Source organism: Helicoverpa zea, chromosome 6 (assembly GCF_022581195.2).
Source record: "Helicoverpa zea isolate HzStark_Cry1AcR chromosome 6, ilHelZeax1.1, whole genome shotgun sequence".
Taxonomy (NCBI): Eukaryota; Metazoa; Arthropoda; class Insecta; order Lepidoptera; family Noctuidae; genus Helicoverpa; species Helicoverpa zea.
This window is the reverse complement of record NC_061457.1, coordinates 11033103-11177281: the sequence shown is the minus strand read 5'-3', so window position 1 is coordinate 11177281 and position 144179 is coordinate 11033103. Positions and strand designations below refer to the sequence as shown.

The 144179-nt window shown below is 38.1% G+C and overlaps 5 protein-coding genes across 7 annotated transcripts; 3 read left to right on the top strand and 2 right to left on the bottom strand.

Annotated features, from left to right (window-relative positions):
• Positions 1-33887: 33887 nt before the first annotated feature.
• LOC124631419 lies at positions 33888-41236 on the top strand. The gene is made up of 8 exons (XM_047165799.1): positions 33888-33966; positions 35068-35626; positions 36212-36320; positions 36634-36716; positions 37822-37958; positions 39782-39962; positions 40448-40599; positions 41111-41236. Exons 1-8 carry the CDS (start codon positions 33906-33908, stop codon positions 41203-41205), a joined length of 1377 nt encoding a protein of 458 aa, XP_047021755.1. The 5' UTR covers positions 33888-33905; the 3' UTR covers positions 41206-41236.
• A 31107-nt stretch (positions 41237-72343) lies between these two features.
• On the bottom strand, positions 72344-89538 carry LOC124631518 (integrin alpha-4-like). Its single transcript, XM_047165953.1, has 26 exons — positions 89463-89538; positions 87491-87641; positions 86092-86192; positions 85579-85646; positions 85101-85134; positions 84910-85023; positions 84523-84606; positions 84247-84327; positions 83870-83946; positions 82644-82853; positions 80741-80840; positions 80111-80308; positions 79642-79739; positions 79413-79500; positions 79023-79162; positions 78441-78643; positions 77890-78106; positions 77125-77282; positions 76608-76689; positions 76407-76502; positions 75918-76071; positions 75480-75561; positions 74792-74903; positions 74430-74501; positions 73442-73892; positions 72344-72577 (listed from the first exon to the last, which is right to left on the bottom strand). The coding sequence occupies exons 1-25, from the start codon at positions 89467-89469 to the stop codon at positions 73800-73802; spliced, it is 2820 nt and encodes a 939-aa protein (XP_047021909.1). The 5' UTR covers positions 89470-89538; the 3' UTR covers positions 72344-72577; positions 73442-73799.
• Positions 89539-90102: 564 nt separating this feature from the next.
• LOC124631533 (zinc carboxypeptidase-like) lies at positions 90103-103669 on the top strand. 3 transcript variants are annotated; one of them, XM_047165979.1, is made up of 10 exons: positions 90103-90209; positions 92104-92226; positions 92513-92643; positions 92911-92986; positions 99960-100110; positions 101099-101259; positions 101641-101728; positions 102546-102748; positions 102839-102926; positions 103371-103669. In XM_047165979.1, exons 2-10 carry the CDS (start codon positions 92161-92163, stop codon positions 103553-103555), a joined length of 1149 nt encoding a protein of 382 aa, XP_047021935.1. In that variant the 5' UTR covers positions 90103-90209; positions 92104-92160; the 3' UTR covers positions 103556-103669. The 3 variants fall into 3 exon arrangements, with proteins under 3 accessions (XP_047021935.1, XP_047021936.1, XP_047021934.1); XM_047165980.1 differs by having other exon boundaries at positions 90122-90171; XM_047165978.1 differs by lacking the exon at positions 90103-90209 and having other exon boundaries at positions 91837-92226.
• A 226-nt stretch (positions 103670-103895) lies between these two features.
• LOC124631421 (integrin alpha-5-like) lies at positions 103896-123448 on the bottom strand. The gene is made up of 25 exons (XM_047165801.1): positions 123208-123448; positions 122405-122578; positions 121707-121835; positions 121116-121180; positions 120769-120925; positions 120063-120251; positions 119334-119419; positions 118560-118784; positions 118120-118228; positions 111852-112067; positions 111409-111512; positions 110882-110966; positions 110118-110245; positions 108955-109036; positions 107929-108055; positions 107430-107619; positions 106934-107094; positions 106428-106503; positions 106242-106325; positions 105797-105935; positions 105303-105384; positions 105092-105215; positions 104772-104843; positions 104455-104496; positions 103896-104126 (listed from the first exon to the last, which is right to left on the bottom strand). The coding sequence occupies exons 1-25, from the start codon at positions 123212-123214 to the stop codon at positions 104037-104039; spliced, it is 2943 nt and encodes a 980-aa protein (XP_047021757.1). The 5' UTR covers positions 123215-123448; the 3' UTR covers positions 103896-104036.
• A 3062-nt stretch (positions 123449-126510) lies between these two features.
• Positions 126511-143573, top strand: LOC124631527 (integrin alpha-4-like). Its single transcript, XM_047165971.1, has 25 exons — positions 126511-126648; positions 128548-128698; positions 129611-129714; positions 130352-130419; positions 131522-131558; positions 131926-132030; positions 132304-132387; positions 132828-132899; positions 133187-133287; positions 133646-133861; positions 134190-134292; positions 135791-135982; positions 136288-136385; positions 136692-136779; positions 137614-137774; positions 138374-138576; positions 139136-139361; positions 139656-139816; positions 140128-140209; positions 140351-140440; positions 140927-141083; positions 141512-141593; positions 142209-142320; positions 142761-142832; positions 143282-143573. Exons 1-25 carry the CDS (start codon positions 126642-126644, stop codon positions 143402-143404), a joined length of 2895 nt encoding a protein of 964 aa, XP_047021927.1. The 5' UTR covers positions 126511-126641; the 3' UTR covers positions 143405-143573.
• Positions 143574-144179: the final 606 nt, after the last annotated feature.

Below are 144179 nucleotides of genomic sequence, written 5' to 3'. Positions count from 1 at the left end.
TTTTGTTCTCCATGTTCTAGATGAACCTTCAGGACTTTTATTGGGAAAAATGGAGAAGAAAACTGTTATTGTTTTTTCGTCTGTTAGGGAAACGACTTTCAATTGTTTTGTGGTATGAACCTCTTGTTAAGGCAAGGGCGTTGGACGTTATTAAAGCAATTTGGAATTACTGGGAGCTTGTGAAGGCTGTTTTTTTTTCTAATTGTTATTATGTATATCAGCAAGGCCGCTTTGCGAGTTCAAAGTGCATTAACACCTATTATGATCAGTTCAGGTTAATTTGCAAGTGCGATTGTAACAAATCGCTGTCCCCAACGAATAATATCGTAACCAAAAACTTAAAATTTTACAGGAAAAATAAAAAACAGTTTTTTGCTTATAACTTCTTAACAGATTTACATATCAAGATCGTTGGTTTATCAAAAAATGGCTTTTTTTTCTTAAATATTTATTTGTCATATAAATAAATATTGGATTTATTCTCATTAAGTTATAGCTAACAATGTATATTACCAGAAATGGAACACTATTTTGAACCATAATGCACAATACGATTTTATTCATATGTAAATTGTTGACAATGACCTACACAGCAATAGTCCATTGCGATTGTCTTGACTGTAAAGTAGCGATGTTCATTATAATGGTAACTTATTATTGCCATAGTATTCACTGCTCAAAACAATCTATTGTGGTAACAGTAAACGAGAATAATATGGTAACATACTTTACCGAAATCAGTTTTATTTTTTCTACTTGAATAAGTTTGAAATATTTAGAGTAGAATACTATGGGTAAATTCATTACAAAATGTCTAACTCAAAAAGTAATAGCACGAATCACGTGAAAAAAATTCACAGGGTGTAATCGAACGAACCTCTAGAACAATAATTCCCTATAAAAGCACTTCTATCGTAATAATCGATTACGATATTATTCGGTGGGGGCAACGAAATATATCTGTGAATTAGGCTAGGACTATTATTTTGAGTTACACGTAAAGATAAAGATAAAGATAAAGATTGTTTATTTGTTCAAAACATGAGTATGCAGTACAAAATAGGTTTGCAAAGCAGCACGTAAGCCCATTTCATTGAAAATAAAACTCTAGACATAACTTTGCCGGAAAAAAAGAACAGACAAAACTTTTTTACTATCATTGAAAGAAATAGGAAAGCAATATACGCATTTCATATAAAGAAAGTTACACAAATAGGTTTTTGGTTTATTTATATCAACTATACAGATCTTTGACCTAAGCTAAGGTCTGAACCTAATGGTTTAGATATCGGAAAAGTAGAAAACAGAGAAATAATTACGTTTTCGTTTTCGCATCATTCAACCGCAAAATTTCTCACATTTCATAAATAAACCATTAGGCATTGATGTTAGAAATATCTAACAGAAAAGAAATTATTCGATACAAAAATGTAATATTATGTAGGCCACTGAAGATAATGTAACCTTTGGTTTTCGTGTTCCAAAAAAGATATATAAAAAACATATTTCTGATTACGTAGATTCTTTCCATTATGAGATTTTTTATAACTGAGAACCAAAAGTATGTAAACTTATTTTTTAGGCTCAAGGATCTAAATATGAAATTATATGAAATCGAGACCTCTCAGGTGTTTAGAACTTGGATAATCTATACTAATGTTATTAAGTTTAAGATTTCATTTCTTTTGAATATAGTAGTTCCAACAATCTATAGTACCTTGACGTGGGTGAAATTATTGGTAAAAGTTAATATCAGTAATATTTATAACTGTTGCAAAGAAAACTCTTCAAGACAACCGAGAAAAGTACTGTTATGTCATTCAACCTATGTGGGCTTCTAACTATTATTATTCTGCCCACATCGCAACAATATTGTTAGTATATTATCCTATTTATAAAACATCTTTGTTGGTTATACTGTTACTTAACTAGTAACGTTCTGTGGTTTCATTCGCCCACGGTTTAAGCCCACCATGTCATAATATCGGTCCACGCGACTTTCTTTTGTTTTCTTTATATATTTTTTCCAATTGTTTCCTGATATCTGATATCCTTTCTTAGTCTCTAGACTATGTGTGTTCTAAATGTTATTTAAATCTGTTCAGTTGTTTTGGCTTATAAGCGTGGCAGACATACAGACAGACTTTTTATAGGGTAATTTTGTAATATAATTTTCTGTTCTATTGCTGGGAACTTTTCCACCATTTCTTCTTGAGCATTTTTTCATCCCAACAAAAACACATAGGAAGTGTTGAATGGCGGTTTTGGGGCTGTCTTTTGAATACATAACTTTCAAAAAGGGCTGATTTTCGGCCTACTTTGAATTAATGACATGTTATTTATTTAGGTAAAATTAATGATAGTATTGCAGATAAATTCGCTGTTTTAAAACTCAACTTCATTATTCGTTGTCTTGTTACAAACTTATTCCGTGGATTACGAAGTACTTAACATTGTTAAAGTTTATATTGTCGGCTTCAATATTCGCTACAGTTATTTACTCGTTAATAGAACATAAGTTGAGAATTGTTTATTTATTTTGTTAGAAGTTTCAACGAATCCACCTGAACAGGGGAAAACTTTGTTGAACAAGTCTGAAAATTAACAGTAAAAGATGGAGTTTTATTAGTGTTATAGTAGGATATTTTGTCTTAATAATTAAATAAGTAGACATTATTTTAATAACTACGAAAGTTTTTTACATAAAACACTTTATTTTTGTCGGTTTTGTTTAGGTTTTTAATTATTACGTATTATGGTGATTTTCTTAATTATGTAATTTTTATTTTTCAGTTACATTGACCTCGTCAATAATTCGGGTACTTTTCACTCCCTATAACATTAAACCCATTACCTTAAAAAAAATTGAGAAAGCAGAAACTGATATTGTAACCCAGCAATATTTTTTTCATTGGAAAGAATTTAAATATTTACAAACAATGCAAGTTTAGACAGAACTATAAAACTTCTGGAACCGGTTGCCAAGTGCCACAATCCAGACATAATTTATGGTCGGTGTCGGCCATGCTTTGTGCCAGATGCTGGCTGTCGTCAAAGGTATCTTGTAAAGGATGATTCTTGCGAACTACTGAAGTATTTTGACGTGATAAAGCACCGTTTACAGGAATCGAGTACCGTTGTTGACGTTTAAGGCATTTGAATAGGATGCCACATTTTGCTAAGTTGGCTTTATAGTTATTTACTCCTTAGTAATATCATAAATAGGAAAACAATTTATAATAATAATTTTCTGCCCAGCTACAACTACTGAACGGATTTAAACTTAGTTACTTTTATCCATGTTCGGGAAGTAGTTCCTTCAAGACCCGGTCGGAACCTCAGAAATATCCGATACAAATACAAGCAGAGATCGATATGGTGTCTTCTGTACAGTGGAATAGAATTTAACGTGGCTAATAGAATTTTTCAGAATCTGGACGCAACTGAAGCGTACCCACCCGATGCAACACGACAAAAAAAAATACAGAACATCAAAAACTCAGAATTTATCTAAGAAAAATCTGTGTGTAGTCTGAAACTAGGACAAATCCGGGAACCGTCAGCATACCTACTAGTTATATATTTCAGGCTTAGAATTTCTCCCTAACTACTAAGTCATTTTTCCTCTCTATATTTTGAGCGTGTGACCCGAAGTAAACCCCAAAATAAACGAAGTACAACCCAAAATACACGAAATCCGAGCATTCTACTATGAAAGGAAAAAAAGAGGAATCGGATTAATGTGGATGAATACGAGTGTAAGTTGAACTCAACTTATGTTAACGTAGTACCTATAAAAATAGATATGACATGTAGTACTTTAAAGGTGTATAACCTTTTTACATTTCTACGGTTTTTAAATAGAAGCTATATTTCTATACCAGTATAATAAACTGGATTTTTTTTTGTCGTTTGTTTGTTTGTACCCTAAAGGTTCCGAAACTACTAAACCGTTTTGAAAATTTCACTGTTAGATAGCTACACTACTCCCAAGTAGGGCTGCCATCTTGAATTTCACCAAAACCGGACAAACATTAAAAAAACCCGGACATTTGGCGTAAATGCCATTTTTTCCCCGAAGGAGTACGATTTTTTAAAACAAAATAATACCTAATTTGTAATCCATTTACTATTAACACATATTTAAATCCAATGAGGTGCTTCCTTACATGAAAAGTGTCCGGGTTTTCCCCGGACACTTCTTGAAACCCCGCCCGGACGGCCCCCGGACGGCCTCCAAACGAGGACAAATCCGGGGAAACCCGGACGGATGGCAGCCCTACTCCCAAGTAATATTTGCTATATTTTATCGGGGTATGGGTAGTAGTTCCTACGGGCCACGGATGAAACCCGAGGAAATAAATAGTCTTTAATAAATGTGAAAGTAACTCCTTCTAGCTTTCACACCAAAACTGCAAACTCGTTTTAAATGTGTGGCACACATTCATCTTTATACTCATTTATGAGCCCAAACAAACTATCGGCCTTCTAAAAGTTTGCAGTGTGCGGTGATTGTCTAAAGCTATTAAAATGATAACAATATAAAAAGGGTCATTTTGAGTCAGCTTCTAATAGTTTTCAGATTTCATTCACGATCGCTGAGTTAGAAACAGATTCTTTGAGCATTTTCAATAAATGTGGAATTTCAATTCTTGAAGAATTCTAAAGATCCATTCATAATTCTTTGTCTAGATAAGATTTTGATGTTTAAGCATTTAAAAGCTTATTTAAATGGCAGTATCTTTAGATTTCAATTCTCTGAGAGTTTTTGAGCGATAAGTATGATTGATGCATTCTATTTAAGCGCTTGGAAAACTTACAGTGGATATAATGTCAATTTACCCATTTTATTTACGCTTTGTGTATATTTATTTTCTTTTATTTAAAAAATACCTTGAAAGTTACAGTGTTCGTTTCAAGTTTTTTATTATATCGATCACCATTTATTAAACGGTGCACCTAATTTAGGTTAATTTATTAAATAAAAAAAGACAAAATCGTTACATTTTATTTACGTAATTATATTTTACATTCTATATTTTTAAATCCAATATTCTTTTTTATAATGTTCATGCCTGTAGTTGATATACCTACCTAATACGCATCCTACATTTTTAATACCTATCAAATATTGCTCCCCATTTCATACAATATTCGGGAGCCGGGTTCGCAACTCGAGCTAACAATTCAAGTGGCATCGTAAATTCTACATCAACGAGCACAAAGACGTACAAATATTTACGGAACACTGCGACATGAAACCACATGTCATTTATTAGTCACAACGCGGCATAGAGCCACGGAGAACAAAATGACTAACGGAGGTGACATAACGGAAAATCTTGTAAGAAAGTAGCGCACCAAATGCCGGGGACGAGGAACGTTAGGGTGCAAGCTAGCTTGCGCATGCGTGTTAAAAACGTGTGGGTCCAGCGACTCGCGCATGTACCAAAGCAAAATACCTACCCGCGTGCTCTGGTCATCTGTTATTTGTCACTTGCGCATGTTAACTTGGTCCAGCTACTTGCACCATGTAGATGCACTCTTACTCTTGTCTTTACTCTTATATGCCTGCTTTGGACCCGATAATTTTTCGTAATAACAAAAATCGTTGAAAGATTTTTAAGGAACCCGAAAGCCTGTTAATTTAATCGTAACTGATCGTTTTGGTCATGCTCACGTTCGTATTGGACGCAGAAGAAGGCCTGACCTACCTGCATTATGGCATCTCTCATCTTTCCTTACTCCATGGAGCCGCGTGGAGCAGTTTCGAGCGTATTTGGAGCGGCGTGGAGCGAAACGTTGCGGACACGCGCGTCACGTCACCCGAATAACGCTGTCACGCTGCCTGATGCAAAACGTGTTTATTTTGAACCAGATGCGCCGTAATTGTAATAGTCACTTAATACTGCTGCTGTGTTCAAACAGGGCTTGACTATGGCAAGGTAATTTTTGTTAATAGCTTATTTGACTTGCCTTGTTAGAGTGGGATGAATCTTGTGAGCTTTATTTCAACTATGGAACTTTCTCAGGAGTTAATAATTGGTTTGTATATCATTCAGTTCTCTTGACAATATACTAAGTATGAAAGTAAATATGACTGATTTCATAAAATATATTAAATCAATAAAATGTTGTTTATGTCATTAAGTGGTGTAGAATGGTTGAAAATATATTACTCTTTGACGCATACAAATTGATCTCTCAATAATTATTATTTGTAGTTATATAAAGAACTAGCTTCCGCCAGCGGCTTCGCCCGCATGGTGTGGTGATAAAAAGTAGCCTATGTGTTAATCCAGGATATCATCTACATACCAAATTTCAATCAAATCGGTCCAGCCGTTTTTGCGTGATTGAATAACAAACATACATCCATACATTCTCACAAACTTTCACATTTATAATAGTAGGATTAAAGCATATTGAAATAAAAAAAAATATTGGGTACTTATTATTAAAGTTAATTTAATTCCCAACAAAATAAACAAAGTGAATTTATACTAAAATTATAACTTCTTCCTGATTATTAATTTCCATTATTACTTAATAGAAATTGGGAGTCCTTCAGAATAATATTAGCCTTAATTGTCTCTGTAATTGAATCCTTAATTTTAATGAATTTTAATTTTGTTGAGCTGACCTTTTGCTATTGACAGCTTATTTACATAAATTATGTCATTTTTAAGAACTTATTTTTTTACCAAGAAAATAATAATAATGTTCTTAGTTCTGATTGTTACCGCATTGACACTTACAGCTTTCACCGAGCAACAAAAGCTACTCTTAATATGATTGTCAATTGTTTGCTTTACATATCGTCCCAAGGAAAACCCGCTAGTATGAAAACGCTGTAAATCTAGAATAATTGTATTTCAGTCTTAATTTTTCTCATTAGCGTACGAACATTAAATCTAAACAAAGACGTTGTAGTTAAAATAGGTTACGTTCAAACAACGTTACAATTATAAGTTTACACTGACTTCACCTTTGTCTCGGCAATGTTTACATTTACATTATAGAAAATGTTTACACTACATTATACAAACTCACACAATAGTCAATTCAAAAGCTAGGCTGAAGCAATTTCAAGATAATATTTAGGTTGCTTAGATAGTTAAATTACATAAGGTTTTATCTAGATGTTTCATATAATAGACACTTGAGACATAGGTAAAACCGCGAGACTTAAAATCTTGTATAAATGTTAACATCTGTCGAGCCTTTTACTAACTAGAGGTATATTATTGGGGTCGGCTTCCAGTCAGATGCAACTGAGTACCAGTGTTTTGCATGGAGCGACTGCTTATCTGATCTCCTCAACCCTGATGCCTGGGCAACTCAATATCTAGTAAAACTGGATACTGGACTGCCAAAGATGTTCAAATGACAGCCTACCAATTTACGTAGTGCGCAGTAATAACTTAAATTATGATCTGTGAACTAAGTAACTTCAGGGAGTAACAAACTATTCAGTTATGTTAACCAACGTAGTTTCATAAACAACGTGTTTTAACAGCTTGCGTAGAACTAACTATCTTACCTAGAGTAATTAGTGCACATATGTAACAGAGATACCAGCTGTCAACCACTCCTTGACTACATATGTAAGTATATATATATTAAGTAAGTAATATGTTCACTGCCTCGTTGGTCTAGCTGTCGCAAATGCGGCTGCTGAGCGCGAGGTCTCAGGTTCGATTCCCGAGTCGGGCCGAAATTGCTTTGTGGGTTTTAGAAGACTTTCACAAAGCAGCCCGGAGCCTGGAAGTTGGTGATTGATACACCCGTGCATCGGAGAGCACGTAAATGTCGGTCCTGCGCCTGATCTCTTTCCGGTCGTGTCGGATTGCCGTCCCATCGGGCTATGAGAGTGAAGGAATAGGGAGTGCACTTGTGTCTGCGCAAATGCTCGTGCACTATAATATGTCCCGCGCAGTTGGCTAATCTCCTTAAATGAGTACAGCCGCCGTTGCCGATAATCGGCTGGGAGGACATCAATATGTTAAGTCTTTGCTTCATTTCGTTGTACATATATTAATGTAAAACAAGTTATTTACCAAACCATCACCACAATCGACAGTTAAGAGGAAACTTATAAACTATCGGCCGATAGCTAGACTGAAAATTGGTTGTCAATTTATTTTGAAAGTAATCTTGAACTTATCAGTCGGTCTGATACCGGTTGTATGCCTGATTCCTGTAATGTTTGAACAGGCCATCTCCTAACTGGTTAATGAGCCTAGTCAAACTCAATGGAATGTTATTTGTCAAGATCTTTAGTCCATACTACAAAAGAAAAAAACATGTGGCTATTACTATCCTATATAGTGATTGATTCCATTTTCCCTCTAATCAAATTACAAAAAAATACCACAAGTAATAAAGCAGTAGTTTAAAAACAATTCACTAACTTAATATAATATCGTTTACCACCAATTATTACTAAAACAACTAGGAACAGCAAGATATATTCAACTTATTTCTCTAACCACACTAAATTGCTGAGTGCTCGTAATAATAGCCTGAAATTGTCAAAGGGTATTTTTAGTATAGTACTATGTATTTTGTGTTAGTCGGTTTATTGGATTGGTGCTGTTAACGTGGAAATGGGAATAATAAATTTTGTTATCACTCGATTGCTCCCTATTTTTGCAAATTATAGTCATTAAACTTAGTGAAAAAAGTAAGTTCTGGACCACATAAGCTCAAGTTTTTTCATAAAAAAACTGTTTAGAACGAATTTTTACATTCAATCTTCAGATTAGGTAAGCAAATGTTAAAAAAAACGATGTTATATTGTCAGTTAAAATAGGCAGTAGAGTTATGAAAAACTCATAAGAACATAGATATCTATAAAGTTAAAGAGCTAAGGAGCTTGTTCAGAAAAAAAAAATGTGCCGTTGCTGCGAAGTGACACAAAACTCCTCAAAAAATTTGGCATGCTGCGTTTTTACAGCAAAACCAAAAAAAAACACATTCGTAGTAGTGACGAGGTGGAAGGGAAAAGGAAAATGTATCGGGTCCCAATTTGGGATACACCCGTTCTCGATGCATTTTTAATTCGCAGGCATATTTCCTTACTTCTGATATCTTCTGAGAATCCTCCTTCGAGTGCATAGAATATTACTTTCGCTACCAAGAATCAGTCCTAAAATTAACGCAAACGACTAGAACCGACTACAGAGTAAATTAATAAGTCATCTCATAAAGTATTCCATTTATTCATCCTTTGACAGCAATAAAATTGCAGCAAGAAACTACGTACTTTATTTACTTCAGAAGATATCCATTTCAGTTTAACTGAAACGCCTGAAAGTTTCAAACTTTCGTCATTATGCTTATGAGTTTCTTGAAACAAAAAGTGGACACTATTAAGTACTTGTTATTAAAACTGTTAAGATATTCATGACGTTTTAATTTATACTTTTGAAGAAATGAAATAAATCTTCTGTTAATGGCCCGGTGTCTTGAGTGTTTTAAGTATTAGTAGTCTATCTACACTTTATGAACTAGATAGTAGATATTTTGCTGTTATCTTATATCATATTTAAAATTACATGGACAGACGTTCTTATAAAGGTCGCCGGGAGACGCTGGATGCAGGTCGCCTCCAACAGGTATCTGTAAAGGTCTAAGGGGGAGGCCTATGTTCAGCAGTTCACGTTATATGGCTGAGCTGATGATGATGATGTTTAAAATAAAAATTGGCATGTCAGTTTACTATCGATTGATTTGAATTTTCACATTAAGTCAGAATTTATCGTGAAAAACTTCTATCTGCCTTTTTCCAAGTCTAGACAGATTCACACAAACGCTGAGAAACACTTAAATTATAAAAAAAGTAATCTTGAAAAGCCAATGTATTAAGTCATATCAATATCGATATATACGTTGGTGAGGTGAGTAGATACAAGTGATCAGAATTTTTACTTAACAATGGAATGCGAGTATTACCGTATAATAAAAAGCTTTTCTATATAACATGTCTGTAACTAACATATTTACAATCTAGGTAAACTTTTACAATAATAAAAGGTTCGTACTTACTCAAGCAAAACACGGTCATTATTCAAATTTTACAACTAGGTTTCCGAATGAAGTATGGTCTATTTCATGGGTCTAAATAGCCCTATTACACATGCTAGGCTATAATTATATAGTGGGTGTGTACCTATATGTACTTATACGTGCGTGTGTGTGTGTTTATCTGTAATTACGTTTTAGGTCAAATTGTTACGCTGTTTTGAAACATTGACCTACTGATTAGTAGGACAGAGACTTGAATTTTTAGATCATAAACCTCCATTTTCATTGATTACATTTTTCTGGAATGATATTTTTTCATTTTCAAAAACCTCAGTGTATCTGTACATATCATTTTCTTATTATATATTTCTTCCTTTAATATAATTTTCACGTAAATGTCGGTCCTGCGCCTGATCTCTCTCCGGTCGTGTCGGATTACCGTCCCATCGGGCTATGAGAGTTAAGGAATAGTGAATGTCATCATAATTTTCCTAACAAATATCCATCAGACATTGCGAAAAACAAATATGTAGATACCAACAATACCTAAACTGTAAAAATAAAAGAACCCAAAATCTTAAAAACAATAATGTATGTATATTATATTACCTACAGTCAAACTATTGTTAACCCTTTCAAATACTGGAAAAGCTAAAAACAAAAGAAAATCAACGTTGCGACTACTCACTAAAACAAAAGAGTTTATGAAGCACTAAGCGCAATTGCTATTTTCACACTCGTTCTGTAATTTACTATCTCTCTAACATTTTCAGTATTTTTGTATTTAAAAATAAAATACACTAATGAATCGCTGAGTTCGGAAAATAAGAGAGAATTCTCTCATGAAGAAAATAAATAGTTTATTTACGTCACTTGAATTAAAAATCAAAAGCTAGAAGACTTTCAAGCAATAGAATTAGGGGTATAATCTGCTACGCTAAAGAAAATTAAACGTGTCAACGTTTTGCCAATGCATTGGCCTTGTTAACAAATCATCATCAGCTCAGCTTTTACCCACCTATATCAGGGTCGACTTATAGTCTAACTGCGGCTGAGTACTGGTATTTCACAAGGAGGAACTGTCTATCTGACCACGTCAACCCTGTTACCAGGGCAACCCAATTCCCCCTGGTAAGACTGATCATCAGACTTTCTGGCTACTGAATAGGTACCCATAGCGATTGTCAAAGATGTGCAATTATTGATAAGTATCACAATATAAATAAGCCTGCTTTTAGGAGGAGCAATTGGCTACAATCATTGACGCTAAAGTGGTATGATAGATGTTTTATCTCACGAAAGCGGGTGAGCTGAACTTCTGACTTACAACAATGGTCGCGGGATGCATGTGACAAGTGAATGAACCAGTCGATCCCGCGCCATGGTGTGTGCGTTACATAGAGGGAAGTGCTATTGATAGTCGATACCCTTTCAGAAAAACATTGGCTGTAGGATATGGGTATGGCTTTTTCATAGATTCTGTGAAATCCAGTTTTGGATAGAACTTGCGGTTTGCCCTGATATATCTCTGAAACAACTAAGAAAAAGTGTGGCCTCAAATCTTTGACACAATACTTAATTAACTTAACGTACCGTAACTTGATAAAGCGCTTATTTTAGAGAGTAAGATGGATTTAAAAATATGTATATCGGGTGTTTCGTTCATAATCACATTAAATTAAATGCGTTAATATACTGGTTAATATATGTCGATTAACACAAAGATAAAAGAAAAATACGTAAAAATAAAAAAAAAATGATTTTTTCAAACAAAGTAAATGGAATAAAAATGTGCAAAAATTAGAACACCATATAAAAGTCAGTCATTACAAACAACTGGAATTCTCCCTTGAAAACTGACAGCTGTCAACTGATCAAAACATACGATACTCCTAACTTTATCTCTGCTTTACACATGATGTTGTAAATTATAAAAACTAAAAATGACTCCTATGGTTAAACCACTGAATGGATTAGGTTATTTTTTTTACAATTCGCCAAAGAATATCATAAAGTATATGCGATATGATTTAATGTGATTGTGAACGACACACCCTATATATTTTCATGAAAAATACTACAATGAATAATATTATAATCGTATTAAAATAAAATAAGAACAAATTGAACTACAGCCAACAACAGAAAGATTACGTCTAAATTCTTCAATTCAATCATGTCTTTTAAAAAGCTTTGTGTAAACGGCCCTTCGACAAAATTATTAGTCAAACAATAACAGAAGTACCTAAATAAATGAAACAGAAAAGTAATTTTCCTTTATACAGACGCTTTGTTTGAAGAAAAACATTTAGGAGGAGACGTAACTTGTCAGAATTCGTTAATAAGGTCTGAATTAATGAATTTTGATGAACCAACGACCGGTAATATGTTTCAATGTATTTTTTCAGGTGTGAATTTCCCTTTGGGTCTGCGTAAACAGCTCTCGGAATTTGGGTTTTACGCGGTATCTGATAAATTTGATAAAATGAAGCTTGTTTTGAATGAGTTCGGCAAAGTATTGCGTCATATGCTTTCGGTAGATGTTTAACGTTTGCCTAATTACGGAGATTGTAGAATAAATTATGAGTAACTCGATTTGATTATGTAAAAACAAATTCAATTGGTGTGCGGTAGTGTTACATACACAAAAGTTTCTTCTGGTCAACTCGCTAGCAAAGCATATATTATGTTAGCAGACGAGGACCCATTTTTGTGGAATCTCCATTATAATGTACCTATTTCTAAAAATGTACCTTATTGCATGTGAGAGCCTTTTACAGTTATACATATGAACTGTGATAGACAATGTTCAACAAAAAAAAGATTTTGACCAGGGAATCTAAAAGGATTATTTCGGCATACCCATGAAAATCAAAACTTACCTCCTCTTAAAGGCAAACTTTCAGCAACTCAGTGACGCGTACATCCGTAGATTTTGCACAGAAGGGTTAAAAATCGCCACGTCCAATCTGCCCAGGATACTCGCAAAGTTTACGCTTCACTACGCAAGTACAAGTTGGTAACTATATCTACTCCTAGAAAGGTTTTCCGGCCCACTTTTCTGCAACGGAACTGGCCTTCTTGTACCTTTCCCGTCCTTAGGGCTCTTGCACCCCTTTCGCTCAACCAAGCGCATTATTCTACGGCTTTATCTTTTCAACGGTACCATCTGTGACCGGCCTTATTAGTGGAGAGTTTGTATAACCTATCTCGAAGTTGACTAACTAGATTAGCAGTTGTTTTTTTTTTCATAAATTGTGTCCCAATCTGCAATCGCAAGACATCGGATAGAGATAAATTTCCTTTTAGTTTTAATAAAACGGGTATGTATTGCCTTCTTCATTAGTTTTTCAATTTCCTTAGAACTTTCGGATAGATTTCGTGGAATAGAAAATTAATTGTTACTAGGACTTTGTTTAGTTGATGAACTGTTTGCTTTTAAACACTTTCCTTATTACAATTACCGGGAATTACAATTTCAAGTTAACTTAGTTGACTAACGAATAAGTTTTCATCATCACCAGCCTTTTTTAATATCCTTCTAGAGAGCACAAGTCTCTTCTTATTTTGTAAAGGAATGAGCGTTTATAGCAGTCTTGCTTATAGCGTGGAGACTTCAAACTTCAAAGTCCAGGTTTCCTCAAAGTGTTTTTCTTCACCTTTACTCAGTTTTTGTTGATCAAAATAAACTTTACGTGGGTTGCACCATTTAACTATAGGGGGTCGATTATAGTTTGGTAATCGTTGCGGTTACATGATGCAACCCAACCTTACTCTGGCTTATATTTTTATCGAAATAAAACAATCGAACAAAAAACACCTTCCTCCTCACCTCTTGTTTGCCTAACAAAATAAAATAAAACCTTTTCATTCCATCATTTTCATAGCACCATAGACAAAACTCTCTGTTTACATTACCGACGCGCCGTCCATTGGGAATCGAGTTAAAAAGGTCGGAATGGCGGTATCTAACTTATCGACAAGTTAGACAGGCGTGAACAAGTTGAAACTCCGGTTATGTTATCTCTGGTTATCTCTTGTTTCCCTATGTAAGTTGTTTCGGAGATATGTCTATGTGTGGGAGCCATTCATTCGTGAATGTTGACTTGTATATGTATGGTTTGTATGTGTGTGTAATACATGGAAAATAAAATGACTAGCGGAGGTGCCACTACGGAAAATCTCCTAACAAAGTAGCGTGCCAAAATGCGGATGTTTGGGGGAAGAGGAATGTTACTGTCTTCGCCCTTATACGCCTTCTTTGGACCCGATCTTTTTTTTGTAATACCAGAAATGGTTGACAGATGTCTCAAAGAACCCGCATGCCTCGTTAACATAACAGATCGCTCTGGTCATAACCACCGTACGTATTTGACCTAAAAGAAGCCGCTTGACCTACCTGCATTATGGCATCTCCACTCATCTTTCCATTCTCCGTGGTGACACGTGTCTGAATTAACATTATTACGTATTCTTCTGTGTGTGAGTGGTAGGTAATTTTGTTCATGTGTGTTGTTACACTAGTTTTTAGACTAAGATACATTTTGAGTCGCCCACACGCTTGAAATTTGATCGAGTCGGACGAATGGTTACCTAGATTAATGGAGTGGCATTAGGTAGAAAAATTCTTATACTATTTTTTGTAGAATTCTTTTTAGCGTTTCGTGGAAAACTTGCGTGTAGGTGGATCTTTTTCTTTGCGGTACATTTTATGTTGGATATTGAGTTATCTCAAACTAGTACAAGGACGGGAATTAATCTAGATATTCTTTTAGGATCTTTTTATTTTAGATTTCACTAGTTTGTCTGCTTGGAATATATTTCATCGAAATTGTGACACACTTAAATCTCAAGGGTAAAAAAACTACATTATTATTCAATACTAGCTTTTGCCTACGGTTTCACTAAAAGTAGTATTCTTTACAAAATATTATATTTGGAATATTATGATAGAAGACATTATCTATATTTGGATTATTATGATAGAAGACATTATCTATATTTGGATTATTATGATAGAAGAATTTCACGGCTAAACTGTTTTTGTTTTTGTAAAGTTCACGGTGACAATGAAGAAACGATGGGTAGATTGCTTGAAATAGGTACACTTGAGTTTTCAATTATGGCTGGAAAGAAGTTACTTGTGAGATGACGTCCAAAAAAGCAGTATGGAAGAACACGTTGTGCACCGACCTTATCAAAATTGAGATAAAAGCAGGGTGATGATGGAAACATCCACAATGGAATATAATTAATAGATACTGTATTAGCTTTAACAAAATTCCTAAAACTCAAAACACCAACAAAATAAATAAACTCCCATGAATAGTAGAACCAAGCAAGGAGTCTGGCAACGTCTGATGAACATATAAAAAGCTTCTGAAACGACAAATGAATAAAATATGAGCCAACGTTTATAGCGGCCGGTCTTGCTAACAGGCCTTTGATTAGTATGAAGGAAGAAGGAAGCCGTTTCCAACAGTAATTTGTCAGAAACACAAATAAATAGGATAGTAATGATTTTTTGAAATTGTGCTAGGGTTCTGAGAAGTTTTTTTTCTGAGTAATCTTTGATGTATGGGGGAGGTAATTTTTCTGATCATGGGTTTTGATATTGGAAATAATGAATAAGGCAGAATATGTAATTAAAGTGATAAAAAACTCTTTAGCTCGTTGAAAATATGCAGTTCAAAAAAATCTAAAAATCTACTACTATTTAAAGAGTTTTGACTGAACAAACAAACTGAACAAATAATCTCAGGCTCATTCATCGAGGAAGGCTATGGGCGTCTATTCGGGTTCGTAGAGTAGTACTTACTATGGCGATATACTAGGAATGTTTAGTTAATCAAAAATTGAGCTTAATGTCTTTATTATAATATTTAAAATGCAGAAGTAGAGTAAGTCAAACTTATCACTTATCATACTCCATTGCGTACCTCCCTCAGAACACAGGCAAAACCCCGTGTTACAGCTAACATATAATATCACGAAACATGTACAATGAACGTCTTATTAAAGGCTGTCACGTCTAACATGATAACGGGGAGACGTCGATAAATTGAAAACCAATCACCTGCCGGTTCGCAATCACTATTCAAATCAATAGCAGGGCTGACACTTGATTAACCTGTATCACATAGATTCTGTGATTAGTGTACCTGCTATTGAACGTTAAACTAGAAGCTATCATGACCATTATATGTGACGTCATGGTATGTCGTTTTGACCCAAAAACGCAAGGAACATCTGAAGGAATGCGGACAAGAATTCCAAAATTGACCTTAATTGTCGAGATAAGTAATAAACGATTCGTTACTTACGAATGGTAGCTTTAAACCTCATAGTAAAAATGAGAAACGTTACTATCAAAACTAAAGAAACCGGGGAACGGAACTTGTCTTAATTCACATGTGAGATAGGTATAGGTATATTTAGTTTTTATTGCTACGCTTCAAAGTTGCTATTCAATGGTACATAACAGATCAACAAACTAAGGTTCAGGTGGTGGAAATAAATACATCATATTACAAACTTATTTACTACGTAATTTGCTAGCATTTATAACCGTAACACCGCCGTAACGCTCATAAACCATTCTCAGGTCCACCGACTACCGGCGACAAAAAAACAAAACAGGACACGAGCTAGGGCTACCACCCACTGCTAATTTAATCACAAAGCGTTAAGTCGCAACAAATCACGGGTTTTTACCCCATTTTACCCCCATTTTACTGCGTCACGGCCTTAAGTCCGCACGTATGTAAGTAGGTTAACACTTGGCGGGGAGTCAGCTTTATGTTTATGCAAAACTGACTTCCTCAGGACACTGGGAGAAGGAGATAAGCCGTATGAATAATAACGATGACCGTTTGAATACATTTTCTAATAAGTATACTCGTACATAGTTTGAGGCGTTAATCTGGGCACACTGCAAACTTTTAGTCGGCCGATAGTTCGTTTGGGCTCATAAGTCACTAAGAAGATGAATGATAGTCCGCATATAACAAAGGTCAGGTTTTTAGCTGGTATCAGACCGACTGGGAACTTTGATTGGAATCAAGATATGGTTTAAATAAATCGACAATTATAGTATCAACTGTCAGCCGTTTATTATTAGTTTATTTTAATTTCTTTTTTCATTCAATCCTTAGTTATTTTTTATATTCTGTTTCGGGTTGTTTCTCAAGTAAACCGTGGGATTTGTTATTGTGCCTGTCACCACCGATTATATCGAATGGCTCTGGCATTGAGTCTTTGAATGCACAATATTGAATTCAATTCACTAATTTTTTATTGACTAATTTTTATATAGAGTTCATTATTTGTTTTTTTATTTAATTTGTGTAAAACCTTACGAAGCTGGCATAACGCAGCAGCGTTTAAGCCTCTAAAAATAAAAGATTAAAAAAAAAAAAAAACTGTCAGCCGACTGTTTGGTCAGAAGTTTGCTCCTCTAAATGTTATGGCCTGTTTAGTGTTTGGGTCTGACAACCCTAGCAACGGGTGCTAAGCTTTATCGCGTCGATTTAGCGGCGCTGGTAAGTGTGGGGCTAACTTTATAACTGTCCATCACTTTGCCACTCTGGTTTCATGAGTGTCGGATTCTCTGTTTATTATAGAGTATGCTGGTCTTTGAGAGATTTTACTCCTCTTTATGCGATGGTCTGCATAAATTGTTGGAAGTTTTTTACTGGGTTTAGTGTCGTGAAGTAAGTTTTTATTATGTGGCATCGTAAAAAGAGTAGGTAATTGATCACTCTCTTAGTTGAATCTTTGTGAAAACTGATGTGGCACGAAATAATGTTACGTGAGAGATGATATCGGACATAGAAATATGGAGGCCGATCTAAAATTGAATCGGGATAAAGATTGATAAGTTTATTTGGAACCTAAAGTAAGAGAGCATGTAAGTATGTAGGTAAAGGTATTTTCAAGAAACCTATCGATTAACCAAAGCATCAAAAACATATTCGTTTTCATTTATTCTCCTCATCTTTTACACCACCTTAAATAAAATCAGCACCCATACCAAAAAATATGCCTAAAAAACCCAAATCGATAACAGTAACTATGAAAACATAGTTACCAGTTACAAGATAACTATGAGCATGTGAAAACGCGTAACGATACGTTTGTTGAATATCAAATAGACGGTTATACCTACACATATGTAAACTTAATAATTAGGGACGTGCCTAGGGAGGGACTCATCGAATTCTATTCTGCGAATTCGAATAATCGAATAACAGACTAATTATGAAGGGCCGAATAATCGAATTGTGAGCTTCTGAAGAAGTTGCTTGTTGTCGTTAGAATATTCGTTAACAAGATAATTTGGAATTAAAATTCGGTGTTTTTAATCAAATCAAATACCTTTATTTTCAGGCTGCATTGGCCCATAAATACATGCCTTAATGACTAACATAGGTACATATTATATTATACAAAATTTAGAATCCTTATTCTAGCCTACTTTAATAAAGAGGATACGTTGGGTTTACTGATTGCATATTAAAATAACCTAGTCCGCATGATATTTTGATGTAGGCTCCTATAAGCATTTCATATAATTTAAGCAATATTACCGCCAAGTTTCACTAAAATTCATCCATCAGTTTTAGCGTGTAAGAGTAACAAACATACACACCCACATCCGTACGTCGCTAAAACGCTCGATCTGTTCAATACATGACCTAAAAAAAGTACCCCAGATTTCCTCACAAAACTCTGACAGACAGATCTAAATTCTGACAGATATCACTCTGAACAACCGAATTTATGTGCTGCGAAATTGTTATTTCCATATAACATGGAAGGGATCGACTCGTTTAGCATAATTTTGTTCGAACACCCCCTTTCACCCCTCCCCTCCAGTCTATACGACACGTAATCGGGATGACTGTCAATATTTTTTCCTGCCCCTTATAATGTAGTCATAGAAATTGTAATCGCGTTTCCGCGTGCATAATTCTGAGGTCACTGGGGATTCATTAAGCGTTCAGTTTTGTGAATGTGATCAAGATTTTGATTTTTAATGATGTTTTTGGGTGGTCAAATGTTGAACTGAAGAAATGGGTACAAAAATCTGAATCAGGAAAGAATTACGTGAGCTTAGTGTTTAGTTATAATAATTAAGTGTTGTTAGTTATAATAATTTTATGTTACATTTACTCGAATTTACTTTATTTTTAATCCAAAAGACACATTTTTTTTAAGTTTTCTATCGACATAAAAATAGCTATATCATAAAAATAAAATCGCTAAGTTCTAGCTATCGAAAAACGAACATCACTTCAAAAATAATCGATGCAAATTCCCAACTCAAATCATCGATAGTTCCCGCACATCACTAGCAATTATTATCATGACACAAACGCCCACTGATATCAAAATGAACGTAACTGGTTATACGTGCTTTGAATATATTATTAGGTAATTTCAAACATTGTGCGAACAAATATTCAGACTATTATTAGACCCTTTTTAGTTTATAACGACTGAAGGCAACATTTTGGCAGCTTGACGTAAATTTTAGCTCGTACTTAGGATCCAATTAAATGCAATAAGATTGAAATTTGATGCACAGGAGACAGTTTGAAATGATTTTTCGACAAAATGGATCATACATTTCGATAGTACCTACCTAAAATCACATACTCCGAAGAGGGGAAACTTAATCTTTAGTATTTATTTTTCTTAATTTTCTTTTTGTTACCTACGCTAATTCCCAAAAAGAAACAAAATGTCTTGACACCGTATTGTTTCGTAATGACTTTTCCTTCGATAAGTAGAGTATGGTCGCCTGGCATTGGAGTATATTTTAAAATTTAAGTATAATGCTTTAATCTAACATTCCCTTACCTGTGTAAAAATTCAAAAGAAAGCAAATCTAACTAAAACTATTCTTACATAGCGTGCAATGGAATCAGGTCGCTTCGTCGGTAAAAACAATCATATCTCCAAACCCAAGAATGTTTAACTTTAAAAACTGCATAAAACTCATAAAATAACTATAAAAATTAAAAAGAGAAGTTTGAATGCTTGGCTTTTATGTCCTGCTTATTAATTCATCAAATCATGAATCATAGCAATTCTTCGCATAAATATTTTTATGGCTGACTCATTTTATTTTCAGCTATTGTTTAAAATTAAATACAAAAAGTTAATAAAAATTAGACTGTTTCTCACTCGCAATAAGGGTTACTTTTGAAATGACGAATATTTTTCTGAGCCTTTTGCAAGGAAACATTTTTAATTTAAACACGTATGTTTTATATCTTAGCAGAGATACATACCATTAGCAAACAAAGCACCTGACTGGGTATTTCAAGAGAAATTTACATACTAACTGAACGTTGTAAAAAGAAAAATCACCGAACCTCAGCAATCTGAAACGCCTTTTTATTTAAATTAACCGCAATCCGGTTTAACTGTGAAAAGTAATGTTAATGCCATTACCTTTTTTTTAAAGAAAATATTCAGTGATATACTGTTAGTACAATCTTCTCTCTCTTGGGTGTAAATGCGAATCTTCAAGACGAAAAAGATAACTAAAGATACTACACATATTTTCAATTTAATATTTTAGGTCGTATTTACTTAAGACGTGTATATAGAAGGGACGCTTTTCAGTACATATTTGTGATCTACTCTTACAAAGTGAATAGTGTTGAAAAAAACTCCAGCAGCACTTTAAAACCCATACAACGTTGACAGGTGACTTTCATGCGACGTCGAAAGGAAAAGACGATAATCAGATGATTTATTTAACAAAAATGTTCAAGTGAGCGGACCGACCGAACCCAAAAAACTGGAGCAAAAATGTATTGAACAATTTCCCTTTATCGTAAGCACTCCATGCTTTCGAACGTCCCGGGACATATCCTGTTGGGCGAGACCAAAAGCCGAAGCTAAAAGGAATTTTGGAAGTTATCAAAGAGATTTCGGGCTTTGTAATTTTTTAAAACTTTTTATCTAAGCCAATATTGTTGGCTTTGTTATATCCCAACATAGATCAGATAATTTTGTACGTGCGGATGCCACGTTTGAGCGCAGGATAGTAATAAATCAACGACAAACGAGGAACGCTTTTACGACTTTTGTCCCATCTTTGCTGAAGTTTCTAGAAAAGTCGAACAGAAAAACCGACGTAGCTTACAAAGGGACTAGAGCATTGATAAGTGATTGGTACTCTGATAAAGGATTACCAATCGAGCATTTCATTTGAGACGGATTGGACTTGGTGTCCTTAAAATAAAACTTATCGCGTTGTCATCATACTTTTCCAATTTATCTCAAGTAAAACATGGGTTCACATCTCGAAAAGATTATGTAGGGAGACAGATAATCTGATTACAGTTTTAAAGTTGACACTGCGGGTAAAATAAATACGATATTATTACAGCTTAAGGTAGCTTGAAATAAATTAAATAATGGCTGATTCCGGGAATTTTATTGGCAGGCTTCGAGCGAAATACATTATGTAACGGGTTTAAAAATTTACGGTCAGCGCGGTACCACACTCGATTGACTTTTACAATGCTTGTTAGTGGAATTTAATCGATTCTATGTTTTTTTGAGTGCATCGTTAAAATGTATGTACAGTAAAGTTTAACGATTTGGACTAGTGTTGTAGGTACCAGACAAAAGTTTTATGTTGGTCTAACCTAGTTAACTACTTATATATGTTTAGTTCTATTATGCATGTTGGATGAGCATCATAAGCATTGCATTTATTATATTGCTGCTTAGTTTTGGATACTATATAATACCTCTGTATAAAAATATGTGACTTTCCTGAATTTTAGTTCTCTCTGCCTAAAAACTCAAAATACGGCACACTTTACTACAAATACTGGGAATATCTGCCTGCGATCTGCAAGATTTATTCTAGAAATTGATGAGAAAGATAATTCTTAGTGATGTTTGATACCTATAAAAACTTACAAACATAGTAGGCAAAAGCTTAGGTATCTATATGAAAGATCATGCATCACCTTTCTTTCCAAGAATTCAAAAAGTGACTGAAATATGCTCCTATTTTTTACCAAAAAATACTGACGTCCTAAATTATTCCATGAAAACACGACTACCTACTGAAAAACAAAAATGGACGTCCTGTACGTTCGTAAATAAAATCCTGACCTTTTGGAGGCGATGACCTTATTGTAGTTACGGTATATAACATGACATGTGTGTTTTATGTACCAAAAATATTTGGAAGCACACTGCAAACTTTTAGTCAGCCGATAGTTTGTTTGGGTTCATCAGTATGAAGAAGAATGGTAGAACGCACATTGCAATGATCAGACATTTAGTCGGCATCAGAGTGATGGAAAACATTGATTGGATTCACGATTTTCATTTTAAAAATTGCTTACCAACGGGTCGACTGTCAGCCAGCAATCTGCGGGTATTCTTAGAGGCGAAGACCGTATGGTTTTTTGATGGGTAATAATCAAATGATCCCTCCCGCTGTGGGTGCAGCGTGAGGGAGTGTCAGACCCTTACCGTCTTACCACAAAACCTTTTTAACGTCAGTTTAAGACTTGTCTAAAAAAATGACAAATTATGACGTTGACATACGGTTCATTTTGGAGCCACATTTTTTTTAGACAAGTGTAAAACAGTGGTTAAAGTTTTTGTAGTAAGGCCATTTGTAACTAAAACCCATCATGTTCCTTCTTAAGCCCTTTATGTACCTGGGCCGTGGTAACTCTGTCGAACAATCCCGCAGCCCCGGCAAGGTATTGTACCTACCATACATAACACGACAAGTGCGTTTTATGTATTTCATGTACGAAAAATATTTAGGTACGCACCCAGACTTTTTCTTTCTATTTAGGAATAGGTTCGTAAGTTACAGGGTTCCTGTTCTTTTTCCGTTTCTTAAATTACGAAACGATATAGCGTTCTTAAAATGAATAAAAATAGGAAAGCCTAGGAATATTGTACTATTGTTAGTAGGACCGACGTATCGATATAATATTCAGAAAAGAGCTTTAAATTTTCATGAAAACTGATTTTTGATTGTTCGCTGATCGAAAGTTATCACCGGATTATTTTTATTGAAAGGATTCAAAATATGATAATTAGTTGGTACCTATTATATTCGTCACTTTTACAGATTATTTCTAATTCCACAATAATTCCACCTAACAGATAATTGAAGTCACAACAATCACTGCATTAACTAAATACAAATAAACTACACTTTTAACAGTCATTATATTATAGAAAAAAGTAAACAATAAAACGGCATAAATGGTTGAAATAATTAAGGAATTCTCTTGGCTTTCTGCCAGCGGTGTTACTCGAATGTGGAAAAATGCTCCCACTGCACTTATAAAATTCTTTCGTACGGCACAGAAGTTAATTGCAAACTACTGGTATTATTTTATTTACTGACTTCGAAATTAAGGTCTATTTTGTGTTTATATTTTTTGGTGAATAATGTAGGTTGTTTTCATTTATTTTCTTTTTCTTGATTTACATCAAACCGTGTACTTTTCATGTTTGAATTGTATCTTCATAACAGAAATATCAGGGTCTTTTGTAGGTAATATTCATATCAAAACTAGCTTCTGCCAGCCGTTTTAACCAGATTAAATGTGAACCACTTTGCGCACTCAGATAAATAGTAGCCTTCCTCAATAAATCGGCTGGTAGGTAAAATTTTTCGTGACGAAGGAAACCTTGTTACTTCCTACTAATATTCTAAAATGACTGCAGCAACAAACTCACGAAAAACGACCACTTAAATAAACACCGCAACATTTTTCCCGTATTTGTCATAGTAACAGCAATATTTTCAGCTTAACACGGGCTAATCTTGCATAAAATGCTTATTTGATTTTATCATAACCGTATAGAAGACAACTTACTATGAAACAGCTACAAAACACCAAGAACGGCGTAAGTCTCAGCTACATTTATGAAAAGTGAACTTTATTTTTAAGAAGTTAAGGTCGAATATTGAATGAAGGGCCATGCAATTAGCGTTGCAGATTACTCAGGGTGGTTTAAATAACGTTTGTACGTATATCCAGATGCATCGGGAGTGCAAGAAGATCCGGATTACGGAAGTAGACGGTTTTACAACATATCTATCCATATGAGATATTGGTTAAACCAACGATAGAATATTGGGAGTGGGAGAGAGATAGGTTGACGTCTAATTGGAAATCTCGTATCGGTCTGTATCGGTTGGAGTTTAATAAGATTGATCCAATTATGGACATAATTTATTTTGAAGGTTTTTTTTCTTTGGTTGAGGCCGCCCGCATTAATTATGAAGGCATAAATCTTTATTATATGAATTTAAAAATACAAAGCTGATGTCTACAATATGTAGACAGTGTAAATTAGTGTTGGTGTTGGTTGTCACAGCCTCACAGGTCATAAGATGCCATGATGTATTCGAAAAGGCTGCTTCATTATTATTTGTTTTGTTGTATGTAATATATTTTATTTGTGATAAGCACTAAGATTTTAATCAAATCGAATCCATTTAAATTCAAAGAATGTACCAATATCACAACAGCGTAGAACCTCTATGTGTACAACTAGCGATAGCCCGATATTCTATATTTAAATTTCTCTACCAGTCACAAGTTGTATTTGGAACGCATCCGCAGGACGTGACGTAGCAAGGCGTTGTTAGCTCCTTCCTGTTCAAATATCCTGCGCAAATACATCTATGATACTGGACTTTGTTTGATTTTTCGTGTAACAGAGCGCTTATGTTGACGTTCGCGCTCAATTTAATTTGTTTCGTGGATAAGAGCGATGATTTTTTTGTTTGTTTGTTTGTGATTTCAATAAAATTGATTTGGATTTTTTCTTGACCTTTATTTATTTTTGCCTAAAGAATCATTATTCATTTCATAATAGCTATGCTATTATTATGCATTAAAAAAAATGGTTTGTTCGCTTGAACAAACCATTTTTCTCTCAGGTTCTCAGGAACTACCGAATAGGTTCAATTTGAAAAAATATTTCCATGACAGATAGCTCATTTGTGGAGAAGAGTTTATTAAAGTTTATTTTTATCCGGGTGCAGGCAGTTCCAATTGTACCCGGGTGAAACCGCTATTAAAAGCTAGCTATAATTTAAGGTTTCAACTAAACTCATTTTTATTTCCAAACAGTTCAAAATAAATGCGTCTCACATTCTTCTACCAGACACAAGAAAATCCAATTTAAACTAACAACAGACTCCAGAAACCATTATTTAAATAAGATACGTAGTTATTGGTTTCTCTTAACACAATTTCGATCTCAAATTGTACTACAAAACATCTTCGAAGCGAATGGGAACGACAATTTACCATCTTACAGTGATTCTCCATTACTGTACCGGTTTAAAGTTCAATTCAAAATTACTAATAGGTATTCTATTTACTGCTCAGGCAACTCCATTGAGAAAGCTCTTAGAATATCCGCAGACTGCAAACTTTTACTCGGCCGATTGTTTGGGCTCATAAAACAGTCTGAAAGTATATGTTAGTATACACTACGAAGAACAAGAATTTAGCAGATATCAGACCGACATTGTTGAAAGATTCTTCTAACCTACAGGCAGTAATGTATTGCTGGGGAGTTTATTGCGCCACTTCTACTTCCCAGCAAAAACACGACATAGAAAGTTTCGAAGGGTGGGCGTTTTGGAGGCTGTGTTTTGTAAATTTTTGACTTCCAATTAGTGCTATTCTGCAGCCAAGTTTGAATAAATGATGTTTGTTTTGATTGGATTGGCTTAAAACCTTGATTAGAAAAAAAGATTTTCACTTTGATTACAATCAAGATTTTGTTAAAAAAAGTTGCCATCTCATTCATCATCTGGTCAACTTTTGGCTGACTTTTTAGTCTGCAGTGTGAGGATACTCTATTTACTGGTCTGGCAACTCCATTGAGAAAGCTCTTAGATGCTTAGGTAAGGGAAACTTCTGGATTGAATTGTAAATTTTGTAAGTGATGAAGTTTATTAAAGAGTTTAAGCGAGGCGTGGTCAATTGAGAAATAAATTGCTTTGGCAATATAAAAAATAATATTTTAGAACTAATTTTTAAATAATGACGAATTTTTATATTTGAAAGACTAAAATAAATATATAAAATTAATGAATATGTAGGTACATTATTGACTGAAATTCCATCAAAATGGTTCACGCTCCCATATTTTCGCAAACAAAACAATGTAGGTACGCGCCGCGCGCAAAGGTTACAATTTCGCGGAAATTGACGAAATGACCGCATGTCATTTGTTTCTGTTTGCTAGAACAAGTATACCAGAAGTTATATTTGTGTGCGTCAAACACCGCAAAATCTGGCCCACATCTGACAAATTTTCGTCATACGTGTAAGAAACTAGCTTGTTAGGAACACCAGCTTACTTCGCCTATTCCTAGCCTCGATTACAACCATTACAAGCAGAAACGTGACGAACAAAAACCGGCAAAAACAGGTCACAGTCATACAAAGCAAATATTGTACGGAAACACGAAAAAACTATGACCATCAGTGCACACCGAAAACTTTTAGTCGGCTGATTGTTTGTTTGGGCTCATAAATCGGTATGAAGGTGAATGCACGTAACACATATCAGGAATTTAGCCCGTATCAGACCGACTGAAAGCTTTCTAAAAATCAAGATTTTCTTATCAAAGTTTGCTAGTCATCGGCTACATCAGACCGACTGAAAACTTTGAATGGAAAAAAGATTCTTTAAACAAAAATTGCTAACCATCGGGTCAACTGTCGACCAACTGTTTAGTCTACAGTTTGCGGGTACACTAGTCATGACTTATTTGTTTTAGCTCGGAGTACAAACAGAGACTTTTAAAATATTCAAGCTAATTTTTATTTACAAACGCTTTCAATGGAAGTCGATCTTGATTACCTAGCATGGTTTTGATTTCAATTCGTTTTCAAAACATGTTCGGAATAGATTTGAAATACTATACGAACATTACTTACGTTTTATTTTAGTACGTTTTCATAGTAGTTTTGTGTGAAAAGAATATAGATAGAATATAATAATATAGATTTATCTGCAACATTAAAACTGAAAAAAAAAATGCCAGGTGACTCACGCATGGCAACACACCCTCATAGTTCATCCTGTTTAAAATAGAGTTTGAGATAATTATTTGTTTGCGCAGGTAACTGGGTCGCGGAGGTCATTTAAGCACTCAATATCGCTCCATGTAAAAGTCTGGTACCAGCTGCATCAGTGGAGACGCAAAAAAAAAGCTAGAAAAAGACTAGGCAGATGATAAATACAAATAAATATATCGGGTGTGTCGTTCATAATCACATTAAATGAAATGCGTTAATACACTGGTTAATATATGTCGATTAACAGAAATAAAAAAGAAATATAGGTAAAAAAAAAAAATGAATTTTTCAAACAAATTCAAGTAAATAGAATAAAAGTGTGCGAAAATTAGAACACCATATAAAAGTCAGTCATTACAAACAACTGAAATTCTCCCTTGAAAACTGACAGCTGTCAGCTGATCAAAACATTTGATACTCCTAACTTTATCTTTGCTTTACACATGATGTTGTAATTTATAAAAATGAAAAATGACTCCTGTGGTTAAACCGCTTAATGGATTAGGTTATTTTTTTTACAATTCGCCATAGAATATCATAAAGTATATGCGATAGGATTTAATGTGATTGTGAACGACACACCCTGTATAACGTCCAAGTAATCTACATAGTGTACATAGACATTACTTAAGTTAATTGATTGTTCATCAAGGAGATGCAAACTAAGTTGTTTGAAGAGCCAATAAAATTCTAACTTAAAACAAACTTCATCACAACTTGTTTGCTTAAGTGAGACAAGTTTAAGACTTCAAATTGTTCGTTAAGACAGGAGTTGTTAATTTTTAATTCGCGTGTCTTACATGCGATGCTAAGAAAAGGGTTCAATCTAAAAATACTGCATCATTTTTTGAAAAAAATCTTCATGATGTGTGCAATTTGAAATGAAAATAACTTTACAATGGTAATTTAAGAGGAAAAAAATAAGATGAAAAGTTTTTTGCTATCTTATAATAGTCTGTATATTTTCATTTATTTCCTTTTGATTTACATAAACCGCTCAGCGAGAAATAATTATCATAATAACAGGACAATCAAATAATAATCAAAACAAGAGCGCTAAACGCAACTGAATGATTAATCGTTAAAAGGCCTTGGAAGAACCTCTTCCCACAACTGAGTAAAAAGTAGCCTACAGTCCTCCTCAAGGTCTGAACTATATGTGATCTAATGTTCATTTAAATTGGTGCAGTAGTTTTCGTGTCCATTTACAATATTACTAAGAAAAAATTTTATAATAAAAAAAATAAATAGTGTGATACTTAAGCATTGTGCTGACTGCCTTAAATCTTTTTACCAAGTACAGTATGTTACCAAAGCTGCATTCTGTAGAGTTGCACTTGCTCCGCCATATCATGGCTAAGAGAATGCACTAGCTCCCGTAATGTGCACTTGAATCTTATGGACCGTTTCATGATGAAACTGGAACCCTTGGACTGCTAGCTTCGACAAAATGGTTAAGCTTTCTAGTCTTGCAGACTTTGGTTTGGTCATGTTTAAACTATGTGAGAATAATTTAAGTAGTCTGACTGTTTTTTTTTTGTGGTTTTAGCCTTGTACTGAGAGCGCTATTTCCCGCACCTGGAAACGAAGCCTACTTATAAACCAACTTGCATGTTATTTTGATTTATTAGTGTTCATTTTAAGTCCCCATAGAACTACTCCTCGCAACCGGTAAAAAATAGCGTCTTTTCTCAGACTATCTGAGTACGAAAAAAAAATACGTGTGGCACTCGGGGACTGCCGCGGTAAAGCTATTGCATAGCATTCTGTATCAACTTATGCAATTATAATTATTTATTTTTTATTTTTATTTTTTATTTCATTCATACAGTATTTCTTTTTCTTTGATATTAATTCAAGTTACACTTTTTGAGCGTGGTGACCGATAGGAAAGCAATTTTTTCTTTTATTAAATAAATATAAATATAATAATAAGCCCCGCAGGGCATCTGAGGCGGATGACGGGGAGTAGCGACCCCGCGGGGCTATATATCCGAGTGCTCCAGGGAGAGTATACTGTCCCCCATCTCCGGCCTGCCGGAGTGAAGCATGATGGGGGATAGGTCTCCCGCCTCTTGGCTTGCCTTCATCGGCCGGTCAGAGTGGAGTCGCTAGAGCAGGGTTAACAGCCCACTCGGAGGGTAGGTGCCTCGTGGTAAGTGGCGAGTGGGCCGGTGATGCTGGACCCACAGGGAGCGCGTGATCTGCGTTTAAAGTCCGCCGAGGTATCCTCACCCTTCAGCCGCTCATGTACCTGTTGCCCCCTTGTTGCGATTTAGCGACTGATTCCCGGGGGCCCAGTAAGTGAGTTGGCGAGTCTCCACCTGCCATTTTTACGTGTATTTATTACATTGTTATCGGCAGGTGCCATAGTTCCCGTAGTTTCCCCATTCCTAGTCCACTAGCATCCCATCACAATAGCCCAAGTAGTTTTCATCCATAGTTAGCAATAGTTTAGCACAGAACCGGGGATTGTCCTTGGGTACATTTCTATAGTGTATACAGGGATAATCGTCGGTTTTGTGTCACCATTTCATTAAAGTTGTCTCAAAAGGGCTTCAGCGTGTTGGCTTCGGCCCCACGTTCGCCTCCCAAAAATCCGGGACTCTATAGTCCCGAGGTCTGGTAGAGACATACAAATAAACATAATAATATATCGGGTGTGTCGTTCAAAATCACATTAAATGAAATACGTTAATTTACTGGTTAATATTTGTCCATTAACACAAAGAAAAAGGAAAAATACGTAAAAATAAAATGTGCGAAAATTAGAACACCATATAAAAGTCAGTCATTACAAACAACTGTAATTCTCCCTTGAAAACTGACAGCTGTCAACTGATCAAAACATTCGATACTCCTAACTTTATCTCTGCTTTACACATGATGTTGTAAATTACAAAAACGAAAAATGACTCCTGTAGCTAAACCACTGAATGGATTAGGTTATTTTTTTACAATTCGCCATAGAATATCATAAAGTATATGCGATAGAATTTAATGTGATTGTGAACGACACACCCGATATAAAATATAAAACACTTTATACACAAATTTTACAAGTACAGCCGTTCACTCTTGTAGATAAATACTTATACACCTATATACTTTCTCACAAACAGCTGATTATCGTCCGATTACGGAGCAGCTCGTCTCGATTCGGGCGAGTTCCGTAAAGTCGTACAATACGTCTAATCGCACGACACACAGCGCCGTGTCGATGACTGCCGAACTGACACGACGTTAGACGATGCACGGCCTTCAAGCCACACCTCCGTGCCCGTTGGAGTGGGGAGCGTGAGGTTTTTTCGTTACGGAATTTCTGGATTTGGTCCCCGCGCTCAAGGCCTGCGATAGAAGCTATGCAATAGCTTAATAATATTTTAATGGGTTCAGTTGCTTAAGCGTGAAAGCGCGACAGACTTACCCCCGCATTTATTTATAACAGTAAGGATAGTTTTCTCCAACTATAAAAACCCTGAATGCAATTTCCAATCCAACCCACACCACTGCAGATCTAAACCCCAGCTTTAAAAGCACACAGGTGTAAAAAATAAAGCCTTGATCCTCTCTCGTCTAAGCCAGTTCTGCAAACTTCATTATGCATAGAAATAAATGGTAAACGCTGCTATAATACGTCTTCCACTTGAACCACTGAGGGTGGCTAAGGGTGGCTAAGGTGGCTCCAGTTTATGAACCAGAATTATGTTTTGAATAATTTATTTATGGTAATTTGTTACTTTTTTGTCGTCTGAGTTGTGAATAATTATTTGCGTGTTATTTTAAAGGATGGTTGGTTGTTAACTGTTTAATTTTATGTATTTGTGATTTGATAATATAGGTGTGTCAATGTTATGAGGTTTGTATCCTATATGTATTCACAACGTTACTTTCGAGATAGATATATGGCGTGATTTCACAAATTCAATTTTCGCGCACAATTATTGTTCCTAAGCAAAATGTCTACTTACGAGTCAACGCGAGTCCACTACTAGCACGTGTCACGCACAATGGATGCAGTTTTTTGGACCTTTTATATATTTTTGCATACATTGAATTAAAGTTTCTAGAACAAACATTTATGTGCGTCACAGTGCTGCACGCTGGTGCAACCTCGCTTTAAGCGCAACACACTACAACTTGACTACCCATCCCTCGAGGACTTGACTGCAGATCCTGAATAAAATACTCCTTTGATGCAGACGAGACCGTAAATAATGTAGCTTACATCAATAGCCCACATACTTTAAATCTTGGAATTGAATCTGGTCTCTAAGGAGGTGTACAATCGCTCACAACTTCTGCGCATAGCAAATACAGGCAAGAAATAAAAAATACACATAATTTTTTGTCTAGGAAAGTAGGAAGCTTGTGTGTAGTTAAGTAATAATTGTCACGGTCAGTCCTTGGATGGGTGTCTTCGTATGTCATAATTGTGGTACCCGGATGTCATTTGTGAGTACATCACGCTAGAGTCCAAAAAGTCTGAACCAGTCTTACCGAATCCGGGTTACCTAAGTAATTGGCTCAACTAGGTCAAATCCAGTCGCTCCATGGAAACATCTTCATGCAGCTATTAGCTATTAGCTACATCCTTTAAGACTGGAAGCCAGCTCCAATGTAGTTTGAGACAATGCTTAGACTCAAATTGATCTACTTAATTATATATTTTTTTAACCTTTTTGAAGATTTGTTTTCCGTATTTTCACCTACAAAGCTCCATATGAATACCGCTAAATTCACAATGCCTTCAATTTAATACTTCGTCTTACAAAGGACGCCAGCGACCTGATACTGTTGGTGCTCCGAAAGTTCCACAAACTTTTGGGCAATTCCAACTTGTAAGGCCAATTTGTACAAGCATGTCCAGTGTGGTCCAAGCCTTAAAGCACTGGTGGCATTTAATTAACACTTCGCTCCATTTACTGGGAACTGGGAACTTCGCAAAGTCTGTTATTTTCTTAAACGTTTTAATCATTGTTGCGGTTTGTAGAGCGATGTTTTAATTATTATTTTGTAGTGAAGATGAAATGATATTTCAAGTTTGTTGTTTTGATTGGGTGGGTAAACAGATGTTCTTTTGTTTTGCTCAAAAGTTTTGAAAGTCAAAGGACGTAAGTTCGAATTCGAAGGTAATAAAAGTCAAGAAATGTGGTCCAAATATCGATAGCGAAAATAAAGAAAAGTGGGTTTGTAGTAAGAAAGAAAGAAAAAGAAAGCTAAACATTTTTATGGCCACTGCAATGCGCGTCACGAAACAACTAAAATTGTTCCGGCTCTGGTGAATGAGTAATGTGTGTTTGGAAACACCCATATAACGCTACGTTCACACGGAGACATATATACATTTAAGCTGAATCTTATTTTTGCAGGATACAGTATTATCACAACATAATTGAATTGAATTTTGTTTTTGTATTAATTTATTTTAAGGAACTCTTACAGACTAACAACATCATTGGGTACTCACTAAAGAATAAGCTTATTGCTAATAACTAGCCCCCGCATATAGAATGATCTTGAAATCGCACATTATATCTAAAGTGAAAATCAGACTCAGCTTCAAAATTGATGAAGATTCAGGATGAAATTCCAGAATTCTTCATCAATATTCTTTGAATAATATACATATTAATTTCTCTCCCTGTGTCCACATGATGAAATATAAAATAAACATCCAAAAATAGAACTTTCATTCATAAAGATATATCCTCTATAGGCAGTCGCGTAAAAATATCCAATCTTCAATACACGTGGAATTTGTACCATTGAGTATTCAAAATTGTCGTGTCCCCAATACGAGCCGTACATTCAAACCAACGAGAACAAATTGACTAGCGGAGGTGTCATAAAGAAAATCTCCTAAGAAAGTAACGCGCCAAAATGCAGGTGTGCGGGGGACAAGGAATGTTTCTGTCTTGGCCCTTATTCTCCCTCTTTGGTCCCGATAATTTTTTGTTATACCAAAAATCGTTGACAGATGTCTCAAAGAATGCCTCGTTAGTTCACTCGTAACTGATCGTTTTGGTCATGCAAACTGTACGTAGGTATTTGTCCTAGAGGCGCTGACCCACTTGTATTATGGTGTCTCCGCTCATCTTTCCTTACTCCGTGATTTGAACACAATGTACCCCAAAATTCCTATGGGATCTTCTGAAGGCCTCACGTTGTTTACAAATATGTTAAAATATATTAAATCCCAAACATGACAAATTAAGGAGAGTGTTTTTTGGTACCGGTAATAACATTACTGTTAGTAGTCGTGAATAATGTGGTTGAATATGATGAATGGTTTTTTCTGTTTATTATGTGAAACATGAAAATACGTTACATTGAATATTCTTACTAACAATGTAAAAAATACATCTGGCCCTTATGTAATTTACACACAGTATTGCGCACTACCACGCTATGTGGTGAAGTGAATCTCATAGCCTCTATTTAATCCAAATCTTTTCTAGCGATTTGATTTTGTTTGCCTCCACGAAGCGCGTTTACGTGTGATGATCGCCTGAAAAGGCTAATTATTTGTATATATGTTTTCAAGATCTTTATGTATATTTGACCCTTTGGAAATGTGTTAAAATCAAATGAAAAATCAAGTAACCAAACCAGGGCCCAAAAAAACTAACCTATCTTTCATTGATAATTCACCATACCCTTTCACCATAGGTAGAGATAAATAAGGTTGTGAATAACCTGGCAGATAATTTAAATAATCATATTTGTTACAGAGTCAATGATGATGTAGCAGCGATGTGCGCGCCGGCCGCCGCGGCGCTCCTGCTCGCAGCCCTAGCTGCCCTGCCTTGTAGAGGTTGTAATATTATTAATCACTGTAGTATTTATATTTTTATGTATTAGGGAGATATCTTTACTCAATATCAATATTAGGCAGACATGGTTTTTCTTAACCTCAGCAAAGTATAGCAATGGCATACATATGAAGAACCTAGTCCTCACTTTATTGATCTCTTATTAACTTTGTTAAATCATTATGGTATAGCAAGTTGATATGCTACAAATTGCAGTAAACGAAGGTATAACATAAAGCAAAGTTATATAACACACTGATCAAGCAGGTTTTAGGAATCGAAAATTCTTTTTTTTTTGACCCCGACACCCCATAATTGATAGACGCATATAAAAATGTTAGAGCGCCAGCCAATTTCTAACAGGATCTAATTTACACACAATATCATTCAATTTTCTTTTCAACATAATTCACAGATGTTTCGCTTCAATCTCGTTTCTTTTCTCTTATTTCATCGTCAATGACACTTCGCCAAAAGATCCCAAATGCCCTCGAGAGCATTACAAACTCAACGTTGTCCAAAATTGTTTATTTGAAGCCAGCATGTTGAAAGGGCCGTCCTGTAAACTGTCGGCCATTTAAAAAATAATTTTCTCTACGCGTCCCCGCACAAATTAAATTGCAAATTTACGAGAGCTTTCAACTTGTACTTCTAAGTGCCCTTATTATATTTTAATTCCTAGAGAGATTTTTTATAAACTGCGGAAGTCTCTTTGAGGGAATACTGCTGCGAGGTTTTAAAAGCGGGCTGTTATCCGATTGCATGACGGTATTTTAAGCTGAAATAGAAGCTTCTTGTATAATGTGATTAAGAGGTACATTGTTTTTGAACTTAGAGTGAGTACTTCAACTTAAATGGAAAAGCTGCTTGACTTTGAAGACATACCTACGACTTCTATAAATACTTCAAGCTAGATTGAAACATCTTTGCCGAAATACCTTTTCCCGCAATGTTTAGCGAAGCGCCGCGCCGAACCGAACCTAAAGTGGTTAAAACACAATAGAAAACTTCCAGTTTACTTTCCAACGAAAAGGTTACAGTTTCCAGACAAACCCAAATACTTGATTGTTTATCGAGTCTAAAATTTACATTTATATTTGCAGGCACCGACACCGACGTTGCCGCAAGGATATTGAACGAAACCAACAATTTTCAAGAGACCGGCTCACAACCAACTATAAACAAACTCTATCAAATGTTACATGCTAACTTTGACCTACATAATCAAAGCAAACTTGTCGAAAACTTTAATTACTCTAGTGTTAATCTCACAGACAGTTTTAACTTATACAACAATCTTAAGTATCCCACAAGTGTAGATAAGAATCAAGTTGAATGCTGTTTGAATGTTGATCACAGTGATAACAAAACAAATATAAGTTTTCCAAACGAGGGTGCTAAAGTTATTGTAAATAATGTGGACGAGGTAGATGAGAAGAAGAATAGGAAAAGACGGGTTGTGAATGTGGTTCGAACGTTTATAGAAGTCACTACGTCTGACACGAGGAGGTATATTGAGGCCACTGGCTCGTCGTTGCTCTCAAGTCATCCACCTTCGTTGATGGAGAGGAGAAGAAAGCCTGGGGAGACAGGTTCCAGTGCCCCACTTCTAAACTACATCTTCGATACATACTCCAATACACATCAACATAGAAATGAGAAGTAAGTAAACAAAACCCAATGTTGAACGAAAAACATTTGCCAATAATAAACAATTTAATACGGTAATACCCAAATCGTATTTCATATAAATGAAATCTGTAGAGCCTGAACAAAACATTGTATGAGTACTTCATCACAATGCTTGTTTACAATACAAATGATGAACCAACATTAATGTTCGTCAGGCGTTTTATAACAAACCTTGTTTGCTTTCGCCTAATGGTTTGACAGAACGGCCAGTGCCAAAATTAATTCAATTCTGTTGACTTAACGAAGAGCAGAACTGTAATGACGAAATTGAATAATATGAAATTTTAAACGTCTTCAACTTTGCGCATACAAAATTCGCACGGAATTCACGAAAATATTTTTATTTAAAGAAAACTTTGGAAACAATTTCTTCAATTTGTATTTTTAATGTCGCAAACCCCATTTTAAATATTTTCGCAAACGGATTTAAGGTAAACAAGTCGAACTTTGAAGTTGGAAAACACCTTGAATGTTTGTTGAGAGAACTTTAGAATTTGTTTGAGTAGATATTTGTGTCGAAATGCTGTTAATTAGCTTCAATTTGTATGTAATCAGGGTGGGGAATGGCAACAGTATTTACGCGGCGGCGGCGCCCGAGATAGAAGCTTTGGTCGGATCTACCGCTCATTTAGACTGCAAAGTGGACGCCCTTCATGATAAACTGGTAATAAGTATGTTTCTTGTTATGATTTGTTTGCTTTCAATTTCTTTTGTGGACTGTTTGCTATCTTTTCTTACGTAGGTAATTACTGAATTACATAATCGCAAAAAATTTACACTATCACATGATCAATGTTGGAAAAAAATCCAGCGTCTATGATAATCGCGATGGTGCTCGATTTTTTTGTAACAAATATTATTGTGTGCTACTAAAATTCATTAGTCATCTTGAATAATTTTCTAGCTATTTTCTTAATAAATATTTCTTCTAGCATTACAAAATTAAATTTCTGCTCAATATAATGAATACTGTTCAGGTTTCCTGGGTGCGGCGGAAAAACGATGAAGATCCTATGGAGCTGCTGACCACGGGTACACAACAGTACACAGCTGATGATAGGTTTGTTCATAGTTTTATATTGTAGTAAATTTTTGCCGACAAAGTCATTTATGAGAAGGAGATTATATCCTTTGCAAAACTCACTTTAAGTACTTTTTGACCTTGCCAGCGCAGCAAACGGGAGTCGCGATTTTCACATTTAAATATGACCTACTCGATTAGACCATTTATTTTAGCGTCACGACATAGTAAATCAAATAATTATTTGTTTGTGAGTAAATATCATGACAAATTATGAGTAACCTACTGCTCAATAAATCAGAAGTATTCTCAAATCTGCCTGACAGCGTCTAAAGTGGAAATTGTAATGATTACAACCATCAAAGCAGCCAGAGAATGTACATAAATGTACAACCAACTTTAAAATCATTTTTCAGACGTTTATTTTGTAATTCTAAAGAGCCTTGTAAAGCAGTGTTGGCAACATCAGACGGGAGATCTTGTTCAGTGTCTAGTACCTACTATATAGTACGTATTTCAACGGGGTAGTAAGACTAACTTTAACGAGTTAATAAAACAAAAACACTTATTGCACTCAATTATCTAGACAGCTCCCCGAAACTTTATAATATATTGCTCTTGAATAAACTCCTTACAAAGTTGGTGAAACGAAAATATAAATAAGCGAGCTTCCCTTCCTTTAGGATAAACAGAGTTTCGTATACTTTCTAAACTGTGTGAAATTATGTATGATGAAGAATTTTTGAGCGCTCCTCGAGAATTCTTTTGAAAGTTTGTTATAAGGCAAAATTCTGTGAATGATCGACTTTGCGTGTGGGAGGTGTTTAAACAGTACACGTGTTTCTTCCTTTGATAGTTATATGATTTGAGTTTCCATTCAAATACATACAAACTTAACATCTAGCTAATAATTTGAAAAGCGTGGAATATTTATCGTTCTCGTTGACGCCACACGAAGGCAGCATGGCTACATTGAATCACAATGCTTAACATGTAACCGAAATAAAACTATCCTTTGAGTTATTTGAAGTGTCAACAAGATCTTTTTCCATAATTTCCAATACTGGAGTGCTATTGAAATATTATCCTGTAATTTTCTTTTACATACTTGTGTTATCAATATCTAATCCTTTGGTTTTACCAGGTACTCAGCCCGCTTCATACCTCCAGACATATGGCGGCTGGAAGTGCGGGAGGTCCGTCCGACTGACGCAGCGCACTACGACTGTCAACTGTCGGCGCACCCACCTCGGACTGCGAGGGTCACGCTGAGGGTGCCTGGTGAGTGAGAAACTGTCGTTATTATGAGCAACTTCAGACGGCTAACGCAGACAGGGTAGGGCATAGAAAAGATGAAGAGATGACTGGACTACAACTTTCATAGGGCACACAAAAAGGATCTTAAGCCATGGGGACAAAATGAGGGGATTTTTTTCAGGTGTATTTTGTGTAGGAAGTCCCTGCTAAAAATATATAATAAATAAATAAAAATTTATTTAAAAACATAGATCACATGAATTAGTAATTAAAATGTCTCAGATGTTGAGGTAAAACAAACTGTCTTAATAATAACATTCGGATAAACTAAGTTAATCTAGGCTAATATCTACATACAGGCAATAATAAAATAAAAACAGTTCTAAAAAAATGTTTTTCAACCACGCGTAACTATCAGCGCCAACAATGTACAGACAAACTGCTGTCAGTAGCGATAGCCAACGTGACTTTCAAAAACAGCCTTGAATACCACATAGTAATACTAGCCAAATGATCTGCCAGAATCAGTTAGTCAAATACTCCCTAATTTCCCGTTCCCCACTAATTTAACGAAATCTTAAGACAAAAAAATTACGAAACAAGTGATGTACAATCAGGTGAGTTAACTAAATAACAACTAGAGAAAGCTCCTAATATATTAAAAGTATAAAGTTATTTAGTACACATAATCTTAAAGTTGTGCTGTTAAAATATTTTTTAAGAATATAAAGGAAATATTACAGGCATAGTCGAAACTTTTCACTTCGTAACTGGGATTAATTACACATTAATTTAACCCAGTTAGTAAACATAAAACCTTTTATATTCTATGTAATATTATTTTTGAAAAACCAAACTTTATAATCGTTGAGTGGCTGTTCAAGAATATTTTATGAAGACTTCAGGCTTCAGGTAACAAAGAACTGAAAACAATATTGTTCTTTTGTTTTAAAATGCTCTTAATTATCTTATTTTTTTGTATTGGTATTGGTAGAGGTATTTAATTGGTTTATTTGTTAAGGTGAGATTCCAAGTGCGCGGTACTATGAACTTCACAAATTTTTCTTTTTATCTACTTGCTCTATATCTAAATTTATATAATTGACATCAGTCTAATCAAGGGGTATCGGGTTGCCCGGGTAACTGGGTTGAGGAGGTCAGATAGGCAGTCGCTTCTTGTAAAGCACTGGTACTCAGCTGAATCCGGTTAGACTGGAAGCCGACCCCAACATAGTTTGGGAAAAGGCTCGGAGGATGATGATGATCTACTTGCTCTATATAAAATACTAGCCGTTTTCCCGCGGTTTCACCCGCGTCCCGTGGTAACTACTGCCCGTACCGGGATAAAATATAGCCTATGGTACTCGTGGATAATGTAGCCTTCGAATAGTGAAAGATTTTTTAAAAACGGTCCAGTAGTTTTTGAGCCTATTCATTACAACCAAACAAACAAACAAAGTTTTCTTCTTTATGATATTAGTATAGGTACAACTTTTAAAAACACTGAGTTTTAGACATGATCGTTGTAGTTACAGTCTTAAGTCGTCCACTGATGGACAAAGACTTCCCCTAAGCTGGGAGGATTTGCCCACATCACCGCGCTGGGCATGTGTGTTGGTGAGCGCAGTGTAAAACATTTTTGCTTTTGAGATGCTGGTACATACCTCCGAGCAAAACATTTAATATCCCACTTGGTGCTATGTACGTACATGGTGGTACCAGTTGGTCGTCAGAGCTTCGTCAGTATTTCAGCACCACGGGCATAAGATTGGCAATTGCGACAGGACGGTGTTAATTCCCTATTACACTTTTTTAACATGCATATTCCAACCCTACTCTTGTTACAGAAGTGTCAGTGCGCATAGTAGACGGCGCCGGCGCAGCGGTATCAGAGCAAGTCTGTGAGGTTGGCAGCACTGTAGCTCTGCGGTGCGAGGTCAACGGCCTGAAGATGGAGGGGGGGCCGTCCTTGCTGTGGTATAGGAAGGATGATCTACTTAATGATGACACTACTAGGGGTGGGATAAGGTATGTAGAAGACTTTGATCTGATTATACTACTTTGATCGAGAGGATTTTAAGGAGAGGCAGAGGTAGTCAAAGGAAAATATGGATTGATTGCCTGATAAGATTTGATGGACTGAAAGGAATGGAATAAAAAAATTTATTGTGCCGAATTCATGTAATTTAGGAAAACTGCAAGGAGAACTGCACAGTAACTTGTCTTATGATGTAAAAAAAAGTAGACCGAAGATCAGACGGAAGATCATCACTTATAAGTGATGAATGGTCTGAATGATGAATGTCTACTAAATTAAAGACTAGTCAGAGTTACTGGAATAAGAGGAAAACTTTTTACATATTAAAAGACTCTGTAATATTTTCATTTTCTTCTGAAGGTTATTTGACTAAGATACATGGAGTATGCTAATGCTATGCTTAAGATGTTCACTGATTTTACTTTCTGTTCTATTGTTAGGTTGTATATTTATATGAAACATTTCACCAAAACAGTGTACGGACCGAGTTCGGTTCAAATGGCGCGAACTCAATACTGCGCGTGGCGCGCGTGCGCGGTGACGACGCGGGCCGCTACACGTGCGCGATCGCACGCGCGCCGCCCCCGACGCCGTCGCCTGCGCATGTCATACTGCATGTTATTAAAGGTAAGTCAATTGTAAAGTATTAAAAAATAGATAAGAAAGAAAGAAAATACATTCACGCGTGTGACACATAGACATACAATTAAAGAAAAAAAAAAATATGATAAATAACAAGTATGGATTTCTGCAAAATATAGGTAGGTTATACAGACTTATAGAGTCCGTAACGCCTCTGACTGATCCTTAATGTCTTGATCCTTAATCAGAAGAAAAGAAGAACTACGCATACGTAATCTGTGCAAATATCTGTTCAAGTGGTTCAAGTACCGATTTTTTTTACATCATATCTGGTACCAAACCTTATTACTTATTATTATTATTGATCGTACTATGACAACCAAATCTGGAATCGTGAAAAATCTGGTATCATCTGAATAAAAGTTTGTGAAGTGAAAAATAAAGGTGCTGTCAATTGTTCCATCTCGTATTTCCCATGTTTTTTGTCTTCTAACTAGAAAATTAAAGTTTTCTGACTTTCTAGCTGTAGGTACTTATAATCCATTCCTTTTACCAGGTGAGAGCCTAGCTGAGCTGCATCAGGGCGGCAGTCGGACATTTACCTCGTCGTGGGTGCTAACGATGGCACTGTGCGTCCTTTTACAAGCCTAATATTAACATTTGTTTATTAATAAATTGTTCGTATTTAATTGGGTGTTTCATTTTATGTTTATAACCGAAAAATTGTATAAACATCACTAAATTGCGTTAATATTGTTGCTCTTAGAACTTAATTTTCGGCAAATCACAATTTTATTTCACGATCTATCTGTGTGTGAGTAAATATACCTACTTATATCCATATTGTTTTAATAAAAGTATGCTTTGCAGCGCTCAATGATTCCGTGTAGCTGAACTATATAAAAACTAACAAAGACAATGTTCATCTACACAGAAGTAAGACTCGCACGATTTTTGTAGTTATACCTAGAGGTAGGTACATCAATGTTTTTCTAGAAAAAAAAATGCTACCTGAATCATAAAACAGTACAGGTCAATTTGCTATTACTAAGTGACATGCAAAGGGGACATTTGCAAAAAGGTTGTAGCCATCCTTCTATACTTTTTTTCGCAAATAGGATTACCTACATATTCTCCAAGCCGCAGGTAATATTTTGTCCATGATACGCATAGGTAAGTCTTGAATTACCCTGGTGAGTATATTCTGGATTTAGGCCTCAGCATATTTTTTCTCTCAGAATATCCCAGCATAAGATACAATTTGGAACCTAGAACTCCAATACTGACTCATAGATATACCTTAAGAATATCTTAGACCTTTTTTATTTTCATAAATTAAGCAAGTTCAAAACGAACGAAATATGTCTGAAAATATTTCCAAATGAATGCTATTTACTTTCTCGTATAATATCAAAAACCTACGGAAAACATTTCCACGAAATAAATGCATACTTCTGGCATGAAACTCGCACAATTTATGCGTATCACCCAAAATTGGGTGAACCGCCCGCTCGCCATACAAAGACCGTGTATATACGGATATGTTACAATCCTGACCATGGAGGAAGGAAAGGTAGCGGAGATGCCATAAGCAGGGTAGATCAGGCACCTTCTTGTAGGTCAAACAACGTACGGCAGGCGTAATCAGTTACTAGAACTAAAGAGACGTTCGGGTTAATTGTCAAAGATTGGTATTCACTGATTGGTGACTCACTGATTTGAAAATAACGGGCCGGTTCCATAGAGAGCGCGAATAAGGGCGAATATAGCAACTTTGGTCGTCCCCCGAAAACCAGCATTTAGACGCGCTAGTTTGTCACGAGATTTTGCGTTATGACATCTCCACTAGCCATTTTGTTCTCCGTGATCCTGATAAATAAAACGACCATTGGACCAGACGTTAACATTTTTCTCGCATTTCGCGTTCCCATTATACGAGAATGGATTACATAAATAATCATGATGATGGCAGAGCGAGATTTGGTGTTTTATGACTCGTATCTATGCTAATAACTATAAATTGAGTTGGATGGCTCTTTTTGGTTCGTGATACGCACCGGACTTTGATGTATTGTACGTTTGTAAAAAGGTTTCGTATTCGTATAATTGTGGGTGTATGGTGTGGTATGGGTGCATCGTACCATTTTTTTTCTCGAAAGGTACGTTGAACTGTAGGTCCCGGCAGTCATTGAACATCTTTGGCGGTCGTTACGGGTAAGTTAGTAAATCTGACAACCAGTCTTGGGTTGCCTTGGGTTGCTCGGGTAACTGGGAGGAGGTCAAATAGGCAGTCGCTCCTTGTAAAACACTGGTACTCAGCTGCATCCAGATAGACTGGAAGCCGACCCCAACATAGTTGGGAAAAGACTAGGCAGATGATGATGATGTAGGTGAACTCGTAAAATAATGAAGTTGAAATAGTATCATGTATTTCGTGTGCAGTTTGCATGGGATATTTATTAGACAGTAACAGCGAATTATTGCTGCAGTATTTTTATAGGCAATTGACTTACGGTAATTATCGTTCAAAAAATACTCTACGCTTTATTAATACTTAATTTACATTTTTGTGAATTTTAACTTCGCCGATGTTATTAATTCTATGAACGATTTCAAAAAAAAAATTCAATATATATTTAATGGTCATATAAATAGACCCACCCATATAAAGGTAGGCTATAAAATATGTTATCTTTATGGACCCAGCAAGGCACAGAAACGGTAGAAATGCTGTTTAAGTAACAAATAAATATTCACTATTGCCGTGTTCAGCGTACAATTAATATTTTCATAAATAGCAATTTAAATTGGTTAATATTCAGAAAATATTGTTAGTGAAACTCTTTAATTAATTAGTATGAGAAAGAGTAATTGGTTCATTTGGAGCCGACTTTTCAATCGCCATATAACTTTTATATGAAGACTAGCCGTTTTCCCGCGGTTTCACCCGCGTCCCGTGGTAAATACTGCCCGTACCGGGATAAAATATAGCCTATGTTACTCGTGGATAATGTAGCCTTCGAATGGTGAAAGATTTTTTAAAAACGGTCCAGTAGTTTTTGAGCCTATTCATTACAACCAAACAAACAAAGTTTCCTCTTTATAATATTAGTATAGATTATGTTTGACGTTTTGACTGCTTTTGTATCTATACTTAATATTATAAAGAGGAAAACTTTGTTTGTTTGTTTGGTTGTAATGGATAAACTCAAAACTACTGGACCGATTTTAAATATTCTTTCACCATTAGAAAGCTATATTATCTGCGAGTAACATAGGCTATATTTTATCCCGGCGTGGTCAGTAGCTCCCACGGGATGCGGGTGAAACCGCGGGAAAACGGCTAGTAGAAAATATGTGGAATCGCTATAAATAAATAAAGTAAAATTCGTTATTTTTTATTAAAAAATAATTAAAAATGGAAGTAAAAAATTCGGCCCTTAAAGGAAGTACCTTAAAGACCACAATCTACCTACCTTATGCTAAAACACTGTAGCTCCAAAACATAAATAAACTTTCCAAACACATGAAACCCGACTGTAAAATCAGTAGGTACACATTGTAATTGGAGTGTTACAAATTACTTAAACATACCAAAAGTTTACAGTTGAACAATCACTATAAATATGTAGATGGGTATATCCATATTTATGAGAGAACTAAGCTTGTCTGGTATCGGATAAACTGGTAAACTGGTACTATGTTAACTACCTCCTGACATAGTTATAACTGGACTGCGGGTTTGTTAAGGTGGTATTCAGAGATCGTTGTGTCTATTCCTCGAAATAATGCATATCCTCTTTGCAATGAACGAAAAAAGCCGTTAAAGTTAAATGATTGTCATTTATGAGATCTTTTATGCTGGAATTGGTTAATGGTAACTGAAGTCAAAATCTTTATCAAGCAAATAAAGGTTTTATGTAAGTAGTATTTAAATTGGCTTGATAAAGATTTTGAGAATATTTTTTTCAATTCAATTTGTTGCTGTTCGCTGGAACGAGCACATTAAAAAAAATATTTTTGTCCTTCACACTACACACCCAACCTATGGTATCTTTTTTTTATAAGAATAATCGAACATTCAAAAGGTATTCCAGCTATTTTCTACTAATTCCGCAAACACCCAACTGACTTTGTTTACCAAAGAACTGCCAAAACCCATGACTTTCTACCACAAACTCTATAAATCTGAATGGCTGCTAAACAGTTGAACAGTGTATTTACAAGTGCGGAAGAAAATAAAAGAGTTCATGATTTGGACGTTGTTTATCTAAAGAAACTTCAAGTACCTACAACTTATATCATGTTTACTTGTAGACCGAATTTTGTTCGTCCATTGCTTTTCGGAACCCATTTTGATATACTTATTAAGTACTTGGGATATAATTTTTTTTGTTATGAAATAAGTATTCTTTCTATTCATTTGAATAGTAGTAAAGTAATAGCAAGTTATAGTGTAGCAAGTAAGATACAATTTTATTTTTACTTATTAGTTATAAATACCATTGTTACATTTTGTTTTATGCAAGAAATATAAGGCTTTTTTATTTTATTTTATTTAAAAATAAGTCATGATAACGGAATCGACACTTCGTCCCTAAAAACGACTAACAAAATATCAATACCTATGGGATGGTAATCTGACATGAGGAGATAATAATTTTCTCCACATGTCAGATACTCCTCTTTCAACGGATTCGACAGTTGCTGAAAATCATTTGTCCTTTATTCTATCCATCCATCTATCTGCTCCTTTATTAGCTTAATAACACATAAAGAAAATAGGAACGGCAACGGATCGACATCTTTCATCAGGCATTACATATCTATTCACCCTACATCAACATCGTAGCTGCAATATCACCAAAAACTCAATCTTGAAATAAACTTCCTATCACTAGCAAAAACCCCAAAAGTTTTACAATAGTTCCACAACTCACACAAATAGGCGGACAGTACAGCTTAAAAACTTTGCCCGGTTTCACCCAGTTTTGTCCGGTTTAACCCGGTTTACCCAGTTTGATTAAGAGTACCTACAAACTGCAGACTAAACAGTCGGCCGACGGTAAATAGTTGACCCGATGGGTGGCATTTTTTTTTCATATCTTGATTCCAATCAAAGTTTTCAGTAGGTCTGATATAACGTCTTTGTAATGTGCGTACTGCCATTCTCTATCATACCCATTTATGAGCCCAAACAGACTGTCGTCCTACTAAAAGTTTGCAGTTTGCAGGTAACGTTATCCGTTCGTGTATTACTTCCTTCTTATCTTTTTCTTGTGTTAATCGAGAGACTTAAAAGTAGGCTTTTTCGTGTTGCTTTTTGTAACTGACTTGAACAAATTGCTGTTGTCTCGAAGCCTTTCGTTTGCAAAAACTTTAGTATTTCTTTGTCATTTATTTACTGTTGTTTGCTGAAATGTACACTATTGTCGTGGACCTAGTTTCAGTTGGCTTGGTACTTAACAAGTTAGTTACTACTTACCTGCACTGTAGGTAAAGGCATGGCCTGCCTATTTTAGGGGAAAATAGTACTGTTATGTTATGTTTTCATTACATAGGACTTCATGATAACATAACCCGTACCTATGTGCCGTACATACCATGTCCTGCATTTCGAAATTAATATTAATCTATTTCATGTTGCTGCCTAGGCGTTTCATGTAAGATCACGATCAACTCCATACTCCATAAGTACCTATGCCGCTAATTAGGAAAAACACTAAAACCCATCCACGGCGTAATACCACTAAAAACTCCAACAAAGATCCCAATCATACCTTTCACCATAAATAATTGAGCACATAATTTTCGAACAAACATAAAAACAAAGCTCAACTTTGCTCAGGTTCCGCACCCATAACGATCCGTAGGGATTCCGCAATTTTTCTTGCCGAAGCAATTGCAAAGAAAACCCATTATTTCCCTGTTAGGTATCCCCCACTGATAGGGAGGTACCTACTTAAAAACTTTGTCATTAAAAAATGTGCATGCAATATATTCCTGAAAGTGTGCCACTAAGGGAAACTAATCTAACTTTTGTTTGCCGAGTCGCTTCTAGTTAAACCGCACTGTTTTATAAACTGATTCAATTAAATTGTTTTAAGACATAGTAATTAACGTTTACGGAGCAATAACGTTATTCTAGTGAACGATTATGTAAGTACGTATTCTATACTCTGATATTTCAGCGCAAATTTAATACGAATATGTAGGCCCAAGCTTCTTCTCAAACCGAAGACAGCAAAGAGGATCATCACCAGATTATCAATTTCAGACTTTGAAATTCTGGTTACTTCGTCTATTTTCTTCCACTCAGTCATTAGTATACAAGATACATTATACAAGTAAGAAAATCTATAGTGGTACTTGCCTAACCTCAAATCGAACCCAGTCGTACTTGAGAGGTTTGATGCTTTTGATCACTAGCTCATCACGATTTACAAACTCAATGACTACTACTATTTTTCACAAATTCCAAACCAAACATCAATTTAACGCAATAAAAGAAAATCAAACTTCAGTTTACACAGTTTTAATTTCCAGTTATTCTCTGAATCTGAATATTTTAATAAGTAAGATAATAATAAAACTGTAGTCTCTAGGTCAACCGTAGGTTTTAATTAGTCAACGTTCATCCCGGTGAACGTTACAGAATCCGCTTTGAATAATCCAATTATTTTATTCCGCATGGAAAAATATGATACTTTGTGGTTCTAGGAACAATGAGAAAAGAAAATACGTGCATGGTAAGTTAATTTAGATTGTAGGTAAGACTACTCATTAGACATCGGGACATAATATTGAGGGATGAGGATACAAACAAATAGTACAACATACATTATCTAATATGCACTAAATAATTACTATAGGTATATTTATATTATTTGGTTTGACTGTCATATCTGTTTTATTTTAATAAGTACCTAGGTAAATAGATGCGTTTGTTTGTTACAGCTACACGGTGAAATGATTGAACCTTGTGGAATAATAATTGGGTAGGTATTGCTATATCCTGAATAATTGGCTAGAGGGTCGAAATCATAGGACAAAGACAGTATCACAATAAATATACGATACGTCATTTCGACTTGCATAACAGTAAGTTTGTGCAGTGGAAACGCATCAAACTGTCGTTACCTCAATCCTTATATCTGAAGTTGGATCTCTTGTATACTGCTTTATCGTTTTCGAAGTTAAAGCAAAACTAAGCATATAAAATATTTATTAAATACCTATAGTATCTAAACCAGACATAGCAGACTCTTAACTTTAAGTAGACTAAAGCTTTATCGGCCTCTTAATTAATATGAACATTTATCGTAATATCATCATTCTCATATGATCTCCGGAAAGTTCATCTTTCCGGATGTTGTAATATGCATAGAGAGTTTTATTGGATTTATTATGGTTTTCAAAATGGACTATCAGCCAACAATTAGCCGATAGTTGTTGAATAGTTGGCCGACAATTTAGCCTTCACTCGCTGGAGGCTCTTACCGCAAGCATGGTATGTTCCATTGTGTATGTCGTTTTGTTTAATAATGAAACTCATTATAATAGTAACTACAAACGTACAAAAACTAATTTGCAGAGATTGTACTGATACCACAATCATTTTAAATTTTCAAATTACGAAGACAAAAAAAAAACGAATAACCTAATTTCTACGAAAGACCGTGACCTAACTATGTACAATACAAAAACATACACACATGTTTACACAGTTTGTCGCAGAAACTTACAACGGCAGTTACCCTACTTCTCACAACACATAAGCAGAGTTAATTTAACTTTTCTTAAACAATTGACTGTGGACATAACGCAAACTGTGGGCTAGAAGTGTTGTTCTTCTTTAATAGGACGTCCCACTGCTGGGATTGTGAAGACAAATGTTTTTGGAGACATTCCTTGTCGTGTTCATTTGTTATTTTGTATTTTGCTGTCAAGCGAATTGAACTTGTGTAGATATTATCGAAGTAAGTATGGTAACTTGTGGCTAAGTAATAGCTGCACGGATCGATTGATCACAAAGTAAAGGGCACCCTGATACCCCTTGATGAGACTGGTTGTCAGACACCCTGACTGCCGACTTACGAAGAATGGTAAAAATTTCAAATGTCAGCTGGGACCCACCAAATACGCCTTTCGAAACTCAGCGGAGCTTCTCATGATAATTCCACCTTCCCATGTTATTAACCAACTTCCCAAAAAAGAGGGAGGTTCTCACCACATGATCGATAGACCCGTGAGGCTGTTACTTAGCCTGTTATAGTCCTGAGAGGGATCAAAATGTCCATACATAAATACATGTTTGCTAATATAATTTACATTTACTAATTGACCATTGCTTTTACATTATTAGTTTCTGAACCTGGTAATAGTTTGCGGGTTGCAAATCAAATATTCAGTACCAAAATTAATTCAATATTCTAATTATGGGTCTAAATCATCTGCATTAAGTTTTGTTAAACAAATCATTGGTTTATCATATATTTAATAGCTTAAACTACGTAAATAAAAGTACCTACTAATATTATAAAAGCTAAAGTAATTCTATTCGTCTGTTGTGCTGTCACACCAAAACGAATGAACTGATTTAAATGAAATTAGAGTAAAAAAAATTAGAGTAGAGCTGTGAAAGGTCATATGCTTCATTTTATCCTGACGCATGGAGTTGTTCCCACCAGATCGCTGGCAGAAGCTAGTACCTGCATAAATAAATACCAAATCCCAAACCAATAAATTGAAAACCTTCATAACACTAAGCCATTGAATCCTCGTTCAGTATTTTTCACTCAACCACTCGAAATCATCTCTAATCCGAAATGTCAAAGACAGACCCACTTCGTTAACATATAGACAATGATAATGATTGTTCAGAGGTTCGATAAACACAGCTGTTAACCCTTGAAGTCTGATTTTAATTGGTGAACTATTTAGTCGATAACCAAAATTTATTATCAAAATGATAAATTCTAATTAAATGTGACGGTTTTTTGTGTTACAGCACATTTCCTGTCGGATTTTCCGCGAAGCAATATGCGCGACACGAAAATTAATTACCGTCGACATAAAAAAATTGCATTGGTCTGCAATTTAAATAACTTAGGACTGTCTATTTTCATAATAATATAATTAACCTATTTATACATACATATTTTACATATCCTACCTAATCTAGATATTGTCAAAAATAATAAGAAAAAGGAAAAATAAAAACTACGCGTCGAAAAACTCATCTATCTAAATAACATCTAGTGTACCTGTATTCACAATTTTAGTTGTCAAGTCAACAGATAATCGGTCATTTACAATAATTACTGCCACGTGATACTTCAAGCTAACCACTTTATGGGACTTGCAATGTTCATAATGGTTAAACTTAATGATAAATTCTCATCATTCCATCGGAATATTTTGTAATTAATTAATGAGGGTTCAATTTTAAGAAAAGATAATGACTAGTGTGAGGAGCTCGTTGCTACGTTAAACAGATCACAGATCGCCCAGATCGATCCATCATAAGATTAACGCGGTGTCCTGCGTGAGCGACGAACGCGACGCGACGCGACGCTGCGAACGCGACGAACGCGATCAACTCAAAGGAATTCCCTACATGCGGCCTATGTGACAGTCTGCGGCGAGACGCGACGTAACGCGTACTTGTTTTGAGGGCGACCAGACGCGACACCGCGAACTATTCAGAAGCGTTGATTGTTGTGGGACAAAAAAAACATAAATATTAAAGAAATCGTTTATTAGTACAAACAAGTTGGAAGATTGTTGCTGTCTGTACTTTAAATATGAACTTTCAAGCAAAATTGTAACACAACTTCTCCATGATTTGAGAAGTAATGACCAAAATCACGTAGGACATCTGTCGCGTATAGCATCGCGTCGCATTACGTCGCGTCGTGTTGCGTCGCGTCGCGTCGCGTTCGTCGCTCACGCAGGACACCGCGTAAGCAACGACTGGAGCTGTCGGTCCGTGGATGGAGCGAGATTCCACAAAAATTATTAGTGCGCCGTGTATTTCCGACATACGGTATCAATTTAAATTGGTTATCAAAATACTTTCTAAAGAAAAAAGTCTCGACAGACAGACAGAAATCGAAGTCATTCTATAAAGTTACGTTTTGCTTTCAAAGTTCATTAACCCCAAAAACAAGAAAAATAATAACACTTCAATACATATTCACGGTACTTATATTCGGCCGGATTAACAATTGTAATAGTTCATTTATTACAATTAAAACTCGGTATTCGAAAGGTATTTTATCGCACTGATGACCTGTGCGATAATTGGCTGGTCGCATATCAGAGCGTTGCGAGTGCAATAATAATTACTATTTGTGTCGATAATAATTAAAACTTTATGCTTGTCCTGCCTTCGTAGTATTTCCAATTTTATATAGGTACACGTAGTTTTCGGTTTGGCTCATGAACTCGAAGTGACAATAGTGATTATAAGCTACAAAATAACAATGGGAAAATTTGGTTAATTGCTACTTATCTACCATAGATTAAAAGGAAGAAAAAGACAGCCTGGGCCACAATCAATTTCACAAATTAAGCACATATTTATGAGCCTTTAGCCTTACCTATCTGGATGCATACGACTGACGTGTCCTGCCCAGTCCCACTTTAATTTCCTAAAAATAATCCCACACCGCAGACGAGGTAGACCCCGAAAAAGATGGCGCGACGACCTGGACGCCTACAACCCTTATTGGTGGGAGCTATCAAAGGATCGACAGGTGTGGAGACGAAGTGGGAAGGCCTTTGCTCAGCAGTGGGACAGTTCAGGCTAAAATAGCCAAATTAGCCTTACCTATATCTTCCGCCACCGGTGTCACCCTCTTCCTGATGGGACTTCTTACCTCACATTGAAACTGAGAATGAAAATTTCTATTTATTAATGCTAGGAAAATCGAGTCTTTAAGGTACGGAAGCAATTGTCTGTCTTTAAGTACTATGCAAAGGCAGGTAATGTGTCTGAACTGTATTCAGTCAATGTAACAGTAAATACGTTAGAAGACGGCCATGTTGTAACCGATGCTCTTGTTTAGACTTCCCAGAAACTATTCCTTGTTGTTGTTGCCAAACAACGATACAACTACGGAGGAGGAAAGATGAGCGGAGATGCCATAAGACAGGTAAGTGCTAGGCCAAATAAGTACGGTGGGATTGACCAAATCAAAACTAACAAGGCGTTTGGGTTCTTTGGAAAATCTTCGTCGATTTTTGTAACCAGTAACGTTCCTCGTCCATTCGTCCCCCGAACGCCCGCATTTTGGCGGCCCTACATATTTAGGAGGATTTTTCTTTCGGTAGCTTCGCGTTTGGCTCGCTATCTCACGTGATGGTAAGCGTCGAAGGTTTATTCGATCTTGACTTGAACGCTCCTAAGTTGCGGTTGTCAGGAAACATAGACTTAATAGAGATAAAGAGAGAATTTAATTCTTTAGTTTTTCCGTTATGATACCTCCGCTCGTCATTTGATTCTCCATGTTCCCGAACAACATCAAAACAGCACCTATCCCTTGAAGTGGTAACACAACATGCAATTAACTATCCGCTTTCAAGCCCTAATTAATCTGATCTAACACTTGAGCTATAAATCAGGCAATTTGCCTGACATTACCTCAGACAGCCTATCATTTTCTATTATAGGCTAATAGTAAGATAATGTGTAATTATTATGACGCAATCTATAGCTCATTAATGGGTGTTAGGTAATTATGGATTAACGGAGATCGATTGTGCATTAATAAGTACTATTAATTGTAACGCCGAAGTTCAGATCTGCATGAGTAAATACGTTCGATCCATGGAAAACCAGTGATGATGATGATGTCATCCTAGTCGATTATCGGCTACGGTGGCTGTTCATATAAGGAGATCAGTCAATTGCACAGGACATATTATAGTGCACAAGTATTTGCGCAGACACAGGTGCACTCTCATAGGCCGATGGGACGGTATCCGACATAACCGGAGACTCATTTATCTGGCCAGTATCAGACAGACTAAAAACTTGGTTTGGATTCACGTTAACCTGCAAAATGAACTGTCAGCAACCGGCTTACAGTTTAGTTTGCAGTGTGTGTGGCTTCTAACACAGCTATCAAGCAACAAGGGTCATAAGTATCATTTTAAGATCCAAAAATACCTACATCACCGCCAGCTTTAGCAAAAAGCAACCTAAATCCATAAAATAAGATCGAAAGTCTACCTGAAAGCTACCTGAAGTCTTCCGCGTCCCACAGATTAATCAGTGGCTACTTCAGCCTTTTAATAAACGAGAATAGTCCTTAAGCGTCCTAGTTTAGTACAAATGAGGAGGCTATTTCCCGGCTATAGCCTTCGGGGGCTATTACAGCCGTTTTATCGGCCACAAGGGAGCTATTACACAAAACGGTCGATCGGCTGCACGGGTGTCCCCAATCTGTGATATTTTAATCGTTTTATGAACTGTTAGAGGTTATAGTGCATATTGTTAGCCGTAAGGTTGGAAGATAAATAGGTAATAGCAGAAGTGACATTTTTGTGGGTGAGTGTGTACTGTGAGACTTGTTATTGTATCTTCCTTTTTATAGTAAAGCAGACTTCTTAAATAATTACATTCTTAAAATAGATTAGATACTTATCCTTATAAATTATGATAAAAATAAATCGAAATAATAAGAAATAATCGCAGCGTAACACGACGCCGACACTTTGTGTGCATTAGTTTTATTTAAGTACCTAGTTTATATAAAATATGTATTAGTATATGATTTAATGTTATAATATTTATGTATAGTGTCTTCTATGGGCCTTGATGCCTGATTTAAATAAATAAATATTTCTGCGTTCTTGAAGTATAAGATTAAAATACTAAAGATCTTCAAAAATACGAAGCTCCAACTTTTCCATCTTGAGAAAATATTAAATTGAAGAGTAGTTGAGTGGGATCAAAGTTGGGGAGAGAAAAACCACATAATATAAAACCTGCAAATTGAGAACTTCTTTTTTGGAATATCGATAAAAATATGATTCATTTTCGTTTTCTCAGCTACACAAGAAAACTGTTTTTCAGGAACCTATCTGCTAAAAATACATCTATGGCTCCGACCGCAGGGTTAAGCCAGTTTTTACACAGGACACCATACCCAATCCGCACTGTTTTCCCACCATACTTAGATACGAGTAGTTTTAATGAAGACTTATGGTCATTACCAGTACATTTGCATTATTTCAGGTTTCGTTCATAATGACAAAACAACACATCTGCTAGTCCAAGCTAATGTGACAATAATTTCAGTAGCCTTCGAACTGAAATCTTGTTTTGTTCTGAAATCCACTGTTTCATAACCGACACTGAAAAATGATGACTATACTTTTTCAAAATTACTAATATATCTTACAGAACTACCTAATCACTTCGCGTAGGTATTATATTTAAATTGCATTTAAGTGCCTTCTAGTTCAACTAAAATATTCAGCGTAGGTATTCAAAAATGAGGACGAAACTTCAAAAAGTCGAGGCGATGACAAAATTCTAAAACAAGTCACGCACTGAAAGAAATTACAAAGTGCTCCCGTGGGGTGTAAGTAAACGAGCTGAAAACTTCAGGATTCCGGAAAATTTCATACCTATACGAAAAGATAAATAAATTATTAAAGAAGAGAAAATAGGGTGTTTTCCTAACGTTAGCGTCGAACGAACATTTTTGGTAAAGGTTTAGTAATTGGTGTCGCTTTTTATCTTAAAGTTTTTCAAGGCTAGTCTTCGCATACTTTAATAGCCTTTTTGAGTTTCTTTTCCCAGTAAATAGAATTAGCAGAATAACGACTTTCTGTATGTAGATAACCATATTATTAGCCACTTGGTGTTTTCCCGCGGTTCCACCCACATTCCCGGGGAACTTCTTCCCGTTTCCAGATAAAATATAGCCCTTATTACTCCGGAACAGTATAGCTTTCTAACCTTGAAATAATTATTTAAATTGGTTTCGTATTTTCGCAGCCCTTAGAGTACAAACAACCAAAAATCTTTACTATATTAGTATACATGTAAATATAGATGGTAGGTATATGTTAAAGGTAGAATAAATTACGAATAAGCTTCGCTAGATCCTCTTCAGGGCAACGACCGACAACCCTTCCCCGTAGAACTAACATGCAGGATAAACATTTAGAAGTTCACGTGTGAGCTAAGGTTAACTTAACCTTGTTGGTAATAGGATAACATACGAACTTTGGGCGGATCACACACTGAATTTAAGAGCTTTAGAACGAAGTACGACACATTGGTAACCCGCGTATTGAGGCGTTGTTAATTTTTTCTGTACATAAAAAAATCTGACTCCAGCAAAGCGGAGAAATTTTAAACAATCAAAAGTATTTCTTCCCTCAGGAATAGTAGAGGTAGTGAGTGGGCGGAGACGAGATTTTTTATTGGTGGTTTAAAAACTTCTACGAACCGCTCTGTTTTGGGACGTCTGGGCCTAAGAGCATATACTTGTGATCAACGCTGTTTGCTGTGCTGTCTTTTTTTATAACGAATTCATTCTATATACCAGGTACCTAGTGTGATAGAAGACAGTAGACGCAAATGAGCCATCGACCGCAACCACAAGCTGTCTGATTAGTGATTCAAATCTAAGCGGTGATTAGAACCTATCAAATACTCAATAGCCCGTCATTCGGCTGTCATTGAACTTCTTTGGCAGTCGTCACGGGTAATCAGAAGTCAGTAAGTCTGGCAACCAGTCTTATCTAGCGTACTGGGTTGTCCGGGTAGCTGAGTTATAGAGGTCAGATATAGCTCATAGGCAGTAGCTCCTTGTAAAACACTGGTACTTAGCACCATCCAGTTAGACTAGGAGCCGACTCCAATATAATTAGAAAAAGGCTTAGTAGATCACGAAATACTCAATCCCACCCAAAACAAAAATGTGAAAGACTGCCAAGTTCGATAATATGGGAATGCTTCGCCTATAAAAGAAGTGAGATCTGAATAAGTACCAAGTTCCATACACATACCTCAGTTAAAAATAGTTACTTTTTAATGATGTTACTTGGCAAGTTTTCATACACCTTATTATAAACCTACTAAACGCAATGAATCAAGTATTTAATTTTCTATTAAAACTTGCCAAGTAATCATCATTAAAAAGTAACTATTTTTAACTGAGGTATGTGTATGGAACTTGGTACTTATTCAGATCTCACTTCTTTTATAGGCGAAGCATTCCCATATTATCGAACTTGGCAGTCTTTCACATTTTTGTTTTGGGTGGGATTTCATTTATTTTTGTAAGGTTGTTTATTTTATTTTTTTCTTATGATGAAGTTAGTTAAAGAAATGTCTCATTTATACTATCTTTTAGATTTTTTAATATGCACTATGTTTCTTACAAAGAAATGAACTAGATTAACTATGTCTAGATTTACCAACTGACTGACAAGACATGTTATCATATATTATGTTCGTGGATCAAAGTTACACATTCGTTATTTTCGAAAGTGATTCACACTTGGCCGTTTTCAGATTTTTACTTTACTTTGACTAAATACAAACCTTTGTACCATTCGAAGATATATTATATAAATATAGATAAATTTAGTTCGTTTTAGTTCCTTAGGGGTATAAATTTACACCGGGTATAAAACACCTTCATTATTTTGAAACCGACTCACACTTGGCCATTTTCAGATTTTTCCCTTTACCTTGACATAAAGACCTACCTCCATGCCAAATTTCAAGTCAATACGACCATTGGAAGTGGTCTAGGTTTTTGATGAGTGAGTCAGTGAATAAGTGAATCAGTGTATAGTAAAAATAGCGATTTTCTGACGTCAATATCTCAAGACCTACAATAGGTATATTAATGAAATTTTGTATTTTAGATAAGTGAGGGGGTCTCAACAGATACTAGAAATTTGATATGCGTAAATAAAATAGATTTTGAGTTACAGGGGGGTCGAATTTGGCCCGAAATGGTTCGTGTAATATAACCCACGGCCGGTGTGTCGCCTTTTTTGCTCGAACTTGGCGGACACACTGCCGTGTGTCTAGATATTACTAATACTATGCCTGTCATTGAACATCTTTGGCAACATCGTTATTCGTTCTCATACCAGAAAACGCTCGATGATAGTGTGTGAACCATTTTAAGTTATGTGAAGTCCGTGCTTTCTGTTCCCGGGAGTTTAGGTGTATACTGTGTAGCTTGTAGCTGATTGTGTTCGTTCAGATGGAGAATAGAGCCGAGAGCGAAATAGCTTAGTTGTTCCTGATCAGTGGTTTTTGAAACGAACAAACTTAAAACCGGAGTGAAGGATTATAAAATACAAAGAGTTGGTTACTCTTTGACGCCAAAACCTACTGAACGGATTTTGAGGAAAACTTTACAGTAATATAGTTTTTACATCGAAATAATATAATTATAAAGCGTGCCTACTTTCTGATCAGGTGTAGGAAAACTATCCCTTGGGACGCGGTAAATACGAGGTTATAGATAAGATTTCCATGTACCCGTTATTGCACTTTCGACTGTAAAATTTTAGGTAAGTAAAGGGAACATGAAAACATTGCTGAGTAACAAAAAGGTAGCACTAAAAAGATACTTCTTCTTTAAAGCATTTAGTATTCAGAAGTTGGCCAAGTTTCAATGTTTATTTCTTTAAAACAAAGCTTAGTGACACCGAGTCAGATTATCTTGTGAATATTCCTGAATTATTGATAAGATCTTCGCGACTTTGCGTTGCAGTTTTGTGTAAGATTATCCCTTTGTTATAATACTTTACAAGTTCATTGTTATGGTATTTTCTTCTTTGTTTTGTTTAAGAAGTTCTAAGCTTATAATGTAACTAGCTTTTGTTTGCGATTCTGTTTGGAAAGACTGACTTGGAACCCGGTTGCCGGGATATATTACTAGGATTAAAATGATCCTATGTATTAACTTGTTAAGACGGGTAACACAGATCATTCCAAATGCTATTTAGTTTGAAGACAATAAGGTACTTTCTTGCTTGTTAGATTTTGATTTTGAATTTTGCTTGAACTAGTAAATCAGAAGGAACATTTGTACCTAAGCGTCACAGTTTCTCACACCGGTAGAATCTTGCCTTCAGAAACAGTTCGAAAGCCTATCAAAACACTCGCACATAACGTACCTAGTACACCTATAATTATAATGTCTTCCCCTATAAAGTTCTTGGGTAATACATATTATGTAGGTAAGTAGAGACACTAACTTCCACCCGCGGTTTCACCTGCACCCCGACAAAAAAAAGAATGAAAAGTAGCCTAAATATTATTCAAAATTATAGAACCTATATTACTGCCTGCTTTCAGCAAAATCTAACCGGCACTTTTTATGTAAAAGAGGAACAAACATCCATACATTCAAACCTTCGCCTTTATAATATTTATTAGTAAGATCTTGCCTCTCAGAGTTTCTCAAGAGCAAAATCAGTCGTGTGGAACCCCAACTCCTTTGGCGAAAACCTTCAGGCTTCCACTGTATTTGCCGAAAGATGTAAACTAATTAAATCTTGGATACCTACTTGTATTTCTGAACTTTTGATGTCGAGAACATCTTAAGTGTACTTAGGCCGTCGTGAAGCAATTTAAATCTTAATAATGATGACATAAAGTGCTTTATGGTATAGAGCAGTATTAGTGTGTAGGTACTACGTTTTTCATAAGGCATCTTAGTCTACAGGTTGGTAGCTATATGTTTTATTCAATGTATCCACGTGCTGGTTTTGACTACTTGATAAACCATATACTGAATAATAAATTTGTCAGTTTTTCACAACATATTCAACATTTATCCATGTATCGTCCTGGAGAACTGAAGAAAAACGCCTACTCAAGAATGACTTATTTAATTAAAAAAAAAGAAAACATTTCGCCACACAACACAAATAAAACACGGCATTGTTAATGTACGCTTTCAAAGTGCAATCACCGCAAAACATTTTAACGTAATCAGCACAATGTGGCCTTCCATTACATTCAGCCGAAAATACGAAAAAACCTTCGCAAAGAAATGATGAAAACACACATCCAGTCTTCGTTTCCTTATTTACATTTCGAGGTTTTTCACAATAAAAGGATACAGCACTGAAAATGTATTTTCGTTTTCTTTCCTCTTGGGGATCCGAGTAAAACCTATATGGTACGGCGAAAGCAAAGCCCTCGGGAAGTATGCATGCACTGGCCGAAAATACGAAAATATAGTGTTCTTTTTTCATAATTTAATCTTAACAGCAATATTTTTTTATAATTCGATATATTCTGTAAGTAGTTTGTATCGAAAGAGTTTGTTTACTACGCTGCCTTTGTCAGGGATTTGAATAAGGAATATGAGCAAATATTACATATTCCGCCCGCGGCTGCTATGGCTCAAGTTGTCTTTGGAAAACAATTGTTTTTCTCGTTGACATAAGATATAAAATGTCTACAAAAAGTCGACACAGGGATGTAAGAGTCCTTACAGAAATGTGCATACATCTTTAGGTAATATCTTAGTTTTTATGTAATTTATCAATTAAATAGTTACTAGTAGTTTCTTTTAGTGGGTTTGACATGGATGGGATTCTAATCTGCATATTATTTGAGGAATTGAAAATCATCCAGCTTTTTGCAAGGGTAATTCCCGAAACTAATTTCTGTACGGTAAGTAAAACCGTACGAAAAATCTGCTGGTGTGAAAGCTCTGTTCTTCGTGTTATTTTCTTTTAAATATTTTTGGCCATCTAGTTCGTTCTCATTATTCTTTGTTAGTTTTCCGAGGTGACACGGATTCGAAACAAAATGAAGATAATAACGTTACCGGACGAGAGCTTTTGTCTGTACATACATATTTTACAAAGAAAATGCGGCATGTCTGACGGTAATTAAAACGAATTAGGTTTTGAGCTAGATGTTAAATTATAACGGACTTCTTTTTGATATATGACTGATGACAACAACGATATCTTGATAAAAAAAAATTGTAGGTACTGGCTTCTACCTGACGGTTTCAAAAGTGTCCCGTGGGAACTGCTTCGCGCACCTGGATAAAAAATTTGAGCAGTTATATAATAGCCATTTAAATATTTTATAAGCTTCTATCTGCTTAAATATAAACCGTCTTACCACAAAAACTTTTAAACGTCAGTTTATGCCTTGTCTAAAAAAATGTCAAATTATGACGTTGACATATGGTTCATTTTGCAGCCAAAATTTTATTAGACAAGTGTAAAACAGGGTTTAAAGTTTTTGTAGTAAGGCCAATAATGTTTTATAGTAAGTTCAACTCAGTCTTGCGCGCGGCCTTATGTGTGGGTAACCCTTGTACATACACAGTGACTTTGTGTGCGTGACAAGAGGTACAGTCAGGTACAAATACAGTTATTTAGGGGTTACGGCTGTTTAAAGAAAAACAGTTATTACGTAATTTAATGTTTATTTATTTATAATGATTCTGAATCGCTACTTGAAAAATCAAATGATGAATTTTCGGATTCGCTACTCTCACCGAGGTAAATTATAAATTTTGACTCCATGTCAAAATGTCTATAGTATTTTTCTTTTTTCTTTTGTACATGTCGACAAGTATTACCCAACATCCCTTCATCAATATGACTTAAACGTTCATTTATGAGTTTCATTATTTCTGTCTTATTTTGGTCGACATTATGCGAAGCAATATTATTTTTTAAAATTCCCCACACATTTTGTTTACATTATTATACTAGATTATACGTCTTTTTACATTCTTAGTCCACACTTTTATTTATTGTCCGCGTACCCCAAGATCTAGAAAATATGTAAGGAGTATTTAATTCATCTTAGATATTTCACCTCATTTATTTCTTAGATACTGTCAACGTCAATTTGAAAAAACTTATGAGAAAATAATGAAAAACTGTAAAATGTAATAATAAAAAGCTTTGAATGTTGTTTCATTTTTTGAAACGCTACCTGACTCCTTAAACATTTTCTCCGTGAAGAACTAGACATTTTCGTAAACGACTGTACCCATAACAAAAAGCGATAAGAACACGTCATGCTCGGACGACGTCACTGTCACACGAATGAAAGTTGTATATTTACAAGCCGACGCACACATAGGGCCGCGCGCAAATCTGAGTTGAACTATCTATAATCATTTTCGATTTTTGATAAATATTGCTTTAAAAGGTTCTTCCTAATAGAGTGTATTTTGAATAATTCTTTCGCTCGCATCCCGTGGGAACCCGATATAATATAGCCAAGTCAGGAGGGAGAACAAATTCCCAGAGTTGAAAGAGTTTTTTAACGTAATTCCTTAGTTATGAATCCTGTTTAATGCAAACAAACCTTTCCTCTAAACAATATTATAAGCAGTAGCATAGATAAGGTTATAAAGGATTAATGGCAACTATATTATATTTCCCAAAAATTTAAATAACCATACAAACAAAAAATGAGGTCTCTTTAAAACCGCAAACTTTACCTCATATGGACAATATCAACAGTTCAGAAATTTTATACAAAAAAAATCTAAACAATTGCTCTACTTTCATCTGGCAACACAATTACCTTCGCGGCTTCGTTGAAAAATAAAAAAAATAACATACGCGTCGCTTGGAGATTGCTTACCTTACGTAATAAATGTTGGAACATATTTACTTAACATATATGAGAAAAGAGGTTATATTTAGTTCGCAGTTTCTTGCAGATTATTATGGGTAATGACGGAGTTGTTTACTTGGCCTCAATTTAGGGATACAGTTTAGAATAAATTTTGTTGAATAGAGTGTCTATGAACTTTCTTGCCAGTTCTTCTCCATGAGACCTACTATTTGGAACCGTGTAACTAGCTTGATGTTTCAAAAGAGCTTTCATATGTCTATTTGAAATTAAAAAAAAAAAATACTTTGACTATGTTACTATACCGACAGCAGACGACTTAACTGCCAGCCAGCTATTTGATTTCGAACCCAAGACATAGCGCACAACAGTCGCACTATGCGACTACAAGACCAACGATACAATTTGGTATTCACTAGCGACCCGCTCCGGCTTCGCACGGGATAACAGTATTTCCCCACTGTTTAGTGTATGTAATTTTACATATAAACCTTCCTCTTTAATCATTCTATCTATTAAAAAAAACCGCATGAAAATCGGTTGCGTAGTTTCGAAGATTTAAGCGTACAAAAGGACATAGGGACAGAAAAAGTGACTTTGTTTTATAGTATGTAGTGATAGTAAGGTAAATCGCTGCATCGCTGTTCAGAGCCTTTACAGTACGTACAAACAAACAAGAGTTCTCCTCTTTACAATACAAGTTTAGAATAGTTTAGATAACCCAAGTTATTTGCGGTTTTCGTAAGTAATACTCCCTGTAGGCTTTTTTGTTTTCTTGAGAAAGGCCACATTATTCAAGGCAGTGAGTCCCCAGAGGCGCGAATTAGTTTTTTGTTATTGCTATGTTCAGAGAAAAGTTTGCGAATAAAATTGAGATTTGTGTCTTGAAATAGTACTTTAATCTTTGGAACGCGTCTTTTTGAAGTCCTTAGAAGAGCATTAGGTACATTTTTTTTGAGAATGGCACCTAATGTAGATAATATTTGGCATTTTAGAATTAACAAAAAAAGTAATCCATCTATGCCTTTTTACTATAATGTTTTTTTTTTTTTTTATTAGAAGGACCAATGTATATTCTTTCTCTTTTCAATTCCATTCATATTTTTAGGATCGGTACCTATTTATTCAATTTTAACTACTTTAAAAAAAGTGATGTAACAGCTTCCTGACAGCGTAATTAGATTATTTAATGCTGGATTCGAAGTTGCATCGACGTTGACGTCACTAACCTACTTTTGAGTTCTCTGCTCTCAAACACGCAAATTATCAAAAATAATTCTAAAGGTATTCATACTCAGACTATCTCTAAGTACGTACCTAATTATCATTCATCATTTAAATCACTTCTGTAGTTGTTGCATGAAAGAGCTACCGACCGAAGGAGTTACTTTCATGTTCATTGATCTGTTATTTTCGCATTTATAAATTAGTAAATATAAGATGAACCATTGTTTATCAGAACAAAAAACTCGTGCGAGTTTCTCTCAAGTTCTCATTAACAATTGAAAGAGCTATTATCGAAGAGTTATTACTACAATTTCTAGACTTTCTTTTTATTTCAGTCTCGATTCCATTGGCGGTTGAGTTCGCTAATACGACACGCAATTGACTGCTATCTTTATATATGCTAATTCAAGCCATTTCTCTTCAGTTCTATCGATTTATCGGTTAGGTACTTAGTTATTTCACCTGGTTTCTCCCGTGTCACGAAGAAACTGCATTTTGAATCTAGTAAAGCCAATGATACTCGCAAATAACATTATAATTATATGGTATATTATTTTTGGTTCAGTAGGTCCATGGATTTTTACAATACCGAAGTAAGTACTTTTATTGATTTTCTGAATTTCATACTTTTTTTCAAAAACCGAACCTGAACTGAACTGACTAGAAATGAGTTAGGAAGTGAGTATATTAAGTTGAAACCAACCTTTTTAACTAGGTGATAAATCTACAGAAATATTTGGAAATCCAATACCTGTCTCTTCAGCTATTTTTTAATTATCCAAAAATTACCTATATAATAATATAAGCGTGTTAAAAACTAAGCATACAAAACGTTTATAATACTTCTTACGCTCACAAATACATTTTAACCCACACAACACAGACAGGTTATGTTTAGCTTTTTCATTGAGAAAAGTGTTTTATAAAACGGACGAGCTATTTACCGGAACGGCCCGTAACGCCGGTGACCGTTTTAGCTGAAAAGCCACGGAAGAGTATTGAGGGCGCCCTTTTCATTCACATATTCTGGTCTATGTATAGAATAGTTATATTTTTATGTTATCTGCTTCGGTTATAATAAGAAATATTGAACTTATCTTCGTATTGTTGTAACTAGATTTTTGTATCATTCTTCGATGTTTTCGATAATGAGTCCTTACCTTAAAAACAGCATTTATTTTATGAAGAATAAAAATACATTTATTTCGACTTTATTTGAGTTAATTATCACATTAAAAAGTACCTAATGTGATAAAGTAGTTGATCTCGAATTCAAAATCATTGAAACTCATATTGGTTCTCATAGCAATAATCTACTGAATTATATTCTAATATAGGCCTACTATTCAATTTTACCTAATGCAAAAAGGTTGGCACTAGAAAATTACTGCCAATTTGGCATACATTTAGCCTGATATCCCAAGTAAAATAAAATCATAAAAAACTGCGACAAACTGTCGACCCTTAAACCCTGTCAAACCATATCCAAACAAAACGACTTTTTGGCACCGACAGATATTTTCAAATCCATTGCGTTTTTTATTCGAAGCTTCTGACTCAAACAGTTGTTGGTAGTAAAGAATCCCGCAATGTATGTCGAAGGAATATTTAAGCTTTATCGTTAGGTATTTAAGGGGTGGTTTTATGCGAGGAAGTCAGTTTTTAGTAGGTCATTACCCTCGAACGTCGAGATATTGTCGTTTACGATATCGCAATCGTAATAGTGAAAATGGACCTTATCCGTTTTGGTAGGTCAAGGATCGGCTGACAAGATTATAATATGAAGAATGTTTTCATATACTTCCATCTTTAAGTACTTCTTTGGTTGGGAATCGCCAAATCACCCCTTTCGCAGTGTGTGGAGTAAAGGGAGTGTGGACCCTTCTTGATTAAATGTTTTCCATGTCCCTTCAGGCGCTCACAAAAGCTGGTGAGCCATACATGTATATGTGAATGTACATATACATTGTCCTCGTATAGGTAAGCTCAGGAACCCTCAGTAGCGGCCAAGTCTCTGTGTCATACAAAAAAAAAATGTACAATAATTAGTACATATTCACAATCTGGTATGGCTCTGAGGAGGGATGATACGCATGCAACAAAGTGTGTGCTGTACGAATGTAGGAGAGGAAGAGGAAGACCTAAGAAAAGATGGATGGATTGCCTGAAAGATGACATGAATAGGACGGGAGTGAGTGTCAGTATGACGAGGGACAGGGGAAAATGGAAGAGGATGACATATTGCGCCGACCCCAAATAAAATTGGGAAAAGGGCAGGAGGAAGAAGAAGAGAAGAATCTGATATGGCTCTCCCACTTTAATGATGAAAGTTCTGCATCTATTTCGAACATCCTGACTGCAGTCCCCATGTACAGCAGTCATATTTTTTACCCAATTATTGATCGGTAATAAAACACACGAGGAAATATTTTTGTTTATTGCATCAAACACCGTTAGTTTTCCTCAAAGGACCGATAGGAACATGTAAACATGTGCTGCTCCGGGATTATTCCACAAATAAAGTTCTAATAAGTAACAAATATTAGCTATAACCTGGCTAATTTGTCCGTGACAGTCCCATTGTCCACATGGAAAAGCGGGGAACTCTACCGTCACCTGGGCAATTATAATTCTTTCATATCTTGGTACACTTGTGGTTTCCATTCGAAGAGTGGGTCACGACTCACGAGCAGAGCCTATATTACTGTAGACATTATTTGATAGGTATGCTGATGCTTTCAATACAGCAATAAACATACATTATTATAATAAATCCAGATCAGATTTCTCAGTGAAATTAATTTAGGAGCGGTTGTTCAAATTATATGCACACATTTATCGACACCTCTTAATAAGTTTTTTTACCGATTTTTTTTTTATAAACTAAGTCAAAAGTGTCCAATGCTCCCTATGGTAGGGAGGCTTGGACATACCATGTAATGTATAATTTGTAAATTTTTGTTCTTCTTCTTCAGTGAAAATTTGTGAGGTTATAAGTCTGCGCTAAAAATCCTTTATAGAATCTTGTTTCAGGTACCGTTGCCAACTTGATCTAGGGACTCCATATTTATCAGCTGTTAATTTTATTTTTTAACCTTTTGATACCTCTTGTATTGCTCGTTATATTAAATCTTTAGGAATTTCCCGTCGCAAACCATTCTTTTTAACCCCCGACGCAAAAACGACGGGGTGTTATAAGTTTGACGTGTCTGTGTGTGTGTGTGTGTGTATGTGGCATCGTAGCTCCCAAACGGATGATCCGATTGTAATGCGGTTTTTTTTGTTTAAAAGGAATGTCATTCGGGAGTGTTCTTAGCTATGTTTGGTGGAAATCGGTTCAGGTCTTCAAGGTCATCAGCTCGTTTGTTAGGTGTGATAGGAATGTTACACGCTCAGTTTACTTGCAAGCATATGTGGGATCTAAAATTTGAAATACTAATGTCTTCTGGAACCACTGAGCTGGTCTGCTGTTAGGACACGAAGATAGGAGACGTAACCCTGAACTGCCTTTTAGTAAACCCATCGAGTTTGGGCTCGTTTAATTTGTCTTGACTAGTTTTCTTCATGTTTCTAATTGACGAGAACCTAATGCTGGAAATGGGATGTGGCGGATGAAACCCTAGAATGGTATATAACCCTGGATCAACAAAGGTCCATCTTTATTGTTTCTCAATCTGTGCAATTCTCCCAGAGCCAGTTTGTCATGAGGATTGTTAAACAGCTTCCTTTGGCTGAGATCGCATATAGCGAACCCATCATAAAAAGAAGGAAAAATTAAGGAGCTCCTTTAAAAAACCATGAAATAAAATAAAATTATAAATTTAAAAAAACCCCCAACCCAAAAAAGTACGCAATTATTATGACAAAACCCTATAAAAATGTTATAAACGATAAACCCTATAAAAAGCAAAAAACAACTTTAAACACTACGTAAGTACCAACTAAAGCATGTCAGACTAAACAAAATTTTGACGTGTCGACGGTTTTATTTAAACCGTTTAAATATCTCGTAATGTTGAAACTGATTGTAATTTTTAGGATAGCTCTTTGATTTTATCTAGCCAAACATAAGAAATGGCAATAAAAGTTGATTATCTGTAAAATCTGATTTTTTATGCAATAAATGTGAAAAAGTGCCCATCCCTCCCCTACCTCCCCTAAAGTATGAAATGACATTACGAATCGAAGTGAAATGCGAGTTGTTGATCGAATTTTATAGAATCGCAGTACTGAACTGACTAGAAATGAGTTAGGAAGTGAGTATATTAATTTGAAATTAACCTTTTTAACAAGGTGATAAATCTACAGAAATATTTGGAAATCCAATACCTGTCTCTTCAGCTATTTTTTAATTATCCAAAAATTACCTATATAATAATATAAGCGTGTTAAAAACTAAGCATACAAAACGTTTATAATACTTCTTACGCTCACAAATACATTTTAACCCACACAACACAGACAGGTTATGTTTAAGTTGTTGTTTGTTAAGAAAAGTGTTTTATAAAACGGACGAGCTATTTACCGGAACAGCCCGTAACGCCGGTGACCGTTTTAGCTGAAAAGCCACGGAGGAGTATTGAGGGCGCCCTTTTCATTCACATATTCTGGTCTATGTATAGAATAGTTATATTTTTATGTTATCTGCTTCGGTTATAATAAGAAGTATTGAACTTATCTTCGTATTGTTGTAACTAGATTTTTGTATCATTCTTCGATGTTTTCGATAATGAGTCCTTACCTTAAAAATTGCACTTATTTTATGAAGAATAAAAATACATTTATTTCGACTTTATTTGAGTTAATTATCACATTAAAAAGTACCTAATGTGATAAAGTAGTTGATGTCGAATTCAAAATCATTGAAACTCATATTGGTTCTCATAGCAATAATCTACTGAATTATATTCTAATATAGGCCTACTATTCAATTTTACCTAATGCAAAAAGGTTGGCACTAGAAAATTACTGCCAATTTGGCATACATTTAGCCTGATATCCCAAGTAAAATAAAATCATAAAAAACTGCGACAAACTGTCGACCCTTAAACCCTGTCAAACCATATCCAGACAAAACGACTTTTTGGCTCCGACAGATATTTTCAAATCCATTGCCGTTTTTATTCGACGCTTCTGCATCAAACAGTTGTGGGAACGATCAAACCCCGCAATGTAAGTCGAAGGAATATTTAAGCTTTATCGTTAGGTATTTAAGGGGTGGTTTTATGCGAGAAAGTCAGTTTTAAGTAGGTCATTACCCTCGAACGTCGAGATATTGTCGTTTACGATATCGCAATCGTAATAGTGAAAATGGACCTTATCCGTTTTGGTAGGTCAAGGATCGGCTGACAAGATTATAATATGAAGAATGTTTTCATAGACTTCCATCTTTAAGTACTTACTTCTTTGGTTGGGGATCGCCAAATCACCCCTTTCGCAGTGTGTGGAGTAAAGGGAGTGTGGACCCTTCTTGATTAAATGTTTTCCATGTCCCTTCAGGCGCTCACAAAAGCTGGTGAGCCATACATGTATATGTGAATGTACATATACATTGTCCTCGTATAGGTAAGCTCAGGAACCCTCAGTAGCGGCCAAGTCTCCGTGTCATACAAAAAAAAAATGTACAATAATTAGTACATATTCACAATCTGGTATGGCTCTGAGGAGGGATGATACGCATGCAACAAAGTGTGTGCTGTATGAATGTAGGAGAGGAAGAGGAAGACCTAAGAAAAGATGGATGGATTGCCTGAAAGATGACATGAATAGGACGGGAGTGAGTGTCAGTATGACGAGTGACAGGGGAAAATGGAAGAGGATGACATATTGCGCCGACCCCAAATAAAATTGGGAACAGGGCAGGAGGAAGAAGAAGAGAAGAATCTGATATGGCTCTCCCACTTTAATGATGAAAGTTCTGCATCTATTTCGAACATCCTGACTGCAGTCCCCATGTACAGCAGTCATATTTTTTACCCAATTATTGATCGGTAATAAAACACACGAGGAAATATTTTTGTTTATTGCATCAAACACCGTTAGTTTTCCTCAAAGGACCGATAGGAACATGTAAACATGTGCTGCTCCGGGATTATTCCACAAATAAAGTTCTAATAAGTAACATATATTAGCTATAACCTGGCTAATTTGTCCGTGACAGTCCCATTGTCCACATGGAAAAGCGGGGAACTCTACCGTCACCTGGGCAATTATAATTCTTTCATATCTTGGTACACTTGTGGTTTCCATTCGAAGAGTGGGTCACGACTCACGAGCAGAGCCTATATTACTGTAGACATTATTTGATAGGTATGCTGATGCTTTCAATACAGCAATAAACATACATTAATAAATCCAGATCACATTTCTCAGTGAAATTAATTTAGGAGCCGTTGTTCAAATTATATGCACACATTTATCCACACCTCTTACATACATCCTTCACCCGCAAACCATGGGAGTGTCACTTAGTAGTTTGCCAGGATGTAACTCGGTAACACAATATTTGCGCTCAATCGTTAACTATGCGACTTTAACTAACCAGGCATAAGTATAATATTGTACGAGTACGTAATAAAAGCAAAATACAAAATGCTCACCTGTAGAATTCTATCGCCCTCCGATTTTCAATTCAATTGGTTACATTTTATCGCGAAAGCATAAAAAACAAACAAACAGCCATCCCCATTTACAATATCAGTTAAAATGCAAAACACGACTCGCACCCTAAACTTAACACCCACTTCTCACATGATTTTCCGTGTGAAACGGTCATCATTACTTTTTATTATAACTACTACAAAAAGGGCAAGATCCTTGGAGAGTTAAAATAAAAAAATAACACCGGGCCGATCTACCATTTGTATTCAAAACCACGTCTTCGCTAACAACTCATGAAAATCTGTAAAAAAAATCGTTCATTGTAATTCTGTGATAGTTTTCAGCTGAAAATATTTTATAAGTGGCCACTTGAAAGTTATTGGCACTAAAATTTTGTTCCAATATCACTTGTTTACGATTTTTGACGTTAACATTTTTTTGCACCGTGAAGGGTTTTTTATCTCCTCATTTTTGTATGGATAGGCAGAAGTGTGTTGACCATTTTACGAAACAGCTTGTTAAAAATATATTTCCCTTCCGCTATGAATGCACTAGTTCACCGACTGCATAAACGTCACAATTTTTTTCAATGGTTAATGAGAAATTCATATGCATTTTACTTTGGATTACCACCAACCATTAGGATTTGGAAGAGATAACTATAATTTTGTGTCTGGGGCTTAAATTATTTCGTCTACCGTCAAGGGTTCACATATAACCTTAAAGGCGAAATTCCACTGGAATGCGGCACTGTTACGACGCAAATGTCGCAAATGTTTCTTCTGGTGTACTCGCTCTAGCGAGCAGCAACAAAATTGCGTGCGAACATTTTTTAAACGTCCGCGAAGTTGCAACCTTTGTGCGCGATCACATGCTAGCAGTGGACTCGCGCCTACACCTACATATTTTTGTTCGACAATTTCGTGGAATTTCGCTATAATCAGAAATATAATATATATGTAGTACGTATATATACTTAAGTTTATATAAGTGTCCATTTTGAAGGGGGATATATTGACAGTGATATCGGACAATATGGCAATATTGACTTAGGAAGCGATATACGAAACCATTACAAATATGATGCTGAGATCTGAGCACCCTAGAGTATATTGCAAGCGGGATATGGATTTTCCCTTTGAAGTGTAATATTCGGTAAATATATCTTGAAGTACCTGGACAGGTTTCAGCAGAGATAACTCGGTGACTGAATGCCAATATTGTACCTCATGGTTTCCTCTTGTTGTAAAATTTCACTGAAATGTAGGTATATCAATCTGATCTAACTTCTATACTAATATAATACAGAAGATTTTTTTGTTTATACAAAGGCTCCGAAATTACTAAATCGTTTTGAAAATGACTGATGACTGAAATTCTGAAACTGTCATTTTTCACTGTTAGAAAGCTAGACTCTTCCCGTGTAATATAGGCTATATTTTATGCCGGTACGGGCATAATACGAAACAAAGAAAAAAATATCTCATAACTGCACAAGTAATTATAAAATTAAATACCAAAAAAACTCATTTAATTTATTCCGATTCCGTCCAATTTACTTTTCATTAGAAACGTAGAAATTAAACAGTTGATAAAGTTAAAGCGAATTGTCGTTCACAGGATTACAAGGAAACTTTTCAAAATTAACGACTTCATTAAATGTCTCTCGATGTTTCAGAGAAAGTACTTAAATGATTGAAGAAGAATACGTGATGGATTCCTCGATAACTTTAAAGATTAATTCGTAAACGTGCTCTGAGGTATGAAGAAGTTTATAAGTATCATACCTCCGTATAAACTTTTGTATGTTTGTCAAATCTTAACATCCTTACACATCCCGGAAAATTTTAAAGTTACTTAACTTACTTACAGTCTAAAGTAAGTCTTTCTGTCGCAGCAATTTATGTAAGCGAATTGGGCCGATAAAGGCTGTTTCAAACTGTACGGCTGCGGCGCAACAAATGTGCGTTTGCCGTCCTGCGTTTGGACGTTGACTTGTTTTCTTGCTTAAATTTATAAAATGTGCGTTACGGCATACGGTGCCGATGGCGCAACCACTCAACAGGCAGATTGAAGGAATTTGAAAGAATCCTAAAACTCCTATTATACCTCCGAGTACCCTCCCTCAAAAGTCACACTAATCTTGAATTACTTTTCCACGTTTGTCTCCTTATTAAGGACACACTTAAGGACACTTACAACTTACAATACAAGAGTCCTTAAGTATGTGTCCTTAATTTTTTGTGCAAGTTCAACCGAGCTATCTTAAAAGCATCAACAGTTTAACATTAACAGTGAAACATCTCAGAACTATTTTCATAAATCCCAAAAAAAAAACTCTGATCTAGAGAGATGAAACCACACTAACGAATCGTGAACACAAACACATGGAAAACATAATTATTTTGATCATTTCAATTATTACACTCAGTTATAATTAACCCGAACTAATTATTGGAAAACCAATTATTTTCTAATAGAACAGTGCACGTAAAGTACAGTGAACAGTGCAGTAAGTCTGACACCAGTCTAATCAAGGGGTATCGGGTTGCCCGGGTAACTGGGTTGAGGAGGTCAGATAGGCAGTCGCTTCTTGTAAAGCACTGGTACTCAGCTGTATCCGGTTAGACTGGAAGCCTACCCCAACATAGTTTGGGAAAAAGGCTCGGAGGATGATGAGAACAGTGCACGTTGAATATTCCTGTGATACTTTTTTATTCGTTTTATCATAACTAATTTCTGTCCGTTGTGCTGCTTGCGTTGACATTAAAAAAAAAACTTTTATTATAACTCATTTCATTCATTGTGTGTGATTATCACTGTGAACACAAAAGCTAAGCGTCCACTTGTCGGTATCGTACGCAACGGACGTATCGCACGCAACGGATCGTAGTATTATTTATATAGAAACTCAAACAAGTGCGTCCACCTGTCCGCATCGTACGCATCGCACATCTTGTTTGAGTTTCTATATAAATAATACTACGATCCGTTGCGTGCGTTGCGTCCGTTGCGTACGATACCGACAAGTGGACGCTTAGCTTAAAGGTCCGGCGGGAATTAAGAAGCTTACTAACAGTGAAAAAAGATTTTAAATCTATTGAGTAGTTTCGTCGAGTCTTTAGGGTACAAACCAACAATAAATATCCTTTTTATAATTTTGTAATGAAGCTAAGTATAAACATCTCAATGGTATAAACTGGTAACAACACTCAAATCGAAGGCCAGCTGCGGGACAGATTATAATTATTAGACTAGATTTCTCATTGGGTGGAGCGAAATTTCAAGTTGTATATTTTTGTTGTGTTGTACAGGGTTAGAATTTAAAAGAAAAGTATTAAAAATATTTAAATGTTTTTATTATACAAGCAATTCTTGAGCCTGCCTATTATCGATGACAAGATACGATAAGTGTAAAATATTATATTTAAATTATTTGATGGTTAAAAAATGATTAAAATCTAGAAATATAATCTATTGTTTAATTTTAAATAACTTATTGCCGCAATCTCTTCAGTAGTTTCAGCGTGAAAGTGCGGGAGATTGACAGACAGTTACTTTCGAATTAAAATATTTATAGTAAGTTCAACTCAGTCTTGCGCGCGGCCTTATGTGTGGGTAACCCTTGTACATATACAGTGACTTTGTGTGCGTGACAAGAGGTACAGTCGGGTACAAATATACAGTTATTTAGGGGTTGTATACGGCTGTTTAAAGAAAAACAGTTATTACGTAATTTAATGTTTATATATTTATAATGATTCTGAATCGCTACTTGAAAAATCAAATTATGAATTTTCGGATTCGCTACTCTCCAAGGTGAATTATAAATTCTGACTCCATGTCAAAATGTCTATAGTATTCTTCTTTTTTCTTTTGTACATGTCGACAAGTATGATACCACATCCCTTCATCAATTTGACTTAAACGTTCATTTATGAGTTTCGTTATTTCCGTCTTATTTTGGTCGACATTATGCGAAGCAATATAATTTTTTAAAATTCCGCACACATTTTGTTTACATTATTATACTAAATTATACGTTTTTTTACATTCTTAGTCCACACTTTTATTTATTGTCCGCGTACCCCGAGCTAGAAAATATGTAAGGAGTATTTAATTCATCTTAGATATTTCACCTCATTTATTTCTTAGATACTGTCAATGTCAATTTGAAAAAACGTATGAGAAAATAATGAAAAACTGTAAAATGTAATAATAAAAAGCTTTGAATGTTGTTTCATTTTTTGAAACGCTACCTGACTCCTTAAACGTTTTCTCCGTGAAGAACTAGACATTTTCGTAAACGACTGTACCCATAACAAAAGCGATAAGAACACGTCATGCTCGGACGACGTCACTGTCATACAAATGAAAGTTGTATATTTACAAGCCGACGCACACATAGGGCCGCGCGCAAATCTGAGTTGAACTATCTATACCATGTCACTACTCCCTCTTCTACAAAACAGTAACGAATTTCATACGAACATTTTTCTTAAATATCCGCGAAATTGCAACCTTTGTGTGCGAACACGTGCTTGGAGAATACCCGCGCCCACTCAATCCACATAAGCGAACAAATAAGCAGGATTAATGCTGACAGAATATAAAATTCCTAAATTAGAGTAAGTAATTAATATAAGTTTTTCACGAAGTCTATCAGTGAAACTGAGAGCATATTCCAGTACAAAAAAAAATACTTTATTTAAACGAAATTTAGTATAAGTTATACTTTTGGTTCTATTTTATAAAAAACATTCATAACATTATAATATTATACATTAGGTTTCTTTGATTATTTGGCTTCAACCATAAGACCAGCGTTTTCCACTCCTTCTTTACTTTGGCACTCCTTTTGATCAGCTGATCCATGCATTGACTGCCTTAGCTGTATCAAAAAGAAAATTCATCTGATTAGCTCAAAAATATATAAATAATTATATAATACATAAATGAAGTAAATAAAACAATGGTCTTAAGAATACTGCCACACTGCAGACTAAACAGTCGGCTGATAAATTGGCCCAATAGTTGTTTTTTTTTTTAAAAGAAAATCGTGAATTCTATCAAAGGTTTTAGTCGGTCTGATATCCATACCATTCATTTCTGCTGGCCGACTTTAAGTTGGTAGTGGCGGGTAGCGGGTACTCTAAATAATAGTCAAGTTACATGCGATCGTCTAGTTACATGATATTCTGATAATGATGTCATTATTGACAATTTAGTATATTGCATGCCATCAGTGGGTAATATCACAATGTAAATGCTGATATTCAATGCCATAAGAATAATATAAAAATCTGAATTCGAAGTCCCCTCCTTTTTGGAGGTCGATTTAAAAATTAAGCGCTTATTATTTTTCTAAAAGAGATGTCTAGGTTTTGTTTGAATTTTAGTGTCTTAAAAGTTTTACTAATGTACTTACAATGGTCTGACGCTTGACACGGTTCTTTAATCTTCTCAGCTCTTCTTTCTTCTGACGGCGCAGAAAACCAACCTGAGGGAATGTAACAGTTTACCTATAAATATGCTTTATTGTAAGGTCAAAAAGTTCATCACAATTTTCAATATGAAAAAACAACTTTAAGAGGCTAAACCACCTTGAAAAGTGACCTTGATCTTAGAAAATGGAAATACCTCTAATTATAAAAGAATGAATTAATAGAGAGTGAATATTAGTATGAAGGCTCACAGAGAGGAATAAAAGCGGTATAATTGATCATATGACTTAACTGAAAATAAATGTAAATATAGTAGACGAAAATGAACATAATACTAAGTACTCACTCTATAAAGTATGACAGCGATGATGAACAAGAGGAATATTCCGACACAAACTGCTATAACTATCAGCTCCAATGGCACCTTCGCCTCTTGAAGCATTATGGTTGTTAGAACACTGAAACAAAATAAATAGCTGATAAAAGTAACATATTTAATGTATTTTTTTGTTTAGTGAAGTTTAGGGCTCTTTTAAACCAAATGAGAGAATGCCCGAATGTCCTATGTATGTACTGTACATCAACAATTTTGTATTTTATTGATTCCTTTATTTCAGGTAATTAGGGTCTATAGAAAATACAAATACACATACATCATAACGATATACATATATAAACTATTTTTTGTGCTAATATATAAAATTCAATTTTATGTAATTATATGCAATTAACGATATGAATATTAATAGGTACCATTTGTTAACCATTCGTACACCATTATTATATCGGGTCCTGTGTGCATGTGTTTAGTAAATAAATAAAATTACAACTATGAAATTCTATCAAGACCACAACGAAACAGTGTTCTGTGTCTGTTTAAATTAAAACAATTCGAAAATTCTGTGAAACACTACTCGTTTTCTAGCTACATACAGTTCTTTGTTCATTCTAGTTGTTTGTTTAATCTGCACACACTTAAAGCAATATAAAAATTTGCGAGATACGATCAATAAACGAAAAAAAATATTCTTTACCTTTCTTCTAGAATGTTGTCAATCAGCTTAACATGAATGATTGACATGATTGTAGCATTCGACGTGTCTTTGACAATTCCATCTGTAAAACGAATACAATTTTTTGTATAATGCTTTCTCACTTGTGGATTTTCCGCTCAGTTATACGAGCGAATAGTAAGGGCTGTAAACAATTGATAATTAGATGTGCAAAGAATGACAAGAAAAACCTCGCGACAGGTTTCCTTGTAGCTCAATCAACTGAATAAGTTTCCCAGAAGTAGGTACATAATTCTTTAAAAACAAAAAATAAAAGCCGCAGTTCACCGACCACATAAACATCAATTTCAAAAAAAACAACTGCTTACTATTACAATAAATCAAGTTCAATTTTCAAATTGCGTATTTGTCAAAAAACGGGCGTTTATATTGTAGGTGAAAACTTGGTCCTTAACTTACCAAGAGTTTTAGGAACAATAAACATAGGTATGAAAATCTTAGCTGGCTGTCTATTAGGCAATAAACTAGGGATCGTGCAGAGGTATTTCATTTTCCTCTCATCTGTAGATTGCAGGCCGCAAGCAGTAGGAGGTACGTCCTTGGACCAGTAAAGCTGAAAATAATAAAAAAAATCATTGAAAGCCTGTAAGTTCTTGATGAAGAAGAATAATTTTTCATAGTTCACAGGAGTTCTTTGAAAATGCCAGTGCAATAAGTCACCAATCTTACCAATATTATAAATGCGAAAATAACTCTGTCTGTCTTCTCGGAGTTCACAGGAAAATGGTGAACCGATTAGAAATGTTTGGTACACAGATAGTCTAGAGACCCAGAAAAGACCTAGGCTAATATTTCCAAATTTTAAATCTATTCCAATAGACAAAAAAACCTAAAAATGAATTTGAGACGATTATGTGGGCGAAGCAAGAAGTTTGAAATGTTACTCACTTTGACTGGATTCTCCTCATAACGGATATGTGGCAAAATCTGCAAAATCACTGTGCAATGGACTTCCATCCAGTTGCTTTTTCCTGTGTTCGTTATCTGAAAGAAATAATGTAATCTTCAATCTATGCCAAAGTCGAAATATTTTTGGTCTGTTCAAAAAAATCTGCATTTTTCTGCTTTAAGAAAAGTGAAAATTCTCACCGAATAAACATGTTGCAGTATCTTTCCATTTTCTTTAATGTCTTGTTCTGTCATGTTCACATATGAACCTATATCAGTTTCACTGAAAACAAACAGTTCATATCAACAGTCTTAACATATTAACCCAAAAAAGTAATAACAATTTGCTTATTAAAAAAAAAACTATATGCAAAAGTTATGATTTCACCAGTTTGCAGGACTTTGGCGACCAGAATAAATTACCAGCCCAGAAGAATGTTCGTGTAATATGTATGCGCGCAATTTTAGTAGAATCTCTCCATACCATGGATCAAGAGCACTATTTCAACTGTTGTTACTGTTACAGCCTTTTTATCGTCCCACTGCTGGGCACAGGCCTCCTCTCACACGGAGAAGGATTGAGCATTAATCACCACGCTTGCTCAATGCGGGTTGGTGATTTCAGACTTTATAGTCTAGGTTTCCTCAAGATGTTTTCCTTCACTTTTTTATTCTATTTCAACTAAATTAGAGTAATTATTATAACAAAGAAACCAACCCTTTCACAGCTATTCCTTCAGCTCTCACTGGTACAGCGACCATCATTTTGGCATATTCGTCAGTTTTCTTACAGTCATTCAGTAGTTGCAGATCGAACACGACTTGTCTAACCAAACTAGTCAGACTTTTGGTCTCCAAAAGAATTTCACTGGTTTCCTGAGGAATAAACATCCATGCATTGTACATATCGTCTATATCACAACTGCCTCGTTGGTCTAGCTGTCGCAAGTGCGGCTGCTGAGCACGAGGTCTCGGGTTCGATTCCCGAGTCGGGCCGAAATCGCTTTGTGGGTTTTAGAAGACTTTCACAAAGCAGCCCGGAGCCTGGAAGCTGGTGATTGATACACCCGTGCATCGGAGAGCACGTAAATGTTGGTCCTGCGCCTGATCTCTTACCGGTCGTGTCGGATTGCCGTCCCATCGGGTTATGAGAGTGAAGGAATAGTGAGTGCACCTGTGTCTGCGCAAATGCTCGTGCACTTTAATATGTCCTGCGTAGTTGGCTAATCTCTTTACATGAGAACAGCCGCCGTAGCCGATAATCGGCTAGGAGGACATCATCACACATACTAACAAAATAACGAGGAAGTATTTTTTTTTCAAAGGCTTCAAAACCACTGAACCGATCTGAAAAACTCTTTTACTGTTGGAAAGCTACACACTTATCGAGTATATAAGCTATATTTATCCCGATAGGGCAATAATTCCCAAGGGACGCGAGTGAAACCGTGGGAAAACGACTAGTTATAGATAAAATTCATACCCAAGTCTGACCATACAGGAGAGGATGGGGCGGTTTGCAGACCAAGACTCCAGATACCGATTTATCCAATTCACAAGAGTAGGGGTGCTTGAATATAGGGACCCCAACGATGTTGATCCGCACACAAGGATTGTAGGCCGCCTCTCCATCGTTGTACACAGTAATTTTGATACTTTCTACTTCACTTGAACCCATTATGTATTCGTGGTCATGATACCTAAAATAAAGAAGAAAGTGGTATAAAATATTTGAGTCTAAAGACCAATTTCAGCGACACGACAAAATAAACTGCTACTTTAAGAAAATGTAAGCAGGTAGGTATCAAACCGTCCCGTTAGGGCCAAAGTCTGCCGGGGCTGCGGGATTGTTCGAAAGAGTTACCAGAACTCTGGTAAACTTTATGACTGAAGAAGGAACATGGTGGGTTAAACACAAGAAAACCGTGGTCCAATATAGATTACAAAACAAAATAATTTATATGTAGAGGAAGAAAAAGAGTTAATAACGATTTTATAAAAAACAAAGAGAATATTTCAAAATTATGTACTTACTGAAAACTGATGCTGTGTTCGATCCTAAGCCTAGGCACACAGATTTTCCCAGAACATTCGGCAGCCCATACAGAATCCTGTATATTTAAGATGCTCTTGTCACTCAGTATAACACGAGAGCTATTGAAATCTTTGAGGTTCCTCGGATCATTTAGCAGTCTCGTAGTTATCTGGTACTGTATGTCTGTTTCGTAGTGGCCGTGCTGGAAGAACAAATTATGTATATAAATATATTTGTTTTTTGGGGAGTTTGTTACGCCGATTCTTCCCAGCAAAAACACATAAGAAGTGGAACGGGTCTGTCTTCTGTAATTTTTTGACGATCAAAAATTGCTGTTTTGCAGCCAAATGTCAATAAATGATTTTGAGTTTGAAAGAAATCCTTCAGTCTATTTATAAAGGAGAGCTATAGCTGGGCTACTTTTTATCCAAGTATTTGAATTAGTTAGCCACATTATTAGGAGCCACAAGATACAAGCTGCGCTTAGTTTGTGGCTCAACGACAATGTCAGAGCTATGTAAGAAATCATATTTTTCAAGAGCCATCTGTATACAGTAGCATACAAAATAAAATGTACTCACTAAGGGCAAAATAAATAGTACTTTTTTACAGTACTCCCGTTTTCTTTCATTCAAGGCGGTTGTAAATGTGTAGAAGCCTGCAGGGCTGTTGGCTACCAAGTGGGCTTCAGAGTGAGTCATCTCTACAGTTGTTGATAGCACTGTCAAAGCAGAATATTGGTTAATAATTTGAATGCCAAATAAAGAAGAACAAAGCTTGAAGCATTATCATCCGCCATCGTCCCAACTATGTTGGGTTCGATTTTTAGTCTAACCAGAGGCAGCTGAGTACTCGTATTTTACATGGAGCGACTACCTATCTGACCGCCATAACCCAGTTACCCGGGCAACCCCATATCCCTTGGTCCAGCACAGCCTTAAGCTCTCCCGTATGGATGATAATTTACTTACGTGCTATAACTTTTTCCGGTAATGTTGGATAGTCGATGATTAAACAAAGGTCAAATTCAAAATTAGTTTGATGAGACATACTACGATTCTGTAAAAAAAACGTGTGTCAAAATAATGCCGTTTTCAGTTGTGTTAATTTTTCATATTTACTTTAGTCATAAATTGTTTTAATTTGTTTATTTGATAATCCATTCAAAAACTTTAGCAAAATAAGTTACGTTTTGGTCACCTGTAAATTGGGAAATTCTACATTTGTGGTCACAGTGACGGAAGCTATGCATCGCAGAAGAAGCACGCTATTGACGAACGGCGAGCCGATTGCTAACTCTGCAAGAAAAAATAAAAAGGGTTTGAGTCATGGAGAACAATACGACGTGCGGAGATGTCATAAGAGCAAATAGCGTCAAAGTAACGTCACCAAAATTCAGGTGTTTGGAAGACGTGGACCGTTACTGGCTTCGCAGTCATACGCCTTCTTTGAAAACCCGCCCATTTATTGTAAAACAAAAATCGTCGACAGTTGTGTCAAGAAACCCGATCGCCTCGTTGGTTTACTCGTAACTGAATGACATGGCCACTCATACCGTACGTATTTGACCTAAGAGAAGGCGCCTGACCTACTGCCTTATGACATCTCCACTCATGTTTCCTTCCTCTGTGATTTTATCGTAACGGAGAATTTAATTTTCATTACTTACCTTTACAGCCGTTTTGGTCATAATCCAACAAGGGCGTGAGGCTCATGCCAAAGGATTTCGCGTAGCTCGCTTCTGGAGTTATCTTCTGTAAGTATTGCAATTGGTTCACCATCTTCTGAGGGCTGCCCAGATCAGCCCCACTGTATATATACACGGCACCTTCGCCCGAATTTTCGAAAGGTGCTCCAATTGCTATTTCTGCAGGACAGAACATCATAGAATTTAATTATTTTCTTTATAAGTATACTTTTTATATTACTTAAATACGACTGTGTTTTATATGTATGTTCGACTAAACTCAGTTTATTTCTCCTTAACTGAAAGCTCACCTAGCTGTGATAGCAACTCTTGCAAACATTTTATGATGCTCTAATTCATAAATTCATCATTTCTCACACACATTCTATTATTTATTTCTTTGATTATATGACTTCTAAAGTCAATAACATTAATAAATGAGCTGCGAATGTGTAATGTGTTTTTTGCCTTAATAAACAAATATCTCGTCTAAGCTGGAATTATGTTCCCCACCAAGTATTTTAAGAGCACCGTGCACCGTCAGTCCGTTAGTGGGACATGTCATTTCACTAAGACGACCTATAGGTAGTCATCAGTTTCCAAAATACTCACCATCACACTTATCGCCGTTCAAATCACCCAGGTTTATAATAGCACTACCGAATTGCGCACCGGGCTGCCCAACAAGTTTCTTTGAAAATGTTGGCGGGTACTGCAAAATAATAAAAAGTTAGTTTATATTTCTGAACACTATACTTAAATTACCTTCTTATCTTTAAAAAAAAGGCTATATACAAAAATAAAAAATTTAAACATGTATAAAAGAACATTAATTTAGGCGTCCAAGTATTCCTTCACATCACGGTCCTAAATTTCTAAACCCACGGAAATGCGCTAAGATTACTAAAACTGCACTACTGGGGCCCGATTCTCCTAATTTTACTTTAGCGACATACTATTCACGTTCGACTGAGGTCCAATCTCGACTCGATTACGATTGATACGTATGTGGCATTCCGCTATTTTTTCTTTGAAATAAACGTTTTTACCCTTTTCTGTCATTCAATAATGAATCATTTTGTCTGCAAATGATTTACGATTGCAAAATGATTGTACAGCAAACTACCGTATAGACCAAACCAAATAGCAAAATCAAAATCACCAAAATAGCAGTACCTACCAATCGCAAACCAATCGAATGTCGTTGGAATACGATTGGTCTTATATTAGTAGCAGAATGCCCGATAAGGTTGAAACTGCTATTCCGATCATATTGCGATTCAATTTCTATTCGATTTTGACGATATTAACTTGGGAGAATCGGGCCCCTGGTCTGTATGTATTTACATTAAATAGTTCTGGATCGAAGTGGCAGCAGCACGTACAGTCGCTCTCAGATATCGACCGATTTCAAGCAGCCGCTGCACGTGCGGTCAGCTGTTGCAATAGGCATGATGACAAATTTTTAAATTCCTTTGTATGATGTAGGTATACGTCTATTTTATATGAAAAATTATTAATTTTAAGAAAATGCGAAGTTTTTTTATCAAATAATTGCATTTTTCTCTGTCCATTTTGAATCCGGCGCGAAAACGCTTGTCAGTGTCATGTCGTCACTTGTGACGTCACGACTGAAATTACAAGACGCAAGTAAACAACGCTCGTGCAATAATTAAGTTTTTTGTGTTATTAAAAATGAATTCGAAAGTGCATAGGTGTTGTGGGGTCCCCCAATGTAAGAACACATCCTCAATCAGAAACAACTCCTGATAAGTTATTTGTGTACGTTCCTCACAATAAAAAAAATACGAAACAAGGGGCTTAAACTTGCAAGGCGAGATTCAAAAGCAATATTGCCCAGGGTACAACTTTATTTTTGTGAAGATCACTTTGATGTAAATTATTACATAGTTCTCTAGATTCTAGCATAGTTTATAATGTAAATAACTATTTCGAGGTTAGGTTTCATCTCTCATTGTTTTTTAATTAAACTAGTATACTTATATGGAAGTTTTAACATTTCTAAATTCAGCTGAACAAAAATCTTTATTTGATGCCAAAAACTTTCCCAGCATTATGATATCAATTCTAGGCAAATAGCGCTGTTTGCCTTGATAAATCCGGGCTCCATAACTCGTGTTATAAACAATTAATTAATTAGAAACAAAGATCGCAGTGGAAGTTCACAATAACGAAATGTGACGTTCGCGCGCTTTCGCGCGAGTTGTTTTCAGAGATGACGTCACGAGCTCTGATTGGTGTTCAAGATATCATGGCGGATTGCCTTATTTCGTAATTTTATTTTATAAAAATACATATTAATCACATTATTAATAAAGAAAATAATGCGCGTTTTATATTCCAAGCTTCAAGTTTAATTTAATAAATATATTATTTTAATGATTTTTGATTACTGTCATCATGCCTATTAGCAGCTTGCTTCTACGAGTTATTTAGCGGAGATTTTCAACAATAAAAGGAAAAGCCAACAAAAATGCTAAAAACAACCACTTACGTCCAGTTTTCCGGCAAGAAAAACGTAAACAGCTCCTAGATTATCTTCAGAATTCGTGCCAAAGGCTGGTGCTCCCACAAGCAAGTCCGTTTTACTGCCGGTCGTCAACTTGGCAGCACAGAGCACGGCCCCGAACATGGTTCCTACTTTGTCATAGTCTTCTTTCTTATTAAGTTTCCCTTTGAATAATACGTTTTCGAAAAACTGTACCTGTGAGAATAGAAAATAAGGTCACTCGAAAATATTTAGTGTGTTCAAAATGTTTTGTTGATTCTGTAGCAGATTTATTTTTCACAACATAGGTGCTCTTGAATAGAAATCCAGGTTCTTCATGAAATAATAACCTAAAAAGTAGCCTGTGTCCTTTCTCAGGCTCTAGAAGTCTTCTTTTTTTGTATTTATTAATTGCAATCTGTTTCATGTGAACATTCAGCATAGGGTTAAGAACTTAAAAACTGTGTCTTGTAGGGCAATCAGTCCAGCGACCGCTCCCTTCGTGTTAAATACAAGCTGTTGATTTGCATTTGTGCCATAGTTCAGGAGGAGGACATACAATACGTATATAATCGATTGGAATTACAGTAGATGGGAAATAACTAATATGCACTGATTTTTTGTCATTGTAATGTCGTGGTATTTCAGAAGTAATCCAATTTTATGAATGAAATTTATGAGTGATCGTTGCGTATGCTTTGTGTTTGCGTTTGTGTGAGGGCGCAGCACGGTTTTAAGGCCAGTAACACACGCGCCAAGTTTAAATAAGGCTAGATGACATTTGCGGAATTCCGAAAAAAAAATAAAGAAAAAAAATTACGTACCAATTTTTTTATTGATTTGGGTCGAGAATCATTAGCATAATTACCTCCTTGAATATGGCACGGATGCAAATCAACAGCTTGTAGATCCCTATAAATCTCTAGGAGTCTTTCTCCTTAGTCTTCCGAATGGAAGGCTCATTAACTGCGCAGTCAGAATGTTTGGATGTTTTTTCAGATTATTCCTGTAGGACTTCATTGAGTGTTTGATCTCTTCTCGGACTGTCCTGATCTCAAGGTCGTGGTGTATTTGCTGATTTGTTACAAACCATGGAGCGTCTACGATTATCCTCAGGATTTTGATCTAGAAGTCTAGACTGTAAAAATTGCCTCAGCGATTATATAAAGCAATTTTAAGCGTGGTTGACTGATAGCATAATTAGTTCATACTGGTTAGATAAATACGCTTACTTCCCCATATCCATAAGTAGAGCTCACGGCGTAGAACATTTTGTGGTTGATAAATGTGCCACTGGCGACAGAATACCCTGAGAAACACAATTTTATTAACAAGCCTTAAAAGGATGTAAATAAAAAGCAAAAATAACGTTTGTTGTATAGCCATTACAATATTTATTTTATACTAGTTCGCAGTATTTTTTTACACACATCATCATTGAAATTTTCAACTATCTAGCTATCAGGGCTCCTGAGAATTGATTGATGTGTTGCAACCACTGTTTTTTTAATACTATATTTTAAGGGCTTTATCGCTAAGCGATAACGTCGCCCTGTAACATCAACTTAATCACAAAACCTTTGACTTTGATGATCAGTGAAGGACTTACCAAAATTAAATTCAGGAGTTATCTGGCTTTTCTTCATGAATATGGGTACATTTTTATGTGGTTTGTAAACCATCGCTCGACCTATAATGATACGAAATATCTGTACTCGTGTTATAAGGCTGAAGACTTTGTTTGTTTGAAAGCGCTAGTTTCAGAAGCTTCCAATCCGATATGAAGAAATATTTTAGAGTTTATTTGACACGAAAGGCTTTAGGATACTTTTTATCAAGGTATGCAAGTAACTACGCAAATTAGTTACGCCATTAATCCACTTACCATGGAACATGCCAGGCCCACCAATAATGATGGAGTCATCAGAAGCCACGTCAATACTCCAACCGAAGGAATCCATGGTCGCTTCTGTAAATCATAACGTTATACAAATTAGCCTTCACATTTTAATTGTAAAAACGACAGCACATCAATTTTATTCATCTTCCGAGCCTTTTCCCAACTATGTTGGGGTAGGCTTCTAGTCAGACCAGATGCAGCTGAATACTAGTGTTTATACAAGGCATTTTAGTTTAGGACATTACCTCTTTGGATGGTGCATGGTACCTATCTTTCTGTTTAGGACAACGATTTTAAAAAAAAGCAATTTAAATCGTAATCTAAGCTGTTTTATTGTTTTTTCTTTTAAACGAATTCTAGATAAGTACGTACCCATAGGTGATGGCGAATCCATAATTCTTTCGTTCTCTAAAATAGTCGGTTTCTCATTTAATTTGCCTTTTGAATGTTGGAAACACTTTCCCCATGTCACCCAACTATTGAAACCTAAAAAATATTATATTATTAAAAAAAAACATTATAACATCTAAGCAACAATTTTAAACAATATATTGTTATCTTACGTATATAATGCTGTGTATATCGTGGTGCACACATCTGAAATAAAAAATTAAAATAAATAATTATAAAATTCTCATCGCTGTCTCATCTCATCGACTAGGACTGTGCCCAAAAGGCTGGCAGCACTGCTGCTGCAGCACAGCTGGCACGCCACGCTGGATGACAATGCTCATTCTTCGACCGAGGAGTTTGGTCAATTGATTTTAAACAATAATTTATTTTTAAAGGTATATGTAGTTTATTTTATATGCAGCGGCATAATATACAAAATTATTCAAATTAAATATAAATAATAATGAAAAGATGGCATCGAAAAACTCCTCATCGCTGCCCAAGAGGCTGCCATTGCTAATTTTGATGCCAATGCTGCAAAACAGTACCCAGCCGTCGGATCACTTGAAGAGTCATACTAAATGGTAGGTCTTATTAGAAAAGGAACTTTTCGAGAAATAAGTATATTCTTTAGACCTAAAAACTTACCATAACGAAGTCTCGTCCGGCTTTGACAGTCGCTCCAAACCAATAATCATGTGTATACGATGACGAATCTGAAAAACATAAGTCCTGTGGATAATTTTAAACATTGCAAAGAATAGTAGGTAAACATCGCATAATATCTGGACAACGGTCGGTTAGATCTCCAACGAAAAGTCGTGGTGGCCTAGTGGGCAAAGAACCAACCTCTCAAGTATAAGGGCGCGGGTTCGATTCCAGGTCAGGCAAGTACCAATGGAACTTTTCTAAGTCTAAGTGTAGTTGGGAAAAAGGCTCGGAGGACGATGATGGTCGGTTAGCTCAAAGGGTGTTAACATAACCGATAAACTACATACCTATTTATACTTCTACACTTATACTTCTACATACTTATTTTGTAGGTACCCTGCACGCTTTGAAGTTCTTTCTCTGTTACTCTGTCTCTGCTACACTATTCCCGAGTAATAAGTATAGGCTACATTTTTTCGCGGGGAAACAGCTAATTAAAAATATACTTACATCTTGTTATATTCCTGAAAATTGGTTCACACTTGCGTTTTTCTATATCGCAATCATATACTTCACCGATATCATTTTCTCTTGGTGCACTTATTACTAATCTGAAAATTAAATTAAAAACAATTAGGTCATGTTCAAAAATACAAATATATTTATAACTTCCTTGTACTAAATAAGGTATTTTAAAGACATCCTTATTTGATTGAACGAATAGCACAAACAGTAAGTAAACACAAATTAATCTTCCTCAAAAATTTAAAATTGGTGTACCTAATAAAGAATATCTATCTATTTATCTAGTAAGTATAGCCTAGGCCCTAGGTCAAACTAGTTTATCCTGAATTCGGGTTTGGCCGGTAAAATATCGTCAGGTTGGTCCTACCCACAGTATTTTCCTGTACAATGATAGTGAGGAAAATAGAAATGGCATTAGAATTCATCTTAAATCAAACTGATTCTACCTACAGTGTATTATTATGTATTTTTTTTGACGTTCGAAAAGTGCTGTTTTGCAGCCAAGTTTGAATAAATTAGTTTTGATTTTGACTTGATTTTGATTTTGAGTGGTAGTGATAACTTTTCATTATATTATTTATTAAATAAGCAGATTTTGTTTTTGATACGATACATCTGGCCTATGATCACAATTCTAATGCCAGCCATACACGCTACGGTCTACCGGAGAGGTAATCTGTGTAGATACTACCTGCGCAGGTGCCTGCGCAGGTCAACCGAACAATTGGTAGCGTTCAAAAATCTGCACAGGTCTATTAAATCACACATTCTGGTCTCTTCGGCAGACCGTAGCCAGTATGGCTGGCATAACTTTTGGATAGTGAAGAAAGAAACGCGTGAGATTTTCTAAGAGTACACGCACACTGCAAACTGTTAGTAGACCAATAGTTTTTTTGGGCTCATAAATGATTTTGAAGATCGATGGTAGTACGTACCTTACAAGGTACTGGCATTTGGCAAGTCTTTGATTAGAATCAAGAATTTCTTTAGAAAAAATGCCATCTATCGGGTCAACCGTCAGAGGCTTTTTTAGTCTGCAGTATTCGGATACTTACTACTACCTTAAAGGTAATTTGCTGATTTCTAAAAAAAGAGAGGCTCTACAACTCATTCAAATTCAGAACAGAGCTGCCCTCAAACTTAATATTAAATAACTAGCTGGTGCCCGCGACTTCGTCTGCGCAGGTTTCGAACAATATGTTTACAAATTGTAGCCTATGTGTTATTCTGATGTATAAGCTATATTATTGTAAAGTTTCATTAAAATCCATTCAGTAGTTTTTGCGTGAAAGAGTAACAAACATCCATACATCCATACATACAAACTTTCGCGTTTATAATATTAGTAGGATGTATTAACGATTATTATTGAAATCCAACTCACTTTTTATAATATTCATCGTAGGTGATGCTGTAGCCAAAATATGAGTTCTCACGGAGTGCCCTCGGGGGTCCAAAAACTTCTCTGACTCCAGTAAAATAGATTGCTTGAACGTTGGGCCATGCTGCTAGAGCGAGCATCACCCAAATATGAACTGAAAAAATAGAAAAAATATTTGGTCTTTTTTTTTTTTTTTTTTTTTAGCGACGTAAAATCATCAAATGACCCCTCCCGCTGTGGGTTAGCAGCGGTGAGGGAGTGTCAGACTCTTACTGACTAAAATCGTCGTGTTCCGTCATAGGCCTTTTATGTACCAGGGCCGCGGTATCTCTTTCGAACAACCCGCAGCCCCGGCAGGCCTTGGCCCTGCTGGGCCCCGCTGGGGTTGCTGACATCTCTTTGAGGAGCGCGTGGAACAACGCGCGCCGTCGACACGGGTCTGTCGTCTAGAAAGACAGAGGGACGATGAGCCACCCGAACTCACCGCCCACAGACCCACGCCTACGGTGGCCGGGAGTCATCTCGCGACACCCGGCGCCCATGGTGTCTACCTGGTCCAGCGCGGCGGCCGGGATGAGAGGTGCGAACTCTCTGGCGTTCCGCCTCCTCCTTCTCGAGCATGACCGCTTCGCAGAAGGAGGCGACGGCATCCCATTCCCTCTCGCCCCGGACCATGGCCTGAACCAGGGCCGGACGCGAGAGGTCGCCGCCGCCCAAAGCCTCGACGAGGACCCGGCGGTGCCCTTCCCATGCGGGGCACACCTGGACTGTGTGGTCCACCGTGTCCTCGGGGCTGTCCGCACAATGGTGACACCCGGGCGCCTCCTCACGACCGATGCGGTGCAGGTACCTCCCGAAACAACCGTGTCCGGTGAGGACCTGCGTCATGCGGTACGTGAGGGCGCCGTGACTCCTCCCGAGCCACTCCTCAAAGAGGGGACTTACCGCCACGATGGTGGCGTGCCCTGCACTGGGTTGCGACAGTCGCTCCCTCCAGGCCACCATGAGATCGCGCCGGAGCTCCGCCCGCTGCGCGACAACTTGCCGCGGCAACGGGGTTTCTCCCCGGCGCTGAGCCTCCTCGCGCCAGTCGTACAGGCGCAAGAAGACCCTCGCCTCCAGATCCCACGGTGGCAGTCCAGCAAGTAGGCCAGCTGCTTCGCGGGAAATCGTGCGGTACCCCCGGATTAGCCTAATGGCTATCACCCTTTGGGGCACGTTCAGGTAGTGTACAGCCCGCGGCCGTACCGAACGTGCCCATACCGGGGCCCCGTAAAGGGCCATGGACCGCAAGACTCCCGCGTAGAGTTTACGGCAGGGGGCGTTTGGGCCTCCCAGGTTGGGCAGGAGCCGCTTGAAGGCAGCACCTGTCTTCTCCAGTTTGGGGCCCAAACGTCGGAAATGTTCGACGAAGTTCCACCGGCCGTCGAGGACGAGTCCTAGGTACTTCATCGCCCTCTCGACGCCGATGGTAACCCCCCCCACCGTGACCTGGGAGCCTGAAGGTGGCGCGTTCCGAAGCCCATGAAAGCACATGGCCTCGGATTTGTGCAAGGCCACCTCCAGGCCCAGCAGCTGGATCCTCTCGATGACTGTCGCAACCCCGCGCGTCATTATGTCGGCCGCCTCCTGGTGCGACCTCCCTTGAAAATATTTGGTCTTGAACAAAAAATCTTGCGGTCCAAAATGTCCTAGAATTGGTATTTCCACGGAACAGTCAATGATAGACTTTGATGAATAAAAAAAAACTTATAATGTAGCTAATTTTAATTTCGTTATTATTATCACTTCATTTTCCAATCTGTAACACAATTGCAGAAACCACAAATCAAATATCAAAGAAACACCAACTAATTAACATTCAAATCGATTAATAGCACAAACTTAAAAAAAATAGTTACAACGCACAACTTTAAAATAATATTTGAATTCAAAAACATATTTAAAAAACAACAATTATTAAATAAATTCTTACAATTCATTATTCTGATTTGCTAGTCCATAAACAATAAAATCCGTCCGTGAACTATGATTACTTCATGTAATTATTTATAGGTATTGTAAATTATTATCCTCTTCAACAATGTTATTATTAGTGACTGACCAATCGGTTTCGTCCTCGGCCGGTTTCGGCCGGTTTTGGCGGAAAAGTTTAGGTACCTGATTGACGAGGAGTGACAGTTGAAAAGAAAAGTTATAGAAAAAGAAACGTTAAAAATGTATGATAGCATCTATCTGTAATAATGCACAAGATGTAATTGAGACCACAAGATAAACTATATATTCATCAACAATACTTTTCCACCGACAAAGTTGAGTTGGTCGCAAACCGCGCGAGTCTGACTCGCAACTGAAAGTTTTTTACAAATGTTCTTTAAGTAAATTCGAAAAATGAGTGAAGATAAGTAAGAACAAAATAATCTTAGATGTGCTTAAGTACCTCATTATTATTTTTATAATTTTCGTCCGAACTTAGAGCGAAGCTGAAAGCGTTTGGTTTCGGCTCGAAACTAGTTTTGGTCCGGCACTAGTTATCATTTTTAAATAACAGGTCAATTTTCCGTAAAGGTACATTACAAATTATCCTGGTACAGATCAACTTAGTTAGGAGCATGGCTCATGTATATCCACAATACTGCCTCGGACAATGTGAACTTGCCTCTGGGGTCAATCGTCGGCAATTGGTAAACGGGACGTGCTCAAGGGTGCCTTGGTCTTCACTGTGAGTTCGATTCGGAGAGTTATTTTAACTAATTTGATTATCACGAGCAGTCGATTTGATTTATAAAATTACATGGTGACTGCAGAATGTTGATGTGATACCTACCTAGTTAGCTACTTCATCGTTGATTAAACCAAATCTTGAGATCTAGAAGGTTCCGCATTACGAGACCTATGAAAGCATCTGGCCTCGGACTCTTGTAAGGCCACTTCACACATCGCAACCGTAAATGTCATTGTCTCATTGACCCCCTTCTCTCATGCGGCCTCTATTGTGCCATTACAAGCGAGTCTTCGGCGTAACACGCCTCGCTGACTCTGTTAAGATGGTAAGCACCCACCATCTCAACGCCTCCTGCAGTCGCTTATGAAAGGAGAGTCCGCAGAGCAGCCTGCCAACCTCCCCCTTTACCAGCTGGGACCGGAGACTCTTTTCATAAGTGTAGTAACTAGGTCCTCAACTTAGACTTAATCCTTCATTTGTTTCAAATAAGGATACTAAAACCTTTGCCAAGGTTACGACTTTGAACGGATCATCGAGTGTTCTTACTCCTAATCGCAAATAATGTGTAATCGGTTCTCAAACTCACTACATTAAACATTGTACCTTTAGTATCTTGATCGAAGTGTTAACTGCTCTTCAAAAGATAGGATTATAATAGTGTTTATTTGTGATATCTTTTGATATTGTTCAGAGATTGTTCTATTATTTATAAACTTGAATGAAGAGGTTGGGCATTTTTTGTTAATCTTAAGAGTAACTGAGTACATTGCACTCTAAAACTAACTTTCGCCGATAACTTCTCACAATTTTACCATCGATGCTATATGCTCCTTAATAAGAAAATAATGAGTGTTTGGAAAATAATGAGTGTTTGGAACATAAAGGCCGTCAACTATCAAAAAGATAAAATGGGACTTTGCGGCTGGACCCGCTAAATTAACCAGCCTTCTCTCCATAATAATGATACACCTCAATCCATAACACAACCGCACCAAGCGTTGATTAACCTTATGAACAATCAACCCGTACGGTTGTAACTTATCCGAGCTGCTAACGGTTGCATCAAATGCCCGCACATATGCAATATGTAGAAACTGACAAGTACAAAAATACTAAACATATTGGAGATAAGCCACGGTCCCGCAATGACCTTGACACGGTATTTTTATTGCTTTGTATGCATACACAAATCCTGAAGTTATCCTCATTGGATGACGCAAACAATTACGAATATTTATTTGTTCAACATAACTGCTAAAACCACGAATGTCGTACAAAAGATCAAACATCTCTAAATTAACTCTTAGGGGTTGATGCTACAGCCTATCTCCGAATAAGGCATTTGATAACCCACTTGGTGATAGTTCTTAACTAAGTGCATTTTGTTGCCTGGCTAACTGGGTTGAGGAGGCCAGATAGGCAGTCGCTCCTTGTAAAGCACTGGTACTCAGCTGCACCCAGTTAGACAGGAATCCGACCCCAACATAGTTGGGAAAAGGCTAGGCAGATGATGATGGTGCTGTGGTGAGCCTTGTCCGTTTCTCAGCAGGGTTGCACCACGGGCAGGTCAGTATGGCAATTGGGTCAGTAGGATGTTGATTTATCTCCTTACATCACCTCTTATTTTCACATGTTTGTAAAACTTAAAATTATGAAATATTGGAGCTTTGACAATAACATTAATTTCAAATAGAAGGCTAGGTTTAATTTTAACCCAGACCCGGTTAGCCCTGTATATTATGCAAACAATTCAAGAAATCTTCATGAAGAATGTGAAGTACGTACCTTATCTATTAAATATAAGCCCATAGCACGGGCGCATTCGATAAGTGCATTATTAATCAGCAAAATGATTATATTGCACTTATTATTTTGTTTTTCTTTACTGCAGAGTGGTTTAGCAAAATGTGTTGTAGATGATAATCATAGTTTGTACAATGAACATAAGATGTATCATATTGAAGGGAAGAAAGAAGGAATGGATAAATTCATGAATTTTCTTCTGAAGAATCATGTGAGTAAAATTTTCTATCATTAGTCTCATTATAGTGCTAATGGTATGAAACGTTAATTTCTAAAGCTTGTTAAGGGTTAACTTCAATTCAGACAATTATAAAAAAAAGTGGAGTTAGTAGTATACGGAGTTTAGGGCAGGAAGATGATGAAAATGAAACTTACCTATTTGGAAATCTGATTTTGTAAATACCTCCTGGTCAATTTTGTTCAATAACACTAGTTTATCCTTGTACACAATTGAAACCTAACCTACAATTTTCACTATTTGTACTACCTATTTTTAGGAGATACCATACCATTCAAAAACAGAAAAAGGGTGCCATATGCTCGTGGCTCCACACTTAGTGCCTATTGTGGAAGATTTCGCAAAGAACGAAGGATTATCCACAAAAGTTGTCATCAATGATTATTCTGAGTAAGTTTAATTTCATCAGACATTTTTTTTTTTATCAAAACTTTTAACATATTTAGAAACTGGACTAAGAAACTGCTTACGGCGGTTTTTAATAACCTATCTATTTATCTGCTGATGTGCCTGCTATAAAAAGACAATTCTATAAGAAACATACTTGTATGGGACTTATTTCTAAATCCAATCTCCAGTATGCAAATCAATAGACAGACAGGTAATTGAAATCCGCGGAAATATAAGGACAACTTAACATGAGTTAATTTTTCACAGATTAATACGCTTGGAAAAAAACAACGAACGACGGAAAGATGGTTTCTCCTGGACAGCTTATTATGATGTTGACGATGTAAGTATTATTATTGTAACAAATAAAATTATGTTATTTCCTCAATATAGTACACGTGTGAAATGTAAATGATTTAAATATAATATGGCTACAAGATCGCAATGACTGATCCCGATTTTTGGAAACAAGATAACAAATAAATTAGGCCAATACCGAAATCAACTGTGGTTTGAATACCAATCTGGTTTTCAACAGGAAATCACATTGTTTTAATTGTTTAATTGAAATGCGTCTCATCCCCACCGAGGGGGTCCCCACGTTGTCGTCGTGGTGGGGCTTGCGTGCCTCAATGATCCTGAAGCTCTGCCGGTAGAGATACTCATGCCGGAAAGGTTCAGGGGAGAGGCCAGACAAAGAGGGACCCAGGGAGGGGCCGCTCCTGACCAGTCGACGCTAGTGGACATGGCAAGGATGCGGCCATACCCGCGGAGGTGCAGGCGCACTAAAGCGGTGGTCGTTTGCTCTTCGTACAACGAAGAGCAAACCTTTCGGCGGGTTTGCTGAGCCGGGTTGGCCGGACAGCAGACGGCGGCATGCATAATGCCGCCGCCGAGGGCTTGGCTTAATCGCCCGGCCCAGAGGAAGGACACCTCTTGATAAAAAACCACCCAATCCCAAGTTTCGGGAGCGCGGCGAGGGGATGAATGGCCGTGGGGGACACGGTCGTTAGCGCTCCCCCCTGTTGGGGCCAGCCGCCCCCAACAGTATGTAGGCTTGCCCCGGTATGAGGCCACTGCCGGGGTGGACGAACAGTTGCTCTCATGATCGTGGGAACTATATGGATTCTAACACAAATAAAAACCAAAACAACAACGACGAACTAAGGGAGTGGGATGAGGACTCGGACTCCGAGTCCGTGTCCAGCGAGGGGGATGCGGGGGGTTTTAAGCCCCCCCGCAACAAGAAGGACCACCGGGCCGACGCCTTCCTCAAGAGGAGGAGGGAAGACCCCGGGTCCTCCTCTGGTGATCGCGGGGCCTCGGCCAAAAAGGTCGCCAGGAGGCCCGTCAGCGAAGGGTCCGCTAGGGCTTCTGGGGGTGGCGGAGGAGCGGCTCATCGGAGCTTCTCCTCCGAGGAGGAGTCGGCCATCGGCTCTGACCGGGAGCGCAGGGCGGACTTCGAGAAGACGGTGGAGTCCGCCATCAGGCAGGTGGCCTTAAAGAGAAAAAAGGCCAGCAAAGACGGCGCCATTGAGGCCGCCACCGCCTCCATCACCGCCGCAGCGGTGAGCAACTTTGGCCGGGCTCCCGTGAGCGAGCTGGCCAAACTGCAGCAGGAGGTGGCCCGTCTGACGGCCGCCCTGCAGTCTCTCGTGGAGGAGAACAGGAGTCTCCGGGCGGCCCTCGCCAAGATGCGCGAGCAGGAGGCGGAGCGCGGCGGGGCCAGGCAACAGGCGCAGACTGCGCCGGCTGAGAGCCAGATCCTGACCCTAGTCCGTCAGGAGATGGCGGCCTTCCAGGCTCGCTTCTCAGTCCTGGAGGGCAGGGTTCTGCGCCCCCCCCTCGCGGCGTCGAAGCCCCCAGCGGCCCAAAGGGCCTCCTATGCGGCTGCGGTTGCAGCGGCACCCCCACCCAGAAGGGGACCGCCGAGCAAGCCCCCTGTCGCGGCGCCGAACGGACCGACCAGGAGGGCGCCCGCTCAGCCAAAGCCCAAGACCGCAAGGGCGGTCCAGGCGCAGAGGCCCCCGGTGCCAACGTCAGCACCGGCTCCGTCGTCGGCACCAGTGGCGAAACGCCCTTCAAAGCCGACACCGTCTGCGGCCCCTACCTCTTCTGCCACTGAGTCTGAGTGGCAGGTAGTGGGGGAAAAGAAAAAGAGGCGGAGGGCGGCCAAAGCGGCCAAAAAGAAGGCCCAGAAACAGCGGCGCAGGGAGCGAGCCGCCGCGGCGAAACTCCGCGCCCCCAAAACCGCGGCTGTAGTAGTCACACTACAGCCGGACGCGGTCAAAAGGGGCGTGTCGTACCGCGACGTGCTCGCCCAAGCAAAGGAGGCGGTGAACCTGCAGGAGCTGGGTATCGCCTCCGGCCTCCGGCTCAGGGTGACCGCAACGGGCGCCCGAATGCTGGAGGTCCCAGGATCGGCCAGTGGGCCCGCCGCAGACGCTCTAGCCGAGAGGCTTAGGGCGTCCATAAGTGCGGACGACGCCCGAGTCTCCAGGCCCCACAAGTGCGCGGATCTGCGCATCATGGGCCTGGACGACTCAGTTACTGCGGAGGAGGTGGTGGCCGCCGTCGCTAGGACGGGTGGGTGCTCCGCCGACGAAGTCAAGGCGGGCACCATACGTCCCGACTTCAGGGGCACGTGCACCATCACGGTGAGCTGCCCCGTGACGGCGGCCAAGCGCATCGTAGACGGCCGAAGATTGCTGGTTGGCTGGGTGTCGGCGCAGGTCAAGCTGCTTGACCCCCGACCGCTGAGGTGCTTCCGATGCCACGTCGGGCATCATGTGGGTGTCCGTTGCACCTCGGAGGTCGACCGCAGCGCCCTCTGCTTCCGCTGCGGTCAGCCCGGTCACAAGGCCGTGGCTTGTAGTGCCGCGCCGCACTGCACTGCATGCGCGGCTGCTGGCAAGCCGGCCGAACACCGGGCAGGGAGCAAGTCCTGTGCCCCACCCGCCAAGTCCAAGGGTAGGGGCAAGGGCGGGCCGTCCGTCGCCGCCACCGCTTCCACCTCCGCAGTGGCCACCACCGCAGCTCCTGCGGCCGCCGCCGCCTCCAACGCTGCCACCGCTGTCGACGCCGTCGTCGCCACTGCTGCTGTCGCGGAGCCCGTCTCTGCGTCTCAAGAGGAGGAAGACGTGATGGAGTGCTAATCTGGCTCCACTACGCTTCCTCCAGGCGAACATCAACCACTGCGCCCGTGCCCAGGATCTGTTGCTCCAAAGCATGGCGCAGTGGTCGATCAACATCGCCGTGGTCGCTGAGCCGTACTTTGTCCTTCCCAGGGATGACTGGGTTAAGGACCTTAGCGGCTCAGTGACCATCATATCGTCGGCCGCCGCTGGTACTCCTTCCCTCGAAGGGGTGAAGAGTGGAAGGGGTTGCGTCGCAGCACGGTTCGGGGAGATAGTCGTCGTGGGGGTGTACTTCTCCCCGAGCCGAACTCTCGCCGAGTTCCACAACTCCCTCCTGGAGTTGTCCGTCGTCGTCGGAAGTTATTCCCTCCCTGTGCTAGTGTTAGGGGACTTCAACGCCAAGAATTTGGCCTGGGGTTCCCGACGCACAGATGCACGGGGTAGGATGGTGGAGGACTGGGCGCTGGAAGCAGGCCTGGTCGTCCTCAATCGGGGTTCTGTCCCCACGTGTGTACGGATGCGGGGCGAGTCAGTGGTGGATATCTCGTTCGCCAGCCCCGCTCTGCTACCGCGTGTCTTTGACTGGCGCGTGGAGGAGGGGGTGGAGACCTACTCCGATCACCGGTACATCCGGTTTGATGTCTCCGCCCAGAACCCTAGCGCGCCGGTCCTGCAGACCCCGAGTGGTCCACGTTGGGCGCTGAGGCACCTTGACCGGGAGCTTCTCCTGGAAGCCTCAGTCGTGCAGGCCTGGGTGTCATCACCGGACAGGCCCGCCGACATCAACGACGAGGCGGAGTGGTTCCGGGAGACCATGTCCGAGATTTGTGACGTGGCCATGCCCCGAGTCCCGCCAGGACGCGCCCGACGCCAGGTGTACTGGTGGTCTTGCGAGATCGCGGCCCTTCGAGAGGCGTGCGTCGCTGCGAGGCACCTGTACACCAGACACCGCAGGCTGCGCATCCGCCCTCCGGATGCAGAAGCCAGGGAAGCAGAGCTATACGAGGGATACAGAGCTGCGAAGACCGCCCTCCAATTGGCCATCGTCCAGGCCAAGGAGGTGGCCAATGCGGAGCTGCTGGGGTCTCTGGACAGGGACCCGTGGGGGCGCCCGTACAAAATGGTGCGGGGCAAGCTCCGCCCATGGGCCCCCCCGCTGACCCAGAGTCTTCGGCCTCAGCTGGTGGAGGAGGTGGTGAGCGCTCTGTTCCCTTCGCGCGGGGAACACTCTCCCCCGCCCATGTCTCTGCAACCCGCGGTGTCAAGTACGGACCACACTTCCGACGACGACGATGCCCCGAGGTGACTGGGGTGGACCTGAGAGTGGCGGTGGCTAGGCTGAAAGCCAAAAACACCGCCCCAGGGCCTGATGGCCTGCCTGGCAAGGCCTGGGTCCTGGCCCTTGAGGCTCTCGGGCCTCGACTTAGGGGGCTTCTCAGCGCATGTTTGGAGAGGGGCCAGTTCCCACTTCGTTGGAAGACAGGGAAACTGGTCCTCATACGGAAGCCGGGGCGCCCTGCGGACTCTCCGTCCGCATACCGGCCTATCGTGTTGCTCGACGAGGTGGGCAAGCTCTTTGAGCGAGTTGTCGCACACCGCCTCGTCGCGCACCTTGGGGGGATAGGGCCGGACCTTGCGGACCACCAGTTCGGTTTCCGCAAGGGGCGCTCAACGGTGGACGCCATCATGCGCGTGAGAGCTCTCACGACGGGGGATGCTGTGTCCCGGGGGGGGGGTCGTCTTGGCGGTGTCTCTTGACATCGCCAACGCCTTCAACACCCTTCCCTGGAGTTGCATCAGGGAGGCACTCCGGTATCACCGGGTGCCGACCTACCTTCGTCGCGTGGTCGAGGCCTATCTGTCGGATAGGTCCATCATTTACCCTGGTCACAACGGGGAATGGAACCGGCGAGAGATGTCGTGCGGTGTTCCGCAGGGGTCGGTACTGGGGCCGCTCTTGTGGAACATCGGCTACGACTGGGTGCTGCGCGCCGACCTCCCTAGCGGCGTCAGCGTGGTCTGCTACGCTGACGACACGCTGGTTCTGGCACAAGGGAGGTCGCACCAGGAGGCGGCCGACATAATGACGCGCGGGGTTGCGATAGTCATCGAGAGGATCCAGCTGCTGGGACTGGAGGTGGCCTTGCACAAATCCGAGGCCATGTGCTTTCATGGGCTTCGGAACGCGCCACCTTCAGGCTCCCAAGTCACGGTGGGGGGGGCTACCATCGGCGTCGAGAGGGCGATGAAGTACCTGGGACTCGTCCTCGACGGCCGGTGGAGCTTCGTCGAGCACTTCCGACGTTTGGGCCCCAAACTGGAGAAGGCAGGTGCTGCATTCAAGCGGCTCCTGCCCAACCTGGGAGGCCCAAACGCCCCCTGCCGTAAACTCTACGCGGGGGTCATGCGGTCCATGGCCCTTTACGGGGCCCCGGTATGGGCACGTTCGGCACGGCCGCGGGCTGTGCACTACCTGAACGTGCCCCAAAGGGTGATAGCCATTAGGCTAATCCGGGGGTACCGCACGATCTCCCGCGAAGCAGCTGGCCTACTCGCTGGACTGCCACCGTGGGATCTGGAGGCGAGGGTCTTCTTGCGCCTGTACGACTGGCGCGAGGAGGCTCAGCGCCGGGGAGAAACCCCGTTGCCGCGGCAAGTTGTCGCGCAGCGGGCGGAGCTCCGGCGCGATCTCATGGTGGCCTGGAGGGAGCGACTATCGCAACCCAGTGCAGGGCACGCCACCATCGTGGCGGTAAGTCCCCTCTTTGAGGAGTGGCTCGGGAGGAGTCACGGCGCCCTCACGTACCGCATGACGCAGGTCCTCACCGGACACGGTTGTTTCGGGAGGTACCTGCACCGCATCGGTCGTGAGGAGGCGCCCGGGTGTCACCATTGTGCGGACAGCCCCGAGGACACGGTGGACCACACAGTCCAGGTGTGCCCCGCATGGGAAGGGCACCGCCGGGTCCTCGTCGAGGCTTTGGGCGGCGGCGACCTCTCGCGTCCGGCCCTGGTTCAGGCCATGGTCCGGGGCGAGAGGGAATGGGATGCCGTCGCCTCCTTCTGCGAAGCGGTCATGCTCGAGAAGGAGGAGGCGGAACGCCAGAGAGTTCGCACCTCTCATCCCGGCCGCCGCGCTGGACCAGGTAGACACCATGGGCGCCGGGTGTCGCGAGATGACTCCCGGCCACCGTAGGCGTGGGTCTGTGGGCGGTGAGTTCGGATGGCTCATCGTCCCTCTGTCTTCCTAGACGACAGACCCGTGTCGACGGCGCGCGTTGTTCCACGCGCTCCTCAAAGAGACGTCAGCAACCCCAGCGGGGCCCAGCAGGGCCAAGGCCTGCCGGGGCTGCGGGTTGTTCGAAAGAGATACCGCGGCCCTGGTACATAAAAGGCCTATGACGGAACACGACGATTTTAGTCAGTAAGAGTCTGACACTCCCTCACCGCTGCTAACCCACAGCGGGAGGGGTCATTTGATGATTTTACGTCGAAAAAAAAAAAAAAAAAAAAAAAAAAAAAAAAAAAAAAAATGCGTCTCATTATATTTTTAAACAAATTACTAATAATACTTCATGACGTATGCTCTATGGCGTGGCGGCCATTTCATAAAAGTCTCAAAAGGGCTTCAGCGTGTTGGCTTTGGCTCCACGTTCGCCTTCCAAAAATCTGAGGCTTTACAGTCTCTTGGTCTGGTAGACACTACTTGATGACGTTAGCTCAACGATGTGGGGGCTTGCAACTTACTTCAGAGTACAAATACTTACCTGTCATACTATATCATCATCATCCTCCGAGCCTTTTCCCAACTATGTTGGGGCTTCCAGTCTAACCGGATTCAGCTGAGTAGCAGAGAGCTTTACAAGGAGCGACTGCCTATCTGACCTCATCAGCCCAGTTACCCGGGCAACCCGATACCCCTTAGTTAGACTTACGTCAGACTTACTGGTTTCTGACTATCCGTAACGCCTGCCAAGGATGTTCAATGACAGCCGAGACCTACACAACTGTAATACTATATAAGGATCTTAATAAGGCCTTTTCCAAAGAGCACCAAGCAGTTAGGTCTAGACAGCCCATATTCCCGACAAATACACAATATTAATTATTAATTATTATTAATAATTACACAAACAAATACGCAATATTCTCATTATGTTTCTGATTTCTATCCTGCAGATACACAAGTACCTACAAAACATGAGTAGCCAGCACTCGGAGATGGCACAGGTGGTGGTCGGTGGACAGAGCTATGAAGGCCGACAGATTCTCGGTCTAAGGATAAACACCCCATCCGATGTCGATAAACCTATCATGTTTATTGAATCTGGTAAGTTATACATTGATGATTTTATTTCAGGATCAGACTTTCGTTTCTAAAAAAGAGAATTTTTAAAATTACCTAATATCAAGCGAGCTAACAAGCTGTTTCACCTGTTTGGAACTCCTCAGCGCAAAAGTAACCTAGTCTTTGGCAATAAATGAAACACTTTAAATCAGGCAACTACTTAGTACCTGATGATGAGAAATAGACGAATACCCACTAGGTACCCGAGATTTGCATGTTCAACTAAATACACAAACATACACACACTATAGATCGATGTCTACTATAGATATTTAAGGTACAAATTAACTTATTGCTTCCTCGAACCAGTTATTTTAGCATCGTAGCATAAGTGGTACAAGTTTGAGGTTGTAAATTTCGCCGAACTTAAAATCAGCACATACGAGCAACTAAAGTTACTGTTATTTCGGTGAAATGAAATTAACATTCGGTAGCATTTCCCTTGCTACTATTATATTTAGAAAGTAGTTTGAGAATGCGTCATAGATATAATGAAATTAGGTAATATTAATATTGCACGTGGATAGTAGGTACGACCAAAATAATCATCCTATTAATATCAAAATGTGACAGATTACCCGTTAGGATGTTTTCTCCTCAAACATACCGAACACCACCAACTGTAATATAACATTCATAATATCGATTAATATAATCATAATTTACTTACAAGTTACAAAGACCGATTTTACATAATAGGATCTAAATTAACCGATACATACATAAACTAATCGTCCAAATGCGAGAAGTAGTATTTCGTTAAGAAAGTAGTAGTTCAGAAGTAAGTTCAGTTTCAGAAGTAGTAGTTTATCATTTGGAAAATTATACACCTCCTTTGGCCGTTGCCCACTGTCAGAAAGGCGTAATTACATCATCGTCGTCAGCCTCTTTATCATCCCACTGCTGGGCACAGCTCTCCTCTCACACGAAGAATGATTGCGCATTAATGACGTACATTTTATATCTGCAGGAATTCACGCAAGAGAATGGATAACCCCTGCTACCACTACATACTTCATTAATGAGTTATTAACCAGTACTGATCCAGAAATCGTATCTTTGAGAAACCAGTTTGACTGGCATATCTTCCCTACGGTTAATCCTGATGGCTACCACTACACTTTTACTAGAGTAAGTTATCCAATGTATATGGTAGTTATCTATGTACTTCTCTTAGATAACGATATCATCTGCCTGGCCTTTTCCTGGTTTTATAAGGAGTGGCTACCTGGCTGAGCCCCTTAACCGTTACATTGGCAGCCCGAATACCCTTGGTAAGACTAGTTGCCAGACAATATGTCCACCGTTCCCAAGTAACACCTGCCAGTGACAGCGGGAACTCACTAATTTACTATACCTGTAAAACACTGGTAATTAGAGTCATCCGGTTAGACTGAAAGTCGACCCCAACATGTTGGAAAAAGCTTATAGATAAATATGATGATTACTTATATCACAATTCATCATCAAACGACTAAGTTTCCTCAAAGTGACATTATATTTTTTTACCAGGACAGATTATGGAGAAAAACACGCTCAAGGTCTCCTAATGGCTGCTATGGAGCAGATCCAAATCGCAATTGGGACTACAATTGGTTGAGTAAGTGTTATAATTTTAGTATTGTTTGCTTTAGTTCCTTGGATTTTAAACAAACTCATGTAATACTTATTAGAAAGTTTTTCATTCTTCGAATTATTCAATGGCTGCTACCGAAGCACAGAACAGAACAAAACAGGTTGATGGTGATAATAAGCTAAGAATTTCTTCTTTTTAAGAGTAACAGTTATTATTATAATAAATATGCATAGGTGTATATGCAAGTTACGGTTAATAGATTATGTGCCTTGAAGATGGTGCATGATTCTTGTTTGATCATGATGAATCAGCTGTTATTTTTATTTTTGAACCTTTTGATACCTCTTGTATTGCTCGTTATATTAAATCTTTAGGAATTTCCCGTCGCAAACCATTCTTTTTGAATTTAAACTGCATCTTTCTGTAATTGACAATAGTTAAAAATCCTCAACTGAACATAATAGGCTTTGGGCATGCCCAAACCACCCGCAAGTCTAGATGCCCATTTCTCCCTCTGTATACATTTTCGATATAAGTTACCGGTATTTTTTAGAATCTACGTATTTAGGCTTGGATTTCAGTGAACACCGTTGATGAACCGTGGATGAACACCGTTACCAGTCGGTAAAGTAAACTACCCAATTAAAAAAAAAAACAAAACTATGATCTAATCAGAATAAAAGGGGGGTGCTCATGTCTCCCAACTGCCCATCTCTCCCCTACCGATCAGCTCATACCGTACAGTGCTCAAATGCATTTTTTCTGTGCTACAAATAGTCTAGCAATGTCGCCAGAATTTCCCCAGATCACGATTCCGTACCGTATTCTTTTGTCGTTTCAGATTACAGTTCATCAGACAATCCCTGCGATTATCAGGTCTACGCGGGCTCCAAACCATTCTCAGAGATAGAGACAAGAACACTGTCAGAGTACATATCAGGTCTAGAGAATATGTTGGGATATATCTCGTTCCACTCGGATGCTCAGACCCTGCTGCTCCCGTATTCTGACTCTGTTGAACATGTTGATAATTATGATGACTTGGTAAGGTTCTTTTGAGGTTAACGTTATAAGTTGACGACATTCCGAACATTTAAAGAATCTATTTTTCAAAATGATCTCCTCTTCTCGCAGAAACAAATTGGTGAGACATCACTAAAATACGGTTATGCAGTGAATCAAGCTAAATACGATGGACCAGGGACTGCAGCAGAAATCTTATGTAAGACATAACTTTGCATTACTATATTTTGCTCATGAAATATCTATCAGTTTGGTAACGACAGCTTCTAAAGATAATGTGTTAACAATGTCGTAGCTAGGTAAAAAAAGATATAACATTACATTACGTATCATCTTTTATGCGTAATTTTGATGTTCAGAAAGATCAATAGGATCAATCACTGTAATAATATAGATACATGAATATACCACTCCAAAGAATCTAAAATCCTTGAAAACATAGACAACATTTTAGAACAATAAAGAAGGGATTGATTTTGACATTAAGTGACATAAAATCAATATATACTTAAAAAATAAGCTTTATTTTCAAAACACACTCATCCAATTTATAGTAATCAAAGGGCACAAAAGACCTATGTTCAGTGAATATCATAATACTAATGAACCATGTTAACCATTTTAACCATAATCCATTTTCTAGACAAAGCCTCAGGCGGCAGCGTGGACTGGGTGCGCAACACCCAGGGCACTCCCCTAGTATACGTATACGAGCTCCGAGGACGGTACTTCCACTGGCCTGCCAGAAGGATCCATGAGCAAGGAGACGAGGTCACCCAGATGATGGTCGGCCTTGTCTATGAGGCGAAGAATTTGGGATATTTTTAGTTTACTTTTGAATTGTCATGAATGTTTCTCTAAATTAGCGCCCAAGATATAGGCTCAGCCTAGTTTGAGGCAATCATGTAATATTTTGGAAATAAAAATTCTTCTTCTATTCTATTCTTATTGCAGCTCTTGTCAAATAACTTTTCTGCTATGAAATTGAATATTACAGCGTTTTCGCACTAGCAGATTTTCTGCCCAGTTCATACAAGCAAACAATTGACATCCTACTGGTTAAAACGATTACTCGTGACTGTTTGTTAGCATTGAGAACCTAAAAACATCCGCTAGTATGGATAGCTAGTATAGAATATAATAAATTTTCTTCTTCTAAAAAAAAACATTTTCACCAAAAACAAATAAATTCTGTTTTTATTTAAAGCAAACCAGACTTTCAGCATAATAATAATTAATCATATAAACACACAAAAAAAGAAAACTCATAATATTAATTATTATATAGTCCACTTCTACGTATTAAATTTTATAACTTTTCATCGACTAGATTCGCGTTATCATTGGTCGTCACTGGGCGAATATCATCGAATGGGTCATCGTCAACATCCATTTGTAACTGAAAAAAACACACATTTATTAATATTTTGAAACTGTAGGAACCGTATATGATATTATGTACCTATATGATAGCTGTTTCCGACGGATTTACCCGCGTTGTGAGAAAACTTTTTAAAAATACGCGGATCAAATACAGCTCATGTTAATCTAGGAGAATGTATTATTTTAAGCGAGTTTTTTTTTGTAATTATTGTAGATTTCCTTCCTTCTTTTATAATAACAGAAAAAAGTTATCATCCACTTTCCATACAATTTCGGTACAAAATCGAAAGTGCAACAAAAAAACTGTTATATTCTGATAAAACACGACAGTAAAAAGTACTTACACCTTCGACGGGACCGTCTGTTCCAGACACGTGACTCTGTCTCTGTAAAGAAAAAATAATATTATTACAATACTAGCGTCCATCTGCGGTTACACCCGAGTCCTGTGGGAACTACTCCGTGCACCCAGAAAAAGATAACATACAGTCTTCATCGATAAATGGTCTATCCAGCATTGATTTTTTTTTTTAACTAGTGAGAGTTGAGTTTCGCGATAAAAGTGGTAACCAAGACAACTGAAGCACTGTTATTAATTGCTTGAAAGGAAAAACTAGTTGCTTGCTTTTTTAAATACCAAATAATATAAATGGGTACTCACAATACTTTTCCTGCGAATACTTTCTTTCATTACCAGTAGATTCCGTTGCTGTTTTCTATAGAAGAAGCCGCACTGTGAATTAAATACACTTCATTAAAAGATGTGTCAGTTTAAAAAACCCAGTAACTACTTGTATAAATAAATAAAATAAATAAAAAAACTCTAAGGCACAGGTTCACAGGCAACATAAACGACTGTTTTCTTAAACCGACAGTTTACTTTGAAAATTCATAGTAAACAGTGATTTTAATAATTGATATGAAAATACGTTAAAAAAATTTATTTGAACTTTTTAAAAAGACTTTGATGAATCAACTTACCTTATAAAGTACAAATATCAAAATAGCCAGTAGAATTAAAGCAATGAACACAGCTAGCAACGAAATGAGTAGCTTATTCCTACTCAAAGTCAACTCCCTCTCTATTTTTATTTCATTTATTGCTCTGAAAATAAAAAAATAACATTAGTACAGCATTTTTACACACTAGAGGATTTTCTGCGTGGTTAAAAACATGTAGGTATAAACTTACTCGGATTTCAGCAGAGTTACTCTGGAGTCCAAATCTAGTGTCAATATAGATTTAGTATTTAGCTTCTCGTTTATGAGACTTTCTGTGAAAACAAATTGTTAAAATAAGCAGGATAAAAATATAAATAAGTTTATTGACTTTCAAAAATACAGCGTTTTCGCACAAGCGGATTTTCTACTCCGTTTTTTCCGTGCAAACGGCACCGTGCGTTTCCGTTTATAAGTTATAAAAAACAACAACTACAAATACAAACGATGATACCTGAATCTGCGTCCGGAGTACACGCTTGATAAAATCCACTAGTGTGAAAGCGCTGTTAAACCATTCCATAGTTTAACTTAATCAAAATCATATAATATTTTCTCTCCGTTTTACGTACATTAGTAAAGTTTAAAAAGGTTTCTTGATTTCAATTACTTTACTGTTTCAAATCTTTAAAAGGTTTACACTTTGAGACAACAAAAAGGAAACGGTGTGCAATTTTATTCACCTACCTAAATTTTTACCGAATATTTCTGTAGTGCCTATTATTTTTTGCGTTGAATACGGTTTTATGAGTAATGTGCAGTTGTATGTCATAGAATCAGAACCCTCATTTTTGAATCTTTCACAATCGCCCGCTGATGTTGATACCTGTAAAATAAATATTTAGGAATAATTTCGCCGATAACATACAAAGTAAGCGTCAGCTTTCTTGCAACAACACTATGAATTTTAGTAATCAGTTTTCAAAGTACATAGGTAATTAAATTTATAGTTGTCGGAGAACTTGGGCTTTAGCAGTATTATTTAAATAACGCTTCTTTTGCATTTATTTGCATTTTTGCGAGACAACAAACTTTGCTTTATTGCAGAAATTTTATTTATTTATTAAAAAGTCATTAAAATTTTCATGTTATTTTTTATTCTTAAATATTATTGACATATTTTTAAACCAACCTTAAATGAATAAAAATATGGTCGATATTCCATTGTAAAGTTGGCTCGAACTTTCTCCCACTTTATGAGATCATTGTTCCGAATCTGTATAATATAAGTAAAAAAACACAATTATGTTATAGCTAAATATTATACATACAGCTTTATTTCATCAATACGGCTAGTAACTATTTTATCGAAACTTACCACGTACTCATGATTATCGTAAATAGTAGCATTTTCAGCAATTAATTTGTCTGTAGTATTTAGAACATGTGGTTTTCTGAAAAACCAGAAACAATATTAAGTACATGCTTTTGCCATTATCCGCCTACATTCGGTATAAGTAGGTATATACCTGTGGTCTGATGACGTACAATTAATGTCACAAATACCAAAAATAATGTATAAAAAGTCATCTAATATACAAAATCGTACGTACTAACATTCAAATTGACATGTAAAACTAAGTCTGCTTTCATACATTGTTTCACACTGGCAGATTTTGTACTCGGTTTTTTCATCTGTTGCATAACTACGCGTAGGTACACAAACGAATTATTACCAGCGCCAAAAATTGACACACGGTTTTTAACGTCATTTTTGTAGTCTGTTGTCAATTGTTTTCTGTCAGCACGAAGCCAGCGTTGTCGCTATGAAAAACCGAGCTTAAAATCCGCTAGTTTGAATTCCTTATTATTTTAAATACCCACTGATTAATAGAGATGCCTTCTGAAGTCAGTGTAAAAGGTATTTGTAATGTTTTTTCCTGTATACTCTTTTGGTTGCAGTTTTCATATAAATACGCGTCGACAAGAAGTTCTTTATACATGTTTGTGGGTGTCGTCATGTTTAGAATAAGGTTTATATCTTGCTGCAAAATAAAATAAGGATTCATTTAAAGGAGTGCAAATGATAATATGAAGGCACGATTTGAAAATCGAAATTAGGAATCCCGGCTGTCATTTGTCTTTGGTAGTCGTCACTGGAGGTTATATAGAAACCAGAAAGTCTTACAATCAGTCTTAACGGTAAATCAAGTTATTTGAGTTTAGGGGCTCAAATAGGCAGTCGTTCCATTCAAAACACTGGTATTTGGTCGCATCCAGTTAGATTGGAAGTGAAACTGTCTCTCTCCTTTTTTTCACTAGGTTTACCTATAGATACTTAATTGGTTTTAACTTCATATAATTGATTATTATTATTTACCTGAGTTTCTCTTTTCAAAGGCTTGTTCAAATCGCACCTATACCCTCCATTATAATTATCACACTTTCCAAGGCCTAAGGGTGCTCCACTCACGCGCAGCCAAACGCACGACTCGTACGACGCGTTGCCATCGTTACGGACTCGTATCGTCACCGTCTCATTTGCAGAAGAACCGAGAAGGTATGTTTTGCTGAAAGGAAATTTTACTTTTATATGGGCTGAAATCAATTACTGAAAAATTAATAATAATGCACCCAAGGCCGATTTCGGCCACCACGGCTGTTCTTATATAAGAAGATCAGCTAGCTGCGCAGGACATATAGTACACAAGTATTTGCGTAGACACAAGTGCACTCACTATTCCTTCACTTTCACAGCCTGATAGGTCGGCAATCCGACACGACTGGAGAGAGATTAGGCGCAGGATCGACATTGACGTGCTCTCCGATGCACGGGTGAATCAATCAATAGGTGTCGATGGTATGACGATGGATCTTACCTGCCATTCCATATGATATCCATAGATAGCTTTGGTATGCAGTCATTGCCCTTACAGTGTCTTGAAACCCCTATGCTGTTTTCTAATTTACTATGTTGATTTGTCACTACCCATGTGGTATTAAATTCTATGGAAATACAATCAGAATTATTTGATCATAGTAAACTGTAAATAAATGATTACTTATGAAGGGACAACTTATGAAGGGACATTGTCGGGACACCTTTTTCACACACGGTCGGTTAACCCCATGGTAAGTTATTTATTAACTTGTGTTATGGGTGCTAACACAACTGATAAACTACATATAGCTACATATATACATATTTATAAATACATATTATAACACCCAGACCACGGCCAACAAGCATGCTCATCACACAAATGTCGACCGAACCGGGAATCGAACCCGGGACCTCAGGTTCGGCGGTCCGGCATGATGACCATTGCGCCATCGAGGTCGTCAATCCTTATAAATATACCTATAAATATCTGTCAGTTTGTCGCACTTTCAAAACTACACTATTTGAACTCATTTTAATAAAGGTAAGAAGTCAGAAAGAATATTGAACGGAATACTCTTTATCCGGATGCAGAAATTATTTTGATCAAGACGCGAGTGGAACCGCGAAAACAGCTAGTACTTAAATTGCCGTGTTTAGGTAGTAAAAACTTTTTTGCGATTGCAAACGTGTGTAGTTTTTTGTTCAAAAGTAATAGTTGTAATTCCTCTTCATATAGAGGTAAGTAGTTTTGCTTAACCTTCATGTAAGCAAACACTGGTAAGTCCTGATTAGCTTTAGTAAGCTAAATCATACATTGGAATTACCTACACTTTTTCGACCCGTGTCCCAAGAGAACTACTTTCTGTATAGCCGTTTATATTATAAAACCTATTTCCTTTCTCAAGTTCTGAACTATATGTGTACCAAAAAATTTTAATCTACTCATCTGGTATGGCATGGACCAACTGATGGACAAAGTTATTTTCAAATGTATAATATTGAAATAGAAGTATATCATTACCAGTGCTGTCTCTGTTATTAATGTGATAATTTTGAAGTTCTGCTTTCGATGTAAATGTGTAGTATCTCGGCTCCTTGTCTTTCTGCAAAATAAATAAAATATTGTGTAGCATTTGTTTTGTGTAAGAGGGTATGTAATTATATGATTAGCAAGTTGAAGTGGCAATGGGCAGGCCATATTGCTCGCAGAGCAGATGGCCGAAGGGGTCGAAAAGTGCTGGAGTGGAGACCACGGACTAGCAAGCGCAGCGTAGGACGTCCACCAACAAGGTGGACAGATGACAGACGACCGCGCCGGAAGACGCTCCAACAGGTATGGCTGAGATGATGATAACGATGAAGAGGGTATGGGTTGCCGTCACCACCAGAAGGAACAAAGGCATATTAGTCCGAAGCTGATGGTTATATAGTTACTTAAACCACGAATTTTTATTTTTGTTATTGTTAGCCACGGCAGTTGTTCTCATGTAAGGAGATCAGCCAGCCACGCAAAATATAGTGAACACAAGTGCACTATTTTCTCACTCTCATAGCCCGATAGGAAATCATGAAGACGAAAATTAGAATAACACCATACCAACATACTTATCGAGATTTTATATTTCTTATATCGATGGCACAAATTAATTCTACGACTATTTGATATCTTTGGGAGAGGCACATAAAATAAAGATATCGGAAAACAATTGAATGCGAGTAACTCACTTACATCAAGTGTTAAGTAATACAAAATCGGTAATAAAACCCATTTGTAATACGCGCATAATTTGTAATTATAATACGCAAAGATGAGGGTAATGCGAGCGTCATTTTCATACAAGTCTTCCGTGTGCAAGGAGCCTAATAAAGAACTTTGAATCTTTTGTTTTGAAATTGCAATTGCCAGGATAGAAATAGAAATTGTTTTCACTATTATAAATAAATTGTTAAGTATATATAAATTCTTTATAACTGTAATAAAGTAATATCTTACAAGTAGCTACCCCAGCGGTTTTGTCCGCGTCCTAGGAGAACTATTTCTGGACCCAGATAAAAAAGTAGCCTACAGCCTTCCTCGAGAAAATTGGGACAGTAGTTCCCGAAATCAGCACATTCAAGCAAACAAACAAACTCTGTTTTACAATTAAATATTAGTATACCTCTATATCACATTAAATCACTCACCAATTCCACAGTAACAAATTCACAATGCAATTGGTCTCTCTGACAGTCGAAGCACGTCAAGTCTATTACAAACTTCGGCTTAGGAATATACGTGGCTTCGCCTATAATACTGTTCACGACGGTTATGTCTGAAACAGGAACATTATATTATAAACTGTTTTCACTCAGTTTCAGCCAAGTATCAACTAATTTTTCCATGTAGTTTTAGCCAAGTATAGAAGGAACTAATTTGTTGGTGCAGTGGTTGCAAAAAGAGACGGCCAATAAATCAATACTCAATTGTTTATTAGCATTCCATATGTTAAGAAGGTGATACATTTTAGACGATTAACACACGGCACCGCGCACCGCCGCGGTAGGCGCTGAAGCGGATTGAGATCCGCTTCACATCCGATCCGACATGAGTGTCGCATTGACCTGTATTAAATCCGTTGATGCCTAACACACGTACACCGCCTGACCGCGCGTTCGAGCGGTGCTCTTTTGGTCGAGCACCACCGCCCTCCGTCGCGGTGCGCGGTACCGTGTGATAATCGCCTTACAGTCTAGAAACGATACGGACGCTATAAGGCTTAAAGAAGTTTATCAGTAGATTATTACAAAATTACAGGTAAGTAATAATTATATTTGACAAAATTTTAGTGTACACGAATGCACGGAGATTTGAAGAATTATTATAATGAGGTATACATAGTCAAAGTAATAAATAAATACGATGGCATATCCTGGATGGATTATGATTGCCCATATCAAAAGTTACTTACTTCCAACAATATTCTTTGGATCATTTTTAAGTTGTACTCGGGCGCATACTTTCACGGTAAAATTTGTGTCCTGTTCTCTTACTATCTGCAAGATAAGAAGAATAAAAAATATACTCCTCGTGGCAATGAGTAGCATAAGATTTTTAGTTTGGTCACACAATTGGTAGAATCGATTCAAGTAGGTCAGCGTAGCTGTCATATAGATTGCGCAGTGATTTTTCACCTTAATTACATTCAGTCTTATGGCTAATGTCCGAATGTATGGCAATGACTACACTTAAATGTTTCCTCTTATCTTCTTATCTTCTATAAAAACTAGATGGATAGATGGCCTTCATGATAGCGGCTACACCTAGGTGCAACCGCATACCCAAACAGTTAGGTGTAACCTAATTCTCATCGATTAGATTAGAGCTACGGGTTTTCGATTTGATGAAGGCTACATCATGTACCAATATTAAATATTGAGTAGCAGCACTTAGGGGTTTAACCGAAACATACATACTGCCTACAAAGTGTGTGGTTACCTGTTCACCAACGACCTCACTAGATATGGTCACGTTGATTGTTTGAAAGCATTTGAACACCAGCGCTCTCCCCCGACCGCCGCCGGGAGCACCTGCCACCAGTTCTATAAAAAAACAAGACAGGTTATGAATGACTGCTACATACACAGTAGCAGTCGTTGTTATAATTCCACGTCCAATAGCGTTAGGTAGATTTGAAAAATCTCTGATATTAGAACTTATTAGGTGATTAAAACATGCAGCGCACTCTATATGAAGATAAGTTAAATCTGTATACACAATAATTGTCCGATTTTCGAAGTAAGTACATTTTATGGATTTATTGCCACCTAATAATGGTATAAAACAAGTATTTATTGCTCAAACTTGCTGTCTCAATCAACAGCGACTTTTTAAATTGTATAAAAACTTAAGTTCCGTATTTTTACTAAGCTATGTCTTACCGTTACAACCATTAAAATCAACATCATCGACAAATTGCAGGCTAAATCCAAGATTCCTGAACGGTTTCTTCTGTACTCTCTGTGTCATCTTCAACTCAGATAGATGGATACTCTTGAAGACCTTGGACTTCATCAGGGCGTGGTAAACCTCATAACCAGAGAGTATATAGATGGTTCCTAATCCATCATCCTCGTATGGGGCACTTATTACCAGTTCTAGAAACAAAAGAATGATAGGAAGAGGTAAACAACTTTCGGGTAAGGCTGTGTTCAAACCAAACCGACTGACAGCAGCCGAAAGTGAACGAACGTTACGCAGTTCCATTCATATTTTTCGTTCACACCTAACCGACGATACGTTATTTATTACGCTATGCGTAGACGCTGACATTGAGTGAGTGAGGCTGGTCAGATTCGGCGGCTGACAGTCAGTTTGGTTTAAACACAGTCTAAGAACGGATACAGTCTCGTTTTTTTTAAGAACTGTGGATTGACATTATTAGATTAACTTTCTGTCTCTTCAAAGATACTAATCTTTATATACCTTTTTTTTTTTTTTTTTTTTTTTGTTGTCGCTGGGCTAAAAATGCTATTACGCATCCCCTTCCCGTCGGGGGACGGGAGAGGGGTATGTGGGACTCCCCGGTAAAAACGTTCCCGGTATACCCACTAAAAAGGCCCAGCGGCACTCCGACCTCGCCTGAGTGGAGGGGGTCTGGGAATCTATGGCATCCAGTCCCCCACCGGCGATTGCCCGCCTTACGGCAGGCCCCTCATTCCTCCCCCTAGTGGGGATGGATCCTTATAATGGCCGGAGCGCAGGGGTTGATCCTTGTGATGCAGGCGGTGGCGCCCCCGCGCCTGTCGCCCGCTGATCACCCCCCAGGGCGGATGGGGACGGAGGTTGTATTCGCCGTCTTCTGCCCCTTCTTCGTCTACGGAGCGGCACCGCGAGAGGATCGTTCTCCCGCATGCGCTCCGCAGCTTCCTTCTGGGACACGATGTCTTCACAGAAGGAGGCTACCGCTTCCCATGTCTCTTCACCTCCCAGCATGGCAGCAATCACGCTGGGAAGCGAGAGATCGTTCCCGACCACTGCCATCAGGGCGCGGCGGGGTTCAGCCCACGATGGGCACACCTGGAGTGTGTGCTCTGCCGTATCCTCCGTGGCTTCGCAGTGGTGACACTGTGGGGTCGCCTCCCTCCCAATCCGATGCAGGTACGATCCGAAGCAGCCATGTCCGGACAGCACCTGCACCAGACGCATCGAAAGGCACCCATGCCGCCGATCGAGCCATCCGTTCAGGACAGGCCCGATGGCATCCAGCGTCCAGCGACCATACGTTGCCGAGGCAAGATCTTCGGCCCAGTGTAGAGTTATTGCCTCCCTTGCCTCCTCACGCACCTCTTCCTTTTCTGTCGGGTCTGGGCGCCGGTTTAGCGCCTTCTGCTCCGCCGTCCAGTCGTACACTCTGGCGAGCACCCAAGCCTCGAGCTCCCAGGGAGGAGTTCCCGCCAGAACGCACGCCGCCGCGAAGCTCACCGTGCGGTACGCCCTCGACACCCGCTGTGCAATGGCCCTTTGTGGCCTGCGGATGGCAGCGGCGTTCACCCTACTGCACAGTGAGTCTGCCCAGATTGGGGCCCCGTACAGTGCCATACTTTTGAGTATGCCGGCGTATAGTCGTCGGCATTGGTCGCCGGGTCTCCCGATGTTTGGGAGGAGCCATGAGAGGGCGCCCGCGGTCCTCATCAAGCGCGTCGACAGGCCGCTGAAGTGTGCTCTGAAGCACCACTTACTGTCGAGCACTATGCCCAGATATTTCATCTGGGGCTGCACCCCGATGCGGACACCCTCCACATGGATATGGGCGTCGGGCGGTTGGTGCTGCCGAGGGCCATGGAAGAACACGGCCTCGGTCTTGTGCAGCGCCACCGTCAGCCCTAGGCGGGAGATTCTGTCCACCACTTGAGAACCGCCCGCCGAGGCCAAGCTGGCTGCCTCTCCAAAGTTTCTCCCCCTGGCCGTCAGGAGGGTGTCGTCTGCATAGCAGATGACAGACGTGCCACGTGGGAGGTTGCCCCGCAAAAGCCAGTCGAATCCGATGTTCCACAGAAGTGGCCCTAGAACTGAACCCTGTGGGACACCGGACTCGACGGCGTAACGTCGGAGCTGGCCCGACTTGTCCACAAGGAGGACTGTACGGTCCTTCAGGTAGTCCGCCAATAGTCCCCGCAAATATGGAGGCACCCCATGAAAGCGAAGGGCCTCCAGTATGGTGGAGTGGGGAATTGAATTGAAGGCATTGGCTATGTCGAATGACACAGCCAGCAGTCCATCTCCCGCATCCATTGCCTCCCTCACCTGGCCCTTGAGTCGGGACAGGGCATCAACTGTCGAACGCTCAGCTCGAAAACCGAACTGAGCGTCCGCTAGATCCGGGCCGATTGTGCCCAGATGTCTGGTGATACGGGCAGCGAGGATCCTCTCGAACATTTTACCGACCTCATCCAGTAAAACGATGGGTCGGTATGCCGATGGGGAGTCCACCGGCCGCCCTTCCTTCCGAAGAAGGCACAATTGGCCCTCCTTCCATGGCTTTGGGAACCTCTCACACGTCAGGCACGCACTGAATAGGTCCCGAAACCTTTCTCCCATCTGGGAGGTGGCGATGGCCACCACCTTTGCGGGGACGCCGTCCGGACCTGGGGCGGTCTTTTTCCCCCTCAGGCAGAAAGCTGCCTTCTCTACCTCGTCCTCCGTAACCGGCGGGACCTCCTCGGCCGATGGAGCCGTACCCTGCGAGGCGCTCATCACTGGTGGAGTGAAGTTGTCCCTGCGCGGAAACAGGGACTGGACCACCCCATCCAGCAACGACGGCTCGAGGGTCTCGGCAACTGGGGGACCGTACGGGCGCAGTTTATTGCGTGCCGCTTTGTAGGGCCTCCCAAAGGGATCAATGTCCAAGCCCTCAAGCATCTCCGCCCTTGCGCGATCCTGGGCTGTGCCCATTTGCGCCGTCAGCGTCGACTTGGCCTCTATGTAGGTTGCATAGAGGCGGTCCTCGTTGTCGAGGTCGCGAAGGCGCCGCCGCCGACTTCTTGTGTAGGCCCGCCTGGCCGCCACACAAGCGGCCCGAAGATCCCCCAACTCCTCCGACCACCAATAAACGGCGCGTCTAGGAGGCGGACGATGAGACCGAGGCATGCTAGAGTTGCACACCTCGGTCAGGGAGACCCTTAACTGGACCGCTGTGGCGTCCACATCCCGGGCTATTACAGGAGGAGACAGCCAGTCCTGGACGAAAGCCGCCTCCGAGGCGGCCTCCCGGTCTAGGCGGGAGAGCGCCCACCGTGGGAAGTGCGACCGACCCTCCTGGGTCCCCTGGGAGCCCGGGGTGGAAATATCGAACCGCACGTATCGGTGGTCGGATAGCGTCTCCACCAGCTCCACCCGCCAGTCCACTACACAGGCCGCCAAAGAAGGGGATGCAAAGGCGAGGTCCACGATGGAGCCCCCCTGCCGCCGCACGCAGGTGTGAACTGTTCCCCTATTCAGGAGGGACAGACCGGATGACACGGACCAGGTTTCCACCTCTCGTCCTCGGGCATTGGTGGTTGGGTTACCCCATATTGCCGACTTGGCGTTAAAGTCGCCTAAGACCAACACCCGTTGCTGCACCACTCCGCTTGCCACCCTGGCGAGCACTTCGAGAAAGTTCTCGAAGTCCGTGAGAGGGCGGTTTGGGGAGAAATACACCCCTATTAGGGCTATGTCACCCCACGCGGCAGCCACGTATCCCGGTCCCCTCTCTAAGAGTGAGAGGGAGGGGGAATCCGTGGAAGACCGTGCTACCAAAGCAACTAAGCCGTTGTCGTCTCCCAGCCAGCTGCGAGGGACAGAGTACGGCTCGGCAACAACCGCCACGTCCACCAACCACTCCGCAAAGGTTTGAACCAGCAGGCTCTGGGCTGCTCTGCAGTGGTTGATGTTCGCTTGAAGAACACGTCGTCGATGCCCAGCCATCAGTCGGTGTTCATCGCGCTTCCCTCGGTTGCCGGCACTGGAACTGGAGTTTCAGAGGTGGCGGCAGCAGCAGGCCGCACCGGCGCCTGCAGTTTGCCCTTCTTCGGTGGCGGTCGGCATTCCTTGCCCGCCATTACGTGGTCGGATGGACGACCATTGGCAGCGCATACTGCGCAATGCATGGTGGCAGCCTCGCAGCTGGCCAACCTATGTCCCTCTTTTCCGCAGCGGAAGCATAGTTCCCCACGCTCGGCAGTGGACGGGCAGAGAGGCCGGGTGTGTCCGATGCCGAGGCACTTGAAACAGCGCATCGGCGCATCCTCAAGCACTCGGACCCCACCCGAGCTAAACCCGACCGGGAGGCGGCCCTTAGCCAGAACCGCCTTGGCAGCTACGACCGGGCACTCTAACCTCATAGTGCCCATACCCCTGCGGCCAGGTCTAATGGCTCGGCCCTTGACAGATGCGACGGCGCAGCCCCCCGCCGCCGCAACCGCTGCCACCACCTCCTCTTGCGTGACCGAGTCGTCGAGGTCGGTCACTTCTAGAGCTACACACTTAACGGCCCTCACCACCTTGGCCGTGTCCGCGACAGCCTCTCTGAGCTTCGTCGCAAAGAGGTCCGCCTTGGTGCCGCGTTGAGCCCCCGAGAACTCGAAGATACGAGCCCCCGTTTGGGTCTTCCGGCACGTAATTCTGCCAGCCCCAAGTTCTGCAGGGTCGACGTTTGTACGAGCCCGCCGCAGCACGGACTCGTATGTCTCCCCGCGTTCCGCTGCCTCTGGGGTCAACGTGACCACCACGGCTTCGGTTCTTGGAGGAGGAGCGAGCTTCCTCCTCCTGTCCCCTAAAGCGGCAGGCTTGGCTGCAGGGGGCTCGGGAGCTAACTGCTTACCCTTCCGCTTCCTCGCTACCACCTTAATCCAAGGCTGGTTGGAAGGGGTGGTGGAGGGCAGTAATGGGTCTTCTCTCACCGGTTCGGGAGGGACCGTCTGGGTAGTCGGGGCTAGTGAGGTTTTCTTGCCCTTTCCCTTGCCCTTGGTGGTCTTTAGGACCTGGGGCTCCGACTGGTCTGGAGCCGTTGAGGGCCCCGGTGCGATGGGCATCCGTCCAGGTGCTTTATCCGCCGCGAGTGGAGGGCGTAACCGCTTCTCCGGCAGGAGCCGATCCTCTATGCCGGCAAAACAGGCCCTGGTGAATGCTCTCTCCTCCATTACAACCTTACGGATAAGATCCTCAAGGTCAGAGGAGGCAGGTATCGTTGCTGTACCTTCCGACGTCCCCTCGGGCCGAGTCGTGGGCTCGGCAACGCGCGCGTGCAACGCGGACACCTCTTTCTGCAGGCGATCCACCTTCGCCTGAAGTTGCCGCGTCTCATCGGAGGTGGTGCGCTTCGCCAACTCCTTTACAATGCCGAGCAAGCTCGCTGCCCGGCATTTTAGGGCCTTCTGGAAGGTCCCCTTCAAGTTGGAGGACTTGGAGGCGACCTCTAGGATCTCCATCTGATCCTCCAGAGCCATGCGCTCCATTTCCTCCACGGAGTGGTCCGCGTAAAGGACACTGGAGGCGTCGTGGCTGGCCCTGGCTCTGCTTGGCCGGTCGTCGTCTTCCAATACCGCCCTCTTCGCGGGCTTCTCGGCTGCGTCCTCGGAAGAGCCTCCGGATCCCCGCTTGAGGAAGGCCCTCTTCCTCGTACGGCGGGTTGCAACGCCGCTCGTTCCACTTATTTGTGACTCCGTGTCGGACAAGTCGGTCGACACGAGGTCACTACCTCTCATGAGACTGACCGCGGATGGTGCGCGGCTGGTCTCTGATGCCGAAGCATCTCGAGATTGGCCCTGAGAAGGGCCTTTGGGTTGGCCCTGAGAAGGGCCTTTGGGTTGGCCCTGAGAAGGGCCTTTGCGGAGACAGCGCCCGGAGGCGGCCCTCACAGGACGTGGCATTGCCACCCACAATATCGAAACGCAAGACTGTTGAAGATGTTTCGACGCACAGCGTTCGTTTGCCGCCGGCCTGCCACTCCGTTACGGTGGTCAGGCACGGCGTTGCCCAGGGGTCACTACGTGGAAGTCAACGCTGTGGGGGGACCCCCAATCTTTATATACCTATCTATCTTTTAATGTTGTTTTTCGAAATGATCTGAGGTCTGATAGAAGATCTGTTTAATTATTGAATTTCTGACGTAGCTTCAGTAAGTTATGATCATCACTCTGAATATTTATAAAGTAAAGAAATACCTACCTCGTTTGCTATCTCCGTCAATGTCCATACTTGCAATGGCAGTGCCAAAGCGTCCGAATTCAGAACTTCCTAAAATTGTTCGTACTCTATTCAAACTGGTGATGGTAGACTGTAAAAAATATATATAATAATAAGCACCGCGCAAGCAATGCATTTAGGTCAGAATTAGGAAACTGAATTTTCAGTCATCTACAGCTCAAAAAAGGTGCATATTTCTAACCACAAGTGACAGGCAGCTACGCTCTTGTGTTTGAAGATAGTCCTTTGATTTTTAACCCCCTGTGTGCGGTGCGGGATCCACGCGAGACAGAATTGATTTTCTATTGTCCTCTAATAAAGCAGTTAACTCCCATTTTACTCGGTAATTTACATATTTAAAATGGCAGCACTGAACTAATCTCTAATATAAAATTGAACTTCACAAAATACGAGTAACAAACCATATCACCGCCCAAATAGATATGCACAGCTCCACACTCGAATGTCTCTTCATCGTAATGTGCAGGCGCACCCACTAACAGTTCATCCAGTCCATCCAAGTTAAGGTCAGCTGCACTCAAAGTTGTGCCGAACATTACTGCTGTATGCCTACTGTCTATTCTCACTAGTTTCTTTTTGTCTTTCAAAAGGGACAAAAGCTTATGCTCGTACTTTAAAAAGGATATCTAAAAAGAAAAAAAAAGAGTAGATATAGTATTGTTGTTAATCATAGTGTATAATTATTGTTAATAGATATAGTATTGTTGTTAATCATAGTGTATAATTATTGTTAATAGGTATAACGCCATAAATAAATATGGCCTTACTACAAAAACTTTAACGCCTGTTTTACACCTGTCTAAAAAAAATGTGGCTCCAAAATGAACCATATGTCAACGTCATAATTTGACATTTTATTAGACAAGGCTTAAACTGACGTTAAAAAGTTTTTGTGGTAAGACGGGTATAGTTCGGTCCAAAGTAACATGAAAATTTGATATTTTTTTTTAAGAATAAAAGTCCCACCATCATCAAAAAGTATTTGTACATTGTTCAATTTATTTTTTTTGAAGCTTTTTAGTTTTAGTGTAAATACATCTTCTATAATATTTTTTGTAAAACCTTGTTTATAAATCTACCTATTTTACATATTTTGGTTGTAAATAAAATAAACGAAACAGTTTTAAAATTACTTTTGCATTTATACCTAAATATTAGGGTTTTGAAATACTTACAGCTCCTTCCATATTTTTCTCTGTCATACTGAACGCGTAATGTGTTGTACCTTTTGAGAAAAACTTTCCAGAAGTGATACCATATCCTGGAAAAACAACCAATTAATATTGCTGAAAAACTATAATAGCATCCAGGTTGATTTTGAACCGATTTTCAGTTCTCCAGTTCTCGAAGGAAATTAAACAGGACAGGACATATTACAAAAGTTTTCAAGGAATTTGTCTATTCCCTTACTCTCGTAGTCCGGTAATAATATGACACTACTGATGAGAGATCAGTCATTCAGTTAACTGCATACAAGCTGTTTATTTGCATACGTGCTGTATTCAATGACGTAATTATGCTAATGATTCTCGACCCAAATCAACAAAAAATTAGTACGTAATTTTTTTTTTAATTTTTTTTTCGGAACTCCGTTGATATCATGTAGCCGTATTTAAACATGCCGCGTGTGCTACTGGCCTTAAAACCGTGCTGCGCCCTCACACAAACGCAAACACAAAGCATATGCAACGATCATTCATAATAAATTTCATTCAAAAAATTGGATTACTTCAGAAATACTACTACATTACAATGACAAAAAAAGCTGTGCATATTAGCTATTTCTCGTCTACTGTAATTCCAATCGATTATTTACGTATTCTATGTCCTCCTCGTGAAATATGGCATAAATGCAAATCAACACCTTGTATAGTGTTAAATGTAAGGAATAATGTTTACATTACCTAAGTTCCAATAGGCTCCCAAGCTCTTCTGTACAGCTTTGTTTTTGTTCATCATCGATTTCACTGGGTTCAAAGGTTCTGATACAGGAACATATACGATATCTCCAGTCAACGATGTTTTTACTATTATCAGCAGGTCATTCTCCTCATCAACCAGCGTGGACCAACCAGTTCCACCACTGAATAGTTCTGAAAAAGGTTTATTTTATCTAAGGTTTATGTATCTACCTATCATCATAATCTCCAAAAACCTTTTTTTTTAACCCGGTGTAGATAAATACCATCAGACTTTTGCAGAAAGCGAGCGCATAACTGATCTTCTCAACCCAGTTACCCAGGCGTTAATATCCCCTATAAAGACTTGTAAAGGATGACCGACATGTCGATGTGATATTTAAATGATAGTCGACCACGAGCACGACATTGCTTAACCTTATCTATAATCTATTCAATAACAATAATATAAAGCTGAAGAGTTTGTTTGTTTGCCTGAACGCGCTAATCTCAGGAACTGGTCCGATTTGAAAAATTCTTTCGGTGTTAAAAAGCCCATTTATCGAGGACACATTTTGGAGACATTTTATCCGGGCTCGTATAGAGGTTCTTATAGAATACGGGTGAAATTGCTGGCAAAAGCTAGTATTTCTGTTAGTCAAGAGCTTCTTATTAAAATATTATACCTAGTTAGGAGAGCTTAAAAACTTACTATAGTCGATAAACTTTGTCGGTTGTTTCAAGTGTTGCTCAAATATTCCTCGGTACTGATGAGTATCGACTTCGTCTTTTACCAAACATGTACCAAATGCGTCACCTTTAAGACCATCAGACATGCGTTCTGCTTGCGTCCATAGTGGCGCACACGCCTGGAAAATAATATTATAGTAATAAATCAGTGTGTCTAATGTAACTACATACTTCAATCACCATATTACAAGTACATGGAAAAATGAGTGTATCATAAAATTAATAATAAAAATAGGTGCATTACCTCCAATGTCCCTAATTTGATTAATAGGAGGAAATAATAGTAGTACTTAAAACAGTCATACTTACAAAAATATATTTAGAAGTAGTAGCAACGGAGCCGCCCAAATAATAGCGTTGATTTGGAAACATGTCTAAAATGTAAAGTAAATCTTAAAATATATAAAAAATCTCGTCGTTTGTCTTCGGTTTCCCGCGAGATGTAGGCAAATCCGAGAAATAGTATATAGCACCATATACAATAGTACATACTTACATACTTATATTATAAATGTGAAAGTTTGTGAGAATGTATGGATGTATGTTTGTTATTCAATCACGCAAAAACGGCTGGACCGATTTGATTTAAATTTGGTATGTAGATAGGTGATACCCTGGATTAACACATAGGCTACTTTTTATCAACACACCACGCGGGTGAAGCCGCTGGCGGAAGCTAGTAGTACATAATAACCGCTCGCACACGACAAACTTTTGGTCGGCCGATAGTTTTAGGGCTCATAAATCAGTATGTAGATGAATGGAAGTACACACGTAACAAAGATCAGGTATTTGTTCGGTATCAGACCGACTAAAACCTTGATTGTTTTTTTTTTTCAAGTTTGGAATTAAATCCAAATGTTTGTGACATAGTATCATGAACATTTAAATTGAGATTACCAAGATGTTCTTCTTGCCAGTCAAATGGCATGATTCTTTCGTCACACTCCATTTTGATGTCGATGGCAGCGAACCTCGTTTCACATCCATACACCTTGCCTATGTGATCCATTGTTGGGGCACCAATCACTGAAAACGTACAAGTTCTCATTATATCGTCGCTCATATCATAATCAAGAAAATACTTAAAATCATATTAAAAAATGTTTTAAATAAAAGATCCCTTTTAAACGGCTGTAGATAACCTGTTTTTTCATAGAAAACAAGGGAAATATAGATAAAATATTCTTTATTGTATACCATAGTAATAATTAACAACACAGATAAACAAAAAGAGAGGTACAAATATGGCGGAAAGAAATTGCTTCCACACAATCTTTGGCTGGAGTTCACCTGTACAAGATATTGGCGACGGATAGTAAAGGGTGTACATGCATCTAGATTATACTTATGTATAGAAGTGATGTGTATACGTATAAATAACAAAGATATAAACATGTATGACCTCAATCGTTTTCCATTCAATCCTATTCTAAAACTTTCAAATCTTTTGAAGATCGGAAATCATCAGACTCTATTTACTGAGCAAACCAAATCACTGTTTCTTCTAGAGCCATTGTATACCAGGACCGTACAGTAATTCGTGGTACAGCCAACAGTCCAGCAACATGAGAAAAAAATAAACTTTCACAACATACCTATTGTTTTTGATGAGTTAGAGAAAGACAGGGTAAATCCAAAGTCTGTGTACAAATCTGGTGTACTCGAAGCTTCATATGGTGCAACTATAACTGCCGAAGGTTCGTGGAAGAATATGCACGCTGCATATTGCAATGATTGCAGCATAGATAGCACAGCCAGCATTTTAATTCCTGGAATTTCAAGGTTTCAATGCATCACTTTGGCGCCATAACGGTTCAATCGATACAGTTTTAGGGTTACACAGTATTTATTGCGTTAATATATATTTACATACACTTACGTATAGCAAAGGAATCGACAAACAATAATCTTCAAAACAAAACTTAATGTCCGCACTTAACCTCGAATCGCAAATTATTATTATTAAAGAGACAAAATACTAAACGAAACATACTTGATTTTGTAAAAGACAGACTACAAGCCATACAGAAAGCTATTAATGTAGTACACTGTCCTACTTCCTTGTATGGTCATGCTGTTTAACCTGTAGGTAATGGTCATGCACATCAAATATGATACTGTTTACACACTCTGGTACTGGTACATTTGGTATTTGTTATATAATAAAAAGTCAAAGTAGTCTGAAAATTAGCAGTTTTCGAAGGTCAAAACAAAAGACAATCTCCAAAACGCCCGCCCTTCACCACTTCCACAACACTTTGAAATGTTTTTACTGGGAAGAGGAAGTGGTGAAATAAACTCCCCAGCAATATGCTATACTTTTCAATAGGTATTTATGTATTGGTCTATATATGTCTTAATCCCTATTACGATGTAATAAAAAAAAATTGACACTCACCACACATTTTCAAGTGTAACTCCTCACTCCTCAGTTCAATAAAACACTCACTAAATAACTAATAATTATCCCTTAATAATTCACAATGAACTGGTTCGTCAAACATTATAATTGAAACTGCTTTGTTATAAGGAAAATATATGTAATATGGTGATTTCTACCATAATGCCATAAAAAGACTGTCGGTAAATAGATCATTTACCTGTTTGACGCAATGACCAATCAAAGAGTCCCAGGTTTGATTCCCGGTATAGTCGCATTTTGTGTGATAAGCATATACATGGTGTGTCGTTCATAATCACATTAAATCCTATCGTATATACTTTATGATATTCTATGGCGACTTGTAAAAAAATAACCTAATCCATTCACTAGTTTAACCACAGGAGTCTTTTTTCGTTTTTATAATTTACATCAGCTGAAAAGTTGAGATAAAGTTAGGAGTATCGAATGTTTTGATCAGTTGACAGCTGTCAGTTTTCAAGAGAGAATTTCAGTTGTTTGTAATGACTGACTTTTAAATGGTCTAATTTTCGCTCATTTTTTATTCTATTTACCTACTTTGTTTGAAAAATGCATTTTTTTATTTTTACGTATTTTTCTTTTTTCTTTGTTTTAATCGACATATATTAACGCATTTCATTTAATGTGACTGTGAACGACACACCCGATATATAGTCTAAACCTACTAAGAAATGAGTCATTATATCAAAAATATGCATTCATAGTTTCAGTATGAAAGCGCGACAGACAGAAAGGGTGTGTAACTATTATTGGTCGAATGTAGAGCCGCCGTGGTCGTTAATAGGTCTGAACGTCATTATTTTAAATTAAACCAATCAAAATAGATTTTATCAGTCAAATCAATAATCGTTTATTCAAACTTGGCACTTTATGAACGTCCACCATTCCCAAAACGCCTACCATTCACCGCTTCTTACGTGTTTTTGCTGCGAAGAGGTAGATTTGCGCTGTACCTGCAAAAATGCTAATGTAAAAATGTTGAACTTTGATTATGAATCTATTTATTGACTATATGCTATAAGCTTACAACAAAATTTAAGGTAAAATCGGTATTTCGTTCCCCAATAATGGTGTTAAATAAAATCCCAATGACACACCATAAGGAAATCTCAAACAATGTACGTCTTTCATATGTATTATTTATGTTACCTTTGTCATTATTAATGAGGAAAATTAAACAAATACACTATTCTTATGGCTTGAACACAAACAGATTAAATAGTAACAGAATTCCGATTTAACAAGTCATTTTGAAATGTGTGTATACCGGTGTATACTTACAAAACTTTGTTAGATACTCTTAATATGTTCTCTTTAAAAATCATACTTTTCATTTGTGAGTACAAATACACTGCCGATTTTTTAGTCGACCGATAGTTTGATCGGGCCCACGATAGTTTAAGCGCGGGTATGGGAGTGTGCGTGCATGTAACAACGATCAACCGCCTAAAAACTTTGGTTGAATTCACAACATCAATGAAAAACATTTTTTTTTTCGTCCACCGGACCAACGTTCGACCAGTGTGCGAGAGCACTATTGCAGAAATACACAGTTTTCGTATGTGCGTAGTATAGCATCCTTTGCCACTTGAAATTTTTAAACTCAGATTAACTCCAAGCTGTTGAAAGAAAATTCCTTCAAGATTTCTCGTATTAGGAAAACGAAATGTCGTCTATTCAAGATCAACGGGGCGGAGCAAGCAAACACGAACGTAGTAGTAGTATAGAGTGCAGGCCTCTTCTCATATAGAGTAAGTACGAGTGTTAAGCACGCTTGCTCAATGCAGATTGGTGATTTCAGACTGAATTCTCCAAGATGTTTGCTCAATCAAATGCTTCATTGGTGTCCAAGATACTCTTGGAAAAAAGAATAATTTTGCGAAGTCACATTCAAAAAAAAGTTTTACTGCTTTAAGATTGTCAACTCCGAACATGCTATAGCAACTACTTGTTCTCGAGTTCAATTCAGTGTCAAATCTACAAGACATTAAGTATACCGTACGTACCCAAAGGGTAAAACGGGACCCTATTAGTTTCGCTCCTCTGTTCGTCCGTGATTTTTTTGTCCGTTCTATAATTATTGGTACGGAACCCTTCGTGCGCAAGTCCGACTCGCACTTGGCCAGTTTTTTTGTTTTACCTACCTTAGGGACAACCGTGCTGCAATCCAATGGGATTACATTTATTTTCCTCATTTAAACCTTCATCGAACACTTGTACACTATTGTTCGAAGCAAACATATTAGCAATTACTCTTATAATCATATCTATATGTTATTGTTTCTCTATAATTATTATTTTCTTGTCCTGTGACTCTAAATTCTATTTTTATTTTATGCTTGCCAATCGGTAAAATATGGCGGATCATTTAGATAGCCAGTCTTCTGGGCACGTTTCCGGAGGACAGTGATGCGGAGGAATACTTCGACGCCTGATCGATGCTCTTTTATATTTTATGTTTTATGTTTATATATATTTTGTATATAGTATTTTATTTTTAGTTTTGTATAAAGATAAGTAGTTTAAGTTTGTATATATGTATAGTGTGTACATTGTAGAAATAGATTATAAAAATAAAAATAAAGTTAGATACCCTTATGTAACAACATTATTGTATATTTACAAAAATAAATGTGTCTGTCTTCGTCATAATCATTTTCAAGTATCCGCATATGATAATGACAATGGTTTGTAAATTTTGAAGTACCCAAACTGTATGTTAAATAGTCTTTTACAAGAAATCAGATACCAGAAATTCTAATGACCAATCAGAACTTGAGAACGTAAAATAAGCAGTAGCTCCATGCAAGAGATGAGCATTCAGCTGCAAACAATTAGACTGGAACTTGACCCTAACGTAATTAGGAAAATCCTAGTTAGATGAAGTATTTCAAAATATAATAGGCATACCATAACAATACCTACTTATGAGGACAAACAACAAATTCTGATAACATTTATTCATGAGTAAGCAAATAATGTTTTAAATTGAAGTATGTTTGTAGGGTGTTACAGACATCTAACTCACTAATTTAGCAAAGGTGCGTTTTGAAAGCCAGCTGTCGACTGCACCCGCCGCTCGTACTTGCAGCGACTGCATGAAATCGGTTCACTCTGCAGTGTGAGGGTAGTGTGACACTGATATATTTTTTTCAAAGAGATCCAGTGGTACTTTTTTTATTTTATTTATTTCAGCGCGTTCAAGTAAACTTTAACTTTTCTTCGGCTTCATAATATTAATACATATTAGTAAAGGGTTATTTATATAATTTAAATATAAATAGGATAACTGACTTCATGTTGTTTACGAGGAAAACTAGTAAATGTTATATTTGGATCTGCATCAGTCATTTTCATGTCAACCGTTCAGTATTATACTGCATGTGGACAAGTGATGATCGCAATATAAAATGAAATGTGAGTAATATATAATAATACTTTAAGACAACTTTATTTGGTATTATATATCTTAATAACGTTTTGGCTAAATGTACGTATACAAATTTGTAGTTACAGCTGATTTGAAATACTTACTATAAAATCAGATTCTCGTGAATTTTGTTGATATAACATACAAGAAACGCTTCTTTTCTTTATAACTAAGTGAGCTAATAATTAGAAAGAAAAAAATGTCTTTAAACACTATAAACAGTCCAAATATGATGTACATTTTTTAAATAGCAGCGTTATTGTAAATAAGAGAGAAAGCTAGCAGCAGATAAACACATCTAGTGTTTTCTAAGCTATTAACTTATTTAAGTATAATGGATCACGTCTCATTGCCTTAATAGATCATTTAATATTTTTTTGAAATACATAATTAATTCACGCACCTTAATTAATCCATTCCCTTCTAATTCCTTGGCAATAAATTATAAAGCCCTTATAACACAACATATTCAACTCGCTAAAGCATGTAAAAGAACATGATTTAATTGTTTTCTTCTCAAAACGACTATCGTGTTCCTTCTGATGTACTGTCATCCGCATCATCCTCCGAGCCTTTTTTTCCAATTATGTTGGGGTCGGCTTCCAGTCTAACCGAATGTAGCTGAGTATAGTAAGTTCAACTCAGTCTTGCGCGCGGCCTTATGTGTGGGTAACCCTTGTACATATACAGTGACTTTGTGTGCGTGACAAGAGGTACAGTCGGGTACAAATACAGTTATTTAGGGGTTGTATACGGCTGTTTAAAGAAAAACAGTTATTACGTAATTTAATGTTTATATATTTATAATGATTCTGAATCGCTACTTGAAAAATCAAATGATGAATTTTCGGATTCGCTACTCTCCAATGTCTATAGTATTCTTCTTTTTTCTTTTGTACATGTCGACAAGTATTATACCACATCCCTTCATCAATTTGACTTAAACGTTCATTTATGAGTTTCATTATTTCCGTCTTATTTTGGTCGACATTATGCGAAGCAATATAATTTTTTAAAATTCCGCACACATTTTGTTTACATTATTATACTAGATTATACGTTTTTTTACATTCTTAGTCCACACTTTTATTTATTGTCCGCGTACCCCGAGCTAGAAAATATGTAAGGAGTATTTAATTCATCTTAGATATTTCACCTCATTTATTTCTTAGATACTGTCAATGTCAATTTGAAAAAACGTATGAGAAAATAATGAAAAACTGTAAAATGTAATAATAAAAAACTTTGAATGTTGTTTCATTTTTTGAAACGCTACCTGACTCCTTAAACGTTTTCTCCGTGAAGAACTAGACATTTTCGTAAACGACTGTACCCATAACAAAAGCGATAAGAACACGTCATGCTCGGACGACGTCACTGTCATACAAATGAAAGTTGTATATTTACAAGCCGACGCACACATAGGGCCGCGCGCAAATCTGAGTTGAACTATCTATACCAGTGCTTTACAAGGAGCGACTGACTATCTGACCCCCTCAACCGAGTTACCCGGGCAACCCAATACAACTACATAGATTTATTTAACTTACTGGCTGTAGATTAATCGTACGTAGTGAATAAATGTATAATAGTTACCACCAAAAAGCATCATCATCATCAGCCTATCGCAGTCCACTGCTGAACATAGGCCTCTCCAAGTGCACGCCACTGAGATCGATTTTCGGCTTCTCGCATCCAGCTCCTGCCAGCCGTCTTGCGCAAGTCATCACTCCACCTTGCCTGAGGACGTCCTACACTACGTTTGCCGAGGCGTGGTCTCCACTCTAGAAAAGCAAAAAGCAAAAAGCATACTTACAGTCAAAATAATTTCAAAATATTTCATTGGCATTAAATCTCAGCTACTTTAAAAAGTTTTTTTTTTTCAGTACTTATTTTGGTATACCTCGCCCAAGTGGCGTGGCCATCAGTTTATGGGGTCTACTATACTGAATCTATCGAGCTATTTGAACCCCCAACCAAAGTTCGCAATGACTCATTCTTCGGTTACAGTCTCACCTACGACCAACAGTTTAAAAAGTAAGTTTAAGGGTGCGTCCACATCTGGCGTATGTGCCGCGAATGCGCAGCTCGCGAGCCGTTTGCGACCTGCCCGCGAGCTGGGCGCGTGCAGTCACTGCAATAGCTTGGTGCGCCTCTTTAGCGCAACTCATGCAAGGCTCGTAGAGCGGCGCGCGATCTGCGCGCACTCAGTTCTCGCCCTTACAGTTCCGTTTATTATTTAATAAAGAGCGCGTCGCGCGCCGCCTGCGCGCTGATCGTGTACGGCGCGTAGGTCGCGCGCGAACAGCGCGCGGGCGGCGCAGAAGCGGCGCACGAACAAAAATGCACGCGCGCAGCTCGCGGGCAGGTCGCAAACGGCTCGCGTGCTGCACATTCGCGGCACATTCGCCAGATGTGGACGCACCCTAAGAAAAACGCCACTTTTAAGAACTGCTTGAAAATCGATCTCTCTGATAAAAGACAGAAATACATATGTAGTACTTGTAAGTAGATCTTAAAAATTATGTAACGTTTCAGTTTTCCTGGCTAGTATGTAAGTGAGATAAAACCGTATTTTATGTATATGTATCTATAGCATCTATCTTTTTTTTTAAGAAAGTCAGTCAGAGTTCCAGTTGATCTGATACAGGCTCTTTGTAATGTGTTTATTCATCTTTCATACTGATTTATGAGCCCAAAACAACTACCAGCCGACTAAAAATTAACAGTATGCGGGTAGGTACTCTTAGGTACTGATATAATGTAGAGTCAAGATTACTTCTTCCAAGTGCAAACAAATTGACGGTAACTACTTGAAACAACTATTACCGTTGAAATTTACAATCAAAATCAAAGTAAAACTAATAAGTATGCCTAACAGTACCAAATCGGTACAGGATAGTGGTAAATACATTGATTATAAGGAAAAAAACATTTTAATAATTGCAGATTGGTGGTTAGCGCGCCTAGGGAAAATGGTATTGGGACAGTCTATGATTGCAATATAGATAACAAAGTTTGTTCTCCGATTATACAAAACGATATTACAAGATGTAAGTAATCATAAATATTTTCTTAATTGATAATATCCTCCTAACCGATTATCGGCCCCGGTTCCTATCAGATCAGCCAGCTGCGCAGGACATATTATAGTGCACAAGCATTTGAGCAGACACAGGTGCACTCACTGTTCCTTCACTCTCATAGCCCGATGAAACGGCAATCCTACACGACCGGAGAGAAATCGGGCGCAGGACCGACACCCATGCATCGGAGCACGTTAATATATACCTAACAACTGGGCCATCAAGGCCATGTTCTATTATAATTACCTAATTAAAATAATATGTCATTTTCATCACCTTCTCAGACATTAAAATTCCACTGCTGAATATAGATTTCCTCATTAAATTCCAAATATGTAAACAAAAGTAATTAAATTAGTCCATTTTTCCTGCCCACTCACCACATACAGTACGAAATGATTTCTTTACCTCATTTACCATAATATCATAATTTCAAAACATAATTTTGTCTCTATCAATTGTTCAGAATCGATTCGGTTTGAAAAAAAAAACGTGTGCATATTCCCGTTGTCCCCAATTTTTTATATTTTTTATTAAACGTCTCTGTTCACCAATGGGGGATACCAAAATTATTAGTTATGTGTATTAATTAACATTGTTACAGTGCACTTAAATTATTCGCATGACTACTGGTTCGGAGCTACTGTCAAAGCAGGACCAGATTTCGTTGTGGTAAGTCTAACCACCTCGTAGGGGCAACGATTATCATGCCAGACTGCCGAACTGATAGTCCCGGGATCGATTCCCGGTACGCTCAACATTTGTGTGAGCATGCTTGTTGGCTGTATTCTAGTCGTTGTTGTAAGTTTGTTAGTCGGGTTAGCCTCCATATAACACAAACGAATTAATAGCCTACCGTCTGTGAACAAGACGAGTGTCCCCAAAGGCTTAAAATCCTTGCCAAGTTATAAATGTGAAAGTAACCCTTCCGTCTGTCTGTTTTCATGCCAAAACAAACTAAATGAACCGATATTAATGAAACTACACAGATAATCTTGAGCTTAGGCTACTTTTTATCTGGGAATCCACTGTCGAGGGAACTAACCAGCCCTCGAAGGTTGGAGGATCAGAATTATTTTGGCATGTATAAGTTAAGAGGCTGACAGCACCCAAAACAAATACATAGGAAAGAGAAGCCTGATGACGGGACGTTCGTAATGTTCGTAAAATAATATTGATTATGAACTTTAAAATGAGTTGTGTAGTCAAAAATAAAAATTAACCAAGTTCTGTATTTACATATGAATTAGTTAATTTTATACATTTTATCAATGTACATTGATAAGTAATACATATATTTTTGTTGGAAGATCATTTTAAGAGGTAAGTTAATTTTTTTTTTGTATGGAGAAAACTTTTCGAAAACGTGTATTGAAATTAACAGGGTTCTCAGAAATATGTTCAAGATTTTTTTTTTCTTAGCCCTTATTGTCCCACTGCTGGGCAAAGGCCTCCCCATTTTGTCTCCACACCTCTCGATCCTTAGAGTGCTCCCACCAGTCAGGGTTGTAGGCATCCAGATCGTCACGCCACCTCTTCCGGGGCCTACCACGTCTGCGGTGGCCATCCTGTGGTATCCACTGAGCAACAACATTGGCCCACCTGTCTGGATGCATTCGGCTGATGTTCAAGATTAACATATATTTTTTTCGCTGTATAGATTTGGCAAAAAAATTGTTTGAGACAAGCCAATTTCGGCATTCAGCGCCTTAAGGATTAAATTGCATATTGTTGTTAGAACTTTTAAATCTAAAATGCAATTTGTTGATTTCAGATGTGTGCCCCAAGATACACGGCTTATATTAATTTTGGTACGAATAACAATTTTTTTTATAAACAATTTTTGTACTCAAAAGATGTTTTTCGATAATTTTGTTTTTTAGTTAATTTATTAATAATGGTTTTGTTTTACTTTTAATATGTAAGGTATTTTATTTTGAACATAAAGAAATGTCCACATATTTACATAACACTTAAAATAAACTTATTTATCGTCCTCGTAAAAAAGTATTTATCGTAGATAATGAATTCTGATGTTGATGACATTGATAACTTATTTTCGTTTTTTTTTCGGACTTAGTGACTTTTTGCTCAGCGGGGACGATATATACAATTTAAAACTAATAAATAGCATCAAAAAATGAAAATCATGAATGAAATGTTTTGTTAATTTATTAGGTATACCATCTTACATAACATTCGGGACATGTTTGTTGCACAAAAACGGGACGATAGAAAGGTTACAGACAATACCACTTAACAAGAGATCTGGTAAAGATTTAGGTAAGTATTTTTTTCGTAATTTTCTCTCAACCTCAATTTAAATTCCAAATCAAGCATTTTGTTTGAACTTACAACCAGGAATGTATTGTTGATGTAAGATTGTAGGTGTAGAGACGTGTATTTTAATTCAATTTTAGACCCCCAAACTTAAAAGTGAACTTGGTAAAAAATATATACAAAATAACGAATATTTTTGTTGCCAATATTAATATTTTTGTATCTTTATTTTTAAGTAACTTCCTTATTGTATACATATAAACCTTATTTTTTCAGAGGACTACATGGATTCATTTGGTTGGAGTATTGATGTGACTCCTGACAAATCCATCATTATCGGCGGTCCTGGCATGAGCCACGGTACGTTTCTATACTTTAAAAATGTTTTTTTTTTTTTTTAAGACAATGCCATTGCTGACATGAAATCGAAAGATATACATATGCTTAATTATGCTGAGTTGAAACGTATACCTAAAAATAGTCATGATGGCCTAGTGGATAAAGAATCAACCTCTCAAGTATGAGTGCGTGGGTTAGATTCCAGGCCAGGCGAAGTACCAATGCAACTTTACTAATTTTTTTATGTACTGACCCCAACGTAGTTGGGAAAGGGCTCAGATGATGAGAAAGACCTGTAGTATTGTCAAAATGCTAGGAAAAAGCATTTGGAGTGTACATTGGTGAAGGTTTGACGCTTAATCCCCAGACCCACACTTTTCAGGTTTTGTAACAATTAAAGATTTTGAGTATGTTGTACTAAGAAAGTATTGTGTCATACATCCCTCTATATTTTTTTTTAGGACGAGCAATGCTAATAAAATCTGGAAAAGGCGCAGAAGCGTTAAGAACTACTTCACCTGAATTTAATTTTGGTAAGCATTATTTTCGTTACATATATTTGCCGCCATTGACCAGCAAAAACATATAGCCTACAATACACGTGCTTAAGTTAGAGCAGTAAGTTATTCCATGAAAAGTCATTCCAAAATCCCACGACTCAACTAATTTTGTCCCTGACTTTCTTAATGAAAAACGAATTGCAGTTTATTTGCCTTCAGAATAACAATATCTATTCCCTTTAAAAATAAGACTTTAAACTCATATAATATTAACCAAAAGAGATAATATATGTCTCATAAACTTTCAATATGTGTTATAGGGTATGCTGTCTCCGCTGGTCATTTTATAAGAAAGAGTACGGAAAGAGATAGTTTGGCTTACGCAGTGAGTACAACTTATGGGAAGGACGGATCTGGGGAGGTAAATATACAAAAAAAATTATAACTATTCTCTTAAAATTGTAGATTCAATCATAAAATTAAAATATTTTTTTCCTTCAAGCTACTGTCATAAAAGTCTGATAAAAGTTTTGTTTGATACTTTTTTTGGTCGCTGGAGTTCCCTGACCCCATCCAGGGTATTTTTGCAATACTAGTGGTTTTTGTAATCCCAAGTAATTAATGAAACAGGCGTTATTTTATGGAAATCCATGACATTCAATGTTTGGAACACTCTAAATACTAGTGTTCATTCTTATTATATTACACGAAATATTTTTCTCATCGGCTAAAAATCTGTAACAAAATATTTTTATATAATATATATATTTTTTGCCCAGGTCTTATTCTTCCGAGGTCCCACACTACAGTCAAAGCTGAACAAGAAAGAGGACGTTGCCAAAGTGGGGTCTATGTTTGGAGCAGTTCTCTGCGCCGCTCATCTATCTGGGGCCACCAAGAATGACTTGCTTGTGGGAGCTCCCACTTACGGCAGTGCGACTGAGTCTGAGTACAATCTGGGAGCTGTGTATATTTATAAAGCTAATCGTAAAAATGTGAGTATTTTCAAATTTTCCAAAAATGCTAATCAGAAATTAGCATTTTTGGTAACTGGCACACCTTAACTTATTTACTCACCTTAAGACATTACTGACAGGTGAGCCTTTGTAGCATAATTCACTACATATTATGACGATGTAATTTTTTATCAATGAAAAAAAAACTGTTTCTGTGTCCACCATCAACCAAAAACCTTATAACAAACAAGTAGAGTAATTCATAGGGCAGGTTAAGATTTTGTATTTTATACACATGATAGCTAGCCGAAGAAAATTTTAGAACAACTATAACACATTATGTAGTTATAGAACATGTTTTTTGCAGAATCCACCAACTTTCGAAAAGAAAATCGTTGGTGAAGAATCTGGAGCACAATTTGGAAGTGCTATAATTAGCCTGGGTGACTTAAATGGTGACGGAAAAGATGGTGAGATTATGATAATAATCTAGTCTAGTTATTTAAAGCTCTCAGTTTGTTCGTTGATCCCAGAGATACAGATTTACACCTTTTTCTTTACTTGTACATGATAAATGATATAATTTTGTATTGAAATTGTAAACGTTAAGATTTTTTTAAATAAGAAAGACAGATTTATGTTGCTGGGGAGTTTGTTGCACCACTTCTTACAAGTAATATAACACACCCACCCAAAACAAAAATGTGAAAGACTGCCAAGTTCGATAATATGGGAATGCTTCGCCTATAAAAGAAGTGAGATCTGAATAAGTACCAAGTTCCATACACATACCTCAGTTAAAAACAGTTACTTTTTAATGATATTACTTGGCAAGTTTTCACACACCTTGTTATAAATAGGTTTATACTAAACGCAATAAATCAAGTATTTAATTTTCTATTAAAACTTGCCAAGTAACATCATTAAAAAGTAACTATTTTTAACTGAGGTATGTGTATGGAACTTGGTACTTATTCAGATCTCACTTCTTTTATAGGCGAAGCATTCCCATATTATCGAACTTGGCAGTCTTTCACATTTTTGTTTTGGGTGGGATTTCATTTATTTTTGTAAGGTTGTTTATTTTATTTTTTTCTTTTGATGAATATAGTTAAAAAAATGTCTCATTTATACTATCTTTCAGATTTTTGAATATGCACTGTGTTTCTTACAAAGAAATGAACTAGATTAACTAATTGGACTAGATTTACCAACTGACTGACATGACATGTTATCATATATTATGTTCGTGGATCAAAGTTACACATTCGTTATTTTCGAAAGTGATTCACACTTGGCCGTTTTCAGATTTTTACTTTACTTTGACTAAATACAAACCTTTGTAACGAATTTCAGATCGGTACGACCATTCGAAGATATATTATATAAATGTAGATAAATTTAGCTCGTTTTAGTTTCTTAGGGGTATAAATTTACACCGGGTATAAAACACCTTCATTATTTTGAAACCGGCTCACACTTGGCCATTTTCAGATTTTTCCCTTTACCTTGATATAAAGACCTACCTCCATGCCAAATTTTAAGTCAATACGACCATTGGAAGTGGTCTAGGTTTTTGATGAGTGAGTCAGTCAGTCAGTGAGTGTATAGTAAAAATAGCGATTTTCTAACGTCAATATCTCAAGACCTACAATAGGTATATTAATGAAATTTTGTATTTTAGATAAGTGAGGGGGTCTCAACAGATACTAGAAATTTGATATGCGTAAATAAAATAGATGTTGAGTTACAGGGGGGTCGAATTTGGCCCGAAATGGTTCGTGTAATATAACCCACGGCCGGTGTGTCGCTTTTTTTGCTCAATGAGCAAAAAGCAAAAGTCTAGATAGGAAGTGGTGAAGAATGGGTGTTTTTTGGGCCATCTCATGTAATTCTGACATTCGAAAAGTGCGGTCTTTAAGCCTACTTTGAATAAACGATTTTTAATGTTGATTGATTGATTTTCAGAAATAGCCATAAGTGCACCTTTCGAAGATTCTGGCAGGGGAGCCGTGTATATTTACAGTGGTCATGTTTTGGTCACTAAAACAGATAAAACCGTTGAATACTTACAGAAGATTCTCCCTGAAGATAGTTACGCCAATTCCTTTGGCATGAGTCTGACGGCTTTGTCAGACTATGACAAGAATGGGTGCAATGGTATGTATTATTTCTGTGATTCTGCAAGTTCGCTAAATAATTTTTATAGTATAAATACATTCTGAGAGTGGTGAATATTTTTGGAGTTGTCTAAAAAAAGGCTGCTGAAGATTTGTTTTTTTGGTTGGCCTTATAATGGCCCAATTTGATAAATTATTTACACAGTGTAAGTTAGTATATTTGTCGAGGAAGACTGGCATTTTATCCGGGTACGCAGAGTGGTTCATACGTCACGCAGATGAAACTGTTGACAGAAGTAGTTAATAAAATAAAATGCTGTTAATGTAGGTATTATTTCCTTGCAGAATTGGCAATAGGCTCACCCTTTACCAACAAGGTACTTCTATTGAGATGCATGGCGTCGATTTACGTGACAACGGAAGTCATATTCCCTTATTTACAGGTAACCAACTATAAATAAATCATTATGGAGTTTCTTGCCAGCTCTTCTCCATGAGACCAACTTTTTGCAACCGTACAAATAGTGTTTAGTTTCATAGAAGCCTGCAAAGGCCTATTTGAAATAAAAACATTTTGATTTGATCATTTAGCTGTGTAAGAAAAACAAATTCAACAAAAAAATTATATATTATTCTAAACGTTCAGTTTTTTAAGGAGCTGAAGTATTAAATATTTGTTTTTCTCAATTTTTAGAATAATAATATTTTCCTACACATTCGAATAGAAATGTAAAACTATCAACTTACAGGGTCGGACAAAGGCAGGTCGGACGAATTTTGAATTAGACGTCTGCATAAATGTGACATATCCAAAGTTACCAGAGAAAGTTATAGCGGGTGAGTATCGTAACTACCTAAATAACTATCTATTAGTAAAATCTGCTGAATAGATATGATAGTCACCACTTCAAACTCACCCTCTCAAATAAATAGCTCAACGCAATATCTACATATTTATGTACCTTCTTCTTCTTCTTCTTCTTAGCGTTTATGCCGCGGGGTCCGCTTTCCGTATCTTCTTCTTCCACTTTGCTCTATATCAACTCAATATCTACCATAACTTATAAAAAACATTATTTTATAAATGTACATAAGATACAATTTTTAGCTCACATGCCATTTGTACCATTTTAAGCAATCAAACTTTATTTTTTAAGCAGACCAGTTGTTTCTCAAAACTTCAAAAGAACATTTACTAAGTTTTGGACGACACTTTAGCACACTTGTATTTCTATTTTTGGGTTATATTTTGCAAACCATTTATTTTCTACACAAACACGTAACATTAACAGGATAAAAAACAGAATGAGAAAATGATGTGTAGTGGAAGACTCAGGTCAGTATTCGTTGTGCTTGCAAGCGCAGCACTGATTTTCAGCTGAGCAACATTTATAATTTAATGCGTACACGAAGAAAAACAGGAAAAAATAAATAAATTAAATTTAAACTAAATGAATACTCAATACTCAATTCTTTATTGCATTCCACAATGTAGGCTTAGGTGGTAAACATTTATTTTGTAGGTTAAAATCGTGGACCCTCTCGGGCACAGCAAAAGGTGATATAATTATAGGAAGAGGACTTTTCATTTAAATAACTTTAACAATTAAACTTATTCTAAAAACTTAGACATAACATTAACATTATAATAAAAAAATTACTATTTTACAGAATTAGCAACAACAGTGGAGATGTTACACGATGATGCTAGTTTATTGGCCACCACTCCCAAGGGCTTTGTTATCAAGACGGTATCTGTCACCATTCCTCATCCACCATTGCACGAAAGGAAACCAAGTTATTGTACAAAAGTGCCCTTCACTCTACCTTTAGTGAGTATTTTTTCTTTTTTAGTTTTCCGTACCCAAAGGGTAAAATGGGACCCTATTGTTTTCGCTCCTCTGTCCGTCCGTCCGTCTCTCACCAGGCTGTATCTCATGAACCGTGATAGGTAGAGAGTTGAAATTTTCACAGATGATGTATTTCTGTTGCCGCTATGACAACAAATACTGAAAACTAGAATAAAATAAATATTTTGGGGGGCTCCCATACAACAAACGTTTTGTCCGTTTTATAAATAATGGTATGGGACCCTTCGTGTGCGACCTCGACTCACACTTGGCCGGTTTTTTTATTGTAGTGGATTTTGAGCGCTTATCCTTTGAATACGTTACTGATGAGTAATTCATCATCAAATACTTTAATTATACGATCTCTCTAGATATTCTCGCGCTCATATTTAGGCGATGAACTTAAAAGGCTGACAAACTAAAATGTTATCGAGGCATTTTCGTTCTCCAAAAATTCACCAAAGTTTTCACGATTGTAACTGGAATTCAACGTTAAAGTTTGGTTCTCCTATATACATACATAACTGACTTAACTTTAAAAAAAAGGTTTAATTAATTATACTTTCTTTCTATTTTCAAAGACTGGTGCATACCACCATGAAATTGTCGTGACGACAAAGACCGCGTTGCTGTACGATCCGCGAACGCTGCCTACTTTTGACAGTTCTCGTGTGATCTTAAGTGACCGAAGTGTGTTGGCCACTCGGAACTCTTTTTGGGCAGCCGAGTGTGCTGGCAAGATGTGTATACCAATATTGGCTGTAACACCTAAAGTTAGCTTCCAGTAAGTAATTATCTTTGTTATAAAGTTATAGCCTTTTTTATCGTCCCACTGCTGGGCGCAGGTCTCTTCTCACACGGAGAAGGATGTAAGTTAAAAGTTTTTCTGTTCAAAAACCTTGAATGTATTTAAACCTAGTTTTTTTTTTATCCTACGTGGTCTATACTATAATATTTCGATGAAGAATAGGCAACCAATTTTAAAAGCGTGTTACATTATTTCTTTCCAGTAACACATTTTCATATCTTTTTAACCACGTTAAAGATTGGCCGCTATGTGTGTGCCTCTGTTAATGACATCACAGCACAAAATTCGGATGACCTGATTTTTTATTGAAAGCTAGTTTTCCAGCTATGTTTGTAGAAAATATTTGCATGCCAAGTTGGGCAGAATATAGCTAGAACTTTTAACCTATGTAAAAACTGGTACCCCCTATGTTCTATGTAAATATAAATGTTTCTGATTCTATACATTTATCCATTCAATCTAGATATTTTACCCCGTTCAAGTATAGTTACTATGTTCCAAAAAAATTATCCAATACTTGCTCATATTACCCCAGGTATCCTGATCACAAGTACACAATAGGCCAAAGTTTATACGAACACATTGAGATATCTGTATTGAATACTGGTGAAGTCGCATACGATATGTGTTTGCATGTCTTCATATATGACGTACCTGTGTTTGAAACACCTGGAAATTGTCACCTGCAGCCAAAAGTCTCGGATCTTTACGCGGAGGTGAAGTGCTCTCCGCCGATTCCTTTACAGACTGGACAGGATTGGGTATGTGCTTTTTCATCACTACGTATGAAACAATGTCTTACGCATCATATGTCTGTCTTGGCCATAAAATTAAAACACTACATACATATGAGAAATGAGTCTCCAAGCTGAGGTGACCCGCTGGTCTTTTTAAATAATAATATTTAGATCGCTAACGAAAATCTGTCTTTTGTAAAAAATATTACGTCCAGAATTTGAAAGAAAAAAATACTTTAGGAGTTATGTATTTTCAATCTTCATAAATATTGCCAAAATATATATACAAAAAAGAAACTTATTGAAATTAATTTACAGACAACCGGCCAAATTAAGCTAGAGATGAACCATCTCAACAATTTAGACACGAACGTTACGATAAAGATTCAAAAATTCAATTACTGCGGTAAGCCAGAAAATGAAGAAACTACGATAGTGACGGATATGGTGCCTGATATTTTTGGTCCCGTTGTTAAAGGGTTTGTATTCTTACTCCATCATCATCATGATTATAACAGCCAATTGCCGTCCACTGTTGAACGTTGGCCTTCCAAATGGGTACCAACCGTCCTTGTCCTGGGCAGCCCAAATCCATCTTTTACATGCCAAGCTTCTACAAATCCTTAGATAATATAAAACAAACTCGTTTCAATAAATGCAAAAAAATCACATTCAAAAAGGTCGGTTTTAACCTTATAACGAACCTTACGAACCTTGGACACTTTTGTTGTCGGGTTAAAAAATATGGTCCAGTGAAAATGAAATAAATAACTTCTATATTATTTTACAGAGAAACCGATATTGGTATGTACGTAAACATAACGCATGAAGATGTGGATACTAACGGCAAGAAGTTTCAACATATTTTTACCGTAAGTAAAATCTTCTAACCGATTCTAGAACAATTTTTCTCAATAAAACTCTTTGGTAGTCCACTTCATCTAGTTTTCGCACAAAAATATTCAAAGAATCTATGTAGTTACTGTATAAATAATCATAAAACAATTTTACAGATCGTGAATATCGGTGTTACGAACTATGCACCATTTGAGGTCCTAGTAACATTGCCGAAGCATCCATACCTTTCATACGATAAGATCTTTGTGAGTATATTATAAAATCACTATCTTTGTGCTTACTTACTTGGACGATCCCGTTGGGTCAATGGTCACCATGCCGGACTGCGAACAGAGGATTCCGGGTTCGATTCCTAGTTTCAACCTTCGTTGGATGAGTGTGTTTGTTGGCTGTGGTCTGTGTGCTACAATGTGTATTTATCTTTATATATTTAAAGTATAATTAGTTTATCAGTTGTTACCATACCGACCATATATTAACACTCTTATATTAGCTTCACTTGTAACTATGAAGGTATGTAAGAAAGTCTTGGAATCTTAATTTGACTCACTTCCGGGCCTTCGATTAGGATGAAATTTTGCACACGCTCTGAATTCCGATGACAATACATGACCAGCTAAAACACGTGATAAAAAGCGTGTATTTAGATTTTTAAACTATTTCTTTTTATTCATACTAAACATACCTATTTATATGTATTTGATTTACGAAAGAATGTAATAACTTTTCAGATGATCTTTTCGTTAGCTAGAACGCAAATTTCCTGTATACGGAATTCTGACGATGATACTGAGTCGAACTATATGTGCACGTTAGAGGATTTGGTGGGAATGAACAAGACTCAAGCTAAAGTTGTTGTACCGATAAACATTTTAAGTGGAACGCTGGGTAAGAACATTATTTAACCGACTGCAAAAAAAGAGGTTCTCAATTTGACCTGTATTTTTCAGACTCAGGATTATTTTTTTAATACTTTACTTTTGCTATTCTTTATTATTATCCTGAAATAGATACTTGTGGCAAACTTGTAACACCCACACGTTCTCTCTACGGTCGGCGCAGATTGCCGTCGAATCGGGCTATGAGAGTGAAGGAATAGTGAATACACCTGTATCTGCGGAAATGCTTGTGCACTATAATATGTCCTGCGCAGTTGGTTAATCTCCTTTCATGAGAGCAGCCGCCGTAGCCGATAATCGACTAGGAGGACATCATCAATCTTAAAGCTCAACCCAGCTATGTTTGAAATGGTTATCGAAGGATACGGATGTGTGTAGGTGTCATTTTAAATAATTTCTCTGTCATTTGATTTGCAGGAAATAGACTCGAAGATAACAAAAATGTGACGATCACTTCTTCGATAAAATTGCTGCTTCCTGATCACTCTGTCTCTGGAAGGTAAATATACGCAATAAGTACACTGAAATATGTCAAAGTCAAAAGTTTTTAATAACGATAATTAATGGTTACTTAAGCCATTCCTTAGTGAAGGATTTGTATGACATTCCGTCACTAAGGAGTGACTTAAGTAATCATTAAATGTCTCTGAGTGGAGAGGTTAATCATACAAGTTATACTTAGTAAGAACCGTAGAATCATTCACAGAGACAATCGACCGTCTAGTAGTTGCAATAAGAGTTACAATTATGACCATAACAAGTTTTTGTTATATTATTTATAAGATTTTATAATGTAACTGTTTGCTGTTCCTAACAATAAAAAAAAAAGAATACTCGCAAACTATAAGCTTTTAGTGGGCCGATTGTTTGTTGGGGCTCATAAATTAGTATGATGTTAAATATCCGCACACTACAAAGATTAGGTATTTAGTCGGTATTACACCTACTGAAAACTTTGTTTTGAATCAAAAATCTCTTTAAAAACAACTCTCAACTCACGTTGTTTGCCAACTCTCGGGTAACTGTCGGCCGACTTTTTAGTCTGTAGTGTGTCTGCTTCTGCATTAATTTCATTCGCATCGTAAATTAATGCTAATATTTACTTTTCTTTCAGCACTGAAACAATCATAATGCTTCAAGAACCAGAATTTCCACTTATGTGGATTATTATTGGAGTGTGTGTCGGCCTCTTCTTCATCATTATCATAGCAATCGTGCTCTATAAGGTAAACTAAAACTATTGAGCTAATTTACCACCAATACATCTATACCACATAATCACCAACCCGCATTGAGCAAGCGTGGTGATTAATGCTCAATCCTTCTCCGTGTGAGAGGAGACCTGTGCCCAGCAGTGGGACGATAAAAAAGGCTGTAACAGTAAACATCTATACGCGCAAAAGACTGCCCTTTTAAGATGATTGATAACTTTCTTTGAAATTAATGTCACTGCATATTTATCAATTTACACAACGGCATAATTTCACACCATGTAGGTAAGTATATAGCTTCTATATTGTCAGTGTAGTTGGGCTTTTAATCGACTTTAAAACTAACATAGGTTACAGCTTCTACTGGAAATGTTAGTACCATTGTTAAGGGGACGTTTTAATAAAGGCAGTTTGTTTTATTTTCCTGCATATCGTAATATGGTCACTTCTTTCAGGTTGGGTTTCTGCGCCGCAAGAAAAAAGAAGAGTTGATAAATTTGCGGAAGAGTGTGAGGCGCCAGACTATTGTAAGTATTACTATAAACAAATTAATTTCATATAAATATCAATATAAAATATCTTAGGTTCTAATAAAATAACTGTGCATGTTTCATGCTTATAGCAACCCATAGTCGAAAGTTATAAAATAATAAAAGCTAACTGAAATTGTGCACATCTCTCTAGATAACCCAGGTATAAAATTATAATCTTTACATAATTCTAAGCCATCGGCCCATGCCAATCCATTATTATTATCCTCCTGAACCCATTATTTTTCTTCGTCTTCCAAACTTTAATGGCTTTGGTCATCTCACTTTTCTGGTAACGAGTGGCCGGACTTAGGCCCTTCATAGCTTACGCCACCAAGATCTTTTATACATATGTCTCCCGTTGGCCCTTCTTTGCATTCTCCCTCAACCGGCCTTATCATGGCAAGGCAAAATAATTTATTAATGTACTATGTTCTTTTGAACAGCTACGGCGAAGCACAATGCCTACTGGTCGACCTTCCGTCAGTGGACCCTCGGATGCTGATAAACTGGTTCTGGAAACCACGAAGGAAGACGATGAAGAAGAGCAGAGCAAAACATCTACCTAATCAGTATTGAAATATTAAAATTACGTTAAGTGTATTATAATCTTATATTCTGTAGTTTATTTTCTTAATGGTAAGTTTAAGGTTACCAATGAAATATTGTACAACAGTTCCACCCAAGTAATCTTTATTATAATTTACTGTCAAAATAAACAGTATGGCGATAAAAAAATATCAGATTTCTCATTACATAATCACCCCTTTAATTTGTGTATTCAAAGTTATTCCCGTAACAGTGACACAGTGACCCTTTTTTGACCTCTGAATACTTTCACAAAAGAGTCCAAACAATAATAAACGGGATAACCGTCACCAGAGGGCGCCACAATGGATACAACTTAAAGGTCCTTCTAACGTCTACTTGATTGATGTCCCAACTTGGCAACATTTAAGGTCGTATGCCATTGTCTTCTGGGCCACAGAAGGGGCAACACCGAAGTTCATAAGTTGGCAACACTGTGGAAACTACGCCGTATTCGAATATTAAACAATAGTGTGCCTAATGTGTTCGCACTCATTAGCAAAGAGTTTCGCAGACGGGAGGACTTATTGATTTTCGTAGAAAGGGACAAGTTTTCGACTTGGTAAATAGTAATTAGTAGCATATGTTAACTAGCTGTTTCCCGTGGTTCCACCCGCGTCTCAAAAAAACTACATTCCATATAAATAGCTTAGATTTGTACCTTTTCAGGCTCTAGGTGGAATTAGCCTAAATTGTGTTTTATTTAGCAATGGCTAAAAGTTTTGTTAATTTGAACGAGTATTTTTATGTTCAGTT

What these genes read in the sequence shown, in the direction of transcription:
- LOC124631421 (XM_047165801.1), bottom strand. An exon ending in GGGAGCCTATTGGAACTTAG is followed by an intron (nt 119,420 to 120,062) that starts GTAATGTAAACA and finishes TTGTTTTTCCAG; the next exon opens with GATATGGTATCACTTCTGGA. An exon ending in CTTTGAAAAGAGAAACTCAG is followed by an intron (nt 107,095 to 107,429) that starts GTAAATAATAAT and finishes TTTATTTTGCAG; the next exon opens with CAAGATATAAACCTTATTCT.
- LOC124631518 (XM_047165953.1), bottom strand. An exon ending in GGATTCGCCATCACCTATGG is followed by an intron (nt 84,607 to 84,909) that starts GTACGTACTTAT and finishes TATGATTTACAG; the next exon opens with AAGCGACCATGGATTCCTTC. An exon ending in GAAGGAATAGCTGTGAAAGG is followed by an intron (nt 76,690 to 77,124) that starts GTTGGTTTCTTT and finishes GTTTGTTTTCAG; the next exon opens with TGAAACTGATATAGGTTCAT.
- LOC124631527 (XM_047165971.1), top strand. An exon ending in GAGATCTGGTAAAGATTTAG is followed by an intron (nt 132,031 to 132,303) that starts GTAAGTATTTTT and finishes TTATTTTTTCAG; the next exon opens with AGGACTACATGGATTCATTT. An exon ending in TGACAAGAATGGGTGCAATG is followed by an intron (nt 135,983 to 136,287) that starts GTATGTATTATT and finishes ATTTCCTTGCAG; the next exon opens with AATTGGCAATAGGCTCACCC.
- LOC124631419 (XM_047165799.1), top strand. Translation starts at nt 33,906, where the DNA reads ATGTGCGCGCCGGCCGCCGCGGCGCTCCTGCTCGCAGCCCTAGCTGCC. An exon ending in CAGTACACAGCTGATGATAG is followed by an intron (nt 36,717 to 37,821) that starts GTTTGTTCATAG and finishes TGGTTTTACCAG; the next exon opens with GTACTCAGCCCGCTTCATAC. An exon ending in GGTCACGCTGAGGGTGCCTG is followed by an intron (nt 37,959 to 39,781) that starts GTGAGTGAGAAA and finishes CTCTTGTTACAG; the next exon opens with AAGTGTCAGTGCGCATAGTA.
- LOC124631533 (XM_047165978.1), top strand. Translation starts at nt 92,062, where the DNA reads ATGATTATATTGCACTTATTATTTTGTTTTTCTTTACTGCAGAGTGGT. An exon ending in CTTATTATGATGTTGACGAT is followed by an intron (nt 92,987 to 99,959) that starts GTAAGTATTATT and finishes TCTATCCTGCAG; the next exon opens with ATACACAAGTACCTACAAAA. An exon ending in GACTGCAGCAGAAATCTTAT is followed by an intron (nt 102,927 to 103,370) that starts GTAAGACATAAC and finishes TCCATTTTCTAG; the next exon opens with ACAAAGCCTCAGGCGGCAGC.